Genomic DNA, 144,179 nt, shown 5'->3' with positions numbered 1-144,179 from the left:
TACTTTATGGCATGCTACATTAGTATACTCCCCCATGAGCCTTCTAAATATTGTATAAAGTTGTTTAATTTTATATAACCATTAAAATGTCAATTCAATAAGATCATATAATTTTACTCTTGTTCATTATTATATTTCTATCACAACTAGTAGTTACTAGGTACTATGCAATCAAGAATTAATGTCTGAATAAATTTAAAGAATCAAATCGGATCCAAATGTGGGTGACAGTTGTGTGGCTTGATCTGTTTGTGGGGCCCCTGGCAGTGGGACCAGGATACATTATCCTGGGTACAAGAACTAGCTTTTTAGTGCCCATTCCCTATGGTGCGATGCCTTGCTCAGCCTTGATGCATCAGGGAGGGTCTTGGTCCTGTCCCAACTTGGTATGCCAGCCTGTGTTGACTCCCCAAGGGAGGTCATGCCCCCTATGATGAGTGGAAGGGGGGTGGGATGGTGGCAGGTCTGGGGGAGCGGGAGAAGGGGCAGGAGGAGGAATTATAGTTGGTATGTAAAATGAAAAAAAAAGAATCAAATGGAAGTTTCCTTATGAAAATAGGTAGATTATATGTAATACAGTGAAAATGCATGCAGTTACATCATATATATATTTATTTATGTTATATATTATATACAGTACATTGAAGAAATTCATAGAGATAGATAGATAGATAGATAGATAGATAGAGATAGAGAGAGAGAGAGAGAGAGAGAGAGAGAGAGAGAGAGAGAGAGAGAGAGAATCATTTGAATAAGTCACCTGGAGCCAGAGTTACAATGAGAGGTAAAGAAAGCAGGTAGTTGATCATTCTAAGCCAGCTACACCTATGGTCAAACTGAACATGGTCACAAATAACAATAGAATTCAAAGTAGAATCATCATCAGCGAGTGAGACAATTCTAGAGAAATATCCTGTCTCTAGTTCACATCTACTAAATCTGAAAATTAGAAAATAGTTTGTAAAAGCTTGTATTTTAACAGATTCTCCAGGGATTCTAAAAACACTAAAGTTGGACAAAAATATCTATCAATATCTATGTATCAATCTATCTGTTTATCTATGTATCTATATATGTGTCTATGTATCTATCATCTATGTATCTATGATCTCTCTATCTAACATCCATCTTTCTATTATCTATCTATCTATCTATCTATCTATCTATCTATCTATCTATCTATCTATCTATCTATCGATCTGTCTGTCTATCTTCTATCATCTCTCTCTTCTCCCCCTCTCCTTCTCTCTCTTTTTCTGTCTCTCTGTGTATTGGAGTCAGCTTGATTATTTTATTTCAATTCATATGTACACTAATGTGAGCATTTTGATATATGACAGAAGAAATGAAGGATATTACTGAAAATTACTTAAAAATTAGGAATCCTGCATAGAAAAACTAACAGTTCCACTTAAAAATGTAGAAATAGAGAAAGATAATTTTAAGGAAAAAAACCAGTATTTTAAAATTACACTGCAGTTTATCTATCAATCATTGATCTACCTATTTATTTGTATGTATACTGCTATATAAATATAATGTGAAAGAAAACTGTAATGTTGTATAAATTTTATCAGTTTAATTCATTGCACACAAGGTGTTTACTGAAGTCCAGCTTAACAAATGACTCAGATCAGGTACTTAGAAACTTCAAAGACTTCTTTGAAAGAGTTTGATGATTCCTAAATTTGATGATGTCCTAAAACATCAGCAGTCCCTTAATAATCTCTATGATATTTTCATAAAAATTTTATTATCAAGATTTCCTAGATCAGAATTCAAAGTTGTAAAGGTCAAAAAGAGCCATGTCATATAGCCAAAGTATACAGTAGGATATCAATAATGACAATCTCTCCTATAAAGTTATCTTACCCAGGACCAAGGAACATCATTTTAAAAGTCTTGCATTTTATGAATAAGTTGTATTCCTTAATTTCATTTTTAAATAAAAAATTTGTATTAAAATGTATATCATTTCCCCCTTTCCCTTTCTTCCTTCTAACCCCTCCCATGTATTCCATCACAATCCCTATCCTTGCTCTCCCAAATTCATGGACTCTGGTGGTTTTTTTTTTCTTTGCTGTTATTATACACACACACACACACACACACACACACACACACACACACACACAGACACACACACCATGTAGATGAAACTTCCTCAATGTATATAATGCTACTTGTATGTATGATTTCAGAGGTGTCTCTCTTCTCTTGGATAACGAATTGGCGGGGCGGGGGCGGAAGACCATTTCTCTTGTTCTCAGAATTCCATGGTGGCTTATGGTTCTTTGTCCAGGGTTTGTGCATGTGGCATTTACCCCTTCCGTGTTAGTGTGTCTGTTGTTCTTGTTCAGGTCTTGTTTAGACTGCCTAAACTAATATTTAAAGGAGGAAAAAGATGAAAAGAGTCGGTTTCACTCTTCATTGTGGACTAAAACAAAGGGAAGAAAAAGAAGTCCCTCGATATTTTCCCACATTTGGACTCATTGTAAAAACTGTTTCCATAAGTGAGCAGAATTCCACAGACTGGAGATTGTTTGGCTTTACTTACAGGGAAGCCACAAAAGAAATCAAACCATTTTGTATTGGGGGGGGGGATGTTAATCACAATTTCCTTCATGATTCTTCTGAATCTCAATCAATCCTTCCAAGCTCAGTAAAACCTTGTTCTATCTTGAGTCTCCATTTCTATAGCCGTGCATAATAACAGTTATTTCACAGAACACTTTTCTAAATGCTCATGCAGCTAAATTACTGTGGGAATAATTTAATTCAAAGAGTAGCTGCACTTAGCAAAGGCGGAGTGCTCAGCTGGCTTCTACTCAAAAGCCTACTGTAGAAGCCGAGGCCCTAGATTCCACTGTAGTCTCCAGCTCCTAGCATATTTTAATGGATACTGGAAGGAAAATAAATATAGGTTTACTTGATGAGTGCCTGCTTGAAAATTTCAAATGGAAGGAACAAAAACATCCGAGGCTTCATTTATTTTCTCATCAACTATTTCAAAAAAATGCAGAGAATGAGATGGCTGAACATGATGTTTTTATTGCAAAACTGAACTGTTATTGTTTTTCAAATATTAGCTTTACTTTCTCATAATGAGTTTTCACACAGCATTAAAAAAGAATGCTTCACTCCAATCTTATTGATTTATTTAACATGTGATTTTTGTAGTTGTAGAAAATTGCATTCTTGTATTATGATTCTTTCAGTCTTTCTTTTTCTCCATAAGATCAAGTACTTGGGGGGAAAAGTTTTGCTTTGTATTTCTAATAAAGCATTCTCCAAAAAATGACTTAGCCATTTTTTTAAAAGTATTTAACCAAAAGAAGGAGATTCTACAAATTTTCACTCCTTTATTTACCAGATATAGGAGTAAAATTTAGATGATCATGTTGACTTACATTTATACACAGTATGATAGGAGTGTATTACCCTCTCCAAGAAAAATTTGCAGCCATTTTATGTTCTTATTTCATTTGAATCTGAGGGAAAGACTTTAATTAGGAATATATTGTTCCAGTAATTAGAATGGAGATCTGAGAACAGGACAGATAGATGTTTCTTCTTGGAAATATCATGAGCACTGGTTGCTAAGAGACATTCAGTTGTGATTGAAGGTACTGGATGAAATGGATTCTTGGCCACTGAAATCTACACAACATTTAAAATTAAAAAAAACCCTGTGAATCCTCTGAAATATGCATTTGAATTTCCTAATGGCACTAATAGTAGAAGATGTGAACATGAATTTTCCATTGTTAAATATGAGTTACTACATTTTTCAATTTCCCCCCAAATTTTCCCGATTGCACTTCAGAGTCTTTATTATATTTATTTGTTTGTTTGTTTTATTGCTTGCTCACTTGCTTGCTAGCATGCACAGAATTTGCAAACAAATTTGTTTTTTGTTTTACTTTGTCTTTCTTTGTTTTGTTTTTTTTCCCCTAACTTATATTGCAGCCTCCACTACCCTCTCCTTGCAACCTCCTTTTCATTTTGATGTTCCTCACATCATATTATCTTCCCTGTTCCCTTGGTGCCTCTTTCCCCTCTTGTGGATTGCTTTCTAGTTTAATAACCTATACTCAATGTTTTTCCCCCACTCGCATAAATACATGCAAACCTTATAAACTAGTACTTCCATAGGAGACAGAATAGTCATTTTTTTTTTTTCCATTCTTGTTTGGAGCTACCTTGCTTAATGTAATGCTCTACAGCTCCATCCATTCCCCTACAATTTAATGATTTTACTTTTCTTTATTGAATAAAATTCCATTCCACATGTGTACCATAACCATCCAGTTTTCTGTTGATGGGCATCTACACTGGATCTATTTGGTTGCTGTTTGAATATTGCATCAATATCCTTAGATATACTGGTTTCGTTGTAGTAGAATACATAGTCCTTTGGGAATATGTCCAGGAAGGGTGTACTGAAGTCTTGTGGGAATTCTATTTATAATTTATATACCGATTTCCACAATGGATGTACCATCCTACTCCTACGGGCAGTGACTAAAAGCTCTTCTTTCCCTCTTCTCCTCGTCAGCATTTGTTATTGTGTCTTTTCTTGACAGAAGCCATTCTGTGGATGTTGAGACATAGTCTCAAAGTAGTTTTAAGAATCTTAGACATTTTTTAACTAATTACCCACTTGAGATTCTTCTCCAGAGAAACATCTGCTCATTTTGTTGGATAAATTTTTGAGTAGAAAGTTTGATTTGGGAGGACTTAATTTTTTCAGTTCTTTGAGTGAGGTATCTCGTGTATAGTTTTATTCCCGTTCCTTAGACTGTTCTTTCCACTGATCGTTGCCTTTGCAATGCAGGAAACTTTAAATTGAGTAAAATCCTGGTTGTCAATTGCTGTGGCTATCTCTTGTTCTAATGGAACCCTGTTCAGAAAGCTCCTATGTATCCCTTTATCTTGAGGAGTCTTCCTTATTTTTTCTTTCCCTCTGGTGGTTTCACCATTTTACATTAAGGTGTTTGGTCCACTTTAAATTATGTTTTATGCAGAGTGAGGTTTTGGATTCATTTTCCTTCTAATTACTGTGTTTGCTCTAGTACCACTTGTTGAACTGGCTGTCTTTTTTCTAATGTAACTTTTCTACACTGCTGTCAAAAATGAGGTTGCCATCACTGTGTGAGTTTTTGTCTGGTCCTTTCATAGAGTCCACTGGTCTGGATATCTGCTTTTATATCAGTGCTAAGCTGTCTTTTGTCACTACAGCTCTGTGGTATAATTTGAGATCAGGTATTGTTCATCCTCCGACAGTGTACTTTTGTGAAGAATAGCTTTGACTTTGTGATTCTATATCAATTTTAGGATTTTTTTTTTGTTCCGTGGAGAATGTCACTGTAATTTGATGAGTATTGTATTGTATTGTGTTAAACCAGTCGGTTCATTTGGGAAGTATAGCCATTTTCACAATAGCAGTTTTGCAAATCAAAGAAAATAATAGTTCTTTACATAATCTAGTGTCTTTGTTTCCTTGTTTAGTGTCTTAGTGTTTTATTGTAGAGGTCTTTCACTAACTAGGTTTATTCCTAGGTACTTTTTTTTTGTTCAAGAGATATTTTGAATTGACTATCTTTTCTAAGCAAGCTCCTTACATATATATATATATATATATATATATATATATATATATATAAGCTAATTATTTTATGTCAATCACGTATCTTGCAACCTAACTGAGAGCGTTTATTAACTCTAATCATGTCAACTGCAAATAGGCCAATAGGTTAGTTTTATGTCTTCCTTTGTTATTTTTATCCCTTTTATATTTTCTCTTGAGTTATTGCTTTTTCTATGTTTTTGAATATATATATATATATATACATATATGAATAGAAAGAGTAAGCATTCTTGTCTCATTCCAGATTTTAGGTGAAATGGTCTTAGAATTTCCCCATTTTACATGTTGTTGGCTAGAGCTTTGTCATATATCATTTATTTTTAAATTATCTAGGACAAATTCAATGACATGTTGAATTTTGTCAATTGCCTTTTCTGCTTCAGTTGAATTGCTATTTAGTAATTTTCTAGTTATTGAAAATAATAAGTATCTGTCACTGGATTGCAATATAAGAAACATTTGTCAAAAGCCAACATGGTAAAGTCAAGAAATGAATTACAAATTATAGCATTCTAGTAATACACATTAAAACTAAAAATGTTTGTGAAAGATCTATTTTTTATTGTAAGGGAATGGAAAAAATGTAATAAAAGTATAAGCAAAGTGTAATATAGATGGAAAAATATAAATCGTCAATCATAAGTTAGTTCTAAGTTACTAAATAAAGTTGACTGATCCACTCAAAGGTGGAGGGGAGAGGGAGTGAGAGAAAGAAGGAAAGGGAGAGGCAGACAGAGAGAGAGAGAGAGAAAGAGAGAGAGAGAGAGAGAGAGAGAGAGAGAGAGAGAGAGAGAGAGAGAGAATGAGAGCATGAAGTTGGGAGGGAAGGAGGTAGAGGCAGAAGAACAATTGGAGAGGAGGGACCATGGGATGGGTTACATCAAAATACATTATATATACTTATGAAATCCTCATTAAAAATTTAAAGGAGAATACACAGATTGCTAATATTATCGAGAGCTGAGGATTGTTACTATGGAACTATGAACCAGACATGCATCTCTAGAATAACAAAAGTTTGTTATGAACAACTGTGTATGTAAAAACTTAAAAATGTATTTGAATGGGTCCATGTAGCATTCACTCATCCAATCTTAAGTAGAATACTTAATAACCGTATAACAGAGAAGGGACATTGAATTTACAATTAGAAAATAACTTAAGGAAAGAAATATCAAGGCTCAGATACTTTCAATGAAATTTATTAAAAAATTGATGAAAATGAACATAAAATGCACTCATCTTTTTTGTAGGAAGTACAGTATAGGGAACCTCTCTCAGTCAATTTTAAGGGGCTTTTATTATTTTGAAACACAGCTAGTACTAAACAAAGTAAAAAAGAATAAGTTTAAAACAGTATTTATAATGAATATAGAAAATAATTCTTAAAAATCATATATTAAGAGATGGGAATCATTCCACCCATGAAAGTTTTAAACTAAATGGTCAATTTTCTTTATATTCTATATAGCTTTAATACATTTTTTATCAAATTTTTAATAATTCCTTTTTAGTAGACAGTGAAAGCATTATAAATTTCATATGGAAATGAAGAGGAACAAAAGAACATAAATAATTCTGAGGAAGTATTACATGCAAAGGAAGAGTTTATAATGGGTTAAAGACTACTCTCTGTGTTCTCCTTGCTGTAACAAAATTCCTAAAGCTGGATGGTTTATGAAGTAAAGATTTTTGATCTTACAATTTTGCAGGCAGAAAGTCTACTCTTGGACAACCTCATCAGTTTGGCCTCTGGCTGCCACAACGTATTGAATGGCAACACAGAGACCCTTTGAGAGAGAAATCACACTGTAAGACCGGAAGTCAGAAATCATGGAGGGACCAGACTTCCTTTTTTTTTTTTAATAACAACTTGTTCTCAAGAGAATTTCCTCTTTGAGACTGTCACTAATATTTTATAGAGGGAATACACCAGTGACCTTATTACTCCCACTGGCTCCCATTTTTTGAAAAATCTTGATGCCTCATTCACCCCATATTTAGGTAGTCATGTTGTTGAGATTTTGTGGATGTATCTTCTGACATTCCTAAGAGACACAGTCTCACAGCACATACAAATAATATTATACAGACTGAGAAAACTATATTTAGGAATATATGTGTATGCATATATGCATGTAACAACAACTAATAAAACTGATAACATAGATATCATTGAGCATTGATGTGGGAGCATAGAGTTTTCTGAATGCCTTTGGTCATTTAGGAAGATTGATTATGGAAATTCTGTCAATAACTTTGACAGAAGTTTTTCCAAAAATAAGTAATATTAAACATGTGGTTGAGTCAAAAGTAGAAATATGCATATTAAAATGGGAGATGGAATAAAATCAGAGATACCAAACTACATATGAAATGTAAAAACATTTTTAATGTAAATGGTGTGTTAAACACTACAAGATCCCATTTTAGTGATTCCTGTAGCTTTGTTTTGAACTCAGACATCTCATATTCTGGTAATGCCTCAATTACAGACCATGACTATTGGCATAGATCAAAATGCTTTATAGTAATCATAATTAAAATGGAAATGTAATATGATTTTACAATTAAATTAAACTTCTTGATTATTGATTTGTTAAAAAAACCAATCTAAACAAAAACTTGATTTGAATGAGTACATAAATAAGAAATATGAACAATCATATATTATATAAAGCAAGTGTAAACTTAAGTGGATTAAGGTGGTGATTATAATAGATGCATTAGATAAAAATATATTTGAGGCCAATATAAAGGTGGTGGATCATATTCTTTTAATAAAATTAAAAGTTACTAGAGACTCAGTATTAACAGTGAATCACGTAAGTCATAATTAATATAAATAAAAGAATTAAACAAACTATGATACCAGACAGCTATTCATCATAAATAATTGAGCAGTTAAAATTAAATAATGATATTAGTTGGGCAGTGGTGGCACATACCTTTAATGCCAGCACTCAGGAGGCAGAGGCAGGCAGATCTCCGAATTAGAGGTCAGCCTGGACTACAGAGCAAGTTCTAGGACAGCCAGTGCTACACGGAGAAAACCTGTCTCCCAAAAGCAAAATAATAATAATAATAATAATAATAATAATAATAATAATAATAACTGCACAAAGTTTGACTGACAAACTTTTTAATAACCTGGGTTTTCATGCAAGAAACATAAGTTAAACTTATGTGCACATATGGAAATGACCTTCTTTAGAAACATTCATTTCTATAAGTTAACAGAGATTCTGTTTACATGCACCAATTTTAGTAACTCTGTAACTCAGATGCTTCATGTCAACTCTATCATAAAAACTAGCTGGAATCCACATATAAACGTGCTCAGGAGTGAGCAGTAGTTAATGCATGAGGTAAACCACTGTTCAGCTGTGTGGACAGCTAGTTACTTCACCTACCTCCTTTATAACTTCTGTAGAATGACCTTAAGTGAGCCCTTCCTTTCTTGATATTATTTATGTTTCTTTCCTGACAATAAATCTGTAGAAAAAAAGCACTGGAATTCTAGCTCCCCAGGTCTTATCCCCAGTTTCATAACCAAATCCCAACACAGTTCTTAATAGAATTTGGAAGGACAATATTCAGCTTCATATGGAAACACAAAAATTAGGATAGCAAAACCAGTCCTAAATAATAAAATAACTTCTTAGAGGTACCATCAACCCCAACCTCTAATTGTATTTCAGAACTATAACAATGAAACAGACATGTTGATCAGTGGTATTGAATTGAAGACTCAGACATAAGTCCACATAACTATGAACACCTGAATTTGATAAAGAAGCCAGAAATTCATACTGGAAAAGAGACAGTATCTTGAACAAATGGTGCTTCTCAATCTGGAAGGCTGCACGTAGAAGAATGCAAATAGATCCATGCCTATCACCTTGCATAAAACTCAACTCCAAATGGATCGAAGACCTCAATGTACAACAAGATACACTGAATCTGACAGAGATAAAGTGGCAAACAGCGTTAAGATCATTGACACAGGAGAAGACTTTCTGAGCAGAACACTGATAGCCAGGCACAATTAACAAATTAAAAAATGGGACTTCACACAGAAAGCTTTCTATGACAACAAGCACCATTATTTGGAAAAAGCAGCAATCTACAGAATGAGAAAAATTTTTTTTCCCACTACACATGTGATAGAGGGCTAATATCTAAACTATATAAAGAGTCAGAAAACTGGACATCAAAGAAACAGCCCAATCTAAATGGGATGTAGATCTACACAGAGAACTCTCAAAGGAGGAAACGCAAATGGATGAGAAACACTTACATATTCAACATCCTTAGTCAGCAGGGAACTGCAAACTACAACTAATTTGAGATTTCATTTTCCACCAGTCCGAATGGCCAAGATCAATAAAACAAATGACAACTCAGGCTGGTGAGGATGTGGCATAGGGTGAGCACTTATCCATTGATGATGGGAGTGCAAACTAGTGCAACTGCTATGGAGGTCAGTGTGGCAGTTCCCTAGGGAGCTGGGAATAGATATACCCCAAGATCCAGCTATACCACTCTTGGGCACATACCCAAGGGACCCTTCCTCCTACTACAGAGATACTTGATCAACCGTGTTCCCTGCTGCTCTCCTCATAATAGTCAGAAATTGGAAACAAGCTTGATGTCTGGATGGATGAATGGATAAAGAAAATGTGGTACGTTTACACAGTGGAATATTACTCAGCCATTAGAGAAATTAGATTATGAAATTCTCCAGGTAAATGGATGAAGCCAGTAAAATATCTGAGTGAACTAACCCAGACACAAAAGACAAATATGGCATATACTCACTTACATGTGCATTGTTAAGTCTTTAGAAAGCGCTGGGCGGTGGTGGCGCACGCCTTTAATCCCAGCACTCGGGAGGCAGAGCCAGGGGGATCTCTGTGAGTTCGAGGCCAGCCTGGGCTACCAAGTGAGTTCCAGGAAAGGCGCAAAGCTACACAGAGAAACCCTGTCTCGAAAAACCAAAAAAAAAAAAAAAAAAAAAAAAGTCTTTAGAAAGCAAGCTACAATTCGTATCACCTCAGAAGTTAGGTATAAAGTAAGGTAATGGTGAAGAAGAGGTTGATCTCTTTAGAAACAGGACATCGAAGAGATAGTTACAGATGGGTGGGGGAGGCAGGAATAGAAGGATCAACATGGAAGGGAAAGGAAAAAGAGGGGCAAGGGAGGGCATAGAGGAAGTGACAGCTACAGCTGAGGGCCATTTGAGGGGTAGTGTGGAAAACTAATGCAGTAGAAGCTTCCTAAATATAAATGCATTATGAAGGCAATCTAAATGAAATTGACAAATAATAGAGAGACAAAGCCCCAACTGGACATCTCTGTTCACTAAACAATGCTCCTATTGCCATTAATGAGTTACCTCTAATTGAGTTGTTGGCCACAGGGACCCCATGGTAATCCTCAAACCACTCAAGCTAAGGCACAGGTTATTTGTTGCTCTCCACAAACTGAAGGTAAGGCCCTATTGCTGAAAACAATTCCAACACAGTCCATTGAGAAATAAAGATGATGCCTAGATAACTACAGCAGCCATCCCTATTGGCTAGTATTGCTACTGGAAGTTACTCGACACACTATCAATGGAGAAAGGTAAACTCTAACCAAGCTATAAAATCTTTTATCTGCAATGGTGTCCCACCTGCAAAGTGAGCTTGTGTAATAGTGGCACAAACCTGTGGAGAAACAAATTAATATCTGACTGGATTTAAGGTACACTCCAATGAGATGGAGCCCTTCCCTGATAAAGCTCAGATGACCAAGAATCAGAGACCAGATAGGTCCAGGACCTAGGTGGAAACCAAGTATTACTGTTCTGCTATATTTGTAGATCAGTTTTTGCTCAGCCATCATTAGACAAGCTTCCTCTTGCAGTCGATGAGAACTAATATAGAGACCCAAGGCGGATGATATATCTATATCTATATCTATATCTATATCTATATCTATATCTATATCTATATCTATATCATAGATATAGATATAGATATATCAGAGAGACAGACAGACACACACACACACATACACACACACACACACACACACACACACACACACAGACAAAGAGACTTTGTAACACTCAGTCCTAAATGGAATGTCTTCTTGGAAAGTCTCCATCGAATTTCTTCCCTCAGGGCCCAGGGAACACTGTGGAAGAGGAGGTAGAAAGATTGTTAGAGCCAGAGAGGATGGAGGACACTAAGAAACAAAGGTCCTCTAAACATGGCAGAAACTACAGACATATGAACTCACAGAGACAGTGGCAGCATGCCAAGGGCCTGCCTGCATGGATTTGTGCCAGATGTTCCTAGCACTGAGAGAAGAGGACAAAGGGCCCATCTCTAACCTTGGAGTGATCCCCAATTGATAACCAATCACAGATGAAAACTCAGTTCTCTCCAAGGGAGTCTCCGGATATACATGCCACTTTTAAGACCAGGGACCATGACCAGCATTAGACTTAAGGTTTTGATGTGGCATTTTTTTTAACTTTACAGATCCTTTATGTATATATTATGAATTACAATTTTGTGGTTTTGGTGGATTCCTGTGGATGTGAACATGTGTGTCTCTGATTCTACATGTGTACCTTGTGCCTTTTCTTTGCATGTTTTTCTTCTGTTTGTTAGTTTTGTACTATCCTAGGTTTTTGTTGGTGGTGTTGTTTTATTACTATTCTTTAGATGCCTGTTTGTTTTCTCATGAAAGACAGAAGAGGTGTAGATTTCAATGGAAGGGAAGGTAGGGGCATTTTCTCTGAGGAGTTGAGGCGGGGGAACCATAATCAGAGGATACTGTATGAAAAAATCTATTTTCAATAAGAAGAAAGCAATTAAAAGAAACGAAAAGCATCCCTTGGATCCTGCACATTAGTGCACACAAGCAGAGGGTGTAGGTTTCGATTTTCTACTCCAGAATAGTGGGTAAGGAGTATGTCTTACCAAGTGAGAAACATGTGACTTTTTTCTTCACATTTCACTGATGCGTACTTTGGATGACAGCTCAGGAGTGCTATAAAGTCTAATTTGGTGAAACGTAAGGCCTCTGGAATAAATATAGTAAGCTTTTCTGGATACGTGAAGTTTTTAAATTTTCTCTAGGTCAATGCTAGTTATTTTCTACCTAATTGTCTAATAAATTGCTAACAATAAATGAATTTTATTTTCATATGAAAGACTTTCATGTCATTGGGTCAAAAAGTTTTGTATAGGACTTATTACTATGTATTATTAAGAATTGAAGCCGGGCAGTGGTGGCGCACGCCTTTAATCCCAGCACTCGGGAGGCAGAGCCAGGGGGATCTCTGTGAGTTCGAGGCCAGCCTGGGCTACCAAGTGAGTTCCAGGAAAGGCGCAAAAAGCTACACAGAGAAACCCTGTCTCGAAAAACAAAACAAAACAAAACAAAAGTAAAAAAGAATTGAATTAAATTTATATTTGATTTAGTAATTAGCCTCTCTAGGGTCTCTAGGGAAAATATATTACTCATATAGTTCATGATCACTTCACACAACCTGAAAAATTCAGTCCTATTTTGAGTGATGATGGACAAATCACCTGGACACAAATGGACAAGTGACTCAAGAAATAACCCGCCTTATTGTGAACTAAGTATAGCGAAGCATACCACCTTTCACTTAGGAGTAATTACAGTCAGACTTCTTATTTAAAGCAAAAGCAGAAAGGCCACTGCCTCAGAGCCAAACACTTAAACTAGAAATGAACAATTGAACTGTATTGAACAAAGTACTGTTACAAGTTCATTATACGGTGTGTTGTTTGTCTTGGTTGCCAGGAAGTAATTCTTAAGAAGTAACAAATTGCAATTAATTTGTTAATCCCTGGGGCTCTAATATGCTCTGTTCTGCTAGTAAAGCCTTTTGTATGCAGATCTAAATGCACTAAATATTCAATGTAATCATTTAAAAAATCTCCCCTGAACACCACCATCATTGAGAATTCAAGAAAATATTTGAATAGTGAGATATGAAATGGTGATGTTTTGATATTCATCAAAGAGAAAATTAAAACGAAAGTCCCAAGGGAAGTAAAGCTGAATATCTTCATTGTAACCAGTGCTGGTTTAGTACAGTAAAAGAAACAATTAAAACCTTTTGTCTCTCCTGTATTTTCATAAGGCTGACTTAAAAAGTAATACATGAACACAAGATTTCAAAAACATTCTGAAATTCTCTTCAGACATTTGCAGTAGGCTTATACCCAATACGAAGACTTCTATTCTTTTGAAGTTGGGTGTACTTGTTCACTACTCTACCCAGGGGGATTCTCCTATAACATTTAACTAATATCAAAAAGTGCCCCCTTTCAAAGTTTCTGTTCATTTCATTTACTATGTGTCTTCTGCCTGTTAGAATATATGACAATATGATTAGATATTTCACAATTTTTTTTAAAAATCCAAAAATACCAGTCACTGTTAAACATCTAAAGTATCCTGCTGTTTCCTGTCTTAATATTTGTCTTGCTCTTGGGTATTAGTTTATTACTCATGAATATTAGAATTCTTAGATCATACATAATAATAATAATAATAATAATAATAATAATAATAATAATAATAAAATCCTACAAGATGATTACAGTACTAATATCATCAAACAATAAAACATCAAAAGTACCAACCTTTTAAACTTATTTTTGTATAGTGTTTTGTATTTTATAGAAACACATTAATAAAAACTCTTTATTAAGCAAAATTAGAAGTTCATTTACTTTGAAGGAAAAGCTCACACTCACTGTACATATTACCAGGATACAAATAGACATAATATATTGAAACTTTTGAGAATGATCATTTTGGCTGGAGATGCAGCTCAGCCTAGTATGTACAACATGTGAGAAGTCCTAGGTTTTATCCCCAGAAATAAAATTAAGTAAAGTTGATAATTTAAATAGACTGAATAAAAATAGTGAAAAAGGAAAATATCAAAACAAACACTCTTAATTCTGTGTTGAGTAAGAGCTTGAGGATTGGTTGAAAGAACCGAAGTATAGTTCATTGGTAGTTAATACTCTAGAAAAATGTGTTCCTTAATATGGAGCACCTGCAATTTATGAAATTAATTTCACATGTGTATATCTTTGCATGTATATTTAGTTGATTAGCCCCCCTTCAATTCACTAAAACCCCTTGTGTTTTTTTATGGGAATTTGCATTCATTAAATTGCCCATTTAATTCCTCGCCTGGCATGATGCTCAGACAATGATTTTTCATTTGAAACGATTACTATTATTGCTTAAAATTCACATTTTATTTTACCCTGTCTGGTGACTATTTCATTACTTCTGCAACTCAGATGATACTAACAGTAAACTCGAGGACTTTTGGAACTGGGGATTTTCCCCAGGCTTCTTGTTCCAATGTTGACTTTCTGACTGGACATCCTCAGGTGTGCCCATAGCTAAGAAACAAATGGTTATATCAGAGTATTAACTGTTCTGGATTAGAAAAGGAATTAAGGTTGACCTTCCTGTTCTTTTTTTTTTTATCTAGTTCATAACCGAAAGAAATGAAACACATTTAATATTTCCAATTTAGCTTGTTATTTTGTTACTTAAGATATGTGTTCTCAGTGAAATTTCCTTACTATGAAACATTTGTGAATTGAAAACTAGTTTGGCTGTTTCAGATGTAAATTAGTTTAATAAAGAGACCCATGAAGTTGCTTGTGAAGATATAAGTTTAAAAAGTATTCTGGTCATGTGAATCTCAGTCCAGTGTGCATCAACATATATAATAGAGGAAGAAAGGAGTTAGATGACATAGGTTGAGTGATGCTCATGTTTCCTTTCATCCTACATGTGAAAATTAATGACACGTCAGTTTAATGCCATAATTGCAGAACTTTAAGTTTTAATATTAAATGTTTCCATTTAAGATTCAAGATGAAAATTTTAGAGACCTAGTAACTATCTGCTGAATCCTGTGGTAACCTCATTTTCAGAGGCGTGTGCTGTGTAGTTTGCCACAACCCCCATTACTACGTACTGTAATATTCAACCTGACGTTCTTTATTTTTCATATTAACTGCCTGTCCTTTTCCACCATTGTAGGTTCTCAAGAAAGGGACACTGTTTACGAAGTCTGGTTCTTCCAAAATCACCTTTTAAAGATCTGTGCAAGAATAAATAGAAATATCGGACATTTGATGAACTTCATACTCCCAGCATAAGAGTATAGATGTAAGAAAAGTTGTTAGAGAGTATATTCTATAGTATAATGAGAAAAAGGGGTTCAGTGCCGAGTCTGACTAAGCAGTGACTTAGACACCATCACACTAGAGTTTCTAAAGGAGGGTTTTATGGAATGTGTTTAGCAAAACAAATATGAAATTTTTATAAATTCTAGCATCTCTTTGTTAAAATGAATAGTTTATAATTGCTTGAAGAATTATTATAATGGTGGAGGAGATCTGAGCCTAACCAGTCACACAAACTTTCTGATAGTGTGTATGCACACTTTTATAGTGCCTTGAAAATAATATTTAAAAACCATGATCATACAGTCATTAAGTTATTTGCATATCATTTTAACTTACACATTTCAAAATAGTATTAGAGTAGGAAATTGGTCCACTCTCATTACAAATGTCTCCCAAAATCCATGGAGAAAAACGGCTGCTGAAGAAATTAAGCTCTTGAATGGAAGGTAACATTTTTATTGAACTTATAGAAAACACATTTTTACAAACATCAGAAATGAAAATATAAATTTGGAACACAAATTGATTATATCACCAAAGACATCCCTTCTTAAATGATATTAAGTAAATACCTCATAACTATTTTCTTTTAATGCATCTATTATCTTTTCATTGATTAGAAAATTTAGAGTAAATCGAAAGAAATACATGTAAATTCAAAGGATGTTTTATTTAGAAAGCGATATTCACAAAATCACCAAAATATTACTTATGTGTTTAGTAACTAATAGGAACATGAGACATCTTTTCAGACTAATTTCCTGTACATTTTTTTTCAGCACAGCTTTGTGCTTGCGTTTTAGCTGTCTCAGTGCCGAACTCAGACACAGTCTTCAATTAAATGGGGTGATAGTTGAAAAGTAAAGAGAAATCCTAGCAACAATCACTCTATTTTCATGGAAAATTTTGAAATATTTTATATTTCTGAGTTTTAAAAAAACCACAGAATCCAGAAGAATTAATGCTCTTCTGAATTTATTAGCTTCTCTCCATCACAGGCACAGGCAGAGCATCTTAAGAAGTACTGCTAGTTTTCTTCTGACGTTCCAGGATCTACTCCAAACTCTGTAGAGGGGTGGGACAGTGGCTGCTACTCACATACCATGCTTTGTCCTTAGCTGTTATCCCCTATGACCATTCTGCTTCTTTTAGAAATTATTTCCAAAAGAGACAGGTGAATTTTTGCAGTGTGGAGATGTGGCTCATTGATTAAAAGTAAATATTGCTTGGACCTGAGTTTGGTTCCCAGTCCCACTTCAGGTAGCTCACAATGACCTGTAAGTCTAGCTTCAGGGGGTTGTGGACTCCATGGGCACCTACCACACATAACAAAGATACACACACACACACACACACACACACACACACACACACACACACACACACACACACATTAAAATAAGTTAAATCTAAACAAAATAATTAATTCAGAAGTCTCTGAATTTCATAGATATTTTATACTACAAAGACAAACCTGTCTCATGAGAAGAAGTTCACATATTAAGAATGTTTATTGGGCCAATGAGATTGCTCAGTGTGTAAAGGTGTTTACCTATGGTGATATTTTATTTTGTACTAAAATGTTATTTGTATGTTAATAAATAAAGTTGCCTGGGGGTCAGAGCTATTAGCAAGCCATAGGAAAGCCGGGTGGTGGTGGTGGTGTAAGCTTGTAATCCCAGCATTTGATAGGCAGAGCTAGGTAGATCTCTGTGTGTTCAGGGATACAGCCAGCATTGGAGACACACGCCTTTGATCTCAATGCCAACCATGGAGGACCTGGAGGTCTGTGCAGACGGGCAGTGGCGAGGCGGTCACATGTTTGGGTTTGCAACCAATGAGAAGGCAGAACTGAAGGTCTTTATAGAGACTTTAACACAGGAAGTAGCTCTCTTTTGGAGAGGTAGGACCACTGCAGGAGGAAGGGTAAGGTTTTAGCTCTTAGCTCTAACCTCTTGGCTTTCTTCTTTGCATTGGTTCTGTGTTTTTTGTTTAAACAAGACAGTTGGTTACATCTACATTTACCACCAAGTCTGATGACCTCAGTTGGATCCCACACTGCACATGGTAGAAGGAAACACTTCCTCTTCCTGCAGGTTGTTCTCTGACCTCCACACACATGCCCTGACATTGCCATGTTGTTTGGACTCTTGAGAAAAAGGCCTGAGTCATTTGGTGATAAGAACTTTGAAGGAAAACTTTAGTTCATTTTCCAAACTTTTTGAACAATTCCCCTCCTATCCCTATAGCCTCCTCCCTTCCATTCTAATATATGTAAAATGTTATTTCACTGTGATCTTAATTTTTAAGTTCCTTGGTGAATAGCTGTGTTGAGTATATTTCAAGTATGGTTCATCTTTATTTTCTTTTCTGAAATGTATTCAAATCCTTTGAGTTTAAGAGCACTTGATGTAACTGAATGCAAGTTCTTTCTCATATAAAATATGCTTTGCAAATATATTCTTCCATGTAATGGATTGTATTGATCCATTTCACAGCATGTTTAAAATGCTATAACTTTTAAAATATTCATTCACTGAGATCAATGTTAATATTGAAACAAGGCAAAGACATTTGAAATATAAAGCAGTTGTACTTCATGATCAATTTTCTCAATGAAAGTACTAGCAATAGAATATAGCTCACTTGTCTCTGTCTCTCTGTCTCCACCCTGTGTGTGTGTGTGTGTGTGTGTGTGTGTGTGTGTGTGTGTGTGTGTGTGTATGAGAGAGAGAGAGAGAGAGAGAGAGAGAGAGAGAGAGAGAGAGAGAGAGAGAGATGCCAGGAATAACTGGTGTCATAAATTTCTGTCTACAGAAATGCTAGAATATATTTAGAAATAGGATCTTTGCATGATTGGTTATTGATGGTAAGGGGGGATCTATTGGTTTAGGATGGGTCTTTCCACAAAAGATACAGGCACGTGTAGAGTGAAGGAGGTCACATCAAGGAAGAGTCAGACACTGCAGAGATGTGACTTGCTGTGAAACAGAGAAGCTCCAAGGACATCTGTGTAGCCACAGGAAGTTTGGAAAAGGCAAACGAAGTTTCTTAGCTAGATCCATCAGAGAAAGAACTTCTCTGCCGATGTGGTAATTTTAGAATTCTTGTCCCCAGAACTGTGTAAGTTTCTGTTTGTCAACTCAATTTGTGGTAACTTGCTAAGGAAATCCAGAGCAACAAATAGACAAGGGCAGTTCATCATTTGAAAATCATCCATTTTCACTTACCACGTTAACAACTCAATATTACAAACCACAATTATTATGATACTAGCAGAAAAAGTGTTTTGAAAAATGATTAAAATCTCCAAATGGCTAGAGCAATGGCTTAGTGGTTGTGAACACTTGTGGCTCTTACAGAGGACCTGGGTTTGATTTCCAGCATCCACATGTGAACTTACAACCATCGGTTACTCCTCTCTAGGGGAATCTGATTTCCTCTTCTGACCTCCGTGGGGATCAGGTATGTACGTAGTGCACATACATACCGGAAGACTAAACACGCATCAACAGCAAATAAATAAATAAATAGGAAAATAAGAAAAGTCCATTGAGATCTTTAAAAACTTGCAAGCAACACTGTACTCTCAGCTTTTAGCCTATGTCCCAAACAAGGCAGTATGTTTTCTCTTGCTACTCTCCTGTGACATTGTACTGGAAGTTCTATTGTAGAAAAAAACATTAGAGGAGCAAACTCATATAGATTTGATAAGTCTGTTTTTGTTTGATGTGGATGTTTATGTAGAAAAAACTCAGGAAAGTACATGAGTAATATCCCAAACTTTAAGTAAATGTAGTAGTGTTGTAGGTTCAGATGAAGTTAATGAAGCCAAATGTATTCCTTCCTGCCTTGGCTATGCTGGATCTCTCTATGTATTTGAGGGTGGCCCTGAACTATAGAGACCCTCTTGCCCCTTCCTCGAGAGTGCTGGGAAAAAGGGATGCACAGCCATGCCCAGTTGTATTTATTCTTAGTGAAATGTTTTGTACAAAATTGTGGAAATTAATGTATTAAATGTCTATATTACCTTTTAATTGACCTCAAAATGCAGATGTGTTATAGATAGATTATAATGAGAGATAATGACAGATAAGTAACAGATGGATTTGCAACAAATATAACACATAACTTGATACACTGATTGCAGTGGTTTGATCCTTCTTAATCCCAGTTTATACCTTCTCAGAATTTACTACTGTTTTACATTTACAGAGTATCAATGCCACTTTTTGCAATTATACTACCTAAATGTTTGTCTGTAGTTAAAATTGTTTTACCTGTTACAAAAATGTATATAGGGCATAAATATTATTTCTTCTCCAGTTAAACTCTTTGTTACTTGTTATTATGTTGGTGATGCATATTGCTGTCAATACGAGTAGTTTCACTCATTTGTTTGGATCCATTGTATTTATTTTTATGATTGCACATAAGGTTCTGTAGAAGGGATTTTATGAAAACTCTCACCATGAGTAGTGTTTTGCATGTTTCATTATGCACATAGGCACTAGGTTCTCTAGAGCAGAAACCTGGACCAGGAGCACCACATTGGTATTTATACTGTTTAGTTTTTATTGTCATCTTCACACAACCTATAGCTGAGAAGGGAGACCCTCAATGGAAGAATTGCTTTGATCATACTGGCCTTTGGCTGTGTCTAAGGAATTACCTTGACTGATGTTTGAAGGTTCAAGCCGGTCTAGATGGCACTATCCCTATGTAGGTGGGCCTGGGTATAAAAAAAAAAAAAAAAACAAAAACAAAAACAAAAACAAAACAAAAAAAAAACAAGAAAAACAAGCAAAATGTAAGAGAGAGAGAGAGAGAGAGAGAGAGAGAGATCATTTCCCCTGTAAATTCCACTACAGGTTCCTGCATTGAGTATCTTCTTTGACTTTCCTTGGGACCACGTGTTAACACTCTCTCATCATCATCATTAAAGTCATCTTTGTTCTACATCATCTCTAACAATTAATACCTTTGTATTATATGTATCAGTCTGACATATGTGAAATGACATTTTGTCTAATTTATATTTTCTTATTTTAAGTGCAATGGAATATTTTCCATGGATGTTTGTTACACATTCTTTAAAATTTATTTATTTATTTATTTATTTATTTATTTATTTATTTATTTATTTATTTACCATACTGGCTTTGGTTTCTTTCCCTCCTCCCCTCCCAGTCCCTCTTCCCTGAACTCCACTCTACCCCTCTATCCAATTCTCCTCCATTTCTATTCAGAAAAGAGCAGGCCTCCCATGGATATCAATAAAACACAGTATATCAAGTTGCAGTAAGACTAAGCACTTCCCCATGTGTTAAGGCTGGGCAAGGTGACACAGTACAAGGAGTAGGGTCCCAGAAGCCAGTAAAAAAGTCAGAGGCAGCCTCTTCTCCCACGGGTAGGAGTCTCACAATAGGACCAAGCTACACAACTGTAATATATATGCAGAAAGCCAAGGTCAGTCCATGTAGGTTCCCTGGTTGTTGGTTCAGTCTCTGTGAGTCCTTATGAGCCCAGGTTCATTGGTTCTGTGATTTTTCTTGTGGTGTCCTTTTTTAAAATATGAGTTGTAAGATTTTACAATTTGCCAGAAACCTTTAAGTTAAAAGTACTGATTTTCTAACTAACTCCTAGATTCCTAAAAAACATTGGAATTTTATATTTTCAATTGTTTGTTGTCCATATAGCTTCACTTAATTAATGGCCTATTTTGATGGAAGTTGTCTCTAATATTACATTAGATTACAGGCATTTCTCTAAGCCAACACATGTGGATCTAATATGCTTTTTGTGTACAATGTGTGAAAATTTATTGAAGCATTCCCTTATTAGTAAATATATCTATCAAGGTCCCAGTTGGAACAGATGGTTTGTCCAAGCAGAAGATCATTTAATAAAGGAATTCGCTACAAAGAAGTTACAATAATACAAAGGGGCTGAACACTCTAGAATTCTGCTGTCATGAGGCATCAGATATGGGTAAAAGAAAGGAGCAAATGTCAGAGACTAGCGGTCGGGGTGATTGTCAAATAGGGTCTGAGATCTCCCAGCAAAGGAACAATGCAGAGAACCCAGAAAAAGTCTAGAAAGAAAATTGGTTAATGCTTCTATTTTTCTTGGCCTCAGTTACCAGATTGCACTGGAAGAGCCTCCCAGAATGGGTGGGAATTCTTCAAGTGATTCTTGCAAAGAAGCTTCCTGATGGTAGATGTGGAGAAATGAATAGCGAAGGTCCGAGGCATCCAAAGTGCACAATAACCACTCAGGGTGGCAGGAAGGACCTCGCTCATTTAGATAGCGCAGTGACACTTTCAATCAGCATGACTAAGTGTTACATTTATATCACAGCGCCAAAATGCTTTCTTTTCTTCTTGTGCAGAAAACTTAATCCAAATACCTTCCCTCCCCACCAATGAGGCAATTCATACCAGAAGTGGATGAAATTTTGTGCGATATCCTAAACTAAGTTAGTGAGAACTCATGAAAGCTGAATCAATGGCTGTGGAGCCTGCATGGGACTGGACTAGGCCCTCTGCATGGCAAGAAAGGTGTGTAGCTTGATCTGCTTTGGAGGCCCCCTGACGGTAGAATCAGAATCCATCCCTGGTGCATGAGCAGGCTTTTTGGAGCCCACTACTTATGATGGGACACCTTGTCAGCCTTGAGGCAGGAGGAAGGTCTTGGACTTGCCTCTACTGGATGTGCCTCCCCATGGGAGGCCTTGCCTTCTTTGGGGTGTTAGTAAGGGGGTTGGGAGGGGGAGGCTGGGGGGAGCGGGAGGAGGGAAGAGGGGGATCTTTGATTGGTGTGTAAAATTAATGAAAACATTTTCTTCATTAAAAAAATAAAATTAAAAAAATAGGTGGACAATATTGATCAGTTAATTCACTATTCACATTTCTCTTTCTGTAAATATTTCCATTCTCTAATTACTTTTCTTATATGATGGTGTATAGATGGATTACAGATTTTTAACACTGTTGATTGCCTCCCATTTTTCTTCTACTTTATTGTTTTTAATTATTATTGTTTATGGTGGCAGACATACGGAATATGACCACTGAGAAAATTACCTAATATAAATGTTTTAGGTGATTTTGTAATGGAGTATATTCTAGCAGTAGCTATTTATAATTTATAGCATAACTTTGCCTACATGTTTCAGCACAACATGGCCTTATGATATTCAGGCTGGCAGGAGTGCTCAGCAGCTTAGTGTGCTTCTGAAACTGACAACCTGAATTGAGTATTGAATCCCACAGAGTACATTGTGTACACACAAGTATACACACACACACACACACATATATATACACACACACAGACACATGCACACACACACTATGTATATAAATGTCTTAATTTTAAAAAGTTATGATTTTAATGAATGATATGAATTCACACTTTACCACTGGTAATCTGATGCCTAGGTAAAGTATGTTGGACTTTCCAAGAACCAACTAATCAATAAGAAAGAAAAGGAAATTTTGTGACATGCCAAGGTGAAATTTTTAGTGTAACATTTTCAGTCTAGGAACATGAATGTCAGAGTAATTTGTTCCATACTCCAGTCTTCCATCTCATACTCCTTTCTGAATGCCATTAGAAATGAACTGCTCAATCTGAGACTAAGGAGTTTATATCACTAGCTGCTGTGGGATGGTCTGTATGTCTAATGTGTTGCTCTGATTGGTCAATAAATAAAACACTGATTGGCCAGTGGCCAGGCAGGAAGTATAGGCGGGACTAACAGAGAGGTGAATTGAGAGAACAGGAAGGCAGAAGGAGTCACTGCCTGCTGCTGCCATGACAAGCAGCATGTGAAGATGCCAGTAAGCCACGAGCCACGTGGCAAGGTATAAATTTATAGAAATGGATTAATTTAAGATATAAGAACAGTTAGCAAGAAGCCTGCCACAGCCATACAGTTTGTAAGCAATATAAGTCTCTGTGTTTACTTGGTTGGGTCTAAGTGGCTGTGGGACTGGCGGGTGACAGAGATTTGTCCTGACTGTGGGCCAGGCAGGAAAACTCTAGCTACAACTAGCAGTACACCTTTTGTTCTGTTGGCTTACCTGTAAATTCTACTGATGTCAACAGAAGTTACCAGGTTACTGAGTTGAGAAAAAGAAGTTGAAATATTTTCACTATGTGTTTCAGAGTTTCGAGATGTTATTTATTTACAAAATACATTAATTTTTCTCCCTTTAAAAGGTTAAGTCAGCTTTTCATTAAAGTATAATAGTAACATCAAATTTAAAAAGTGAACATTAATAGAGTTGATGCATTCCCTATTTTCTAAATGCCAGTTTTGCTTTTGAGACTCCTGGTAACCAGGGCACATCATAAAAGGCAATGCCATTAATAGCTCTCCATTTTCTTTTTCTTGTCTAAAAAAAAAAAAAAAAGGAACTGAGATTATACTTCAGAAAGTTAAGGATTTTAAATAAGTATAAGACATACTTTTTCAACATTTAATGGTAGCCCTTAGGAACTATTTTCATGTATGTTTGAAACCTCACTACAACTACTGACTACTACATCCTTAATGACCACTTCTTATTTACTAAAGTCATAATTGCTAGTGAACTTTTTCCCCCAGAGGTTTCTTCTTTCTTCCGGAGGAAGAAGCTAGAATTCACTCAGTTTAGAAATACATCATGCCTGTGACCAAACAGGTTCTTAGGCAAAGAGCAAAACCAATACCAAAGAGCAGTAACTCCATACTAAAAACAAATTTCCAAAGAAAACATATTCATCTTAAAAAAATCCATTCTCCTGCACCATGCTCTTTATTTCAGAGACTTTCAAGTTCAAATAATTTCAGTGTTTGCATTTGAAAAGCTATACTTGGAAGTGCTAATTGCTGATTATTAATGGACAAGGCAATCGGCAGATGGGAAATCATAAAAAAGATTAGGGAAGAATGAATTCAATGCTGAGTCAAATTACATGCCAGGAGATGAAATAAAAATGTAAAAGACAAACACATATGGATAAGGTGTGAAGCTTCAGCGTTTGTCAGGGGATGTGTTTATCAGCAAAATGAAGAACAAACGCAGAATATTTGCACAGAGTAACAAGCTATTCAAACTTCATCCTTGGGTGGCATAGTCTTTGTTTATTATTTGTACAATACGCTTTAAAATAATAAAGAGGATAAAGAGAAAACAACGAACAATTCTGTGCTTCCATGTACCAGATAGTTTTCTTGATAAATTAAAAAATTTAATCCTCAAAGATGCATAGAAACTGAATGCTGTTATTATCCCCTGTTAACATATGAAAATCAGACACAAGGATTCAACTGCTCTCTCACAATGCATGGACAGTAAGTATGAGAACATGAATCTGACCTGAAGATGCTGAACTCCAGAGCTTGGACTGTTGGTACAGATTTCTCAGTCAATGGTTTCCAGAGAGAGGCTGCACCCAGTTTCAGTCACATTTTTAGTGAATGCACCAATTTCATTAATTTGTGGAAGACAAAATAATATATGGTTCCTTTGCTTCTTGCCTTTAAAACGGGATATAATTTTTTTATATTATAAAATTAAATATAAATGATATAAAAATTATTCTGTGTACATGAAAGAAGGGGGAAAGAAGCAGGAAGCTGTGAGAGCTTCCCTTCTGATTTCTCATTTGGACTGGATGATAAAGTAGACCAGTTACCAGCTCCAGCAAAGTAGTTTCTTCCTTTTGATTCTGCATCAATTCTTTCAATTTATTACAAATGCAAAATGCAAATATTACAAATACAAATACAAAAACTAAATTGTAACTGTCGATTGAAGAATTTGGTATCTGCAAAAATAATAAAATGGACCACATATTTTCCAACTGTGAATTCCAGAATATGATACAGTGCTTTGTAGATGGAAGAGAGTGTTATATAGTTAAGTTGATACATTAATGATGCACAACCTCTAAGTTTAATAGATCTTTCAGAAAAAATTAGATGAAAGAAATTCACTATCTTAGTGATATGTCCTTTGGAAACATTGGGTTTTCATTAAACACAGACAGACAGACAGACACACACAGACTTAAAATCAACAATTTGGATGGGATTTTTAGTAGGTAAACTGTATTGACGATTCTGAAATAATATCGAAGCTATATTTAGTTAGAGCCTTGAGAAAAAAAATTCTGACATGGGGGAAATGATGTTCTCGAAAAGGATGGAGACTTTCTCATCTCAGGTGGACTTAACTCAGAGACTAGAGCTCCATAGTCACTGAAACTTAGTTGCTGTGGGTCCTTTTCTCCCCAACTCAGTGGGTTTTATGGACAAGGAAGGGTGATATTTTAAAAGGAATTTTATTATCCGGAGGAAGCTTGAAGCAGGAGGATGAACTGCAGAGAGGAAATAAGCATGCTCCTGTGTAGCGGGGACACTAGAAAGGGTTTTAGGAAGGATTAATCCTGGAGGTGGTTGCCAATGAGGAACTTTGTCTGGAGATTGATAGGATTTCTTCCCTACAAAGGAAATAAACTCAGTTTTGAACTGATTGGCCTGAGGTGTGGAAAGGTGGGCTGGCAGGTTCTGCCATTCGAATGATAGCATTCTATGAGGTGTGTCTAGGCACCTTACCATCCTAATGAGTGTATTGGGGGTCCAGGCCACAATTCCAAGGACCCATGAAGTGCTCGGTCATGCACGGTTTCCAGTCAACTTTGCTCATCTGGTTGCTGTTAAAAAATGGCGAGACATAAAAACTAAAACAAGAGCAAGGCATGAGCCAGTGCCTCTGTGCATCAGCCAGAGCCTCTGTGTGTGAACTATCACCAGTGAGTGTGAATGAGTACCTCTGTACATCAACCAGAGCCTTTGTGTGTGAACTAGCACTGGTGAGTATGAACTAGCCTCTGTGCATGAGCCAGAGCCTCTGTGTGAACTAGCACTGGTGAGTGTGAACCAGCCTATCTGCATGAGCCAGAGCCTCTGTGTGTGAACTAGTGCTGGTGAGTGTGAATGAGTACCTCTGTGCATGAACCAGAGACTCTGTGTGTGAACTAGCTTCTGTGCATGAACCAGAGCCTCTGTGTGTGAACCAGCCTCTGTGCATGAGCCAGAACCTCTGTGTGTGAACTAGTGCCACTGAGTGTGAACGAGTACCTCTGTGCACAAACTAGAGCCTCTATGTGTGAACTAGCCTCTGTGCATGAACCAGAACCTCTGTGTGTGAGCCAGTGCTGGTGAGTGTGAACAAGTACCTCTGTGCATGAACCAGAGCCTCTGTATGTGAACTAGCACCAGTGAGTGTGAACGAGTACCTCTGTGCATGGATCAGAGCCTCTCTGTGTGAACTAGCACCAGTGAGTGTGAACAAGTACCTCTGTGCATGGACCAGAGCCTCTATGAATGGGCCTGTCTCTGGGCATTATTCTCTGGCTTCTGGTCAGGACAGAACTATTAACAGAAAGAAGGACACCTCTGGCCACAACCAACTACTCATCAAGTACAGTAATAAGAACTGTATTTTTTTCCCCTGAGATTTCTGCCCTAAACATCACCTGTTCTCATCATCACCACCCTTTCTGACTTTACAGGGAAACCTTTTGGAAAAGGAGGGGGAAAAGGGGAAAAGGGGTATTATATAAAACAAATTAAATTGTAAAGATTCCGTTACAAATCTCTGACAAACAAATGATCAGTTCTTGCTGGCAGAATAGTCCTGGTTTGTGAAATAGTAGACTATACCTAGTCGATATTATTGCATAGTAGATAAAAATCTAGAATTAATGGTTTATATGGTATAGTTTTAGGAAAATTTTATTATATTGAGTATAGAGTAGAACTACTTCATTATCAAAATAGAAATTCTTGTGGAAATGATACATACTTAGGAACTTTTATTAGTCTGTACCAGACCACATCGTGATATAGTAAGAAAGAACAGAGAGTCATGTTCTCCACCTCTCTAATTTTATCTGTTCCTTGTTATTACTTTGAAATGATCAGAAAAATTGTAATTGAGTGATATCATTGTTTATATAAGGCTGATTATTGGTTTTATTTGGCAGGATTAGGGATTGCACTGACTGTCTCTTGCATGTTAGGTGTGTTCTTTACTATTGAACTGTACTCCTTCCTTCCCTTTAGATGACTGATGTTTTGTGCTATCTAAGGGCCCTATGCAAGCTACTTTAAAGATGTTGTTATTTTTCTGAAGGAATTATGAAGTTGTTGGCAATTCAAAACAGAGAGTAAACTGTAGAATAGGATGTACAAAGCAGAGAAATAATATTACAGGTATGTAAGGAAAGTTCATGGTAGCAGATCATAGGTACAGTGGTCACGGTAGAAAAAAAATGGACGTTTCAATGTTATGGCACAGAAGCTATCAGAAATGTTATCATTTAAATTATAGCACAGTAGGGGACATCTACAAGTCTGATTTTTTAGGTAAACAATAAAGGGATTCCAGACCAGCTCACAAAGCTGTAAAGAACAAGCGATTAAGTCATTCAGATTCAAGTACAAAATGATGTCTTCCAAGACAGGGAGTTTAAGACATTGTAGGCATTTTTTTTCATGGCTCAGGTAATATTAATGAGAAGCTGGTAGACAAGCTTATCTTAATAATTGAAGCTTTTTGTAAGGAAATGAACAACTAAGTGATATAATTTAGTGTTGATGAATTGGCTTTCAACTAGATGAAATAAAGACTATCTCAAAGACACACTCTGTAAACAATATGATCTGGGATACACCAGTCTACTTCCAGAGCAGTTTGGTCCCACTTTTGAGGTAGTCTACTACTGCGGTTTTGCTTTAATGTCCTTACAATTGTAATTAGTTTTAGGGAAGTTAAAACATAAATGTCATATGTGTAAACATATGTGCATAAACAGTTTCTATTTATTCATGTTTTTCCTTGCCAAAAAAAAAAATCCTTCCAAAATAATGGAAGAAAATGAAGTGTTGCTGGCATGCAAACCATACCCCAGTGGTTCTGAAATGCATGGGAAATATAATAATCAATTATTTAATATTATTTTCCATCTAGGTCATCTCCGGAACACACTATTTGGTCATTACAAAAGCTCTCCCAGTGAATGATTTATGAGATACTCCTTCCATAGGTACAAAAAGATGAAGCTCCATTATACGTTTGGATTGATCAGGGAGTACATAAAACCACCGAGTGACATTCCTGTCTAAATGTAAGGGAAAGTTCTGGGAAAGAAACTGAATGAATATTTCCAGATAGAAGCCACATTTTACACTGAACCTGTCACAAGATTGATTATCTGATTAGTGCTCAATGATGTGGAAAGGTTGAAAATTTGTAAGCCCAGAGTCAAATTATCTTGGGCTAATTTTAGCCCCTTGGTATCCATTTATTGCTCATCTCTGTCTTTAAACCATCATTCTTGTGACTATATAGTAAATTCTTTTGAATGTATATACAGGTCTCTAGTTTATAACAAACCTTAAGATAAGAAGATTGTCAGATTATTTCTGAGACCTTTAACAGAGAGATCTCTAACTATCTGGTGACCTGGGTATTTCCATTTATGTATCTGAAAAGTGCTTTGATTTGTGACTTTTTAATTATGTCTTCTCGAAACTGCTGTCATGTTGGAATACAGAATTTGAAGTTACCTAAATCTGTGTTCTACAAGTTTATCCTCAGAATAAAATCCCTTATTCCCTTTGAGAAGCAAGCTATGATTTTTACGTCAACACAGCAGTAGTTTTTCTAGTCTTCACACTCTGCAAAACATTGTGTTTGTATAACCAACTTCTTACCCAACTTCTGGAAGATGACTTGCCTCACAGAGTTGAACTGTGATGGAAGTGCACTTTGGTCCATTATTGGTACCCTATCTTAGATGAACAGACATTTCTTCATGCTTCCCATGGAAAGTTAACATAAATATTTTCTTTATTAATACTACAAAGCCGGTTATGTCCTGAAATGAATCATTTTATTTTTCAGCTTTATGACTTTGCTAAAAAAATGAACACTTAGTTGCCATTTGTTTTTTTTCCAGTAATACTAATTTCAAAATCAAGGGTGAAAAAGAGTGAACAGATTATAATAAGACTAAGTTCAAAATGAAGGTTGGAAAGAATAAATAAATTATAAGGATTGGGTAACTCTTAACCTGCACAAAGACTGCTCATATCTTGTCTTTCCTTAGCAAGTCCTACAAAAGGTCCTTATTTCCTATATTATCCCCATCCTTCTCTGAGCCTCTGTTCCTTTTAGTGTTCATTGCAGTTTTTTTTCTTATAAAGTATAAGATACTAGGTAAGGCAATATTTCTTTCGAAGGTTTCCAAGGGCATAGTGCAGTGTGTTACTTTTAACTCTGATAACATACTTCACTTGTAATTTCTCATTTTTTTCTTAGCAACTCTAAACAAATTTCAAAAAAATACCATAGTGTCTATTATGTGTTTGAATGATATGTATGTGTTAGATCACAAACTATCTTGGTCCTACCTAAAGCCTGCCTCTACACTCCTTGTCACTTAAGCAAGGTCGGATTAGATCATGTAGTGTGACACTTGTATAGCCTGATGAAAAAGTTATGAATTAGAAATCTCCTTTGTTCCCTAGATTTGGCAAGATAGTTCTGTTTCTCTCTCCCTTCAAGACCTCATTAAGGTTGCCTATGGTCATGATGTTGCATCTCTCTGAATGAAGCTCCTCTTTGGACCTCAAGACCTACTCTTTCCCATAAGGGCTGCATCTTCCAGTAAAGCTCTTCTAAAATGTAATCCATGCCAAGTGAGCACATATCTCCTGAGGATAGAACATCCTTATCCCCAGCTCCTTATGCTACATTTGTGTCTTGTCACTCACTTCAAAACTCCACCATCCACTAGTTAGGTCTTTATTCTATATGGCCAAATAATGACTTAAGTATCTCTATCCTATAAAATTTCACACTTTTGGATCCTATCAATTGGATGGGATATTCTGATACTATGTGAGCTTCAGCTGATATCAGGAGTGATTGTATAAATAAATGGATGTTCATTGAAGCTTTCTGGAATATCTTTCATAACATGTTAATTTCCCATAATTACATGTGTTGTGTAGACCAGGTTCTGGCTTCTTTGCCTTGTTCACCACAGTTGCTACTCTGACCTCTCACAAGTCACTGTTACAGTTTGTCACAAGTAAGGCTATTTTACATTCTATCAATAGATAATGAAACTATGTAATTCTATCCCATGATGGGATCAAAAGTATAACCATCCTAACTACAAAAAATACAAAAAGATATGTTGGAGCAACAGAAGAATATAGACAGAAGTCTAAGTGGAAATCCCTACGGCTTTGTCAACTGTATACTCATTAGCATAAACTGTGGTCTATAATTTACAAAGTAGCCAGTCCAAAAATGTGCTAAAGATAAAAAAGACTTTCTTCATTATCTTCTTCTTTAACCTTGATCTTATTCCAAAGAAATGGAGCTAAGTCTTCTTATACCCTGGTGGATGGTTTTAAATTAGGGCTCAGTGCCTACTTGAGATATGCTTATCCCTCACAGGAGTATTTAATAATTTCTTTTCTTGTTACATTAATAAAATACCCTGACTCGAGAAACTTAAGGTAATGTATGTTCACTTTAGCATAGTAGTAGATCATAAAAGAAAAGTCACAGAGACACTAGAGAGATTGTCCCACCACATTAGTAGTCAAGAACAAAGAACAGTAGATGTATGCATGCTAGCATTCAGCTCACCTTGTCTTCTTTTACACAGTCCAGTATCCCGTGCCAAGGAAATAGTACCACTCACAGCCAGTGAGTCACATGGTGGGATCAAGAGTATAACCATCCTAACTAATTAATAATATAAAAAAGAAACATTATTAAGATAACTCACTAGAGACATGCTCAGACACCGAGCTCCCCGTGATTCTAGATCGCATTAAGTGTGCAGCACTAACATTAATTTTTATTAATTAAAGCCGTGAACTAAGTTTTCCATGCCTGCCATTTGCGTTTTTGTGAGATAGTCTGTGTATCTTGGGAGAAGCATTATCTTTCTTTGTGGCATAACTCCATATATATGTACATATATATCTGTGTACATACACAGATACATATGTATTTTTAAGTAGGCATATAAGATAATATAATTTTTATTGATTTTCAAGCATCCTTAGTCTTACTTATTGCTCGGTATTCCTTCTTCCTTTGTATTACCCTCCTTCCCCACCCCAGTACAAATATCTCCTGTTTTTCCCCTTTCCCCTTCCACTGCATCCATGCTACACTATCCTTATTTCTAGAAACACTTCTATGGCGTGTTTCCTCTTGACTTATATGAAATCCACATCGATTCCATGGTACCTGTCCACTCTCCTGGCTTCTACAGTTGCTTTAATAATATGCTTAAATATAAAGATTCAGGGCTGGGGATCCATAAATAAAAAAGAACACACAGCATTTGCCTTTCTGGGACAGAGTAACTACACGGTGAATAGTATTTTCTAGTTATAGCCATTTATCTGCAAAATTTATGATTTCCTTTATCTTTACAGATAATGAATAGAATCCCATTGTCTCTATGAAACACATCTTCGTTATGGATTCTTCAGCTGAACAACATTTAGGTTGTTTCAATTTTCAATTGAATGGCAATACATGTCTGAGAAAGTATCTTCTTAATAAAATATTGGGTCCTTTAGGAGTGGTATGCCTGAGTCATATGGTATATCTACTTTTATCTCTAGAGAATTCTCTACTGTGATTTTTATAGGGGCTACAACAGATTGCAAGCCCACCAACAGTGAATGAGGGCTCCCCACATCCTTGTTAATATTGTGGTCAGTTGTTGTCTTGACCTTATCCATCCTGACTGCAGTAAGAGGAAATCTTAAGTATATGGTGACTAAATAGTAAAGACATGATTAGAGAATATGTTCTGGGCTGAATAATTTGCATTCAATCATGGACTTTAGACCACATGTAACTAAACCCACTAGGTGTCACAAATTCAAGCTCACATCAGGTGTTCAAAGTCATAAAATGTAGGAGATTAAAAAATAGACTTTCTAAAATAAGAAAAGAATATTATGCTCAAATTCTCAGTTGATAATCCACACCAGAGAGTACATTAGTTGGTCACAGTGTCAGAGAAACAAAGTGTAATGTGAATAGTAGGGAGTTTATTTCATGTATTGTGATGGTGCCTTTCTCAGTTCTAATATAGAGTGGCATGAATAAAATTTAAGGTCATACTCTATATTTATCCATTTCCAAGAAGAACCAGACATTGAGCACTACTATTTATTCCTTAGTACAAAGGAAATAGTTTTGAAAAAAAATGCAACCTTGGGAGATGCTCTCATTATCCAATTATCATAGAATATATTTATATGGCAGTCGACTGTGTATTTAGACTCTGAGATCTAGCCTATTTATCTTATAGCACAAACCTGTATAGCATGATACTTCACTGAGTATTGTAAATAGTTGTATACACTAGTGTTTGTAGATCTAAATAAATTTAAGGTTAGCAGAAGCAGAAGAAAATATTAAGTAAAAGGCAAACCGGTGTATTCATGTCCAGTTTATAGATTTAAGATTTGCTCTAAGTTAATGGACAAATGATGACACACAGGAAGCTGAGGGTAGCCTTATACATTACTGTCGGTGTTAGAATCACTGTGTGACTATTCCACAGAATTCATAAAAATCCTTTCTTCAATGATAAGTTAACCTTTGTTTACGGTAAGTTTTTACTTCATAAGTTTTTGATTTTTTTTTAGCATTTTGACTCGTTTCAAATAATGCTTAGTTTAAACCACAAGCACATTGCATAGCCTGAAAAAGTCTTTTCCTTTTCTTAAAAATATTTACAAACAATATAAATCAAATGAAGTACACTGTGTATCTGGACAGAAGTTAACCAGAATTTTAATCTTCTTTGAATTTCTTTGGGCTGAATTTAGAGAATTGGAATAACTACACTGAAATGCTTAGTCTGAAGAAGAAATGAAACATTTTTTATTTCACCTCAGGTAAGAAGCTATATGGAGATTCCAGATGAAAGTAGAAGAATTTTCAAACTCATTTCCCAAGATACCTGCTACAGAAGCATAATAAAAACGGCTTGTGTGCAATAGTATACACACACACACACACACACACACACACACACACACACACACACACACATATTACTTTATTTATCCAGGCATGGCACTAGTTTTGCCAATAGGCCAGGCCAGGTGAGTTCAGATGCTACGATTCCTGCATCTCAAATGCTGTTATGCTGTTTCCCTCTTTTCCTCCTCTCCTTGCAAAACTGACTTGCTACAACTGACTACAATTCCCATGATCCTTCTCGGATTTCATTCCACTCAGCTAGCTCTTATTTTTTTTTTCCTTACCTCCTTAGAATCTGACAGGCCAGAGAGAATTCTGATTTCAAAGGGATGCTTACATTCTGTACTGATGCGGTCTAGGAATGTAAATGTTCAGTGTCACACTGCTAAGAAAGGTAAGACAATTTATTACAGGTTTTTATAGTTCTTTTTTTTTAAGCTTTTGAAGAAATCGTGTCTTCTTTAAAACCAATGTCTTTGTCACTTATTTTTTGTTCCATCTCTGCAAATCAAAATGCAAAAACATTTTGGCAATAGTACTGTATGTGCATTTGAAATGTGACATTAATACGATTACAAAGAATTCTCAGAGAAATCTCCCTTAAGAGTATAATAGACTCAGAATACAACTTAGTAATTGGGACATAAGCTTTGCACAAATGAGTGACCTACCAGAAATAAAAACATTGAGTTGCTATTTTGCCTGATATATGTGTCATCATATTAGCAGAATGACAGATGTTTTTCAGTTGCATAGAGGCTTAATTGCTTCATAACTAACACTACCTAACCAGTATGAATTAATATTTCCTTCTCAAATCATTTTATGTTAGAAAGTACTTTTGCACACTTTGCCAATGGGATCTTAATACTTAAGATAAAAACATATTAAGAAAATCTCAATTAATTATAGCAAAATTCATTACTGTGCTAATAAATATCTTTAGAAACCTAAATCTTACTATTAGTGGATTAACCCTATTTCCCCATTAGTGTGGACTGTGCTTCTGTCTTAAACACATGCATTCAATGATTGTGCTTGCCTGTTTCTGCCTGGGATTGGCATAAAACTAGTATGGCAATATGCCATGTATGTGGTTTACACAGTTGAAAATTATTAAAGCAATTTTTATCAATTAACACAGTTCCTCTGAAAAGAATGAGATACATGCATCATTTTTTTTCAATACAACTTTGCATAATTGGAATAAAATGCAATTTGACCTATTAATCTAAAAATTAAATGCAAAATACTTAATATAATACAGAGAACAGCACTCTGAAATTGCATAACTATCCAGTGTGTGGTCATTTCCTTCTCTGCCCCTTCTCTCAAAGCACAGAAAAGAAATTCCATAAAATATAGTCCAGGAAGAGAGAATATTAAGAAACAATGAAAGCCACAAAGAAAGCCTGAGGTGGTCAAGGCTGCACCACCTCTCCAGGCAAGCAGAAAACTCCCATTTGTATTTAACTCTTTTTCAAGCCTCTACTCTGACTCTGACATTGTACACAGTAAGATCGAAATAAACTCCCCAGATTAATTGTAAATACTTTTTGAGCATTAGGCACCTTTTCCAACTTCTAATTGGAGAATCTTGACTTTATTAATTTTCATGCTCCTGGGAAGAGAGCAAAGTGGTACTTTTAATGGTCTGTTCTGATTTAACTTATGTGTGCTGTGTATAAAATTATGTCACTCTATTTAGAGTTTCAATACCACTTTTTTAACTGCTTAAAATTGTAGCAGTACTTACAATATCTGGTTCTAGCATCATACACTTCTCAGTACATTTTTGTATTCATCCTTATTTCTTTTAAATTACTAATGACAATGACAAATAATACCTAGTATTTTTAGTGCACAAGAATTAATATAATTAGAAGAACAGGTTGTCATAACCTACCTTAAGTGGAATTCCAATGTTTCCACAGGTAAAGTTGAGCCAAATCCAGGATTTTGTGTTCAGAACCTATTTTTTTTGTTTGTTTTTATTTAAGAGAACCTTTCTTTTTTTATTTTTTATTTTATAATTTGATTTAATTTTACATATCAGCCATAGATTCCCCTGTCCTCTCTCCTCCCACCCACCCCCATTCCCATCTCCTCCAGGTGGAGCTCCAGGAGTCCAATCAGTGAGAAAGAGGAGGGATTGTATGAGCAAGAATTGTTGAGACCAAGATTGGAAAAAGCACAGGGACAAATAGCCAAACTAGTGGAAACACATGAACTGTGAACCAATAGCTGAGGAGCCCCCAACTGGATCAGGTCCTCTGGATAAGTGAGACAGTTGATTAGCTTGAACTGTTTGAGAGGCATCCAGGCAGTGGGACTGGGACCTGTCCTTAGTGCATGAGCTGGCTGTTTGGAACCTGGGGCCTATGCAGGGACTCTTTGCTCAGCCTGGGAGGAGGGGACTGGACCTGCCTGGACTGAATCTACCAGGTTGAGCTGAATCCCCAGGGGAGTCCTTGCCCGGCAGAACCTATGTTTTTAGCCTTCCACTGTGTTTCAGTCTTTGCAATGTTGCAACACTTCTACATCTCCTCCACCTTCTCTAAATTTATTGAAGAAACGTATCCATGGTCTCAGCACTGACTTAGGTCTTCTCTTCTTTGTTCATAAGTTTGCACTCTTTTTTTCTCACTTAGACAAAGTTCTTTGCTGCTTAGCTAACTACCTTTCACTGTATGCCTTCTCATTTTCCCAGCTGCTTTATTCCAAACAATCTAAGTTGTTTAAATGTCCATTTTGCACAGCAGAGAGACACAAACTTGATTAACTGTCAATCAATACATTTCCTGAGAGCATGAATGGGAAAGACACAAGGAGTTAATTGCAAACCAAAGCGCGCTGTCCTCAGCATCTGATTCCTTGTTCTAAAGGACAGGTTTGCTGCCAGACCTGTTTCCTAAGCCAGATATTTCACCAACAACAGATTTTGTTTCCAAAAGATCATTGTTCAGTCTCTGACTACCTTTGGCCTACATCTGAATTCTTTAAGAGCTCCCAAATTCTCTTCTAACTTCCAAGTGCTGCTGCTGTATGTATGCAGGATGGAGATAGAGTCACAATCCACCTGCATGGCACCAGGACCTGTTCTAACTTGAAGCAAAGAAGCAGCTGTGTTGATGCTGCTCATGTGTCGGGACTGGACAGCTCCAGCCTACTCTCTCCTTCTCCGGGTGCTCTTGCATTTCTTCTCCTTCAAACAGAGCCCATCTTTGCTTTTGAATTTAATTCTGACTTGGCTGTGATAGTAAGTGAGAATCGTTCTTGAGGAAGTTATAGATACACTAACGGTCTAGTCAAAATTATCATCTGCTATTCTTCTACTTTCAACAAATTCCTAGCTTCAAGACACTGAACAAAACATTTTTTATTTTTATACTGTAGCTTGCTATTGACCAAATCCGGAGAACTGAAAATTGGTAGACTGAGCCAGGGATAAAAGATCTGTTCTGGGCCGGGCGGTGGTGGCGCACGCCTTTAATCCCAGCACTCGGGAGGCAGAGCCAGGCGGATCTCTGTGAGTTCGAGGCCAGCCTGGGCTACCAAGTGAGTCCCAGGAAAGGCGCAAAGCTACACAGAGAAACCCTGTCTCGAAAAACCAAAAAAAAAAAAAAAAAAAAAAAAAAAGATCTGTTCTGGCCCATAGGCTGGCTTGACTGGCAAATGGTCATTCTTTGTGTTAGGCAATAGCATGCATGTAATTAGTGGTGCCTCATTTTTGTCACCTTGTCACAAAATAGAGTCACCAAGGAAGAGGGATCTCAAGTGAGAAATTGGACATGTTTGTGGAACCTTCTACTGACCAACGATTGATGTGGGAAGCCATAGCACACTGAGGGAGATTCTAACCCTTTGGTGTATGAGAAAGCACAATGGTTAATCCTCCTTGGTTTCTGCCTCTGGATTGCTCCCTTGAGTTTCTACCTTGACTTGCTTGTTTCAATAATGAACCAAATCCTGCAGGTCAAATAAACTCTTTCCTCTTCAAGTTGGTTTTGGTCAGTGTTTTTATCACAGCAACAGAAAATAAATTAAGACACACCTCAAGGCTGCCTACTTCATTTGGTGCATAATTATACTTACAGAAATCATGACTTAGTATAATGATAGAATGTACTCTGAGGCCATATTGTTTAGGTGCTAGGCGCAGTGGTGATAATCACAAGCTGTCTGATGTTGGACAACTTACTCAGTGTCTTTCTACTTTGGTTTTTCCCAACTGTAAATTGAGGATAATAGTTTCACCTTTGTAGTTATTTTTATTAGAAGTGAATTCATATAATATGTGACCAAGTGTGGAACATTGCCAGTGTCCAATAATGTAGTTACCATTGTTTAGTTAATACTTATAGGTTGATTGAATTTAAAAAAAGTAATTCATTTGTCCTGGATGTGGAAAATAACTTAAATGTTAGGATCTGGTATTAGACATCTTTGCATAGTTCATACACTATACATGGTTGTATTGTATTACATGTATGCACAGGTTGGGTAAAAGTAGTAGCCATTTAGAGTGACTGATTGGAGTATATCTGATTTAAAGGTTGTAAGAACAGCAAAAGCACTGTAACTGTTATTTTGGTGGATTGTTTCTCCACGAATGCCAAAATCATACCCATGATGATGGTAGAGTTGACATCAAAATAGTTTGTGTATTAGGCATTAGCATAACCATGACAGAGAAATGTATGAACCAATGATATGACATTGAAATTGAAACTGGTCCACTTAGGCTTCATATAACAGGGATATTCTTTATATAAAGGATTTTCATTGAAAACATTAACAACTGGAGAAATGAGGAAAGCCAACACTACATAATGTGTGATGCACTGACATCCATTTAAGATGACTATGAACCCTTCATATCTTCCTAAATGTCCTAAAATTGTCATAAAACATACATTATTAAAAGGTATTTTGAGACAGGGTTTCATCCTGTCTTCTAGTCTGGCCTGAAACTCATTTTATAGCCCATTCTGTCATTAAACTCATGGCTGACACTGTCCTCAAATGACAACACTGAGACATAAGCCATGGTTCCAAGATCTCTATTATCTCTCTCTCTAAAAGACATGCAAATTAATACCAACGGTATTGTGAACTGAATTTCTGGGATCCTAACCCCACACACAGCGAATACCACTGAGGCCATTGGTATAAATCCAGTTTGACTAATTGATTTACAAATGCAGTAATTTTGTTGCAATCAGTTCTTGGGGAAGACAGAAATCTATCACCAACACAAGTCAAGATAGAATCCTCAAAGAAGCCAACACTATTAACACCTTGATCTCTGACACTGTGGGGAAGTATCTTCTGTAATTGAAGCCACACAGTTTGTGGCATTTTGTTTTATTAGGGCAGATCTGGCAAACTAACACCAATAGGTGAAATAGCCTGTTCTCATAATCCCTTCATTTCAATAAATTATAAGATCAAGTTAAAAACCAAAGGGCCATTTTTAATTTCCATGGTTTCCTTGGACAGCGCATATTTCTCCTTCATCAACAAGCTTTAGTGCTACCTTGACTTATTTCCCCAACAAATCACATCAACTCATCACTGTTATTTTAATCTACCACCATGTCTCTTTCATTCACTTCCAGCCCATCTCATACTACTCTGTGAAACTCTGCTATAGCCACAGAGACTTCTTCCTTCTTCACAAGGGCTTGTATTGTTTTCAATGTAGAAAATTTTCACTGTTTCACTGTTTCTTCTGCCTAATTACAGCTGCACATCATTCCACCCAGAACTCAGCTTCTCTCAGCCTTGTTAGCATCTTTAGACATTCTCAGCTAAGGTGTTCTTGAGGAAGCATTTTTAAATTTCTTAATCAGCTGGCTGTTTTATATTGGTTTATTTTTACATATTTATTATTATCTGAATGGCTATGAAGTCAGACCATGGTGATGGTGATAGGGTCTGTTTGATAAAGAATGTTAATTAGGATTTACACTGTTCTACAGTTAACTGTTGTTCTCAGAGTTGAAAACAAAAGCTGTTAAAAATATTTACTTTTTTTTCTTTTTCAGGATAGACATTAAAAAAAACCATCAAAGTTGATTCATAGGCAGCAAAATTGGCCATATTCTGTAGGTTACAACACACAAGTACTCCACATAGGGTGTGCAAAATGCCTTTGGAAGAGGAAATGACAGTCGTCCTCATCTTCCTCCAAACAGTGAAGGGTAGACACTGAGAATGCATTCAAGAACAGGAACTCACTATCCTGCTGACTTCTATGATTGCTCATACTACTGCATCATTCTGTCTATTGAAAGAGGGAGGAGAATAGAGAATGTTGGATCCACCTGTAGTCTGCTAACCAGCCAGGCAGGCATGTGGCTGTTTCCCATAGGTGGACATTCCATAAGGCCTTCAGTTGACTTGCTTACATACAAGGCGTGTGATACCAGTGGTGGGAGACTGTGGTAAGTAGCAATGGAGTGAGTGCTAAGGCAAAGAAAAGTATATAAGTACAGTTTTAATGTTTAAATTCTGGTGTTCCATAGTTAGAGCCCCAAAATGTCACATAAGATCCTCATAACAGCATCTCACAATAGAAAAGAATGCAGAAACCCGTGAGACAGACCATCACGGCTGCTTTGAAACGCTTGCCAAAAAGGAATCAACCAACACTATTTGGGAAAAGATATACCTGCCGATTTGCTTTTCAGAATAAGCTAATACCCGTGGGGGAGAAGGAGAGAGGGAAGATCATGGATCAGATATGAGACAGACATTTTAAAGTGAGAGAAAGTACCAGTCAACAACCAAAAATAAATTACCAAAGAATTATGGAATCTTTAAAAGAAATTCTTAAAAAACAAAACTGTGTTGGTACAGAGGAAAAGATCATCTTTTCACACCACAGATGGGAGACTCCTTGCAGTACTGGCTGTAGATTATTAGTTTAGGAATTCTTTTCTCAATAGTCTCTTATTGCTCAAGTGTCCCCAATGCTCAGAAGAGTGTATGCACTTGAGAGCAGGTGAATTGGAGTCTTTTCATACTTGGTGACAGTTGAGAACAACAAGAAAATAGAAGGGGAGGCCAGCTTTTATATTCTAGGCAGAGCTGGTCTGTAATCCAAATACTCTGTCATTAGATCAGCTCCAACTATAACCACAAATATCTGTCATTTCAATGTCTACAAAGAAGGATACTGAGAAGTTCCCTTGGGGCCTCCAAGACCCCCCAGTGTCTAAGAATCACCTAGATTTGGAATCAACAGCAAATTCTGCTGTTGATGACTAAATTTCATTTTGAAACTGAGCTGCAACAAAGAATAAATGGTACTGAAGACCACTGTGCTCAGGCAGTGTGAGGGACAGAAGCTTCTTCCACGTGGTTGGTGGTGGAACATTCTGAGCAGGAGCCAAACCAAGCTGCTGTGTGAAATCTGGACATCAAAATAGATAAGGAGGCACTCTACAGATGCTCTAGTTGTGGTACCTTGCTTACATACTAGACTGTCTTTAAGCTGCATGTCAAAGTCATTTTACCTGTGTATCAATGTGAGGGAGAGGGAGACACATAGAGATGTAGAATGTGGTAATAGAGACTCCTAAGGGAACACAATCAGAATCCTAACGGGTTCACTCATGGTGTAAATTTGCTCTTGGTCAGGCACTGCTTACCTCCATCAGCACAAGCCAACCAAGAGAATCTTTCACACTAGCCATTTATGAAAAATTTGTTTTCCTGATTCTCATCTTCCCCGACATTTATTCCTCCTAACTATTTTTTTAAGTCTATGACACCAAAAATAATGAGGGAAGGAAGACTCTATGAATGTAATTGATATGTTGCTCAATTCCTTTACAGTGCAGTACTCTGATTAAAAAAAAAAATATCTTGGTGTGTTAACCTGAACTACAAACTTTGATTTCTCAGGTTGACATTTATGGATTGTTCTTCCTCATTTTCAGTGACCTTTAACACTCTCTATTTTTTTTTTCAGGAATCCCTTTCATATATCACATAGAAATACAGACAAGTAAATAAGTCATTTTCATTTCTTTCCAGAGGAAATATGGTGACTATTTTAATGTGAAGTGAATGGCAAGAAAAACACTCAGCACCCACAAAAAAAAAAGCCAGTAGCAGCACACACTCCTGTTGTAACATTAGTGGTTTAGGATGTGGAGATAGGATAGCCAGGACTTGCTGGACTTCAGCCTCAAATGAGGTTCAGCAGAGGGCCTTATACCAAAGAAATGAATCCAAGAGTACCAGAGAAAGACACTCAGCATGATCCTTTAGTCCCCAAGTCTGCATATGGAACACACCTTCTTCATGTACACATGCATCTTCTCCATGTATAAATGCACAGCTTCTTCATGTACACATACATGTATTCTTCATATAAACAGACACATCTTCTTCATACACACACACACACACACACACACACACACACACACACACACACACATGTCCTTCATGTATGCACAATAGCAAAAGAACTAAGTAAATAAACCAATCAATAAAAAGTCATGATCAAAATAAAATTTACTGAAAGCAAGGACCTAAGCAGTGCTTGGCTTAGAGCTATTTTATTATATTTAATAAGCAGTCAAATGACTACAGGTTGAATAAATGAATGCATACAATTTATAGTAGAGAAAAAAATACTAGCCTCCTGTAGACATGTGCCACCCCCCACCTAGGCTAATATGTACACAGGCAAAACAAACAAATGCAGCAGCCTCTGCTCTAGATATTTGAATATCTGATACCCCTCCTCAGCCATTCTTAATGCCAAAATGAATGCAGGCATTTAATATCAGCACTGGCCAGTAAGTTGATGCACTCAAGCTGATGCACTCTGCTCAGAATTAGCCTCTTATTGCCCTTTGCAAAGCCTTATTACTCTGAGTGGCAATTTTGAATCTGGCGTCTACCTGTATCTTTGGTTTCTGTTCTAAGTCAGTTGGCCATTTTCACCACGCTACGGGTGGAGCATAAGCAGTATTTAACAAAGATGTTTTAACGCAGACTCCAAACATAAGGGCTAAGAGAAAGTCAGGCACTCATGAGGAAGGGCTTGGCACACCTGAGAACATGGGTGTAGGCCTTCAAGGAGGAATTACAGAAAGTAAGGCACATCCAAGTATGAGTCTGGGCTCCTGGAATGGGGGAACAGGTCATTGTCTTATTTTTCTTTGCTTGTTGTTTTACAATAGCCAATACAGGATTTTGGTGGGGCTTGAAATGATTATCTCTGAAAGGTTGCTAAGAAATACAAATGAGATCATTAGATGGTTTTGGAGGGCTACTGGGTAGGATTATACTTGAGAAGGGAAAAGTTTGGTTCACAGGAATGCAGGAAGATAGGCTATCTTTTCTGTAAGCACAAAACAAAACAAAACAAAACCAAAACAAAAAAAGCCTTGCTATAAATTCTCAGATTATGTCTGGGGAAAGGACTCAGGCACTTGCCTAAGTCATGAACATTCAGGTCTTAGGTCTACTTCATAGTGACATTAACAAGAACTGTCCATATATGAAAGGAATATGGACTCTCTGCCGGCAGCCTTTACAGCCAATGCCATTAATTGTGCCAGAATTCTTGCTTCTCTTCTGGCAAGAAACTCAGTCAGACTTTAGGGTGAGTGGCTCTTTTCCTTTCTTAATCTCCCATAATTTCTCTATTGTGCACACACATATGTTACAGCCCAGGTACGTAGGTAAGAGGACAAATATAGAAGTTGGTTTACTCCTGCATCATCCAGGTGGGGAAACCAACCAGATCATTTGTCTTAGCAACAAGGAGCCATCTTGATGGTCCTAAGTTTGATGCTGTTATACATCAGCCAATGAAAGTAGGCACTTGGTGATAAATTTTGGACGAGCAACATGACATAGAATAAAGACATGAATCTGGGGACCATCAGTATATTAGTCCTGTTTTAAAATAGAGAGGATTGGCTCACAATGGAATTGGTCATCAGTAAGAACAGGTTTAGGTACAGAGCTAAAGCAGACTTTGAATTTTCAAGGCCTGGGAAAAGTAAGAGTAAAGACAACTTCAAAGGGAAAGAGGAAGGAAAGGTCTGAGGCATGAGGTGGCTTGCTGAACTTGGTACCTTGAAGTTAAGAGCAAAAATTTAACACTTAGGGTTATTTTTGAGAGATATTTGCTGATTCCTGCAATCTTTCTTCTTTTCTGGTTCGTTTCCATACTGTTTGTTCTTCCATTGGGAAAAAAAAGAGACTAGTTGGGATAAGAGGCAGCTGGAAAAGGTAGTAGGGAGTGTATATGGTCAAATACAATAAAATTGAATAAAATTGTCATTATAAAATCTGACTTTATAATGAATGTTCATCAAAAAAGTCCTAGGATTATACACAAAGATGCAACTATTATATATGTAGGCATATATGTGTGTTAATGTATCAGACAGTGTTTTTTTTAATGGATTCATGTTGCATCTTTTGTTTGTTTGTTTTTGTTTTTGAGACAGGGTTGCTCCTTGTAACAGCCCTGGCTGTCCTGGAACTCACTCTGTAGTCCAGACTGGCCTTGAACTCACAGAGATCTGCCTATCTCTGCCTGCCAAGTGCTGGGATTAAAAGTGTGCACTACCATCATCGAGCTGTTATGTCTTTAATGATCAAAAAGTACTTTAAAAATAATAAGCCCTGTAAGAAATTTCTGCAACATCTTTACTCAAGATAAAAGTTTTTAAATAAAGCAGGAAGATTAAAAGAATGAAGATGTTTTGATTTCAATTTTTAGCAATCCATAACTACTATTAGAATAAAACATGGGGCTACAGAGATAGCTTAGTGGTTAAGAGCACTTGTTGTTTTTGAAGAGAACCTAGACTTAGTTGCCAACACCCACATAGTGCCTCCCACCATCTGCCACACTGGTTCCATGTGATTAAATGTCTTCTTCTGTTGCCTTGTGGACACAAGATACACATGATACACATACATATATACATTAAAAATAGGGAAATCTAAACAATAAAAAAATAACATGGTGGATTTTTAAAAATAATCACAATAAAAACATGGTGGTATATCTTGATATGAATATATATACATATTTATACACATATGCATACATATGTACACATAGATGTTTTGATTTTGTGCTGGTGTTTTAACTCCTTTTCTCGTGCTTTGATAAACTGCTATGACCAAGAGAAACTTATGGAAGAAAGAGTATATTTTGGGTCATGGCTCCAGAGGGATGAGTCCTTCAGGGTAGGGAGGCATAGCCACAGACAGCAGGCAAAGTGACAGAGGCAGGAAGCAGAGAGACTACATCTTAACCATAAGCAGAAGGCAGGTGGAGTAACCTCTAAAGGCAAGGCTACCAACTCTCAATTACCTATATCATAGGAAATTTCATGTATGAAAACATAGGTGAAAATGTCATCCCCATTTGCCATTTGTTCAAAGTCACCTATGTATCAGAAGCAGAGATAGTTTTTGTTTGTTTGTTTGTTTTTTGTTTTTTAAATAATGGATTGTTTATTTTGGAGCCAAAGGTAAGTGGCTTTGGTCATGAAATGCAGATTCAGTTTGTCCAAAAGAACATGTTCCCATGTGATCAACAGTTTGAAGTTTTTGTAGTAATAGAACAAAGTCACAAATCACTTTTCAGATACTTTGATAGAAAGATAGATTAAATTGGTTTCAGTCAATCTGTGAAATCAGTTGAAGGCCTCAGCTGCTCTGATGACATTCTTGGCCTTCGTTCCCTAAGACTTGACTTGATCTTCCTGAGGATGTTAAGGCATACATGCAGAGAGGTAAGTAATAAATGGCTATCTAGGGAGTCTAACAATAGCCCAAGATAATTCGATTCTGGAACTTTAACATTTCAGCTAATCAGTCATGCAGCCATGTAGAATGTGGGTTTTTCTGGGAATGTCAGTTCATATCTCCTTAACTCTCTAGCTTTCCATTTCCTCTTCAATTTTGGCCTTGATTTCTTAATACCTGTTGAGCTCTTTAGTATTTTTAGGGATGTGAGTTTAGTGATAATTTACTGTCTTCTCATTGAAATGGTGCTTTAGATTTACTGGAAATAGGTCAGTAATGACTCATTACCCAGCCTAAATAACTATGAATGTTTATGTATATGAGTGCCTTAATATTTTTCAAAAATAAAACCATAGATACTGTTAGTTAAATAAACAGGAATTCTTCCTTAGTAATGGATTGTTTTCTATTCCAGAGCACATATTCACTACTTGTTTATGTTTTGTTATTTTATATTTTTCACTAATTTTCATTAGCATTTGATGGGAAGAAGTGAGAAGACATCAGATACAATAAATGATGTCATAGAAACTAAAAAGCTTTGGAGAGTCTTCTGAAATTCAAGCCAGTATTTTAGACAGCTGAACTGTACGTTATATATTTCCTCTGGTCTTTTGTGACAGTTATTAGATTGGATTGTAAAAGAATTGAGATCATATTGAGAACACATAAAGACACACTTTCATAGAGAAATGCAAGGTCATAGCTACAAAGAATCCAGAGTCTCAACTATTATAATAGTCTACCTCTAAGTTCTTAAATGAAAATAGACTGTCCTTGCCCCATAAAATTTAAAATGCAATTTGAATCATAAAAAATTCTTATTTAAACTTTCAAGGAAGGAATGATTTCAAATTTTTATATATACTAAATTATAATTATAACTTTGTTAATACATACATGAGGCAGAGTCTAGAAGTTTGAGTTTCAAGTAAATCATGCTGTTCTATTAACAGCTGCATGGTCATGTTGATCATTAATCAAAGCATGATGGGTTTGTAAAGCTCCTTAATGATCAATTAAAACAAGAGTTCAGTCTTCATAATCTTCTGATATATGTGGTGTCCTCGCCCCCTTACACACAAAGAAAATATGATAACACTTACATGAGTAGCTACTACCCCTCAATCATTACAGTATTTTTTTTGTTTATGCTGGCATAGGGCCAATCAAGTTTTGACATTTATAATTTAAGTTTGAACTCTAAGGATGGGATTTACTTATGGCCTACAAGATTATCACTGAGAAAATTTGAACTTCCATCTTTTCAATTAAAAGTGAAACATTATCTGAGACATGACCAGAGTCATGGAGCAGTGCCCAGTCTTATCAAATGTTCTACTACCTCCCAATGAAGAGTCCAGGGTTCTGACTCAGCCTGTCTATAGCATTACTTAGTCTTTCATGATCGGAATCATTGGCATTGCTTCCTAGACTGATGTCATCTGATCAGAGCTCTACTTTTCTGGCTTTCTTCTGAGTAAGAGAATCAGACCATTGGACCATTCTTCATACTTAGAAAAAGGGACAAATCAGAGGTCAGTCCTACATTGAGCTACAAATGGTTAGGTCTAACATATATTCTGGAATATTACCTCATATTAATAAAACCAATTCAAGTCAGACTTTTAAAATGTCAGGAAGGGAGTCTTTGCCAAAATACCATGGGAGCCATTATCTCATTTGTCCTGTGGGGCTTGTTTGCTTCATCTTCTTTAGGGAAGAAGTTGTATATCTCATATTTTCAAGAAAAAAAAATCCAGTTTTCTATAGTTTCTTCAAAAATAGCTTAATTTCACATCTATATTGTAGAATAGCAAATTCATCATCTGAAATTATTGTTACTTATCTATGGTAAAAACATTTGAAATCTCATCTTTCAGCCAATTTGATATATTCATTATCATTATTATCTTCAGTCATGATGAACATGGAGAATTGGGTGCTACGTGAAATAAGTCAGAGATAGGAAAAAAAAAAAATAATCTCGTGATCTCCTCAGATGCAGACCTTACAACAGTAGATCAAAAAGTAGTGAAGATTAGAATGGCGATAACCAGAGCCTGGGGGTGGAAGAGAGGGCAAAATAATCAGTCCAAGAGTTCAAAGTTACAGTTATATGCATCCTAATGACCCCTGCTCAAGTGTTCACTGTACTTGTAAATCGCCTCACTTGTGATGGATTCCCACTTTGGTCTACCACGTCTAGTAGCTCATGAATTCACCTGTGTTTCCCATAAAAATGGATCATCTCATGAAAGAGATGGATGGATCTATGCATGCCTGTTTTCTTGCCAGTTTGTTTCTGTTGATTTTATATATATGAATGGACTTGTGGGTAGTTTTCCTGGGATATCTGCTTTGCTACCCTGCCCATGTGTTTGTAGAGAAAGAAAACTATCTCTCTTAACCTACATAAGAATATGTATAAGTATATTGTGGGAAAGGAGTTATGTTTCTAGTATTGTCTTGTGGAAAAAGATGCTCAAATGAGGTAAAAGCTGAACTAGATCACTGAGAATGCAATTAGTAGGTGGATGGTCATATAGACAAACCATTGCATCATTCAACAAAATAATTGCATTAATGCTGTAGGAAAAAAGGAAAATGAAGCAATTTTGTACCAGTACTAGTGGATGACTTGCATTTCCATGGGATCTGACACCCTCTTCTGGCCTCTAAAGGTACCAGACATACATGCTGTGCAGATACATACATGCAGGAAAACACACATTAAAAATAATTTAATCTTTAAAAAAAAGAAACCCCCTTTTTCATATGATTTGAAATGCTCAGAAAAAAACCCACAGAATTTTATGCACTATATTAACAGAATCTAAGAAAAGAGAGCGATTTAGTCACTAGTATATTTGAACATTAACTTTTCATGACATGTGGTAATGAAATAATGAGATGAAACAATTGCACAATGCCTTAACAAAATGTAATTTCCAGTACATTATTGATATCATTTTTCATGCACATGCTCAACTACAAAAATTTCGGTTCCATTGCTACGACAAAATATTGATGTCATATATTAAATAAAGAGCAGTGGGTATCTATCAAGAATAGATGTATTCTCTGATGACCCTTAATGAGATTCTTTGAATTTCTCTATAAAAAAAATCAATATTTTCCTGGATGTGGTAGAGATTATGAAAAGACTATTGAGTGGGTAGCTGATGAAAAATGCTATTAAAATATTCCTCCAAACTAACCACTATTTCTTTAGAAAACCACTGTTGAAACTGTGAGTCATCGCTGAGAATTTAAGAGGAACAAGGAATCTTACCCTTTCAATTGGTAGTGAGAAAGTTAATGAACCACTTTTTCTTCCTAAATTATACTGATGCATCAATGAAAACTAGTTCAATGGCCTGTGCAAAAAACACAGATACAATAACCATAAAATCTATTATTGAAAATTCTGTAGCTCATTAAAATTAGTCACGAAGCGGGGTAACTAAGGTTTTCAGCTCTACACAGGGATCCTACAAAATGAGCATTTAGCAACATTTTCAGACTCTAAAACACTAAAGCATGTCTGGAGCTCTTGACCCAGCTAGGCCATCTAACCTGTTCAAGTCTCAGGTCAGCACATATACAAAGACTGTGAGGTTTCATTAAGGTAACTGCTTTAACTCCAATAATTTTAGATATAAAAATTTCATGATTTTAGGCTCAAAAATAGCATATGCAATGAATTTTAGAATATTGGGTTCAATGAAAATATTATTTTTCAAAAGTACCAAATGCAAAAGCCTCTTTATGTGTTGTTTCTTCTCAAATATTTATTGTCAATGCCATAAAATATTAAAATTAATGAAAAATAGAATGTTGAAATGAATTATTCAGTTCTCAAGTAATTATTCTGTTTTGGATGACTTAGGCTTGAAAAGCTAATGGAAAATGAATAGTGAAAAACCAAAAGGAAATGCTGCTTCTCTAGATGACTCTTTATAAAGCACAGCTCCACTAGTCTTCAGAGTTTAGACCTACAGTTAACATTAGTCATAGGTTTAAATGCCATAGTATCCACTCTAGTAGTTTTACATAAAAATATGGTCTAAAGGGAAATAGATTTAAATATGTGTATACACAAAACACTACTCTAAAATAATAGTTTATTTTACCAATTATAGAATTAATATACTACTAAAAACGAAGCATGAAGTATACCTGATCATAGGTCAGTTTCCTTTTCTGTTTGGGAAAATTAGCTTTTGAATCTTAAAGGTTAAGAAAACAAATCAAAGTGAAAAAAAGTGAGGATGTATGCCAAGTTTACTCACAGATATTACACATCCTCACAGAGTAACCATGTCCCTAATGGTAATAAAATCACAACTAACATCTTTATTAAAACTGAACGGCATTTTGTTACAATGAAAAACGGAATACCACTGAAGTTCAATCCTATCTGCTGTACTGAACAGATAAACCACCCACAAGACTTAATGGAACAAGAATCTCTTTAAAAATACATGAAGGAAAAATGTGTTTTCTTTATGAGCTCCACAAATTTGATGCACATTCAAATTTTTTTCTGTGGTAGCTTCCAAGTTACATTGATCTTGGTGTGGGAGGCTGTTACCAGGAGGTATAGGACAGCACTGATTAAGTTCGGCTTTAAGAAAATGAGAGCAATCAGGATTAACATTTTACCCAGTTGCTAATAAACACTTGAATACAACAATGTCAGGAATTACTGATATATTAATCAATTTGATATCTGCCTGCCTACCTTTCCTTCTTTCTTTCTCTTCTTTCCTTCTTTCTTTCTTGTTTCATTCTATTCCTTCTTCCTTTCCTTCTTCCTCCTCCCCTTCCTCCCTCCTTCATACCCTCCCTCCTTCTGTTTCTTCCTTCCTTCCTTCCTTCCTTCCTTCCTCCCTCCCTCCCTCCCTCCCTTCCTTCCTCCCTCCCTCCCTCTCTTCCTTTCTTTGTCCTTCCTTCCCTACTTTCTTCTAATTTATTTTGATTTTGAGGTGATTTCTCAAATATCACAAGGGGAAGCAGAAGGAATTTTTGGCCACAAAGACACAACAGTCTCTCATTTTCAGAGAAATTGAAGAAAAACACACATAACAGTATGGAGCTTCAGGAACCACTGTGACCTGTGAGCAATTTTCTTAACAGTTTGTCATACATGTATAACGTTTTCTTTATGTTTGTTGGAAGAAATGAAACTTTTTTTCTTCATAGTAATGTCACTTGGCAAAGGATGATTGAGAAACATGGTTTTGAGAAAGGTGATCTTTAAGATTTTAAGATTGCCTAATACCTCTTTTCTGTTTTCACTCATTTTCTATATGAGTCTTATCTTTATTTACAAAATTACATTTCTTTGGGAATATTTTTAATTAAGTTTTTAGTATTTAGAAAACTCTATTTGTACAAAAAAAATACACAAGATAAGGTCCAAAGAATTCCTTGTGGTTGTTACATTTTCCTCTACCCCATGGAATCTTGTGTCCAATCTGTTATCAAAGCATCATTAAACTGATCTATTTGTTGAAATGACAACATTGGTTACAAATCTTAGGCTTCACTATATTGCAGATGGTGCATTTCATTACACATGGGACCTTTCCATGGCTTATTGATTGCTTGAGTTCACTGAGACATTGTAGATGTAACCAACCATCTTATTAAATAAGAAACACAGAACCAATGCAAAGAAGAAAACCAAGAGATCAGAGCTAAGAGCCTTACCTGCCTGCTGCAGATAGCCTCTTCAGCCAAGAGACCTCTCCGAAAAAGAGCTACTTCCTGTCTGTTTGTCTTTATATAGACTTTCTGTTCTGCCTTCTCATTGGTTGTAAAACCAACCACATGACTGCCTTGTCACTGTCTGTTGTACAGCCCTCCAGGTCTTCTATGGTATTGAGATTAAAGGCGTTTGTCTCCAATGCTGGCTGTATCCTTGACCACACAGAGATCTAACTAGCTCTGCCTACCAAGTGCTGGGATTAAAGGTGTGCGCCCAGCTCTGCTATGGCTTGCTATTAGCTCTGACCCCCAGGCAACTTTATTTATTAACATACAAATAAAATCACATTTCAGTCCAGCTAAATATCACCATAAGACTTTACTCAAATGTACTTGCAATAACACTTTTCAAAAAGAATAATTTTCATCTTTATTTTTTTAAATGGCATTTGACCCACATCTGATTAATACATTAGCTGGGTATGAAACTCTACTTTTGAGCCAGTTTATAATCCTCTACCAAAAGTATTTATACACTTTTGATTATATTATACTTATTTTTATGATCTTTTTTTGGTTAAAGTATTATACCTTTTATTAATGAAATTTCATGCATTTATAATGCATTCTGATTATTCTCACCTCCCAACCTCTCTTATGTCCCTCCTACCCCAGTGAGCTATGAGGACTTTAGGACCTCCTCAGCTTTCGGTTTTTAACTGGGTCACAGAATCAAGCATGAACTCCTTTCAAATTCAACCACGGAGAACTCCATTGCCCTCACAACAGATATGCAGCTATGGCAACAGTAGACATATCTTGCTTGGTTGTTTAATATTTCAGTTCGTGGCTCTACAGATAGGTTAAGATTGCTTGATGCTCCTCAGCATCCTGCAGAACACCTTCCAGCATTACGAAGCGAACCATTAGAAAGAAGCTTTCAGCTCAGGTTCATCTTGAATTTTCTTTATTTTGCAAACTATGTATGTGGTGTCTTCAGGAATATGGTCTTATATAGTTATGGTGCCTAACTAAAAGTAGTGGCAAAGGTATATATTGTTTGGGGGAACCTCTGAGGCCTCCACAAGTAACAGTTCATATCATGAGCTGTCCCACTAGTGACTTGGAGATTTTTGTTTCAGAACCCATGGCTTCTAGAAAGAACCCTATCTATTATAGTGGTATATCTCCATCCTCATTCTAATTTATTTTTAAAATTTATGCATTTTTGTTTTTCTTTGCCCCCTCCTTACTAACCTACATTTAAGTTCTTTCTCAAAAGCAAACAACAATGCAATACCACAACAAATCCTCCCCAAACCAAGAAAACAAAATAAAACACCTCCAAAAAAAGTGAAAAAATACTCCAAACTATAACCTAACTAGAGTATACAACACATATAAACACACACACAAAACAAAACAAAACAAAAGAACAAAAACAAAAAACAAAAGAAGAAGAAAACCCTAAGGAGTCCATTATGTCTCTCAGCTACTTCTGAACATGAGGCCTGCTTTGGAGTGGTTGATATACCCAGTGTCACTCCACTGGAGAAAACTGATTTTTTTTCTCTCCCAGTAGGTATAAATGACAGTTTAGTTGTTAACCTTTACCATAGTGGCTAGCTTTCCATTCATTCAGTTTTTAAAAATACAGCAAAATAAAATACAGCAAGATTTTTTTTTAAAAAAAAAGCTAATCACATTGATGTTGGATAAGACAAACCAACAAAAGGAAAAGTGTCCAAGAAACTGCATAAAAATCAGAGATCCACTCATTTGCACACTCAGGAATTCCATAAAAACACCCCACTGGAAGCCATAATGTAAGTGCAGAGAACCTGGTACAGACCCATGCAGGTCCTGTGCATGCTATTTCAGACTCTGTGAATTCAACTGAGCTTTGCTCATGTTGATTTAGAGGGTATTTTCTTTGTGTTCTCCATCCCCTCTTGCTCTCACACTATTTTTGCCTCCTTTTTGTGGGTTCCCTGAGCTCTGGAGGGAAGGATGTTATGGAGACATCCCACTGAGGTCTGAGTGTTCAAGGTTTCTCTGTCTCTGCATAATGTCTGGCTGTGGGTCTCTATATCAGTTTTCATTTGCTGCAAGTGGAAGATCCTCTGATGATGGCTGAACAAGGAACTAATCTATGAGTCTAGCAGAATATCACTGGGGTTATTTTATTGTTCTTTTATTTGTTGTTTTCTACAACAGAATTATTTGGTTTTACCTCAGGTCTCTTGGCTATCTAGTCTCAGGCTCTTGGTCACCAAAGCAATGCCATGTATAGGTTTAATCTCAAGGAATGGACCTTAAGTCAAATAAGTTATTTGTTGGATATTCTTGTAAACTTTGTGCCACCATTGCCCTAGCAAATCTTGCAGGTATTACACCACTGTAGATAAAGGGTTTGTGACTGATTTGGTGTTTATCTTTTGATATCATGCAGAGAACCTTTCTGTACCAAAGACACTGGAGCATAGGGGTGAAGGCTCTATTTAGGTACCAACTCAACATCTTCATGTTCAATGAGTTCTGTAGGTGTTGTCTTCTGCAAATGCAGCCTTTCTGTCAGGGTGTGGAAAGCAATCCATAGTTTTGGCAACAGTCTTGGTTGTTTGGGGATTCCCATGGGGCACCTTTGGCCAATAACTCAATTAGATGCAATCCAATATCAATACTGGAAGCTTAATTTCGTGGCAGGTGATGGCCAGTTGGGAAACCATTATTTGGTGTTTGCATTTAGATTTTCTTTCTATATGTTTTAGCAAGTTTCTACTGTATTAGGTTACCATATACCCTCTCAAATGCCCCTTAATTTTAGATCTGTATCCCCCATTTCCTCCTTGATACCCCTTTTCCTTCTCCCTCCACACTTGATTCCAAAATTCTAGCTTTATCCATCCATATCTATTTTATTTCCCTCTACTAACAAGATCTATCTGTTCCCTCTAGTCCCTTGCTCTATACATATCCTCTGTGGTTCTCTGGATTGTAGCTCAGTTATCATCGACTTAAGGTTTAATATCCACATATAAGCAAATGTATATCACATTTTGTTCTTATGGGTCTTGAAAATTTCACTCAGAATAATTTTTTCTACTTCCATCCATTTGCCTGCAAATTTCATGGTGTTATTTTCTTAACAGCTGAGTAATACTCCATTGTATAAATGTCCCACATTTTCTTTGTCCATTTTTCTGTTGAGTGACATCTAGGTTGTTCACAATTTCTGGTTATTGTGAATAGAGCAGGAACGACATGGTTAAGTAAGTGTTTCTGTGATAGGGTGAAACATCCTTTGGGTATATGCCCAAGAGTACTACAGCTGGATCTTGAAATAGATTCATCCCATCTTCCTGAGGAACCAGCACACTGATTTCCATAGTGGCTGTAAAAGTTTGCATCCCTACCAGCAATGGATGAGTGTTCCCCTTATTCCACAGCCTTGTCAGCAGGAACTGTCACTTGTTTTGTTGATCATAGCTATTCTGACAGGTGTAATACGAAATCTCAAAGCAATTTTGATTCGCATTTCCCTGATGGGTAAGACATTGAACATATTTTGTGTTTCTCAGCCCTTTGAACTTCCCCTATACATTTTAAATTGGCTTACAAAATAGTGGACTTGCATATAGCCCTTCGACACATAGTTTGTCATTGTTAAATCTCCCCTACCTCCTCTTCTCAAATCTCTACACCTCCTGTATTTCTCCCTCTAGTCCCACATTATATTCTACTAACCTCTTCTAAGGTACCTATCTCTCTCAAAGTCTCCTTTAGTTTCTTAGAGGAACTCATTTGAAACACACAGATCTAAATAATCAAATGTAGAACCCATATTTGATACAGAGTATGTGACATCTGGCTTTCTAGACATGGGTTATTTTACTCAATTTTTTTTAAATCTAAAATTTCCACTTTTTCATAATTTAATTTTCATTTACAGCTGTGTGAAACTCCATTGTATATTGCATTAAGTGACCTATTCATCACTTAATGGACATCTAGGCTTGGTACATTTCCTGGCTATTGTGATTAGAATACCACTGAACATGGATGATCAGGTTTCTCTGTAGTATGACACAGAATCCTTTGGGTATATGCCCAAAAGTAGTTCAGCTGAGTCCTATAGTAGATCTATTCATAACCTTTGACACCTTCACATTGATTTCCATATGACTTTTCTAGTTTACAATACTATTAACGGAAAGGTTTCCCCTTTCCTGGCATCCTTGCTAATATTTCCTACCATTTGGTTCCTTCTTGTAAACTGCTCTGACTGATGTGAAATAGAAACTTAAAGGCATTCTACTGGAATAGGTTTACAATTAATATTCCTATCAATAATGAAAGGGGTAGTATTTATAATTTTATATTGATATTTAAGAAACATCTATTCACTTCCCAGTTTAGAAAATTGTAATGATTGAGAGAGCTAGTAACATTCCTAAATAAAAAACATACATTTCATCATTTTTAAGATTTTTTTTGACATTTAGAAAACATCTTCTGTTCGGGGGAAAATATCCAAACATTATGAATAAAGCAGTGAACATTTTACTTACAGTAAGGGAAGTAATTTACCATTGAAGTAAGCCACCTTACTGAACTTACTCCCTCGTATCTTAAATCAGCGCCTCTCTATATCTCCATACTCTTCCTGCCAGCACTGCAAGTGAATTCCTATGTACCTTTCCTGCTGTTCACCTCCAGCATCCCTTGGGCTGCACTAAACCCCACACACTTGAAATTGTATCCTCTCAGTCTCTGCTCTCAATATTCATAATTCCTACATTGCTCTGTTTCCATGGTGACCATTGTCCTCAACCCCGTCCTGGTGTACCAGCTTAACACTCTTCTTCTGGTTTGTCAATCTCTTATGAAAACTGCTGTAAAGATTTATCCATCCACCATTTCTGTAACTGCACCCACATAGCTTAGCATAGCTGGAAACAAATGCATTGCTCTTTCTGTATTACCACCCTCCTGGTCCAGCCTCTCATAAACGTCCACCTGACTTCTCTCCTGTTTGAAGACTTATGTCTTTCTTGTACCCTTGCTCCACGGTCGCCCTCCTTACTTTTCATATGACTCACTGCTCTACACTCTGGCTGTCAGTTCAAATATCACTTCCTGCAGAGTCCCTTCCTGACTGTAGAACACAATATGCATATTCTATTTTAAGTTCCCATTTTCTGTATCACATAGTTATTTTCTCTTGAAACATCCCATTCATTTATTTCACAAAATAAAACACAGAGTTCCATAGGAGTGAAATTATATTCAGGTGATGTTTTGTGACATTTAAATTTCTGATACAGTAATGTACGTGCTTTTCTATTAATGCATTTAACCATGAGATTTGGATGTAGATCCAGCAATTACTGTAATTGCTCAACAATGAAAGGAGTCAATGATAACTTTAGACATCTTTAATAGCTATACTAAAATACAAAAGTATCTCTGACTTCTACTGGTGAAAATATACAAGTAGTGCTGATAGTATTATAAGTATTTACTTATAATTAAAGAAATGCCACATTTAAGAGATTTTTTTACAAAAATAAATACAGATTTTTTTCGTATAAGTTGGCAAAACACTAATATTTTCATGAACTTCTTAAGAGTTTATGAACCCTGTATTATGAAGTGGAGTGACTTCAGTCCCTCACTTTCTACACACACATTTCTTTATTTCTAATTTTACTGGTTCAGTGATATAAATCAGACGTACAGGAAAGGTGGAAACTGAATGTCAAGTCGCTCAGTTCTTTGATAGTTAGAGACTGAGATAGAAGCCATGGAGTTAATAGGGTAGAGGATGTCTATTTAAATGAGGGACAAAGTGAAAAACAATCCTAGTGTAGTGGAACTGCACCCCAAAATAAAATTCAAACACCTGTGCCTGCCCTCACCACTGTTACACCACATCCCTTCCTTGGACTCCTGATCATTAATAAAGAAACAAGAATAAAGTGAAATGAAGCAAAACAAACAAAGCTTTTTTTGTTGCCACGGTGCCACTGACTTGTACTAATTTTCTAACCCTTTTACTCTTTACCCTCTTCTTTTCCACAGAATTCCTTGAAATAGTAGGTACCAGTTAATATTGACTGGATTAGTTAAGGGCCGAATTTATCAATAAGTAAACTACATTTTTTTTTCAGAGCATGACTTTTGTGTTTAGTTTATATATATTTTTAATTTAAAGGTAGTAAATAATGACCCACTGAGGAGTAAAATAAAGTATGTTTCTTTGCTGCTTGCTCATGAGACAGCCGTGCAAAAAAAAAAAAAAAGCTGTAACATGAAGCCGTGTGATAAAAACATGGTAAGGAAGCTATCCTGTGACGTGAAGAGGTTGGTACCCATTAGGAAACATCTTTACATAATACGCCTTTAAAAAGTTATGGGTAGAATACTGGGCCTGGTGTTGTGTAGAAAAACAAACTTCCCCTATTTTAGAGAAATTTTCCAAAGAAACCTCGCCTATTTATATACGAGTAGCTAGGATTCTCTAAGGGAATCTTTGAATCTTTCTGCAGGTAGGTGGAAACTGAAATGCTCAAGATGAAGGGCGGAATTAGGAGAGCAGGTGGGCAGAATGAGTGAGATACTGTAGGCAGGAGCAAAGTACAGCAGTGAGCTAGGAAGATACTTGACCTGGGGGTGGGTGGGGAGAAGAAGGCCGTGAGTTTCAGGAAGAGCACTGTGAGCTACTTGGTAGAGAACCTTAGGAAAAGATCCCTTAGTGCAAAGACAGGAAGGTCAAGTGCATAGCGTGAAAGAGCACTGGGCTGTGTCTAGCACACAGTGGAGAGATTTGCACACTCTCAATCACACTGCTGCCGGTATGGTGAACATGTCTTCCAATGATACCTAGGGTAGCTATTTCAGGACGTCTTCGGGCACCATAAACTCCCTATGCAACGTAAGGTTCCTTGAAAATAAGGAGAATGTGTGATATCCATTTAATTCAATGCCCTCCACGAAGTTTTCTTAAAGACCACTCTAGATTCTACCACGAACCAGGACCGATCCTAAATTTATGCGGTTTGGGATCCTGTTCTGGATTTCCTACTTACTGTATGTGGCGCAGCTCAGTTTTCACTGAATAAAATGGGTTCAATGGAGAACCCGGCTCAGCAGATAGATTGTTAACCTCCTGAAGAATCGAGCCCTGTATTTCCTCAATTTCTCTTGTCAATATATCTTTTATTGTGTGTCAGATTAGAATCTGTTTGTTTTGACTTGTTAGTTTATCATTTTATCATTTTTCTCCCTGTATCAAGAAACATACTTTATGTAATGTTTTTTTTTGTTGTTGTTGTTCTACAAGTTGTATTTATGTTAAAAATCATCAAATATAGTTGAGTTTACTCAACATTTATTAAGAATATGGAGATTGGTTGGGCTGTGGTGGTACACACCTTTAATCCTAGCACTTGGGAGGCAGATCCAGGCAGAACTCTGTGAGTTCGAGGCCAGCCTGGTCTATACTGCGAGATCCAGGACAAGCACCAAAACTACATGGAGAAACTCTGTCTTGAACCACCCACCCCCCAAAAAAATATGAAGATTGAAAGTTTATGAAAAATGTGGAAACAAAGAGAATAACATTAACTATGCAATGATACAAAATGGCCATAAAGTAGTATTAGGTTGTACAAATTCTTCTTAAAATTGATTTTGTTGTTTCTTGCTAATGTCCATTAAATATGGCTTTTACCTAATTCTTAAACATTAAACTGACCTGATAACCTCTTGGGGTAGGGAGTTTGAAAAGAGAGACTGCATTAGTAGAAAGCTTAATTTATTTAAAACAAAGTTTTCACAGTCTATAATAGAAATATACATAATTTCCAATACTGATGTGAGAAAATTTATACCAATATTATGTATAATAGTCCCCAACTGGAAACAGCTTATGTGTTCATCTAGAATAGCAGAGAAAAATTTCATTATAATTTACTTATACAATGGAATATCACATGGGGATAAGAATATTAAAAGTTAACAATTTTGAGAGCAAAGGGAGGAAATCACATGAGAATCGTATTGAATGAAGTGATTCAGAGACAAAAAAAAATGTAAGATGTAATTCCATCCGCATGAAACTAAAAATACAAACAAACTTGATTGACAGCCACATCAAAGTTGTGTTTTTAACTTACTTTGCAGTGGGACTGGAATAGCAGAGGAGGGGACTATGCTGGGGTGGGGCGGGTACAAGGACACATCCCAGATATTGGATGCCTCTTGTATAAGATTTGCAGCTGCTTGCAGATTTACACTCATTGTATGAAAACTACTAAGGCTACATGCTTCCTGTTAATTTTTTTTTTTTTTTTTTTTTTTTTTTTTTTTTTTTTTTTTTTTACTTTTCTGTTCGTAGTAACTTAGAAAGCTAAAGGTACTTTAAAGGTTCCTCCTGAAATAGCCACTAGTGGACTCTGCGTTGGTGTATGTGAGACAACCCAGGCTTCTAAACGTAGAGTCTATTCAAAGCACAGAGATAGGACATTCTGTCATCTAAACTGGCGGCCCTAGTTGACATCTTCAACAAAAATAACACCTTTGGTTGATCTCTTCCTGAACATTTCATTTCATTTAACTGACCAAATACATCATGGATGGAGTTTGAGCTACTTAAATAGATCATTCAAATTCTATAAAGTAAAATGTGGTCTGGGTCTTTAGTTTTCTTTTAAATTGATGGCACAAACATTTTGACCCTAAGGATTTATGTATTCTACATTTTTTCTTATTGAGTACTTCTGTTACACAAATATTTTGCAAAGGAAAACCAATCAAGTAACCCTCTATTTTATTTTCACTCTTTAGAAGGATTAAATTCTGTGAAGTGTTGGGTTTCTGAACCTTAGTCATCTCCTTTGCGAATGTAAATATATCACATTAAAATAAATATGAAACAAGAAGAGAAATATACAACTTGAAATATTTTAACCTGAAATTACAAAATTAAATCTTAAACATTGTAGAAGCTCTCATCTAGTTTGCTTATTTTTGTTTTAGTTTTTATGGAGATAAATTAATGTTTTTTCTGTCTGGACGTTTTACTTTTTTAAAAATTTTTTAGAATTTTTTTTAACTCTGTATCTCTGGCCATCATGGAACTTATTAGGGATACCAGGTTGGCCTCTGCCTCACAGGAATTGAGCCACCTGCCTCTGCCTGCCTGAGTGCTGAGATTAAAGTCTTGAGCCATCATACCCAGCTTGCATATTTGATTTAAAAAAAAAACCCTATCAAAGTCAATTGATAATCAGTCTGTTAAATATTTTGTTTCAGTATTTTAAAAACTTAAAGTATAAACAAATTTTAGAAAAAAATTAAATATCAAAAACTGATTGGACAAATAAATTGATTTACAAAGTAGATTTCAAAGTTTTACACATACCATCTGTGGCTAACAAAATTCTAAGCCTAAATACAGCCCAGGAAGATGATTTATTCTTTTGAGTACAATATCATACATGCGCACACGCACACTCACATTGTGTACTTTGACACTTCTTTTTTTTCAAAGTATTTTATATCATAGCTAGATTTTAAACAATAGATGTTCGTCACAACTGTGGCAGTTTTGTCCACTTGGCACATCCTAGAATCACTAGGAAGTGAGTCCAGAGGGACTGTCTAGATTAGACTGGCCTGAGGTTGTCTCTGTGGGGATTGTACTGACTATGTTAATTTATACAGAAAGACACAGCCTAAAATTGGATCACACCATTCCCAGGTTTGGGTCCTGGACTGTATAAGAAAGTTAGGAAATGAACTGAGAACAAGCTTACCTGCAGTAATTCTCTCTGTGTTCTTGACTAATGGCTTCATGGATGTGAATAATGGCTTCACAGATGTGACCAACTGCTTCCCTTCTCTGCTGCCCTACCTTCTCTAAAATGACAGACTGTAGCCTGAAATCATAAATATTCCATCCTTTCTCCCTTAAAATTTCTCTTTCATGGTGCTTTATTGTAACAACCGGAAAGAAAACTAGATCAATGATCAATTCTCAGTTACTTTAATTGATGTGAAGACATGCCTCTCACCTCAAAAGGAAGAAGAGAGAATTCCTTCTCTAAGCAAATATGATTGACACTGACCCTGGAACCCAGGTTCAGACTGCTTCAAATACTGGTTGGCAGTTGGGTGGCAGCTTCATGAAGATGTCCTGGAAACAAAAGAAAGTCATAAAGACTTTGAAATGTATTATTGGAGGTATCAGGTAAATGAATTATAGTGAAGCAGGGAGAACTCTGGCATAGCCTCGAATGTTTCTGGTAACATTCTTTGCTTTTGCATTGGTGGAAACCAGGGGGCTGTTTATAGAGTCCAGAAGTGTTTACCTTCTATTCACAATGATGCTAAGGCACGCACAGGGGTGGACAATAAATTGCTGACAGTGAGAAAAAAAATTGGCTCTAGATTTGCAATATTCTAACCATCCACAGTCATTGTAGTCCACTAATCAGCTCCATAGATGTCTGATCTCTCTCTCTCTCTCTCTCTCTCTCTCTCTCTCTCTCTCTCTCTCTCTCTCTCTCTTGGAACTTCAGTTAACAGTTTGCATCTAATTCTTTAACCTCACACCGAGTTCTACCAAAGACTGTATTGACATTACCATCTCAAAAGTCATCTTCAATTTTGGTTATTGAGTTTACATTAGCTCTATAAAGAACATCAGATGCTCTTTGTAAACCTCTATGTAACTTATTTAAAAGGAATACAATCATATCACAATTACTAGAATTCATTTTTCTTCATAGTCTACCCAAAGTATCTAATGATATAATGGTGGAATTTGTGTGGCATTAATGACATTATTTTGTTAATGGAGCCACCAGGTCAGCTTTGTTCCACATTTCATAGACTCATAAGAAATTTGAAATTGAAAGTGCATGATGTGATCTAATAAAAAATCCATCCTTACAAAGTAAACTGCAAATACAAAAGCAAACATCTGACTTTCTAAAAGAACTTCAACTTCTAAAGCATATTTTTACATCAATCTTATCTTCACATATTTTTTACTATCCGTGGCAAATCATGAATACCAACATTGTATTTAAGTTAATGTTTATCATCAGTTTCTTAGAGACCTTAGAACAAAGCATGTATGTTATTAAACACTGACTCTCAAACACTTACTTCAAATCTGTTGCTTCCAAAAGCTTACTGTAGGATAAAAATAACAAACATTGGTAAAATCACTATAGCAAGGACATACAGAATTTTCTCAATATATTCTAGGAAAAGACCGCACAAGTTCTAGCCTTAAATTTATTTTATATAAAATCCAAAGTTGCAATTGCCCACCCCCCTCACTGTGATAACTTGAAATCCACTGTTAGGAATTTTATGCATTTGCCCTCAAGGTTTTTGTGATGGAAGGCTGCTTCTTGGCATGCTGAAATTAAGAAGTGGTGATTGATTTGTGTAGTTAGTAGAACCAAACATTATTGATACTGAATATACATGAATGCACTAGCCACACACCAAGCAATGACTGCCATTTAACAGAATGGCTAACTATTAAATACAAATATTCTCAGCTGGGTGGTGGTGGTGGTGCATGCCTTTAATCCCAGGAGGCAGAGGCAGGCGAATCTCTGTGAGTTCGAGGCCAGCCTGGGCTACAGAGTGAGTTCCAGGAAAGGTGCAAAACTACACAGAGAAACCTTGTCTCGAAAAATCAAAAAAACAAAACAAAACAAAAAAAAAAACCATTCTTCTGTGAGACCATTTGTAATAAATAATCTTTTTGTCTCTAAAGAGAAACATAACTTATTTTCAGGAGACCCATAAAGTTTTGGCATAATTTATTTCAAAATAATTCAATTTATAGAAATTGTAGTCTAATATTATTTTGCCTTCTTTATAAATTGGATTTGTAAAATAGACATCTGTTGAAAATACAATGAGATAACTTCTACATTTTCAGACAATCACAGACAATAACAGCTTATTATTCCAATTTCCTCGCCATAGTCACTTCCAATGTTCCTCATTGAAATTTAATTTAATCTGTTAAAGTGAAGCATTTTTGCATGTCCTTTTATTTTTCTAACTGATTTTAATTTCATGGATGTCTTGTGACATGTCCAAATTTAACTGAATAATTGAAGTCTTTGTATTGCAATGATGGCCATAATATTGGCTGATCATCACATAATCATTTGGCTTGTTCAATCTAATCTTACTACTAGGATGGGAAACATAATTCACAAACTCAGTAGTTAATTGTTGATTTTTCCAGTAATTGAAAAAACTAACTAGGGCTATTGACTTTTTTTTTTAGATCTCAGTATGAAATCTCAATTTAATTTTAATAGTTTCAACTCCTTATAAAAGATTTGAATGTAAAGTTCTCTCTAGATGTTACTGGAGGAGTCAAGGAGTGGGGAACAGGTGGAGAGAACACCATTCTTTTGTGAAAGTTGTAAGTATTAACCATTCCACTATTAACGCGTCTCACTTGAGTTAAGCTATACCATATCATGGAAGTTTCTCCACCCAATATATTGCTCTTTTTCAATTTTCTAATCTACCTCAAGGATTATCTAAAATATCTTATTATCCTCCAGTCTGCCCAGATGAAGTCTCACACAGCATTCTGTGCTTCATCTTTCAACACAGAACAGAGCTCTTACCTGAACAATAATTACTCATTTTTGAGGCAGATGAGTGACCATGGTCTGGGAACAGAGATTTAGGCTGATCCAAACAATGAGTTAGTGTATTAGTTACTTTCATATTGCTGTGACGAAACACCATAGCCAGAAGCATCTTGTGGAAGAGGAGTTCATTTGAGCTTACAGTTCCAGAGGAATGAGCGCATGATGGCAGGAGGTGTGGCAGTGGGTAGCAGGCATGGCAGCAGGAACAGGAAGCTTAGAGCTCATATATTCAAATGTCAAGACAAAGCAAGAGACATAAAACTAGAAATGGCACAAGGCTTTAAACCCTCAAAGACCCCTGAATTAATTTACTTCCTCTAGCAAGGCTGTACCCCTTAAGCCCTCTCCAAACATCACCACTAACTGGGGACCAAGTGTTCAAATACCCCCATGCCTATGGGAACATTTCTCATTCAAACCACCCCATTTGGTTTTCATTGTCAACTTGACACAATGTAGAGTCACTTAGGAAGATAATATTATTGAGAAATTCTCTAGAACATGCTGGCCTGTGGGCTAGGCTTTGGGATTGTTTTGATTATGTTAATACATAAAGGAAAACCTAGCCTAGAAGTTGAAAGCACTCTTCTCAGGAATTGGGTCTTAGACTATATAAGAAGGGAGAACATAAGTTGAGTGAGCAAAAGTATGTATGAATTAATTCCTTGTTCTCTGCTCTTGACCATGGATGAAATGTGATTAGCTGCTCCATGACACTTTGACTTTCTCGTAATGATGCACTACAATTTGTCACTGTGACCTTAAATAACATCCCTCTCCCCATACACACAGCAAGTTTGCTTTTGTCAGGGTAATTTATCACAGAAATAGCAAACGAACCTAATGTGAATATAGTTTATAATTTTTTTATCATTTGTAGAACAAAAGCAATTCAAAGCTCAAGCTACTTTCATTGGTAGAAACATGGAATTTAGATCAGAGCAAGGAGAACTCTACTACAGGCTTCAGATGCTGTCTGATGGCATCCTCAGCTTAGTTAACATTTTTCCACATTTACATATGATGGCCACAAGGATGTGAGGTCAGATACAGATAAAGGCAGTGGGTATCTATTGAAAGGAATAAATAAAACTCAAGAAATATTTTGCTTTGGTGTCTGTGGCCTTCCAAATCCCTACAATCTTAGAGAGATCTAGAGGATCAGACTTATGGGATCTTTAATATAAATATAGGTTATTGTGATAAACTTCATTTTGCAAGTCCAGTCATAGAAGCTACCAATTCCCAAGAACCATCCATTCCCTTGAAAAATCCTTCAAGACAGATATGCTTTTATTTCACTTAATATCTTCAACATCTATGATAGTGTGCATCATTAATAAGGGTGCAGACAGTCTGTTAAATGTTAAAGACTTTGTATAATGGTTTTAGTGAGGTATAAATTAGAACCAAATATAAAACAAGTAAACGATGTGTCTTAGTCAGGGTTTCTATTGCTGTGAAGAGACACTATGACAATGGCAGCACTTGTAAAGGAAAAACATTTAATTGGGGTGGCTTACATTTTCAGAGGTTTAGCCCATTGTCATCATGGTACGACATGGTGGCATGTAGACAGACATGGTGGCAGAGAAGTAGCCCTGTGTCCTACATCTTGACTTGCAGGCAACCAGAAGTTGTCTGTTGTGATATACTCTTTTTGTTTGCTGTGAATACGTGTCACTCAGCTTGGTTTAATAAAAAGCTGAACAGCCAATAGGTAGGCAGATTTTCAGGGCAAGGAGAATGCTGGGAAGAAGAAGGGCAGAGTTGCAAGGAGACACCAAGACTCAGAGGAAGCAGCATGGGCTGTATAGAGTAAAGATAATAAAGCCATGAGGCAGCACATTAATGAATAGAAATGGGTTAATTGAAGTTATAAGAGCTAGTTAAAAGCAAGCCAAAACTATCGGCTGAGCTTTCATGATTAATAATAAGTCTCCATGTCATGATTTTGGAGCTGACAGGAGGGAGAGAAAAAGCCACTTACAGTCTGTCTCACTGGGTGTGGCTTTAGCATATATGAGATGTCAAAGCCTGCCTCTACAGTAACACACTTCCTCCAACAAGACCACACCTACTCCAACAAGACCACACCTCCTAATAGTGCCACTCTCTTTGGGGGCCCTTTTTTTTCAAGCCACCATAGGGTGTAATTTACACTAAGCGCAAATGGCAAAGTTGAATGTTATTTATACACTGTCAAATGAAAGTTGTAAATGCTGTTATGTATGTTTCCCTTAATTATTATTATTTGTGTGTGAATGAAAGTTCCTGGAAAGAAATGCTTTTTACCCTAAGTCTACCACAGGGCTTGTTAACTCATTGGAACTGGAGTGACATAGAGAGATTGAAATGCTGCAAGTCTAGAACCACATTGTATTAGCCCACTATTTACTCCATTAATAGCCATTTATTACCCCCTCTTCATGTGATCTAACATCTTTTCACTATCAAGTGTATTCTGGAGTATATGAACAGACTGTAGCCTCCACCAACCCGAAGGCTGAGAAGACCATGAGCTAGCACTTGAGGCTCATAGCATAGAGTTCCTTGATTGGTTGAAACCCACACACCTCACGTTTCTACCCACACATTTGAAAAGCATCTTCTCATTCATGACTCACTCACGACCTTTATCGTTCTGTTACCATGAATCATCACGAGACTGTTCTCACTTTTAGACGTGGAATTTGCGTTCCTGGGCCATGGTCACTCATAGTTCTTTCCAGTATAAACGGTCTGCTATCCCCTCTAAAGGGAGAGCTGTGGTTTTGTCTCTGAGAGTTGTTATAGTCTGATTCCATTTTCAGTCTGTAGATAGGAGAGAAAATAAAATCCAGAAATTGTGTACGTTTAAGAAAGGAGTAGATGGGTTGAGAATTTAGCTCAGTGGTAGAGTTCTTGCCTAGTAATCACAAGGTCCTGGGTTCAATCCTCAGCTCCGGGGGGAAAAAAAAAAAAGAATTGCATAAGTTGTTTGGCTGGGCAGTGGTGGCGCACGCCTTTAATCCCAGCTTTTGGCAGGCAGAGGCAGGCTGATCTCTGTGAGTTCAAGGCCACCCTGGGCTCCAGAGTGAGTTCCAGGAAAGGCACCAAAGCTACATACAAAAACCCTGTCTCAATACCTACCCCCTAAAAAAAAAAAAAAAAACAGAAAGAAGAAAAGAAAGGGAGTAGATAGTTCAAAAAAGCACAAATATTTTTTACAAAAATAATAATGGCTCATTTCAATAATAACCTTTGAAGGTATGCATGCGATACCCACATGGTCTGCTTGAAGAATGAACTGCATGTTAGAACTTCCCACCAACATCACTTCCATGACTGTCTTGTGTTCTGAGTGGTAGTGAAGACAGCTACATGGATATATATATATATATATATATATATATATATATATATATATACACACACACACACACACACACACACACACACATATTTATATATATTATACACACACACACATATATATATGTATGTATGTATATATATGCAAGAATGAGAATGCCAGGTAATGCTGTCTTTCTTTGCAGTGCTATAAACAGGGCTCTGTGCATTGACAGTGAGCTGATCAGTAAATATATCTGCTAGGGAGCATGTGGGGAGCTGTGTGAGGAGCACAGTTATATATGTGATTTGTTTTATTGCTCACTCACAATGTTCTAAAAATGTCCATTTTCTATGTATAAAAAGTGACAAGGCACCATAATTCTTCTTGCTCTGTCTTGAAGTGCATTCTTTAGAGCAGAAAGGTCAAATTCAGTGAATTGCACAGCACAGGAAATGAAAAGCTGGTTCTAAGGAGACAGGTTAGGAATGTTAAGTGTTTCAGGGCATGAGACAAGGCCCAAAGGAATTTCCTAGCAGAGTTCAGAATACAAAGACAAGAGCGGGCACCATGCAAATGATCTAACTTAATCACAGACACTCTGCAGGAATCATTCTCTACTGATCTAATGACCTCATATTTAGATTTACAATAAATTCCTCAGAATAAACAAAGTAAAACGAATCTTGCATTTTTCTATGTCTCCTTTCTTTAACTCTCATCAATTGTGCAATTTATCAAAACTTGACAAAGCTTGTGGTACCATGAAGGTTATCCAGCCAGTTACAGACCTACTTCAGTATCTGATCAGAACAACTTGACATAGAATCATGTTAAATAACTTGGTCATGTCATTGTGCTATAAAAAGACCAGTATATAATTTCTAGTAATAAACTGCCCTGCTTCAACTTCCTCAGATCACTACAACTACAATTCATTAATAAGCATGAATTCATGTACAGGAAATGGAATGTGCAAGCAGACGCTAGGCTTAATTCCTGCTGACCCAAGCATGTCTGTCCCACACATGTGAATTTTGATTTCTATTGGAAAATCTCTGACTTCTGAACATGACTACAATACAGTAGGTATGGAATGGCATTAGAGACAGTTCCTGACTTTGAATAGTACTCCTGAAAATTACTCATTTTAATGTCTAGTTGGCAATGAAGATAAAACAATAGATTAACAGTGAAGCCTGGGCTCCTTTACCTTTTGTTAACGGAAGTTCCTGGGGCAGGGGACTCTGCACCTACATTCAACATTTTACAAGGCTGATTGATTAGGACTTTCATGATTGTGGAGAGTTGGAATGTTTCAAGTGCAAAGCCAAATTATCATGATCTAGCTTAACTCCCAAATAGCCATGTATTACACACTTTTGTGTGCAATGTAGCACCCTCATGACTACCTGGTGAAACAGTCCCCCATTTTTGCCAACCAAATAGCTACAGATGTCATCAGAAAACATGAAACTTGAAAGTTGAATTGCCCTGCTTGACTGTAATAACTTGTGTTTCTACAATGTAAACTGTCTTGATGCACAACTTTCTTTGTTCTACTATAATAAAAACAATGAATCCATTAGCATGTTGGAACATAGTATTTGTGGTCATATGAATCTAACCTGGCCATGGTCACTTATGATCAATGTGTCTTTTTTTATTCAAAATTTTTTATCTTTTTACATACCAATCCCAGTTCCCATGCCCTCCCATTCTCCTACCTCACGTCTCCCCATCCCACCCCCCATCTACTCCTCAGAGAGGCTCCCTTGGAGAGTCAACAAAGTCTGGCATACAATTATGTGGCTAGACCTGTTTTGGGAGACCCTGGCAGTAGGACCAGGACTTTTCCCTGATTCATAAGAAGGTTTTTTGGATCCAAGTATCTTATTCTCCTTGACTCAAGATCTATATTTTGTGTTGATACTTTTATATGCAAACATCACATGATTTCAATGTAAATTAATAAAATATCAAACCAAAGAACATTATAGACTTAATTATTGCAAATATTTTAATATCTGTATTCCAACTCTGCCCTTCTATATATGTCATGATATCAGCCCAGTGTAGTCAAATAACTTAACCAAGATTACAATAAAAGAACCTACAAACAACTTTTTCTTTAAATGTATGGCCTAATTTTTTATTCTAGTTGTATCTTCAAAGGTTCTGATGCCTTTAAAAAATCCCTGTGTGCAGCTTCCTAGCTAATTAATGATTAGCTGACCTAAACCACAGATAGTGTTTGAGGTCATGGGAATTGTTCCAGTGGGTAAAACACCTACTGAACAAGCCTTGCAATCTGAGTTCAGGTCCTAGAGCCAATGTAAAAAGCCAGATGCAGTAGTGTACATATCTGTAATCCCCAAGATCCTATGGGAACATGGGAGATACAGATGGGAGAATCTCGGGAACTTGGTTAGCCAGATGGCCTCAAATGTGCAGAAATACATGATATGAGACCCTGCATCACACAGGTGATAAAAGAGGACACACATTAAAGATTGTGTATGCCCTCACTCACATATGAACATGCAACCATACACAGATGCAGGTAAACACACATTGCCCATAAGCATGCATTATCCATACCCAATATACAAGCATGTATGCATGCAGAAACACACACACACACACACACACACACACACACACACACGCACACAGGTGGGGTGAATGTTTGAATTTCTTTTGTGTATGCTCATTGGACTTACAAGTCACCATAAAACTATTCAGTACTGACGATGTTCTTTTATCTTACACAAAAACACTTTCTGAAATAAAGGTTCATAAGACTGTTGGTTACTATGGAGCTCCACAGGATGCATTCAGACCATGGTACTTTCTAAAGAAAAAAAAAATCACAAAGGATAAATGACGTTAACGTTTGATAGTCTCAAATGCCAGGGTCCTATAGAGGACACATTAACAAAATTCTTTTAGATGAGCAGGTAAAAAGTGAAACAGGAAAGATTATGCAAGCAACCTACAATTTTTTGTCCTCAGACTCTGAGGTCCCTGACAGAACTCTGACACAAGCTCACAAAGCCTGGAATCCAGGTCTAAAGCTCCTCTCTGGAGTCACTTCTTTGACTATTGTGTGGGAGCATGGCTGAAGGCAGTGGTATTATCTTTGATCCTACTTAGAGATAAGTTCTCTTCAGGCTGAGTTAGCGTCTGCTAGATTGAAACAAAAACCCTGGGAGAGGGGAGAGGGTGGAAGTGGAAGACGGAGAAATTATACAATTATATTTTAAATAAAATTTAAAAAAAATTAAAAAAGAGAATCATATTTCTATGTGCCAGTGAATTTCGCTCCTAGGAAAAATAATTTGTTATTTATCTTTAGTCCTCATACTATGTTTCTGCATCCCCAGTATCTGTTTAACATCATTATTTTTATGAATGATGACAAAAAATGAACCCTAATCTTAAATCATAGAAATAATTGCAGTTATTGGTTAGAATATACACACGTAGCAAGAATCCTTGGGATAGTCTTTGCATAAGAGTTCCTGTTGTTGTTTTTTTCCATGTTATTTTAGTGTGTATGCAGGGACTGGTGTATCTGTGTCGGGGGTGGTGCTTGCCATAGCATATATGTGGGTGTCAGAGAATAACTTGTGGAGAATCGGCTTTCTTTCTTCAGTATTTGATTTCCAGTTATTGAACATAAGTAACCAGGCTTGGACACAAGTGCATTTACCCTTTGAGCTATCTGATCAATTGATAAGAAAAAGAACATTTTCATGAAATGTAGCTCTATCTATAACTTCACCAATGCAGGCAAAATATTTAAGATTATAGCATCCCCGATGGCTATGCTTTAATTCCAACACTTGGAAGTGAAGCTGAGAAATTCAGGAGTTCAAGATTATCCTTTAACTGCAGAGCCATTGTGAGGCCAGCCTAGGCCACATGAGACCCTATCTCAAGAAAAACATAAATCAAGAAAACGAAACAGAAGAAAAATTTTAAGGTTGAAAATGATGCAAAGTCAATCATAAGAATGTTTGATGAACACATAACAAAAGGTGGAATGTCTCCCACTTAAAACTGCATTTGGGACTGTGTAGATTTAATGACAACTACATGCCAACTTCCGCCCACTGTGGCAACTAGAAATTTCTGTGCTCAGTCCCAGATGAGACCTCTCAGTCAGTGACAACAGTGTCACAAACACAACAAAACTTCCCCAAGAGACAGTAAAAATACCAAACTTTTTTTTTTTTTTAATCTAATTTTGTAACTAGGCATTTGAGATCAGATAGATGATCATATTACTTTGGACAATGGCTTTCTCTATAAGAAAATGAATTTGTGAAGTCTTTTCAACCCAGCACAAGATCTTCCTTTAGTAAGGAAATTATTTTTAAAAGCAATAATGACTATGAAATATATCCTTATGTGGAAGCCCACAGAGACTCCATAGTGCTGTGGATATCAATCGCTCTGTATGCTGTGAATGTGTTGCTCTGATTTGGTTGATAAATAAAATGCTGATTGGCCAGTAGTCGGGCAGGAAGTATAGTACAGGTGGGATAAACAGAGGGGAGAATTCTGGGAAGTGGAAGGCTGAGTCAGGAGATGCTGTCAGCCGCCGCCATGAGAAGTAAGATGTAAAGTACCAGTAAGCCACAAGCCATGTGGCAACTTACAGATTAATAGAAATTGGTTAATTTAAGATATAAGAACTAGATAGCAAGAAGCCTGCCATGGCCATACAGTTTAAAAGTAATATAAATCTCTGTGTGTTTACTTGGGTCTGAGCAACTTGGTCTTATTCCATCTTGACTCAAGGTCAGGGAGTCTGAGCTTGTTTTGCTCTTCAAGGATGAATAACAAGATATTTTCCCAAAGACATGGTTACCAGATGTCTTGAAAATTAAAGAGGTGTTTACACTTGTTTGTACTTTGAGTCATGATGTCATTGAGAGGGAGAAGTCTTTTACCCCTCTTGCTTTGGGTATAAAAAGGGCCTGAGAAATAAACTCAGGGTAGCTGTGGTATTGACTCAAAGCCCTCCTGATGCTATTCTGTGTCTGTCTTTTTCTTTTACATCTGTGTCTCTATTTTTCATATCTATTATTTCTCAATTCTCCATTCAAGACTGTTTGATTGTCAGGTGGGACCCAACACCCTTGTGCTTCCCAAATACTTTTTTATATCCATCTAATTTAAATACTCCAAACAGCCCAATGAGGTTATGTCATTATTTCTACTTCATATTTTGTAAAGGAGAAAACTGAATCCAAATGATATATAAATAGGTGGTAGAAAGTCAGAGAGTGGGAATGAAAGGTAGACCTGCTGTGTGGATTATAGCTTCACTCTTTTCACACTATGCCTATCATATTCCATTGAATCATAATATATCAAAGATACTTTAAGGTGTCCAGTGTCTATTTCCTTCACTATACGTTTCCTTATGAAGACTCTCAGAAATGTCATTCCTGAAAAAGAACCCTCTTGAGTAAAGGAGTGAGAGTATTGGTTGTCTATTTCAGTAAGATAAATGTATAGTGCTATTTATTATATTCTTCCTACCCTCCAATCTCCATTGTTAATAAAATATTTATAGTAAAATTTCAGCATCATTGCTGGAATGTTTCAGTTTCACCTGAAGCAATATGAACGATCTTCTGCCTTAGTTTACTCATCAAAAAAAAAATGAGAATATAGGACTGCCCATGTATTGGTTTCTAAAATGAGCAACACATGTTAACGTGTCTAGGATAATGTATACTGTAGTACACAGATTGTGAAGGTTGTTCATATCTAGCTTGGAAATATGAACACCTTCTTCACCCTGCAGGGAATATTTAAAGTAGAAAGAACAGAGAACATTGTAAAGGTTTTCCAATTTCTCAGTGATAAGTGAATTATGGAGCTCTAACCTTATCAGGTGCGCATAAGAAAATGGTTTTCTACTATTAATTATTACTGTCTAGTCCAAGGCTTAGGATGCTAGAATAAGAATTTTTATGTGACTTCTCTTTCCAGAACAGCAGCATTATTTAGGTATTGTTGTGACAAAACACTATGACCAAGGAAACTTGTAAAGAGTTTAATTGAGCTTATGGTTTCAGAGAACTAAGAGACCATTGTGGTGGAGGAGCAAGGAAGAGGGCAGCCAGCGTGCACGGCAGCTGAGAGCTCATGTCCTGATCACAAGTAGGAGGCAGAGAGGGGAACCCTAGGAATGGTCCATGAGTTTTGAAACTGCAAAGCTTACCCTCACATGACTCATCTCTTTCAACAAGGCCACAATGCTTTTTTTTTTTTTTTTTTTTTTTTGGGTTTTCGAGACAAGGTTTCTCTGTGTAGCTTTATGCCTTTCCTGGAACTCAGTCTGTAGCCTGGACTGGACTTGAACTCACAGAGATCCGCCTGGCTCTGCCTCCCAATTGCTGGGATTAAAGGTGTGCATCACCACCACCACCACCCAGCAAGGCCACAACTCTTAATCCTTGACAAATAGTTTCACCAAATGAGGACCAAGAATTTGAATGTATTAGCTATGAAGGTCATTCTCATTAAAATCATCATAGTTATTTACCAGACATAAATGTTTTGTATACAGAAAGTTCTGTTTTTGCCGTTTATAATGATAAAAACTCCATGTGTTCAATAAGCATGACTGTGCTGTAATAACATACTGAACATTTTCCTGAATAAAGAGTTTAAAATACTGAAAATACAAAAAAAAGTAATGATCAAAATTAGAATCAAATATGTAATTACGATAATAGATGTTATCTGGACGGTAAATTATGACCACACAAGCAATTTTGTAGTCAGTTCTGTACATTTAATTTGCAATAATATTTTCTCTTTCCCTATAAATTCTTAAGAAACCAAGGAAACAATTATGTCCCTTATTTTATTTCTGCTCTTTGAAAATACACTTAAGAGAAAGAAATACAAGAGGAAAATAACAGAATTCCCTCTAAATAATTAGGGGAAATGAGATTGAAGATAAAGATTAACCAGAGACAAAGCATTATCTCTAAGTACTCAGAAACCTTTATGTAAAGATCTGAAGGGAGCACTCTGAGAAGGAGGAAATGAGTGTTGTTTGCCCTAGGTTCTTCATGTAGCTGAATTGGACAGTGATATCAGTTGATTCCTTACTTTAGAAAGGAATATGATAGCTTCCTTTCAGGCCTGCCCCCTCCCACAATCTAGACTCTACCAAGGGAATCTGACTTTCCCATGGGAAGTTCTCCAAAGATGAACGACGTGGCCTAATTACTCAACATTAGCAGTGCTCTGTCAGAAGAGAGTGTGAATTTCACTTTCTACACAAAATCATACTGTTTAGAAAATGATGCTTTGTAATTACATCAGATACATTTACATTTTAATTCATTTTATTGTGTTTTAGACTACACCATATTCATGTGAACTGAAATTTTGTTTCTCTGTCTATTTTTCTTTTTTGAATAGCTGAAGCCAGTATATGAGGAAAATAGTCTGTAGAGGTTCTGGGCACAGAGGACAGACCAGGTGTCCCTTATTTTCTCCTTGAGAAAACTCCACAGTTATCTGCTATCTGCCAGAGTGCAATCTGAAATTCCACTCCCAATTTGGCACCTCTTGAAAACTTGACAGAATAAAAATTAATAGTTTCCCAAAGAAAAGATCAATTAATGGATGAGAACAAAAATTATAAGAATTAAAAGGTTGAATACATGAAATTAAATGTAGTAGATACTACAAGCCAGGAATATTGTACTCAATTCTTAATTTTTCACATTGGGTTATGAATATGTAAAACAATAGTTATAGATAACTGGGAAAAGGGAGCAATCGACCCAGATCTCGCAAACTTCAGATTAGAGTTCAGAATAGTTTCAAAAACATAATTATTATGTTTCTTTCCATCATTAATATGATAGAGTTGAAATTAGATCTTTCTCTACTAAAATGTCTTTTTTATATTTGTTATAAAATCAAATCACAAATTATAATATTTGTGGGCTCCAATATTCATGTGTTTATTCCATCCAAGCTTTCTTACTAAGTCTTTTATTAACAAGTTGGGAGTAAAGGAAATAATACACATGGAATATTGTTTCACTAGCTTCATATTTTTTTCAGGAGAATTACCAGATCCATAGTACCCTAAAATATTTTTGAGAATGTAGCACACCAGCATTTCCTTGAGTAAGCTCTTCAATATATGCAGTGCCTTTCTGCTTCTGAAATAAATGCAATTGTAATTACTGTTGAAAAAGTATCAGGGAATTCTAATTTGACATTCTTTCTGAAAATTATTTAGAAGCAGGAACGTTATGAAGAAGACTCCTTGTATGGATCACACTGGATAATATGTGTGAAACCTAACTGAAGCAGAGCACAGGAGGAGTTACAGTGGGGGTTGTTGGAATGATATTGTTGTCAGCTTTCTCTCCAGGATGGGTTCTGAGAATGATGGACTGGAAAGCACAGGGCATCTCATATGTGTGACAAGGCTTCATGCAAGCATGAAACTTGGCAGCTCCAACAAGTCTCTATTTTCTTTGGAGATAGGGAAAACGAGGTAATTGTTGGGAGGACTATATAGTATAATTACGTTATATTATTTAGGACAACTGGTATCACACACAACTCACTTAATGACAGTGTACTTCACCGTCTACCTCTGTACAAAACTAAGAGATTGAATTCCTCTTTAACAAATTATTATAATACATACTGAGAAAATACATTCTACTGAATTTTAAGTTCCCGTGTATTCACACTCTGATTCACATGGCAATGATGTCTTGACTGCCTTGCACCTGATTACCTAAGGATTAGTAACAAGCTCCCTGAAGCCCTGAAGGTGAAATTAACTATGACTATTCCAGTAAACACTACCTGTTAAGCTAGAGGGTAATTGCGTCTTATTGTCTGATGTTTTACTGATCTGAATTGTTTTTTAACACATTTTGACTTTATTGTATAACCAAACAGAATAGCCCAGCCTCTTGTTACATAAGTACTTAGCACACCATCTGATATGAGATACTTAGTAAATATTTATATACTTGATAATCAAAAATTTTAAAAAGATTTACTGATTTTATTTTATGTGTTTAAGTGTATTACCTGCATGTATGTTCAGTTCCCACAGAGGCCAGAAGGGCCATTAGAGCTGGAGTAAACCACAACATAGGTGCTGGGAAATGAACTCAAGTCTTCTACAAAAGCAGTAAATGCTCTTAACCACCCCATCATCTCTTAAAGTCATTAATGATAAAATCTTTTGTGGAATGAATAAATGAATATGAGTTATATGTATACATATATTTCTAATACATATATACACACACATATATAAAACCTGATGAGTCCATTTAGTGCACTTTATGCATGTATGTTTAGGGCTAACCAATTGGGATTGCATAACCTTTCAGGGGGCTTACACCTGAAGAAGACTTATGTCCTCTCTTTCTTCAGCCTGTAGTTATGGCTCTTCCTCTATCGATGGAGCCTGATGAGGTTTCATATCGGCTGGCATACCCACTGATAATGTTACTTTGCAGGTTTCATTTGGATTACTATACTGTTGAGATTTCATGGGTACAGCTTCCCTGTCATATATAGAGAAGACACTGTCTCCCAAGAGATGTACTTGTCTCTTCATTCTTGAAGTATTTCTGTCTCCATTTCCATAACATTCCCTGAGCCTTAAGTGGTAGATGCTGTGTTGTCAATGTCACAGTTGGGTTTAGGTGACCATGTATAGTTGTTCTCTTCAGTTTGGCCAGTTTTGAGTTTCTGTAATTATGTCCATTTGTTGTAAAAAAAAATTTAAAAAAAAAATTGATGAGGGGGGTATAAGCATCACTTATCTCTGGGCATAAGGGTAAGTACCTAAAATGCAATTGGAAAATAATTTCTGGTTTAAGAAAGTAGTAGTAGTATGTTCTTCTCTGGAGTCCATGGCCTCATTAGCCATGGGTAGTTGACTAGGGTCATAGAGGCAAGTATGTATTCCCTTCTATTGAGCAGGCTTTAAGTACAATTAAACAGATGTTGGTTATCCAAAAGGTAAAGGTGCCTCAATTGTTCCTTTCTTGTTATCTTGCCATGATGGCCATTGTTGGGCTCACACGATTTACACTTGAGTAGGACTCTATTGATTGCTTTCTCCCTAGAGAGCTTGCATGGCACCTTCCTGTAGGATGAGAGACAATCCTTAAGGGTGCAAAGTTAGTTCCAGTGTGATTCTTCCAAGTCATGCCTCTGAAGTGTGTGTGATTTCAGCAAGGGTCTTATCTTCAAATTCTGAGTCAACCAAGGGCAGCAGCAATACCCTGTAGTTTTTGGGGACCTCATGGACTACCCTGACCCGAATTTCAAAGGGATGCTTCTGATGCTTGGAACAGGGTTCTTTTCTTTTCTTTTTCTTTCTTTAAATTTTATGTGCATGCTTGTCTGTGTGAGGGTGTCAGATCTCCTGGGACTGGAGTTACAAACACTTGTGAGCTGCCATGTGGGTGCTAGGAATTGAACCTGAGTTCTCTGTAAGAGCAGCCAGTGCTGTTAATTGCTGAGCCATCTCCCCAGCCCAAGAACAGGGGTTTTGTTAGATTGTCTGTGGTTCTTGTCAGTTACTCCAACTGATGTAACTTCATTACTCCATCTATCTATCTATCTATCTATCTATCTATCTATCTATCTATCTATCTATCTATCTATCTATCTTCATCATCATCATCATCATCATCTATTTGTGCATCATTTATATATCTATCCATCATCTATCAGTCTATAAACACATGCACATATGCATATACATAGATGAATAAACATATATTATACATGTGTTTTTAGGAAAATATAAATTATTTCCCTATGATGTTTCAAACATCCTATATGCTATTTATCCCTCATTTCCCCCTGCCCTGATTTTTATTTTTGATATGTTCTCTTCTCTAGTTAAGGCTCTCCCTAAATTATTCCCTACCACAACACTTGTGTTCTATTCTCTCCCTTTCTAGTATTCCTTCTACTCAGTTGACTCATGGTCCTTTTTTATTTTCCAGGTCTGCACTTACTCCAGATTATATACTCATATCTAAAGACTCTAATATATCATGCACAAATAAGAGAGAACCTAAGCCGTTTGTCTTTCTGGTTCTGACTTACATCTCTTAGCATAATACTTTCCACTTCTATTTACCTTCAAATTTCATGAATTCAATTATCTTTACACCTAAATAGAATTAAATTGTGTATGTGCAGAACATTTTCATCAGTTGAAAGACATTTAGGTTGCTTTTATTTCCTACCTATTGTGAATAAAGCAGCAAGGATTGTGGCTGAGCAAGTATCTGGTTAGTAAAATGTTGAGCTGAGACCTTTGGGCATATGCCAAGGAGTGGTACAGATAGTTGATGGTAGGCCCGCGTTTAGCTTTTTGAGAATTTCCCACACTGATTTCAATAGTATTGCATCAGTTTGCAATCCAATCAGCAGTGAATAAGGGTTTCTCTTTCTTTACATCCTCACTAGCATTTGCTGTCAGTTTCTTTCATTATCATAGTCATTCTGACTAGAATAAGGTGAAATTTCGTAGTAATTAGAACTAGTATATTTCTTTCTTTCTTTCTTTCTTTCTTTCTTTTTTTTTTTTTTTTTTTTGGTTTTTCGAGACAGGGTTTCTCTGTGTAGCTTTGCGCCTTTCCTGGAACTCACTCTGTAGCCCAGGCTGGCCTCTAACTTGGAGAGATCTGTCTGGCTCTGCCTCCCTAGTCCTGGGATTAAAGGCATGCGCCACCACCGCCCAGCTCTCCAATTTCTAACTAAGGATGTCAAACACTTTTAAAAACGTTTCCTATCCATTTTTATTCCTTCTTTTCAGAACCCTGTTCAGACCCATAAATCATATTTCTTCTTTGGGTTGTTTGTTTTCATGACTCTTGTTTTATAAATTCTTTGTTTATTCTGGGTATGAAATCTCTATCAGATGTATAACTTGCAAAGATTTTTTTTCCCATTTGTTCTCTTCCTCTTTACTTTCCTCCCCTCCCCGCACCGTGCTATACAGAGCTTTCTGAGTTTGATGAGGTCCCAGTTGTTGACCTTCGTTCATGAACAAAAAGACTCCTTTTTGGAAAGTCTTTTCCTACTCTTATATTTGGTAGGACACTGCCCATGTCTTCTTTTATCAGTATCTTTGACATACAAATAAGTTTGAAAATTACATACATGGGTTTATATATGTGTGCATTTTACTTTCCAAACTTTCCTTTTTGGTTCTAGTATTGTTTCTGTAGAGTTTTTTTTTTTAATGTATTTTGTAAACAAATATATATATATATAAAACTATGCATAAAGTACATTTATTAGTTTATGATTATTCATTTGTCCATTTAAAGAAATACTTAGCTGCATCCACTGACCTTCAATGTGATTTCTTTTCCTTATCATTCAATACAAGTGTTTTCCTACCTTTTGGTTAAATATTTTTAAATTGTGGTTTACTTACAAACAGGTCATATAACATAAAAATATATGGGCATATCTAGATCTTTTATTATTGTTGACTTCTCATTTAGTTCATTGGTACAGTTTAGGTTGCAGTTTTCAAGATTTTAATCTTTGAACAAGACTCATTTTATTGGCTAGCAGAAGGTCTGTCTTGGGCCATCTTTCAGGTTCACTTAGAAAATTTCTATTTTTAGAACTTCTTGTAGTGTTGTAAATAAATGATAATTAGATCAAGATGCTTGATAAAGGTGTTCAGACTCAACGGGAAAATCTTTCCAAATTTGCACCATCCTCCCACCAAGTCTTCACTATATCGGTGATTTCTACAGTTTCCTATCAGTTTGCCTTTGCTCCTGCTAAACCACTAAGATGTGCTTTACTCATCACCCAATTCTCTTTGAACTCCAAACAAACTAAACATGACTACTTACAGACATGTCTACTGACAAAGGCACAGTGCATCATGGAATCCTTGACGGAATGCTACCTGTCCCATGCTTCCCCAAACATCTCTGCATCCCAGAGGAAAGTCAGGATGGCCTCAATCATTCTCCTTTGACTTTTGTGTTGCAACTCAAATGACAAAACCGCATCAGTCCCACAAGATTCGAACTTTTGCTGGACACTGTACTTCTCTAAGTCGTCTCTAGTGTGCTTTCCTCTCTTTCATGGTTGCCTAGACACACTGCCTTGCATATCACTCTCCATATGTACAGGTTGAAGGTTTAGCACTAATTTTTTCTTCTCTTAAACTTAAATACCCCAAGCTACCTGATTTTCTCATGGCTGCTTCTTCCTGTTATGGAACTCTGACCATAACTATAACCTATTCAAAGGGATCTTCCTTGAATTCCCATAGTCAAACAGTACTCACAGTCACTTTATCACTACCTTGCTATGTTATGTGAAATGACTTTGTCTTTGTATCCCTTATCTTCTTTCACATTGTAATGTAATACTGAAAGTAAGAACTAGGTAAATTATGTTATGAGCTTCTTTTGAATACCTGCTCCCTGTTACAGTGCTTAGCACATTAGTAATTGTGTGTAAATATTTATTGATAGATTAACCTTATGATCTCTGAGTTTTTTGAAGGATGCTAACATGGTTGACTTAGATATCAAGGATAAATATCATGGTCAGTAGGTCTATGGCTCTTGAATACGAAGTCTTGCAAGGGAAGATTCATGGAAACCTCCCACTTGCTTTATGACCTTCATTTTACTGCTTAACCCAAACTCTTCACTATATTTTTAAATGAGGTCCTCCTGTTTCAAAGCAGTGTACAAAAAACAGATGGCTGCTTCTCTTCCTATCCTTTCTCTCATTCCAAGACCATCATGAAACCAGACCTCTTTCTTTGTCAAGGCCTAAATAATTCTTGCATTTTTAACACTTCCTGAAGTTTTGATTACCCACCCCTTAAATCCTTTTAAGTACTTTCTGTTTGTAGCCTTGTCCAGTAGAACTTTCCACCATAATAGAAACACTCTACATCTGGGCTGTCTAATACAGTAACTGCTAGTGACATGTGATGAATGAGAACTTGAAATGCAAAGCATCGAAGGGCTGTATTCTTAAATTGCATTTAATTTCAATAAATTAAAATGTAAATACCCACATATGGGTAGGGTCTAGCAAATTACCACAGCTGTTACATGCTGTGGAACATTCTGTGCACTCATAGGCAGTAGCACATTTTATTTACTAGTAAGTGGCTGTAGTAAATATGCATTAAAATATCTAAAAGTTTGAAGGAGAAAGGTATAGCACAATGCATAAGACAAATTTTAACTACAGGGTCTTCAGTTTAACTTCAATACAGGTAATTTAGCTCTTGTCAATTATATTTTATGAAAGAAGCTGATAGTCTTACTGACCTGATGCCTAATATGTCAGATTTACAATAGTGATTTCAAACTTCCTTCAAATTTAGCATTCAACATTCTTATGAAAAGTATATATTAATTTCTTTTCAATGTATATTCCAGTGGAAGATGAAGGAAGGAGAAAAGGAACAAAAGATGACCTCACATAGTCACCTCCAGTTAAAGCTGAGGAGTCCTGGGACTAGGATGAATATATTTGGCTTCTGAGTAACGGGCATACCCTGGACCCTTCAGGCTATGGGGGCATAATAGGATATATAGATATAGATATGATAATGGTACATATATACAATTATATATATATATATAGGATATGTATATACATGTATTTATACCTAAATGACTTTTCTAACATTGTAAAACTTTGCCTCTGCATCTACATTTTTCTCAGCTGTCCAGAAACAATGCTATGTTTAAACTTTTAACACTGATGCACCCTTTGACATTGTGGTTATTTTCAGACATCGAGGTAGGGGATGTGCACTGATTAAAGACAACTGGGAGCATTTACAAATCAACTTCAGATTTCTGGGTCATGGCTGTCTGATCCCTTCCAGTATGCTCACTGTTGAGAAGAATTGTGTTCACTAAGCAAGGAAGAAAACGATGCTATCAAATCTAAGTAGTAAACACATTTCCATGATTCCAGATTCTTATATTATACTTCAGTTCTGATTCAGGAGAAGAAACGTGACTGTTCTCCTTTATTTTCTTTTTTTTTTTTATTAACAAATAAAATGTCTCGATTTAAAAAAAGAATGTCCTCCTGGGAAGCTTGTTTAATTGAACTCTGCTTAATACGTAGCCCAAATCTCACCTTCATATACTTAGATATGAAGTATAAAAGGTGCCTTTTATATTGAAATTTTATTTTTCCTGCTTGCCATAAATTTTGGTTATAACTTTCTCTGTCACTTCTTGCAATATGTCAACATTTTGGCTCTAAGATGGAGACTAACAGCGGCCATCAGAAAGACAAACCTCAGAACAGTAGATGCTTCCTAACGTCCCCTGTCTTCCCTCCTCTTCTATATGTGAGTCACAGAATGGAGAGAAAGGCAGACATTGTATTTTTAGCGTTTCTGGAATCCCCTATCCTTAATTTCCTTTTGTTTAAACTTTTCTTTGTATTATATAGCTATTTCCAACACAATATGGCAAAAGGGTAACATTTTTAAAATTAGCTTTGAAAAATATGTTTCAAAAGCATTGAAATAGCTAATTCATCATCTTAGCTCTGGAATGTTAATGGCTGCAAACAACACAGTTTACCACCATCTGTCTCCCTTGTCTCTCCCTCTTTCCACTCTGTCTCACAGATGATGTGAATAGCAGTTTTAATAAAAGTCAGGCTATCCACATACTATCTAGTCGTGTTCCTTGGTTTTTGATGATACAGAGACAAGACCTAGCTAAAATAAATATTCAGTGTCATTTTTTTATAAGTCAGTAACCTTCAGACAAGCAGGAATTATTTTTCATCAGTACAGATAAGGTAGACTTTTCAAAATCCATCAATTTAATTAGCACATGGTAAACTGAATAGTGCAATTCCAGTGCTCACAAACGTAAAACAAGTTTCACGGTCTTTAGTGGATGATATGGTTTCATTTATTCAGAAAATTTAATAATATTTATAGGACTTTTAAATGTCAGTTTGGTTGTAACATAACTGTTATAGGTATTTATTCCATTACCAATTACTAAAGAGAATTTTTGAAACTGTTTCTTTAGAGCTAGGGAGATAGCTCATAGATGAATCAATGTCACTACCTCAGACATAAATGCCAGGTGTCTGTCATTTCCGTGCTCAGTTAGTGAATCAGGGTTGTTGGAACAAGTCCTGGTGAGGTAGAATAAATAGCCAATTCAGAGATCGCAAACTTCAGTGAGAGATCATACCTTAAAAAAAGAAGTGGAGAGCCATGGAAGAAGACAAGCAATGACAACCTGTATTTTCCATATATATGTGCAGACATGTGCAGCATGCACATTCCCATGTATGTGTGCCCGTATACATGTGAACAGATATACACAACAGCTCACCTACCGTACACACACACACACACACACACACACACATAGAGAGAGAGAGAGAGAGAGAGAGAGAGAGAGAGAGAGAGAGAGAGAGAGAGAGAGATTTTTTTAGTCACATTTTATTGATTTCTGAAAGGCAATTGATCACAGAATATTGATTTTATGCTAGTGAATTTCTTAGCCCCGTGATGAATTGTAAGAATTATATGTGGCTTATTTTGGATATTAACTTTGAATCTCTCAACATTGCAACATTGTTTGTACTGCTTGAGTTTTCAAGTGGGGAAAAAAATCTCTTTTCATTCTTATCTTAAGCTTATTTTAAAAATAATTATGAAGGTCTAAAATTTTAATTAAGTTTCCCATGTATCTGTGAACCTAATTACCTATTTCTTGTTTTAATTTATTGTGACAGCATGAACTAACTGGCATTCTAATTTTACTAAGGTTTAACACAACATGGCCATGGTATGATTTTTTTTATATATTACAAGATTTGGCATAAAACTCTTTTAGGTAGTGAATTAACTGTTCTTATGAGACAGTAACCTGCAAATCTTCTTGAAGTGCTATACTTTTCAAGGCTTTTGTTATTTTACTATAGTTTGTCTTCTATTGTTACTCTTTGAAAATTTACATAAGGGACTAGAATTATTTAGCCTTTAAATGAAGACATGAGTCTGAAATTGAACTGAGAAATTTGAAAATGTTATTAGATAATCATTGATAAAATCTTATATGCCTCGCCGGGCGGTGGTGGCACACGCCTTTAATCCCAGCACTCGGGAGGCAGAGCCAGGCGGATCTCTGTGAGTTCGAGGCCAGCCTGGGCTACCAAGTGAGTTCCAGGAGAGGCGCAAAGCTACACAGAGAAACCCTGTCTCGAAAAACCAAAAAAAAAAAAAAAAAAAAAAAAAAAATCTTATATGCCTCAAGTCTTTGGGGGATGTTACACTTTTCAGGGATTAGTTATTTTAATTAGATGTGCTACATGCTGTCTCCGTGTTAATGAGATGCTGTTTACTATTTGTTTAATCTCTACAAAAGGGATGCCTGCCTCATTCCCCATTTTCCGAATCTCTGTGTCTGTTCTGTGTTTCTGTCTGTCTGTCTGTTCTCTCTCTCTCTCTCTCTCTCTCTCTCTCTCTCTCTCTCTCTGTGTGTGTGTGTGTGTGTCTTAGTTTGGGTTTTATTGCTGTGAAGAGACACCATGACAATGGCAACTCTTCTAAAGGAAAACATTTAATGAGGTGGCTTACAGTTCAGAGGTTTAATCCATTATCATCATGGTGGGACAGGGTGACATACAGGCAGGCATGGTGCTAGAGAGGGAGCATCTTGATCTACAGGCAGCAAGGAGACACTGTCCCACTGGGTATGGCTTGAGTATATATGAGACCTCAAAGCCCGCCCCCACAGTGACACACTTCTTCCAACAAGGCCACACCTCCTAATAGTGCTACTCCCTATGGGCCAAGCATTCAAACACGTGAGTCTATCAGGTCCATCCCTATTCAAACCACCACAACATCTGTGTGGAAAACAGAGATAATGCCTTCCTCCACCTTATTTTTTTGAGGCAAGTTCTCACATTTGAACTAGAGGTCACTGATTCACCTAGTTTTGGTGGCCAGCAGGTCCTAAGGCTCTTCTTTTCTCTACCTTCCCAGTGCTGGGGTTATAGATGTATGACAGGTGTGGCTTTTTGATTTTGTCACTTGCTTTATTTCCTTCTTTTGTTTACATTGCCATTGTTAGTATTTAAAATGAGTACTAATGGACAAAATCAGGCTTTTATAGCAAACCCTCTACCCACTGAACTATGTTTCCTAACCCTGCTTTGCTCTCTTTACCAGTTTCATCTAGAAGTGTCAATGATACTTTCATGCACAGCTCATTTTTGGCCTTTTGGAGTGACTCCTTTGTTTTGTATAGCGACATCTTTTCTGTTTGATATTTTCTGGTTTTTACCTTTGATTTTCATTTTCTTTTCTTTTCTCTAGCTCCTTGAGGTGACTGGTTCTATACAGGCTTTGTATGTCCTTAAAAAGCATGTGAGGTTTTAATATGGCTTATAATTACCACATATCAACAATACCCAATTGTCAATAAATATGATTTCTAGTATGAATCAAATCATAATGCATGCCCTCCCAGTTCCAGAATCTTCTGACTATTGTTCAGTTGCTTATGCATTATTTTTATTCTTTTTATTGATTTCTCATTAGCATATAAAGTAATGGGCTTCATATATATGTTAATATACATATATAGGCTACATTTCTAAATGTTTTGCCTCTTTCACTATCTGGACCCAGCCCCAAGCTAAGCAAACTGCCAAATTTCTCACAATGGCAAAAAGTATTACATTTTCATCTTCTGTTCCCAGATGAGTCTTCCCATTTGGGCAGAAAAGACCCTCCCAAAAACATCTTCTGCACCAATTAAGGATCAGAGGGATTCTTCATATAGAAACGCCCACAATTATCTGCTCTGATCCCCAGTGTGTACACTATTTCAGCAACAAATGTTCCTACATGTGTTATCGTACTTTTTACAGTGCCCCAGATGCTTACTTTTGATGTGCATGTGTGTGCACACATGTCCATATGTGTGATGGAGGAACTTTCCAGTGGCATCACCCTGTCTGTCATATTTGGAAAAACATGCTGAGGTATTTAGCCTAGATTTTAGATCTAGGCTAAAGTCATGTTCCCCTAGTGTTTTATTGGTGCTAATGACAAATGGCCATGGATAGATAGCATTAATAAAGAAAGAACACCTTAAATTAATCTCACTTTGTGAACTTTTTACACTATCATGATGATGAGGTTTTGAGTTGGAAATCTACAAGTAGTTCAGCATCAGCAGACCCTAGGAACATTTTTCTTTTTGCTCTAGCCCTGTGTAATGTTTCCCCGGAATCCATGGGACTTGAGGGATTAAAATCTGTAGGTTTTATTTTGGTACCACTTTCATACATTAGATCAGAGCCACAAATCCAAATGTTCCTGAAGAAAATTATTTCCCTGGGATGACTTGCTCTAGGTATTCCGGTTTTCATATAATCTTCCATTCAGTGGCATTCTCAAACCTCAACTGAATTTTTCCAGGTTTGCAGAAGGACAATAGTGTCAAAGCGTATCTGCTCCCAGTTTACCGGTTAGCAGGCTGAGTTCGTATCAATGGCAAATTGTTTTTAGTCATTTGCTTGTTTGAGACAAGTTATGATTATGTAGCTGAGGCTGACCTTTAATCCAGGATTTGCTTTCCTTTGTCTCTCCTTCGCCAGTCTTGGGATTAGTAGTCTGTACCACCACACTAATTTTGATGTTATAATTCTTTAATATTATGTCAGTCTTAGGAGCACTGAATTCTTAATTCTACTCAATAATGCTGTTTTCGGTGCAAAGGTATATTCCTCGCTGTACCTCGCCAACCATACAGAAGCAAGTGGAACTGACAGCGTACCATGAAGGCACCATGACATTGGAGGCAATTCTGAAAGGATGGCCCATAGCACCCACCCCAGGGACTGGATTTGGGACATGGTTCTTGACACATAAATCTGTCATCATCGTGCATTCATTTGAGAAATAACTGAACTTCTCCCATGTCATGGAACACAGGCTGAAATAAGCCAAAGACAGCTATTGCCCAAATAGCCCTACCCTCAAATGTGGCGAGCAGGCAAAAAAACAAAACAAAACCAAAAAACAGAAGTACAATTCTCTATATAGTATTATGTAATGATATGAAAGATAAAGAAACACTACAAAGAGAATATACATATATATATACATATATATACATATATATATATATATATATGTATATATATTTTAAAAAAGATGTTAGTTAGTAAATTGCTATTTTCAGGGGGTATATTCAGAAAGTTCAGTAGTAAGCATATGACATAAGATAGAACATGGGATAAGGCAGACCAAAGACAAGTAAATGAATGCTGATTGTAAAGTCTCTTCTATGACATAAAATGTTTAAAGTTAACTCAAATATCAGCCAATTTTAGGTCGGAAGAATCTTAGTATAGAGGACTATACTAAATAGATTTTAGGGGGAAAGGAAATCAAGAAAGCTATCAGTTAAGCAATCCACTAGAGCAGTGGTTCTCAACCTTCCTAATTCTGTGACCCTTTAATATAATTCCTCATGTTGGGGTGACCACCAATCATAAAATTATATTCATTGTTACCTCATAACTGTAATTTTGCTGTTGCTATGAATCGTAATATAAATATTCGATATACAGGATGGTCTTAGGTAACCCCTGTGAAAGGGGTCCCTTGGACCCCCAAAGGGGACATGACTCACAGGTTGAAAACTATTGCACTAGAGATATGATGTTAGATTTATCACTCAACAGCAGATGATATAAGAAATGATAGGTTTAAGGGGCACACTTTGCCTTGAGGTGTCACTGACATGGCTTCTGGGAGAGTGAGAGTCACTTACGTTTGGGGATATAGTCACATCCAGTCTCATATAGGAGGCTCTGAATGAATTCAGTAGATTAATTAGTTAATTACTTTTAAAAGGAGGTCATGAAGTTGGGAGGGGGATGTGATGGAGTTCCTGGAAGAATTGGAAGCAGAGAGTTACAATCGAGAAAGATGGTAAATATGCATAAAATTCTCAAAGAAAATGAAAGGCGCATTTTGTAAACTGTTTTCAAAGATGAATAAACAATAAAGTACATCATATTTGAAACAGATTCTACCCTGGAATGAAGAGACCATGTTGAATAATTAAAGAAAAATTTATTCCTGTGACTCCATTATTGTGCATTTTAGAAGATTCTGAAGAACACAGAACCTGAAGTAATGAGGTGGTCAGTTGAAGCATGAGGTGGTCAGTTGAAGGGCAGAGTGAACTTTGAAAAGATGGCACTAGAATGAAAAATAAGGTGTCTAATTAAAACCCAAAGTAATATACATACATATATATATATATATTATATATATATTACTACTCATGGCTCTCAAGCTTGATAAGTTTCTTCACACTAGAAAAAGTCATGTAAATTAAAAGGAGGGGCAGTGTCAGCAAGACTGAAACAAATGCAGGAGTTTAATGGAATCATTGCCTAAATTCTAGTTGTAGGCAAGGGGACCTCTAACAGAAAAAAAAAACACAGATAATAAAACACAGACAAAAACGGAGCAATGATTGGCCTGTGGTGGTGTTATGCTTTGAATGCTTCGTGAATGATAATGTGGTAAAGGCGTACTCAGGTACTGTTGGAAAACAATAAAATTTTGGGGAGATGGGACCTGGCCATAGGCTTTAGGTAATCTAATCAGGCTTGTGTGCTCAAAAGGATTAAACAATCTGAAACTCTTTTTCCATATTTCCTGTAGTTTGCTCTATGGTTGCCATGGGCACACCCACTAGAAACCAAAACAGTGGGCTAATTGAACCAGATCTGAAACCTCCAAAATTGTGAACCAAAGTAAATTCTTATCTTTCTAACTTAACTACCTAAGGCATTTCATTAAGGGAAAAACACTGGCTCCCATGGATGTAGGAAAAATTTTATACATATCCAATTATGAAAATTTATGTTCCTGAAAAGAATATAAACTTTGAACGGCCTAAGATTTATTTTCCATGATAATAGAGACCAAAAAAAAAGGATTTTGAAGCACTCTATAATAAAATAGAAATATTTTAAGATAGAATTTGACTGTGAATGATGACCGTATGCAAGATAAAAATTACAGAGAGGTAACAAAGCATGTCTACATGAAATAATTTTTTCTAATAAGTGACTTTCAGGTAACAAAACTAAATTATACAACTAGTACAAATGAGATATGGAAAACCTTCTTAAGAAATACTGTGTTTCATGCTTATGGGGTATGACAAACTAGGGTTGGGATAAATCTTGAATTATTCACTTCAGCCTCGGTGTTTCCTCTTTATAAATATGGCAATTATATTAACCACCTCTCATGATGACATAGTGCTATGGTTTGATTCCATATGTATCTCATTTCAATTTAATGATTCCTCTAGGGAAGCATGGAAATTTCTGAACTATATACCAAAGAAGAATTGATTCATGTATTTATTGACAAGGCAGCTTCTGCTATCCAGAAACTGAGAAGAATGCAGTACAAAACTGTGTATTGATTTCAGATCCAGTACTAGAAGTAATAATATATTGGGGTAGATGGAGCTGGTCTTCTGATCCTGAAATAAACTTGGCTTGTTTGAATTCATGTTTATATTGAAGGAGCAATCAATATCTTATGTGAAAGTGGATGGTGTGCAGAGGGAAGCAATTAATAAACCTGTGTGTGTGTCAAGATTGAAGCCCTCTGATGCAACATGTTATCAGAGAGAGAAATGCAAGTGTAACTTAAGCAGTTACACATCTAAATGAGATCCTCGAAGGACAGATGGTATTTGCTTCCTCACTCCCATAGGGTTGGTAAAGGTTAAAGATATAATCTAGTGTCTCACTCCACAGATACAAAAAAAATGGTAAAGTTATAGATATATAAAAAGTGTTTGCTATATAAACACGATGAATAAAATATGGTTCTTCATGAAAGCCTTTGGGTAAATACTTGGCTGTTTGTGTGACCTTAGGGAGACCCTGAAAATGAGGTGAAGAAATATGGTCTAATAGAAGAAAGCCAGTTAGGGTTATTGAATAACATCAGAGAAAAAAGAAGTGTGTGGCAAGGTGAGCATTCAACCATGAATCTATTGCAGAAGATGAGAAGGGGTAGTAGACTGGAAGTAGGTGCTGAGCCAAGTGCTGAGTCAAATCAGGACATAAATCAGGAATGAAAGAATATCCAAATTAAGAAAGAATAACTCACCAATTAAAATTGTAGGTCCCGGAAACCATTGCAGCCTGTAGGAGAACAAGTCAGCAGTGCGGTGGTGCCAGCCAGTTCTAAGATGATTCAAGTGGTGGAGAGGACAAAGGTGTGATTCTGCAGACATCTCTGTGGAGGCAGGCATGGGGAGGAGCTCAGCACTGAGTAATTGCAGGGAATAAATAAAAGTCCTTTTAGTTTGTGTTCTTGACAACAGGAGAGGAAGCTCCACCTATGGACAAGGGGAAAAAAATGGGAACTGGTCTTGAGGTGATCAATGAAAGAAATCACACACTCTGTAGATGTGGTTGTGATCCATCAATTTATCATGATCTGGAAGGAATCGAATGCTCAAAGAGCAGATTCTCAGGACCTCAAAGCATCTGTTACTTCAAAGGAACACGAAGAGTTATCTGTTGAACTGAATTCAATGTAATGGTGAGGATCGAAGTCCAAAAAGCTAGTTTAACAAGAGGAGTGCAGGAAAAAACCTTACAAAATAGAGTGGAGGAAAGAACCCTAACAGCAGGACTGAACAAGAATGCAATTGTTTTTTTTGTTGTTGTTGTTGTTACCTTTAGGGTATTTTTGAAACTGTACCAAGAGACCAAACTCCCATCAGATTCCTCTCTTGAATCACAAAAAAATCATCCTCTATTAAAAAACCTTCTGGGGTTGATTTATGTCAAGATGTACTCCGAAATTATATTTTCTACTTACTATATTTGAAAGCAAATTGCTTATTTTCCCTTTACTTTTCTGTTATCAAAAAATACTTTCTACTTCCATTATTCTAATTTCTTGATGTTACACTCCTTGTGCTGTTTCCTCCAATGCCATTTCAGTAATTTCCTAACTTATAAAGGAAAGGAACTCTAGTTGTGCTCTTAGATCTAAGAGCACATGCTCTTAATGTCTAAGAAAATGGCTACGCAATCGGGTTTTCGGGAGGTTTGAATCCCAGACTTTAAAAACACTTATATACCTCACATCAATACTTTGTAAAGCCTCCAAACTTTTTGGAGCAGCCACGAATCTAGGAGGCTCGAATGTGGAAGATGAAAACACATACTAATCTTTATAAATATGTGCCAATCATAAAACTGTTAAATTTCAGTGGCTAAAGGCAATGATTAAGGGGAAAATGGAAGGGCAGATAGTATGAAGAGAGGTCATTTCTAGAAGCAATGAAGCCGTAAGTTATAAATCTAAATTAAAAATTGCATATATTAAAGTCAGTCAAACTTCTCTTTGTAATCCAGGGGAAAAAAAGAAAACTTAGAGAGATCTTCAAATTGAATGATTATGGATCAGATAGAAATTGAAATGTATGGATAGAAATTGATAGCATTGTTTGCCCTGGATAAAATTACATCAACTTGACACAAGCTGGAGTCACCTGAAAAGAGGGAACTTCAATTGAGAAAACGACTCCATAATATCCAGCTTTAAGGCATTTTCTTAATTAGTGATTGATGGGTGAGGGCCCAGACTATTTTGGATGGTGTCATCCCCTGGCTGGTGGTCCTCAGTTCTATAAAAAAGTAAATTGAGCAAGCCAAGACGAGCAAGCCAGAAAACTTACAATTGGATTATCCATAGATTCTGATCATTTTAAAATCTTTTACATGTACAAAATTTAGAGTTACAGCTAAAAAGCCACAGGGCACGTGGAAGGGAAATCTGAAGTGACTTCATCTGTCAAAAGGAAAACAAAAAACCAGGAGCAACAAAATAGGAAACTAATAATAAACAGAAAAAAACATCGCCATGGCAGACTTAAAATATCAATAAATATATTATCTGATGTAAGTGGATAAAAAAAAATTTTTTCAAGAAGCAGAGATTTCCAAACTATGTAAAAATCTCTGTAGCTGAAGTTTTCCTGTGTCCAACCCGGTCCACAGTTGCTCAGACCCAAGTAAACACATAAAGGCTTATATTAATTAAAACTGCTCAGTCATTAGCTCAGGGCTACGACTGACTAGCTCTTACATTTAAACTCAGCCCATTTCTGTTAATCTATATGTTGCCGTGTGTTCCGTGGCATTACCTGTGTGCCATTACATGGTGCTCCCTGGGTGCTGGGCTGGCGTCTCCTCTCAGCCTTCGTCTTCCCAGAATTCTCCTTGTCTGCTTATCCTGCCTATACTACTTGCCTGGCTACTGACCAATCAGTGTTTTATTAAACCAGTGTACAAAAGCATTAATCCACAGCAAATCTAAAACTTAAATAAATGTTATTTATAAATAATATGCCATAAACTTTAAGAACATCAACAGTCAAAAGAAAAAGGTTAGAAAATGGATTTATTATCCTTACCACTAATTAAAATAAGGAAGGAGGCCTGGAAGGCCATGGCTGGGCCACTGGAGGTTCTTCATATGGAAGGAATTAGTATAGTTTTGTGCGAGTATAGTTTTGTGCAACTCCAGTTAGTCTCTAAGAGATAAGTGTCATCAAAGGTGAGTCTGGTGTCTTCCCATTCATGAGACCTCTCTTGCGTGCACTTGAGCCATGGTGTTATCTGCCATTTTACCCTCAGCAGAGGATGAACCAATGAGACTGCCCTCATCACTTCTGAAGTTGCCGATTCATTTTAGTGCTCTTCTTCATTTATCATCTTCCCAATTATTAAGAATGTTGACCTTGTAGCTAGTTGTGGTCCAGTGAAAGTCGTTTAACTTCTCTGGATCCCAGATTTCTCAGCTGCAACATGAATTTAAAAGGTGCTTCTTTGGGGAGGGTGTTTTAAGGAATTAAATGATGTGAGTAAGGCCCTGGCACACTTCTCAGCATTCAGCTCCATGGTAACTACTTATGGTTTCATATTTCACTGTGTAGTTTCTACTTTCAGACTGTACATTTCCCACTTTCTCTCTTAGCCACTCATGGACCTGCCTAGGACATCTCAACTATTCTTCATTATCAGTCTTGAATGACCTGATTGGTCCTTTATCTTTTATTCTTGATTTCTATAGCATTCATGTTAGGGGGATGGCAGCCTGAATATATATTGTGCCAATAGATCAACCATCCTGAACCTGGCTATTTTCTTCGGAGGTGTCAATTAGTGACTTAGATGTTTTGATTTGTTGTACTGAGGGCCAATCAAGATAAGGAGCATCAGTTTATTCTCTAGGTCAGTTGGGGTCACAGCCAAGCCATCTTTCACAGTTCCAGATGTGCTGTACTCTTGACCATTGCTTTACTATGTGAGCAGAAGAGCTGGAGTGAGAGGACTGAACTGTATTACAAAACCAAGCCACAGAGCTGTGTGCTCTGTCCCACCAACCACACCATCCTAATATTTAAGGACAGGGCACCTCTCCACAGACACCTTGGGTGTGATCCGGGAATAGTGTAATGAGGTTAGACAGCAACAGCAAGAACAAAAGCCTTAGACAAAGCAGCATACGTCAGGACCTTCAACATAACTTATTTTGGTGGTGTTCTCATTCTAAATCATTTTAAAGAACGGAAGACTAAGACATTGTTACCTTTCATAATTTCTCAGTTGATCCTTTGTAAGAGGTTCCAACGAGCATGCACTTGACATTTTCCTTCTCAGGCCAGTTTCATTCACACAGCCTGGAATATACACACAAAGTTCTTCAGTTAGTATCACAGATGTGTGCTGTCATTTGTCATGATTTGTCTTTCCTGATTATTTTAACCAGAAAACCTAAAGGAAACTTTTCATTGAATTAAGTTTAATTGAAGAATTTGAATTATAGCCACGGAAGGACAGATTTCAGCAAACCATTTAAAGACTCTCAGATCTCTCGTCACCTCCTGAATTCTAATTAGGCAAATAGAAATTGGTTTCTCTGTCGGAGCACTCTGCCCCAAAGACAAAACTCTACCACTAAAATTAAAAGGAACAAACGTCAGCAAATCTGAGACATGAGGGTTTATAGTAAGAAAAAAATTTCTTCATTAAAGGAACGGTACTTTTCATGTTCTGTGTTTATTACCCACCAAAGAAGATAATGAGAACTATTTTTCAAAGGTAGAGAATAAAGATGTCTATATGTGAATGCTATGTATATGTACATATATACATATGTGATTTGATCAAGTTACAAGCTTTTTCTCTTAGATATACTAGTGAAGTTTATTATGATAAAAAGTAAAAATTGGACAGTTCTTTATTTACCAGTGATCCTCAATATTGTGTTTTGTTTTTGCTTTGCTTTTCATTGCACTTATGTCCGTGCTGTTTTATCATTCATTCATTAAATCGATGGTCAGTGACCTTTGGGAAGTGGGATGTCAAATATTAAATCTTCCATTTTTAAATCGAATTCATGAGCCACTTACGTTAACAGTAAGGAGATCTCTAAATGAAATGTTAATTACTGTATCTAAGCCAGCATGTGCTAAGAGAATTACTTAGGAAGTTTGTGTGCTTTTTTGTTGCTTGTTTTAATGAAATGAGAATAAGGATGATGCCCAGGATCCTTGATGATCTTTTTATGGGTTGCAGAATCAATCCACCTCTTGTAGGGGTTTGGTAGGGGTCAGACTTGGTTCTGATATTTCCAGGCAACTGTATGAGCAGAGGGCCGTGGTTATTCTTGCTGGAAGCAGAGGCCATTTCCATATTCATTTCTATCTTTGCGTCTCTCATGCCTGTTGCACAGGAGTAGTCCATGATAGTGACTCCATAAATAAATCTGGCTTGGAGATACCTTCTTTAAGTATGTTTCATATTATCATAGCGTCGTGTCGAATACTATTCTCTCCTTCACTGTGAGCTCGTGCTTGTAGCCCTTCTCCCACAAACATATGCATGAGGTCATCTAACATGACCTTCATTATATGACCTGTGTTTTGTCTACTCAGAAATTTCTCATGATTTGTCCTTAATATCAAGAAAAGCATAATCCTTCAAAATTCTAAAGGTGCCATGCACGTTTTAGCTCTCCACTTTTATACCAGTTTTGAGACTTCCTGATCAGACTACCTCACAAATATTTTTAGAGCCCCTTTTATGTTTTTATGCTATATATAAATTTTATGACACTTCATACATTTTATGAGGACGAACGGGCAATGAACACACTCAGATCTGATCATTTATCTTCCCGGCTACGCTCTGTCTAGCACAATGCCATCCACATACGTATTCAGTGAGTGGCTTATGGAAGAGCTGACCAGATAGAAGAAATCCATATCCAAAAATAGAACTGAAGGACAACTGAAATGATACAATACATGTTTGGAGTCAGTAAATAAGAACAGTGATTTAGAAACTCTTGCATGAAAATATTACCCAGTGGTGATGAAGGACAGATAGGCATAACTCCATAAATACCACCTTGCTTTGAACTGAGTTAAAGGACATAATTATTAAGTTAGCTACTCACTGCTTCTGGAGCAACAGAAGGTTGAGATTTAAGAGTTGATTTCATCAGCAGGATTTGGTAGTGCATGCCTTTAATCCCAGAATTTGGGAAGTAGAGGCAGGCAGATCTCTGAGTTCCAGGCTAGCCTAGTCTACAAAGCAAGTTCCAGGACAGCCAGGACTACACAGAGAAATCCTGTCTTGCAAACAAAACAAACAAAAAACAAAAACCAGCAAAAAGAAATAAGAATTAAAAAAAAGTTAGTTATTATATTTTCATTGGAAAATTCTTTGCCATATATATGACTACATTAGCAATTATTTAAAACTAACATAAAGGAGTTGTCGCTTGTGGTTTTAATGAAACAATCTCTCAGGATCAATGACTAACTCAGGACATGTCCAAGTCAACATAACATTTTATTATGTTTTTATTTGTTTAAAAATTCTCTACTAATGTTATTTACAAAAAATGGTTTAACAAGAAAATGTATCCCTATCACCTAATAATTCATGTCTAATACATAAACTAGAGAAATCCTGTATACTTTCCAGCTATATGTGATTAAGAAGTAAGTTGGAATGTTTAATAAGTCCAAGAACCATGCTATTCACTGGTCCAAAGTCAACTATACAGAGAAAATAAACAAATATTGTACACCATTTTCATTGCCATATAGTTTTTCAGTAATTTGTAAACGTGAATATCAGTTGAGACTCTAGGTCATGGAGCTGCACTGGAGGCTATCTTGTTTGCAAAAACATTAATTTAGAAGGTAAATATACCAATGAATATGGAGTTTGGAAACTGAAATGATCCTTTACTTCTAAAGCCTTGTTTCATTTCAGGAACAGAATTAAGATCAGTGTCTATCACCTTTCGTTTAGTGATGGAGAGTAAGGGTTCATATGATTCAGGTGATGCCCCTATTCACACTCACTGCAAATTACTCATGAATCAACAGGGTTAGCTTCTAAATAGGGAATTATTGCCTCTCTTCACCTTTAGGGGTATTCCCATTTAGAGGGATTTATAATAATGCACCATTAATACTAAGAATGATATTTCAAACCCTATAGGTGATGAGTACAGACTCACAGTAATCCTAAGAAGGTTTCTTAACCTTTGCAAAGTCAAGGCTTAGAAAGGTTAAGCAAAGAGATGTTACATAGCTCATGTCACAACCAGAACTTAAACTCAGCATATTTAGTACCAAGTCTACGCAATTAACCCTAGTGATTCTTCTACTCCCTAAAAGTTTTCAGACATATCCAGCTGTCATTAACCTAGAAATATCAAATTAGCTCCTCATCTAATATTATACACAGATTATTTTGCATCTATGTTATCATAAGCGTTGATCAGAATGGCCAGTCATTCTGAGAAGTACAAGCATGGAACACAGATTAATTGTATTATAAAATTAGTGTTTCCGGAACATTCATTTCAGTGAGAAGAGACAAATCCTAAAAATAAATAATAAATAAATAAAAATTCAAGCAGGGCATAGGAGAAGACAAGAATATTAGGGAATGCATTTTAGACAAGAGAAGGTGGTTGAGGAACTTAGGAAAGCAACATTTAATTCAACTACTAAGCAATGTAAACAAGAGAACAGGCCTTGGCATTATCCAACAAGTGACAAGTAATAACATGTCTGAGACAGGCTTGAGATATTAGCTCTTGGTTAGAGCACTTGCTTCACAAGTACATGTCCCTCACTGCAATCCTAAGTAATGTAGAAAAGATGTAATAATTCTATCATACAAAAGGAAGAATAATGTATTTAATGTTATAATTTTATACTTTGATCAATTTTAATTTGATGAACTATTTAGTTTTATAGTTTTATTAGGTGTAAAATGATTCAGACCGTGAGTTTGTACTTAATATATTTGACTACATTTATTTTAAGTTTTACTTTAGTACTAAATGAAAACTCTGTCAACACGAAGAAGCAGTATTTCATGAAAAACATTCTGGGGAAAGAGATCTGGGTGTTTCTCAATGATTAAAATTGCATTCATTCTTAATAGGTGAAAATAAAAGTTGAAAAGAAACAAATGTGTATGTATTATACATTATGTTTGTTCTATATGGCATATGAATGTTATATGGTTGTAAACAAATCATGTAAATCTAAAATGTTGCTTACAAACATAGTGTATACATGGTATATAATATCTGTATATATGAGGCATACATATATGTGTAGAATAGACATAGTATATGTGAGTATATGAAAGGCATAATCTGTAGTATGAATACATTAAAATTTTATGACATTTATTGTCATATTTTTCATTTACACATACATTTAACTCTAAGTACCTCACAAAATACAATTTCAAAATCTCATGTGTAGATATGTGGGTCAGTGCACATATGAGTGCAGGTACTAGCAGACTCTGAAAAGGGCATCAGCTCTCCAGGAGCTGAAATTATAGGCTGTCATGGACTTCCTGGTGTGAGTACAGGAACCCAACTTAGGTCCTCTACAAAGCAGTTTGTATACTTCTATTCCCCATCCTAAAATAGCCCATCTTTCTTAATCTCATGTGTAAAATTTTCAATTTACGTATTTAAGAACAGTACAATTCACACTCTGAAACAATTTAGACTTAAATTGTCTGTTCCTATTCTTTCTGCATTCCATTGGCTGCTTGAGGCTAGTTCCGTCTGAAAGATTCCCAAATGTCATTGTTTTGCTGGAAGAAGCAAGGGAGAAAGGGATGTCTTAAATTAATTCTTTAGACCATATTTATGCCAGATTTCTTTTCTTTTCATATCCTTTTCTGCCTCCGGTATTAGTGTGGTCCTTTAAACAAGGCCTGGAGCTATTCATTGCTAAATGATTCACCAATAAAGAATTTATTACATTTCTTACTAAAAAAAAATCTGGTTTAAGGAAAAAGAAATTAGAAATTATCTTTTGTAATATTGTATCACAGGAAAAAAAAACAAAAGCAAGCTTCGTAAACATTTTTTAAATGGGTAAAAATTGCATCATTGAGCATTTTATTTTTGAAATTTATAATCCTTTAAATATAATTTCATCATTTCCTATCTTCCTGTTCCTCCCTCCAATGATGCACTTTATTTGAAAGATTTCCCCATGTCAAATCACTGTGCTTTTAGATAAAACCAAATCTTCCTTTGATTTCTAACAAAGATACTTTCTTTGAGATTATTCTGCTGGACTATTCTGTATCCTTTAGGCCACATTATTTATTATCAGACCTTCTTGGGACTGAATCCCCCATTTTGGCATGAACCTGCTTATGTTAGTTTAGGAAGCATCTTTTGTTTTTGGTGTCTCACCAAGCTATCTTCGGACAGAATCCTTTTAGGTCCCTTGAAACAGAATGTCTTCACCTGACCTTACCTGTGATACTTCCTTTCACTTTGCTTCGTTGTATTTAGAATTGAGGCCACCTCTAATCTGAGATCTTCTTTTTGCCCTAAATAAAATCTATTTTGGCATCTTGCTGCCTACCTCTGATCTTTCTTTGACAAATTTTTTTTTTTGAGATTCTCACTAAACAAAGCAGTTTGGTGGAAATACAGATAGTTTAAGTGTATATATTCTTAAGTTTAAATGACAAACACTTCTAAGTTTCTACTGTGTTGTTTGCTATTTCAAAACATGTTCTCTTTTAAAATAATTATATTAATTTTTCTTTCAGATATTCTCTGTTAAAAAGTGAACATATTAGAGGGACACCCGTACTCCAACCTGTTTTATATTCTGCTTTTGTTTTTGTCTTGTGTTTTAAGATGAACTCCGGTGAAGCATGGGTAGTTCCTTTCATATGTCTTGTACATATGACCTGCTAAAGTTCTGTAAATGTATGTAATAGAAGTGTGCCACCAACATTTCAGCCCTCTGGACACTTAGTATACATTGATTGTTTACAGAATTGAGCTAGGCAACAAGAATTTAAAGTGTCTTGAAATCACTACACAATTAAATTTCCTTGAGTTCCATGTTACCCAGAAAAGTCTCTCTGAAGGACCCATTTTGATCTCTTCCCCTGGGACTGATCAAGAAAAGCAAAAATAGAAACCTTGTGGAGTGCAGTGTTGATCTGAACTACAGACATTGTTTAAAAGAGAATGCCTGGAAATGGCTACATTGTACAATCATTCACCCAGACCAGATACACAATGCCAATTGTTTGCCTCAAAGTCCAGTGCTTTTTATAAAGTCCCATTTCCAGTGAACACATTCTCAAGAGAATGTGAGGTTATTTCTCTAAATGATAAGCATGTGGAATGTACTTGGCTATGTCAATGAAAGCTGATTTAAACTTTTTAACACAAACAATATAGTTAAAAATCATTAAAGCTTAGGTCTATATAGTAGTCATATCTGATAGGACCAACAACACTTTTCTTGAAAAAGTTCATAAGCACAACATGGATATCAATCATATTTTGAGATATACCTAAAACATATACTGTGTGCTTGCTGGCTGTAGAGTTTGTGAAGAAAATAATTATGAGTTGATAAGATGTCTCAGCTTTGCCTTGTGAGCACAATAAGGATTCCTGAGTCCAAAGAAAGCATGTATCACCTACTCATTTTAATTTTAGTCTCATCTTTGGAGTTTGAGGGCTGTGTGTAGTAAAGAACACAGCAATACCATCATTGTTATCCTTTCCCTTTATTCTGCTGCTGTTCTAAAAAGAGCAGCAACATTTTCCCAGTTGTTGCCAATTTCAAATCAGTACCAATTAGAGCAGCAGCATTTTCATTCCAACTTTTCTCAGTACCAGTCTGCTATCCTTTTATTTTTATTTTATGTTTTGAACACAGGTAAAACAAAAGTATAGAGGGAGAACACAAGACAGAAAAATTTAAGCAAGGAGTGGGAGGGGGATGGAGGAAATGAAGAGAGTCAGAAGGAATTAATCCATATGAAGACCCGTATGAAGGGCGTATAAAAAAGCCACAGGGAAACGAGTTTTAACCCAATTAAGTAATCTAATTGGGGCGATAGTAGAACTCAGGTGTTGTGAGAGAAAGTGGAGAATGGTGGGTAGTGGTTTAAGTGGTGATGGGAGTGGGGAGGCATGTAATGGGTGAGGAGCGGGTAGGGGAATGGACTAAGCAGAATAAAAGATGTAAGAAAAATTCTTATGGAGACTCAATATCCTTTATATGTGTGTGTGTGTATGTGTGTGTGTGTGTGTGTGTGTGTGTGTGTGTGTTTGTACATATATGTGTGTGTATTTATGTATATTTACCAATCTGCCAGGGAAAACCACGCCCACTGATGCAATCGTGACACACATGTTATGGGCATAACCAACCACTTTCTGTTTAGATTTTTGACCTACTCAACAGGAAAGAATTCAAACTCCATGCTGAAATACTTGTCCAAACCCCCCCACTGAGAAGTCTTCTGCCCTGGTCCATAGAATCCTGAGATTGAAGGCGTGTGTTACTATGCCTGGCATCAGTTAGAATTCTTGGTTATAATAACAGCTACTGGCTCTGACTTTGTATACTTCTGATGTTCTTTCTTGTTCCATAGCCAAAGCATGCAGTACAAAAGGGATGTCTAGAGAATCCATTTCTAGTGAATTGTTAAGTGACAAGCAAAGTTATTCTGGATGATTCTGGGGCAATGCTGAAGCCCAGACCGGAAGAGTTAAAATGATTGTATCCATTGGAAGTAAACTACCCATTCAGTCTTTGAAACCAACAGTCGATTACAAGTATATTAGCATAAATTTCTGATTTTAAAAGCAATTGCACAGAAAAAAACTGCATCGGAAAAATATCATAACATGGAATCACAAGATAAAATTTGCCAAATAAAGAGACTAATCTTATATTCCCTAAGGCATAAACATATCTTAAACACAACATCAAAAACAAAACTTTGATTCCTAGCCACAGAGTTTTATTTTTAATTTCTCTTTGGACAGCAGTTTTATATACACACACAAACATATGCACAAGAATGCATACATGTACACACATACCCTCTACGCATACACACTTACTTGAGAGACTTCCCACAAGTCCTGAACATTAGTAAACTTGTCTTTTCAAACTCAGAAGTGGTGATGAGGGTGGTGGAGGGTGGGAAGAGACACTGAGCAGCTGATTAGGACTGCTAACTTATGGAAATGTTTGGCTAGAAATATGCTTGGGTTTCCAATGCAGTAGGTTCCAGTGTGGCATATGTCTTTACTACTTATACAAGTGATACTTTCAGGGTACGGGGAAAATATAGGCAAATGTGAAGAAAAAAATAAGTGTCTGCACATTCTACTACATGTTACTACTTTGGTTCTCTTACTGTTTTTGCAAGTCATTTTCTCTATGCATGTATGTTGTCCAGACACGTGAGGAAATACAAGCATAGCCTCACATTGTCAGGTAGTCCCTCCTAAGGAATATGTTCTAGAATACCTACCAATTTGGAAGGTCGCTTCAACAATGTCATACCTTTTTATTGTTTAATCTCTTTCCTGGAATTAACCCATTCCTGGATTAAAAGAGAGGGAAAAAAAGAAACTTCTCATAGCAGAAATGCTTCATGAGAAAAGAATGACCACAGTCATACATGAATGGATTGGTGTACACCTGCTGGAATGTCTACTCTTCAGGAACAGGAAGTACACTGAACCACAAGGAAGCTTAGAAGTCAGCTTTCCAGTCATTACTTAGGGGAAGATATGTGCATCTTTTAGGATGGTGATCACTGCTCTGATACTCCAATGCTCGCCACTTCGTAGTTATCAGAGAGCTTGATGTCATTGTAAAATGCAGCGTATTTTATTGGGAACTGGGATAAGTGTTAAACTACTTATGCAATATTTAGAAATTGTCAAACAGCAAAAAGAAAACACTGAGTTTTATTGAATGAACCACTCAAGGTCACAGGAGAGATTTGTGTCTGGAACCCATATATCCCAACATCAAAATATGTGTTCAGATTTTTCTTATTTCAGGTTTCATGTATTACTCTTCATATATAAAGGGAATCTACTAACATAAGAATAGTTGCTTACAAAATAAATATAACTAATTTAACGTAAACTCACAAAAAATCACTGCCCTTTAGGATATATATTTCAAAAGAAAAAGAAAATTAATATAAACTACTGTCTTTGCTCCTACTACTAAGAGTTTCCAGGTCATTGGGAAATATGTTACAATGTTATTATGGGATCTCAGTCTTTTCTACTTTATTTCTTTACCAATCACTATAAGGTAAAGGACTTGTACTCAAGCCATGATGTGTGGTCTGGCAGTTGGCCCAAAAGCAATAGAACCAAGAAATCACAAATTAAAATCTCCACAACTGTGGGCCAATATCAATCTTCCAAAGATGTTTACCTAAGATATTTTGTTACATTAATAAGAATCTGCCTAACAGAGGTAGAGGTATCTAATCAACCAGGGTCTAGCTCCAGGCATTTATTTCCTGTGTCATGGTTTATCTCGCATCCTTTATGACACTTGGATCCCCATCAATCAGACTTTCCTCTAGGACTTTAGCTACCATCTGTTTATCCAATGAATCTTTCCTCCCTGCATAAGAAGTCCAGAGGTCCTTGGCACATCGTAATTCCTTGAATCGTAAAATCAAGGAATCATGATTACACTATTCCATGAATAAGATATTTAAGATAGGGTGCTAAATTTTGTCACAATAAAATGTTTTTCTATCATCTATATCATAAATAGTACCTTTCATAAAACCAGTGTTTGAGTAACTGAAGGAAACTTTGCACTTAGAGAAGAAAATAATATTTTTCTTGCAAAAATAAAGGTATCCTATCCCAACATCATTTTGCTAGAAGGCTCAAGTGTCCCTGAGTCCTGAGCTAAAAAAGTCAAAAGGTATGTCATTTCCACCCAACTGTGTACTTCAAGGCTGTGTAGTGGGAAGGACAGGACTGCTGCATTCACCAACATGTCACTGCTACCAAGATTGGAATGAAGTGCCCACTGACTTTTCTTTCTCAAAATAAAATAGAATCAAAGCCCAGGCTTTGGAGCAAAGACACCAGAGATTTCCAGTTTCCAACTGGAGAGCAGTTGTAAGCTAATTAGTCTTTTTGCTCGGATATCTTTAGAGCAGCTGAGAAATTAAGTATTTATGAAAGGGAAACGTATCAATGATCAGAATTTCCAGTGTTAAAGGTTGTTAGAAACACCAGAATGCTTTACATGGTGGGAAGGATAATAAAACATTGTATTCCTCTTGGTCCAATATGTACTGACATACTCATCCACAAGCAGAGTAAGAAAAGAGAAGCATGAGGGATGAATTTCTACCTTACTTCAATTGCAGTTTTTTCCCCTGTCCTTGTTCCCTGAGAATTGTTCATTAAGTGAGGAAATCTATGGGCATATACAATCATTTGTCCTTTGTGTGATCAAGTGCAGGGGTGGGTCATATACAGGATCTGTCAGAGGAAGTACATATTACAGGTGAACAATTACAAATTTCATGAAGGTATAGTAGTTTGCATTCATCCACAGTTGCTTTTGATGAGAGCCACAATTTTCATAGCTGCTTGCTACTAGGTAGGACCGATCCATAAAACGTAGCTGTTTTCTTGTTTTTCTAAAAATTTTATTCTGCCTGAGTGCCCAATGATTTGAACATCTTTTAAATTCTGCCCAAGTTTAACACTTAACATATCTATGGTATAATTTTATGAGCACCTGCAGTTATTTAGATAATGTTTTATGCTTTTAAATCAATGCAGAGACTTTAGATCTGTGCCAAATTTGCAGATGCAATAGTGAATTGACTTCATTACTTCTAACAGTTTCATTTTGTAAATGCTCCCACTGCCCATTCATACTGTTTAAAGCTGCAGCAAGAGAAGCTCTCTATAGATGTAACTAAAAGTAAAAACAGTTCAGACTAAACCACCATATGTTTAATTCCTGGTACTGTACCAGCTGACGTCATATACATCTTAAGTGTACTGCTCTGATGTGAACTGCACTATTCAGGGAGTGCATTCCTACAGACGATTTTATCTAATCCCTATCAGAGGAAGTCAAGATCCGGTGACAGATGGATTCATGGTTTTGATCTGCACAATCTCCGTACTTCTCAATGATGCACAGAAATCATTCCATGAACACTTAACCTCTCAGTGCTCATAGTTGATTGCAAACAATTGCACAGCTCCTCCAGAACTCTCTCAGTCTAAGAGCATAATGTTTCTAACACATTTTCAGAAAAACCACGGCCATTAGAAGATCAACTCCACACTCTACTGACCTCTGAACATGTTTTCATTCTTCTCTTAGCTCAGGTTGTGAAAAATGGAATTCTTTTTCTCCAGAATTTTACTCTCTATATACATTTTATTATTTATCACGTAATTTTTCTAGCTTTCCATACCATATTAGAGTAACATTTGATTACAGACTCTTAACTTGTAACATGCTATTTCATGCTTTCTCCTGCTCTTCATTCATCTCTGGGAGCAGCTGATATTAACAAACACAATCAGTTCCAGAGAACAAGGGTATCTTCCCAGGAATGTGGGGTTGAAAAGTTTGCTCTTCTGTGACATTCATTTCTTTGGGTAGCTGTGGTAATATCATCACTTTTCTTCCCCTCTGTCCTCTTTGCTCTCATTCCTCTCCTCCTCTGCTTCCTGCATTTTCTCTACTCGTTGAGTCTTCCCACATTCCTTTTCTTTTCCTTTGTCTCTTCCTCTGCTTTCTCCTATTTTTATTCTCTCATCTCTTTTTGTTGTCTATATCATCTTACTATCCCTGTTTGCTTTTAATTGCTATATTAAAAGATATCTAGTGTCTTATCTTAATGGAAACATACTTTTGATTTTATATTTGCAAACTTCTTACTTGAGCATGGCATCTACATCACTCCCACTCATTCATCCTTAAGACCTCCCGTTTCCAATTCCCACCTTTAAAAATTATTAACACATATGACTCTTACTCTCTTTTCATCCTCTCTACTGCAATATATGTATGTATACATATGTATGAATGTGTATGTATACATATATATGAATGTGTGTATATACATATGTATGGATGTGTGTGTACATACATTTGTATGAATGTGTGTATTTGTGTATACATATGTATGGATATGTGTGTGTATACATTTGTATGAATGTGTGTGTATTTGTGTATACATATGTATGGATTGTGTGTGCGTGTATGGATTGTGTGTGCATATGTATGAATATGTGTGTATATATGTATGAATGTGTGTATGTACATATGTATGAGTGTGTGTGTGTGTGTGAACTGATTCCATCTAGTGTGCTGCTTTTATGTACGTGTGTCTATCCTGGGCTGACCTCTTGAGATTGGACAATCTATGTGGGAGCTCTTCCCTGAGGAGATTGATACTTCCTTTCTCCACAGCCGTTGACTACTTGTAGCTCTTTATCTAGGCTTAGGAATATGTGGAATTTGCCCTGTCTACATTGGCATGTCAACTGGTGTTGTTATGTCTTGTTATGACAGGCATATTGTTGTGATTTTATGGAAACACTTTTCTTGTCATGATTATAGGAAATTATCTAACAACAGCATTCTGGACCTATGGCTCTTACATTCTTTCCATTACATCTACTGCAATTTCCCCTGGTCCATGGGTATGAAGGTTCCATTGCAGATGTATCAACTGGGGTAGGCAATTCCCAGTCACTTATTCTCTGCATTTTGAGCAGCTGTGGATCTCTGTACTTAACTACATATGTTATGTAAAGAGGCACCTTTAATGAGGGGTGAGACCTATAATATATGTGGATATAATAACTTTTTAGAACACATTTAGAAACTACTGGTTTAGGACATAGTAGGGCTTATGACCTCTCCAGTCAAGGGTAGCTGGCTAGGTTTGTAGTACCAACACAAATCCCTTCCTATTAAGTGTGTATTCATTCTAATTAGACATCCTTGGGTCCCCCTTAAGATAAAAGCATCACTGTTGCTCCATTTTGTGTATTTTCCTGGTCCCATCATTGGTCCACTAGTTTTACATCTAAGTAGGACTACCAATTGCTCTTCTTGCTTGGCATCTTGCATTACATCTTCTGATACAATGAGAGCCTATCTTCAGATAAGAGGCTTCAGGTCAGTTTCAGCTCAAGTTCCTGAAGATATTTGCTGGAAGTATGTAGTATCTTCAGGAATATGGTCTTACCTTTAACTTCTGAAAGACAACCAAGACCATTGTTAACAACTAGTGTATATACGTAAAATGAGACTTCTATATTCCTCTGACAAACAATTGAGGGGAGAATTTGTCTTTGTATAATTTTAAAAAGCTGTCTCATAGAATCAGTGGTCTTCTGGGAAAAAAGACATAGAGCAGGTTGCTAAATATTATAGAAGAAAAAGGTTTCTAGTCAACCCTGTTGCTGAAACACCATTTATACAGCACCCACATTCAACAATTAATTACAGATATCAAGACTCTTGTTATCTCTACTCATTTTTATATTGAACACATAGTATATATTTTTGTATTTTTCATTTAAAATAATATGTCCAAGACACTAAAATTGGAGAATCAAGAATATGCAGAAACTTTAAACACACACACACACACACACACACACACACACACACACACACACACACACACATCTTTATGCTAATGAAAGATCTGAATCAGTAATGACATTTCCAACCTAAGACTTCCTTGGCATCCAAGAAGCTCTGTCTGATAGCCCCTACATTCCAACTAATCCTTGGTAATAGACCTTTTATGTATAGAGAGAACATCTACTGCTTTGGAATAGAATGGAATAATCAAGAATGTGATTATCATGCCTATCTGGATATAACACAGTTTCTGGTAAGTAAGCTTGTCCCAATGGAATTTTCTATCTTCCAATGATCTTCTCTACTTTCCAATGGCCTTCTTTACCTTAGTAGATGACTTGTTTGAACTATAAACTCTACAAGCAGAATCCTTATATGATCTCCACATTGCTTCTTTACAAGAGACCTATTCCATTCTGTTCATGCTCGTGTAAAAATAGTCTTCAGTACAATATTTCAAACTCATTGTCTTCTATCACCAGTACCAACCAGTACCAACTCTGAACCATTTTATATCTATATTGTTAATTCCTATTAACCTTTCCTCTTTTCTTTTGTCAACTATATATAACTTCATCCTTATTCTACTGAGCTGAATCTGTCAAAATCATCATTTTCAAAAATTAATTTAAGTGTCATATTTTTCTGCCAATGACCTCATTTGCCTGCCAGCTGAAACTCAAGCTATTTATCAAATATTGATGCTCAGATCACTAGTCTTCATTGGGAATTCTCATAATATAGCAGAAATATTGGCATTTGAGTTGAGAAATAATATATCAAAAAGCTTTGTTTTCTCATTCAATCTAAGTGTGGGGGTAGTTCAACAAGGATACCAGATGTGGATAACTCAAGGACGGCTGTTGACCATTTGCTCCATCATTTTGGAAGCTTTAAATATCACTCTTGATGCCATTCTTTATCAGATTCACTTAGATTGGATTGGAGTTTTGTATAATTTGAAATTCAACATAAAAAGTTTTCTCCGTGGATGATACATATGATTTACATCCCAGTAATGCCCAGTACTATATTCTATGACCCACACAGTCATGCAGGCTTGCCAATCATTTTCTAAAAGCATAAAATGGTGCAATGGGATTTATTACTCTGACCCAATCAAAGGGCTATTATTGGAAACTGTTACCAGTTTTGAACTTCTGCAGCAATGGTAATACCTTAGCTATATATTCTTTGTTTGTTTGTTTGTTTGTTTTTGTTTTTTTCGAGACAGGGTTTCTCTGTGTAGCTTTGCACCTGGAACTCACTCTGGAGACCAGGCTGGCCTCGAACTCACAGAGATCTGCCTGCCTCTGCCTCCCGAGTGCTGGGATTAAAGGCATGCGCCACCACAGCCCGGCCAGCTATATGTTCTTTATACAAATACAAATGCAGAGAATGATCATCTGGGTTTCTGAAATCAGACTACAATTGAAATCTAGAGCTTCAAATTCCTATCTTCTGATCCTAAATCTCACCTCTGATGAAATGAATAATCCAAAACAGACTTGTCATTGCTTTTGTTCTGAAGCATTTCTCTCAGGCAGAGTTAACGGACTCTTCTGCATCTTCAGCATCCTATTACGACATGCTCAGCATGTCTGGAATGCCAATGATGACCTTGTATTTTAATTAGCTGCTTGCATGTCATTCGCCCAGACTAGACTTTAAATGCCTAAAGTATAGTACTGTATCCTTTACATAACTTTGTGTTCAACATACAGGCAGGATAGAGCTATGACACAGCTCAGGAGGTATGCAGTTCTTGTTTAATAAAAAAAAATGTATTATTGATGTTACTGATTACATTTTTAAATGACCTTTCCATCTCCCATTGTATGTTTCCTCTATTCTATTATGCATCTAAGCACATCTTGTGCCTATAGATGGATCCTGCAGTATTTAAAGCTCTTTCTGAAGCATTTGATATTCATAACCTCACTAGGAAGCAGACAGAGCTGATATCATTTGTCTCAGTTTAGAGATGAGGGCACTGGCATTTAGAAGAAAGAAAACAAAGCTCTGATGACATAAAACAAGACCTTAACCCAGATATTCCAGTCACTGGAAGAGCAAATGTGATGAACTCTAGCTTGTATCCATCTACCACAAATAGGCAAGAGAAAATTAAGATTCTACTATGAAGTAACTCTCAATAAAGAAAGAAATACAAAATAACATGGGGTGGATCGCTGTGGATAATAATCTATTTATGAATAATGAAAACTGTTCTGAGGTATGTTTTTAGAATTGGTTGAGTGATCAGTTGAAGATGTTCAAATCGCAGGAGCCCCAAAAGGATATGAACATGAAGGCAAGGAGAACAGCAAGAAGGTTTTTAAGGCCACTATTCTGTTTAGCTTATTCCATAAACTTGTCCAAGCCTAAAGGATTATCCCCAAACTGAACTGGTCCATCTCAGGCTCTCTCAACTAGAATGCTTCTTATCAGGAACAAGTTGTTGGTCTTTGTACTGGTTTCTAAGTCACCACCATCATGTCTTTGTTCAGATTTTTACTGGACCTAGAAAGACACTGAACCATTTATCTTTCCATGTCTCCAGGCCTGATCACAATCATTGCAAAGTCCATAAAAATCTGCAAATCCACTGTTCTTATACTTGGATTAGTTGAAGATCCTTGGTCATACTGAACTACATTGGAAGTCTAAGTATCGAACATAGCAAGATCAACAACTTTACTGATACCCCATATTTCTTTTCTCTGAAGACTTGCCCTTTTATGAGCAGCTGCTCCAGAATTCAGTCCTGCTATCTGCTTCTTCCTGTTATGTTAGATTCCATCCTTTCCACATGCCTCTGTCCTCTTTTACAAGAGTTTTGATTTCTGCTCTGCTCTCTCTGGCTTCCCAGGCCATTCACCTATGTTTCTCCTTTTTTATCTTTGAGTGATCATAACCTCTACTTGGGCACGTATTTCTACAGTCTCATGAGACTTCTGATCAGCAGTGTAGAGAGCTTCATCTAGTCTGGCAAATTCTTGTTTATGTGAACTGCCTGACAGTTTTTCTAAGGGAACTCTATGACTCTGCTGGAAACAAACAAACAAACAAACAAACAAACAAAACCAAGGAGGAATCTTCTTTTACTCTTGTTACTCCTGGACAGTTGACTTCAGACTCAGATAACACATCACAAGTGCAGGGGGAGGAGGCAGTCCAGGGGAGTTTCTTACTAATAATGAGTCTTGGCGGCCTCTTTGGATCTTTCAGCATTTCTCAATAAACCTCTTGTTAGGTGCAGAGTTGAATGCCACTCCTTCCTGAGATGGTGTGTATGAGATATACCAAGCGGAATCCAACTTATCAGCTGTTCAAGGCCACACGGCTCCAGTCATGTTCTGCAGTAGGGATTTCTCTAAGGATGGCCTTGTCTTTTTTGCTCATTTCTTTGATCACTTCTTTACCAGGTCTTTTTGTGTTCAGACCCTCTGCATTACAATCTTCCCAGCAACCAGGTCAGTGTATTTGCTCCAAGTGGTCCTGTCCTTTTACTCTCTTTGCCAAGCAGTTGCATCCCATTTAAATGTAGCTCTGTAAGGATCTACCCAAATGGCCTTACATTCCACATGCTTTTCTTTTGCCCACATCCAGTGGATACTGGGTCCATGAGTTTCTGGAAAAGTATTTCCATGTCACAAGCACTCTAACAGCCCAAGTACCCAGGCTTTCTGGTTCCTCCACAGGGAATGTACTTTTTCGAGAGACAAATAAGGTTGGTACAGAAACAGCAGAGGAGGCACAGGTAAAATGCTGATGAGCACCATCAGCAAGAGACTGCATTGCAGGGTGGGTCTTTCCCACCATAAGGAACTGAAAGCTCACAGCACAGGAGCTCTAATGGTAGGATTGTCTGAACAGGACTATACCAGCCACACCCAGAAGCAGAAACTAGGGAAGAAGAGGCAACAGCAACTCCCCTAAACAAAGAAATTCTTTAAAGTTATGAACTCTACAGGGGAGGGTTTTCTGAGCTCATCAGATTAATGAAAAGCAATTAATTATAAAAAGCACAGGGACAAATAGCCAAACGAATGGAAACATATGAACTATGAACCAATAGCTGAGGAGCCTCCAGCTGGATCAGGCCCTCTGGATAAGGGAGACAGCTGATTAGCTTGATCTGTTTGGGAGGCATCCAGGTAGTGGGACTGGGACCTGTCCTCAGTGCATGAGCTGGCTGTTTGGAACCTGGGGCTTATGCAGGGACACTTTGCTCAGCCTGGGAGGAGGGGACTGGACTGCCTGGACTGAATCTACCAGGTTAAACTCAACCCCAGGGGAGTCTTTGCCCTGGAGGAGATGGGAATGAGGGGTTGGCTGGGGAGAATGGGGGGGGGGGGGGGGTGGACAAGAGAATCCGTGGTTGATATGTAAAATTAAATTAAATTATAAAATAAAAAGATTATAAAAAAAGAATAATTAATATAAGACCTCAATTTAGGAAGCTAATTCTACTATCTCAGCCTACCTTGTGGCTGTTACATGCTAAGAGTTTAGCAGCTTTGGAAAGGTACTAGACAGGATATAAGGTGTGGTTGTTTGAATGGAAATGGCTCCCATAGGCTCATAGGAAGTGGCACTATTAGGAGGTGTTGCCTTATTGGAGGAAATGTGTCACTAGGGGTGGGCTTTGGGATTTAAAATCCTCAAGCCAAACCCAGTATCACTCTCTCTTTCTGTTGCTTGAGGATCCTGATGTAGAACTCTTAGCTACCTCTCCAGCACCCTATCTGCCTATGTGCTACCGTGCTTCCTGCTCTGATGATGACAAGGGACTAAACCTCTGATCTTGTAAGCCAGCCCCAATTAAATGCTTTTTAGTTGTTGTCAAGAGTTGCTGCGGTCATTGTGCCTCCTTACAGCAATGAAAACCCCAACTAAGACATAAGATGTGGCTGATCCTTTCTATAGGGATGGCCTCTGTGATCTAACAGCAACATAGGCAGGTGCATTTGTACTGAACTCAAAAGTTCTATACAAATACATCAATTCTTCTGTTTAATGCTATGCCTGAGAGTGATGTTTTAACCTCGGTTCAGGGAACGTATTATTTCCTAAAGCCAAGTGCTTCGTATATTTGTAGGGTGGAAGGGGGTGGAGTTGTGTTCACTTGTGGTGGAACTTGCCACCAATTGCCATTACCACGGGGCTTAGACAGCTTCTCACTCACAAATGCCCTGTGTAACCCTGAGTTAGAATGCAAGAAATAATAAATGTACTAAACACTGCAAGAGAGAGTGGAAATCATCCTCAGAGACCCCATGGACTAACTTGATTCTTAAATAGCTGAGGCTCTGTGGCTGCAAATAAGGTAACTTGACCTAATTAGTTTATTTAAAAATTCCCAGTCTGGTGCACTATTTACTTTGTGGCAAACCATCAATCAAAAAGACTTAATGTCTTCTCCAGAAACGTCTGGCTCTCAGTGTTTTCCCATAATGCCCTGTCATCATGTCTAAGAAGAGTGAGCTTTCTTATAAAAATCTGCCCTTCCCTGTCTACTGTTTCCAAAGGTACCTATCCCACATCCCATATTGGACAGTATCCTGGCAGAGTTTGCCCTTAGCTAGTCTACAAAAGTGTCTCTGCTGCTGTCCTAATGGCTTATGATTTTTATCAGTGACAAAAGTCAAAATAAAAAGGTTATTAAATTATCTTTAATTCTTATTTCTCCGATGAATAAAATTCTTATTTAAAATAGATTTCATTTATTTATTTTTTTTAGTTTTATGTATTTACTTACAAACAGTAAAATCCTTCCATTTATATAAAGAATATGAGTTTGGTAACTATGTACATAAGGCTATAACAAATATCCAGCATAGTTTTAGCTGGGCCAAAGTAAAACGCTTATGAGTTCTAAGCCATCCCCAGGTCTAGAGCAGATTAAGAGTCTCCTCTAAGCTGCACAGAGAAAGGGACTGAGATGTACTTCAACTGGAGAACACTTGTCTCGAATGACATGAGAATGGTCCTTAACACTGGAAAAACTGTATGCTAGTATATATGTGCATACATGATTATATATACTTGTATCTCCTTACTGGGTAGCCTCAGGTACCATGAGTAGTTCCTTGCCAGTAGAGTTTTGTCTTTGTTAGTATTTCACATAAATGTGTGTGTGTGTGTGTGTGTGTGTGTGTGTGTGTGTGTGTGTGTGTGTGTATTTTCCTGTAGATTTATACTTGTTGCTGACTGTATTGTTTCTTTTCCATTATTGATCTATAAATGAAATAATAGTAATGGACCCTATTGCTGTTCCTAAATTTGTGTCTCCAAAACCCTCTAGTACTCATTAGCTGAAAAGTCTGCTGCCACCCACTTCAACTCATTAAACTATATTGTTTTAAAAATAGCAAAGTAGATTTATTTAGCTATTTAGGGTTTGGGGGATTTCCATCATCTGTGTAACACACACAGCTACTGGCTATTAAGGAAGTGTAACGTTCTAGATGAGACCCCAAGGAGATCACTCATGTTGACTTCCAGGTTTGCTGCTCTACCATTTAGTGGTACCATCTGTTCCCTCTCTTTCTCAACCCTCTCTTCTCTGGAAGTCTCCCTTGTAAATAGAGGTCCTCTTACCCAGCCCTCAGGATAGTCTCAGACTATAAAGAACTGCTCTTCTCATGCAGCCTATCCACACACTAACACATCTGTTAGAGGGTCATGTGTAATGTCACACCATCATGGGAGCTCTGGGAATCAGAAATCCTACAGAAAATGCCACTCTAGGGGAGAAAATAGACTACCCCAGGTTCCCTGACCCCCCAGCAACATGAGAAAGACTCATTTCCAAAGAGAGGCTCTAATCTGCCAGTTCTGATAACTGAATCAGCCTATTTGGATTTCCTGGCCTTTGTTTCATACATAATTTGTAAAATTATTGTAGGTGAGGTAAAGACCAATGGAGAATTCCTCACTCCCCAGGCATGATCAATCTACTAATAATTCACACACACACACACACACACACACACACACACACACACACACACACACGTTCATTTTTTTTTTCTTCATAATACAGGGCGGCATTTGGATCCAGAACCAGACCTTAGAATCTGAATCTCTAATAACAATATTGTTTTCCTTGATAAATCCCCAAAGCCTTCAGATGCAAAGTAGTTTTACCCCTGCAGAAACTGACCAGTTGATGAACATTTGAATTGATTCTAATTTTGTCTGTTTTTCACAATGTCACTTTTAACACATGTCTCTAAGTCTCTGTGGGCAGATGCTTTCATTGCATTTGGGAAACTACTGTGCCTGAGTCATACAAAAAGTTATGAGACTGCCTTCTAAAGATGCAACATAATTCTTTTTTTTTACTATATTTTTAAATGAAAGTATTCATATCATCTCACTCATTTCCTTTCCTTTATTCAATCCTTTAAACATCCAACTCCTACAATGTGGCCCCATCTCTCTGTCTCAAATTGATTTCCTCTTTTTCTTTGATTATTACTGTTATATACACACAGATTGTTGAATCCACGTTTCTTGTTTATGTATATGTGAGTTCAGAACCTCAGTACTTGTATTTTAGCCAGCGTGCTAGCTAATTTTATGTCAACTTGATACAAGCTAGTCATTTGGAAGGGGAGATCTCAATAGAGAAAATGTTTTCACTGGATTTACCTATAGGCAAACCTGTGGGATATTTTCTTTTTTTAAATTTTTATTATTAAGAAATTTTCTATTCATTTTACGTACCAATCACAGATCCCTCCTCCTCCCTCTTCCCATCCCCCAGCCTTTGCCCCCAACCCACCACCCATTCCCACCTTTTCCAAGTCAAGGTCTCCCATGGGGAATCAGCAGAGCCTGGTACATTCAGTCAAGACAGTTGTTTAGCTTGAACTGTTTGGGGGTCTCCCAGGTAGGGAGATCAGAATCCTTCCCTGGTGCATGAGCGGGCTTTTTGGAACCCAGTGCCTAAGGTGTGACACCTCGTGCAGTCTGTGGGACATTTTCTTGATGGATGATTCATATAAGAGGGTCCAGGTCACTCTGGACAGATGGTCTGGATTGTTTTAGAAAACAAGCTGAGGAAGCCATAGGGGGTAAGCCAGTAAGCAGCATGCCTCCATGACCTCTGTATCAGTTCCTGCCTTGAGCTCCTGTCCTGACTTCCCTGGATGGTGAACTACAAGCCATAACGTGAAATAATCCCTTCCCACCTACCCAACTTCTTTTGGTAATTTTTTGTTATCATAGCTATAGAAACCCTGAGGCAGAAGTTGGCACTAGGATTATGGTGTTTCTGTGACAGATATATACTTTTATATCAATATATAATTAATATTTATATAATTAATAATTATATATTTATATATATATATATATAATATTATATAATTAATAATTAAAACAATATACTTTTGGGGGGAGATTGTGGGGTTATTTGAACTTTGGGCCAGAAAAGGCATTGTGTCCTAAGAAAACAGTGAGCTTTTTAGTGTGAATTTGGAAGACAAAATTTTGAGAACAGTGCAGATGATGGAGGGTGGGCTTGTGACTTTGCAGGGGGAAATTTGAGAGTCTCTTGAAGACTACGTTGGGACTATTCAGTATTTTAAATTAAGATAAAAGAAAGTGAAAATTTAGCTTTACCAGGACAAATAATGCTGGGTAGCTACAGATAAAGCATTAGCTTTGATTAAGAAGAGGCCAGCATCACTGAAGTGATTTTACATCTGGAAGTGTTTTCACAGAATCAACACACAGAACCTATGGCCAGAGAGGGCAACGTCTCTACTGGCAGCCAAACTTGGTAGTGTGTAAGAGTCTTGCTGGTGGTACTGGATCAGAAAGCCTGAAGGGGGTCATGGAGAGCAGTTGATGCTAGACACCATGTGAGGTTAGGAGAGGTGAACTTGGACCTGCAATTGCAGTAGAAGCTCCAGGATTGAAGGGGTCATAGAGAAAAGTTGATGTTTGGTACTAGATGGTGGAGCCAGAGTTCCAGAAGGGACAGGCCAGTTGTATGTGTGATATTCCAGCATTTTGGAGATGCCAGTACTATTGCATAACAACCAAGGACAGCAGCACATATGAATTAGATCCAACCTGAGTCTAGCAGACCAGTTGCATATTTTGCAAAAAGTAGAGGTAGGTGTAAAAGTGGCCGAGGCCCCGTGGAGTCCAGAAGATGGTGAGTGAATGCCAGATGCCTGACACAGAGAGTTTTACATGGTCGCGCTTTTATTTTGCTTTGATTTTATTTGACCATGCCCTCATTCTTCTCTCTTGGAATAACAAAATATTTAAATTGTTTTTTATTTTATAAGAATCCACCGTCATGACACCTTGAATACTTCATAGGAACATTGAACTTTTAGCGAGACTTCAGATAGTTTATAGAAACTGAACTTTTAAAGTGCCTAAAAAATTGCCTTCTTGTGGGGAGGAACAGGGGGTAGTTTGTGGGGGAGGCTGGGGGGTAGGAGGAGGGAAGAGGGGGATCTTTGATTGGTGTGTAAAATGAATAAAAAAGATTTTCTTAATAAAAAATCACAAAAAAATTAAAGACTCTGGGACTTTTAAAAGTTGGAATGTTTTATATTGTGACATTAATATAAACATGCCATCTTAGGGACAAATGATCACTTGCCAATTTTCCAGACAAATACATCACACACATACACACACACATACACACACACACACACACACACACACACACACACACACACACATATATAAATATTTAGATGGCACAGGGTAGGATTTCTTTAATTCTGGAAGCTTCTGTAACAAATTTTCTGAGAACAGACACTGTATATATTAACCTCTTGTATAATATTTAATAAATTGTTTTACTATTTTGTTAGCTGTGACAAATACTATAATAAACTTTTCATGTTTTTTGTCCAATGAACTGTTATTTTTAAACCTAGTTTTCCAATGGATTATAACTCTTTTCTTCCCTAAAGATTTCAAAGAGTTTTTTAAATATGAAGAAGACAGGTTTAAAGTCTGTGTTGAACAAATGGATTGAAAAAGTTGGGGAAATGTGCTGTGGGGAGAGGAAGGCAGAAAATTAAGAGTTTGATTTTTGACATGTTGAATTTGAGATACCAGTGAGACATTCAAAGTAGATGTAAATTAGGCTGTTGGAAGTTCCAGTTTGGAACTCAGAGGAGAGAAGTGGGTTGATGGTATAAATTTGGTAGTCATTAGCATAGGGATGGTAATTAGAGTTCTGGGAAAGGATGAGGTAATGTAGGAGGAAAAGGTAGAAGGCAAAAGCAACCAGGCCTGTTCCCTAGAACTCAGATACTCAGAGTGGGCTGAGTGGTGCTTCTCTGAGAGGTGGGAGTTGGCAAGCCCCTCATGTACTCGATCTGACAGGCATGGCCTGGGCCTGGTGGATTCTCTAGGTTAGTTGATTCTGAAAAGAGGAAACCACATTAGGGGCTTCTTAAGTGAGAGTTTAAGCAGAATGACGTCTGATGGCATACCTTACAGCCTTTGTCACTTTGAGCATGAAAGTGGCATGCTGAGTCACTCTAAAGGATGACGGCTGCTATTACCACCCTGACAGCAGACTTCTTTGTCAGCACTAGCTGTTCCGTGTTTGAGGAACAAGACCCATACCCCAAATGGTGACCATATAGACTTAGACTCCTTATTGTGTACAAGTATACACAAATATTCACACATGTGTGTACGTGTGTGTTCTATTCTTTCTGTAGTTTAAGAAACTTTTACTGAAAGCAAGCCTGTTAACCATCTGTTTGAAAAGGACCAAGTAAAGCAAGGATAGGTTTTTGAAGCAAGAACAAAGGTTTATTCAAAATCTTAGTAAAGTGAACTGGAGGATTATTGTCTGGAGATGCTCCCCCAACCTATGTTTCCAGCTGATATTATCCTTAGGTATGGAGGAAAGGTAGGGCTTGGGTCAGGAAAGAAGTGATGACTGGAGGTTGGGCCATCTAGAATGGAATCTTGGCACTGATACTTGATGATCTGTTGGCCATGGTGCCTCTGAGTCCTGTGAATATCTCAGTTACTCTTGGTTTTTCAGTTTCAAAGGAGGTAAGGAGAACAGTGGCATTTGAGGTAAATTAACCTTGTATGAGACAAATGTCACATAAACGACTGCCATGTTTCCTTACAGTGTTGAGCAGAAACAATATGACCCAATGGCTCAAGTGACAAAGGAAACACATACCATGGAAAGATGAGATGCTAAGCCTTTTCACCTTGTTTTTGTCATGCATCAGAAATCTGCCTGCCACATGGCTTTTAAGACCCTGAAAATTATTCTAGGCAAGTATTTCATTATAACCCATACATCAAAGATGTTATTTCTGTCAAAGCTGATAGGAGGCTAATATACTGCTCATCTGCCTGTCTGAAAATCTATTTATATCTTTAAATCGTATCTTTCTACCTATCTATCTGTCTGTTTGCCTATCTATCTATCTATCTATCTATCTATCTATCTATCTATCTATTTTTCTAATCTATCATCTATCTATATATCATCTATCTACTGTCTATTTTTATCTATGTGACTATCTTATATACCTATCTACCATCAACCTATCAATCTATCATCTATCTATGTACCTATTATTTATCCACATATTTATCTATCATATATATGATCAATATACAAAATCATTGATCAACCCTCTATTATCTATTATTCAAATACCTATCTTTCTGTCATCTATCTATTTATCTGGCTGTTTGGGATAAAATTCTAGATTTTCAAAGGATCAGCTAGCACATTAGCACTGAACTATGCCCATAGTCCAAATTAATGATTTTTGAAGGCAAATAAATGAAAGAGTATGATGCTAGAACGTTTACTTAAGGATTACTTTGGCTATACTCTTAGGTTGCCTACTCTCTTCAGATAACAAATATAAAGACTGAAAAATTAAACTCAAAGTCTAAAGCAAAATAACAGCAGAACACTTGAAGGGCTGGGAGAGTGCTTGAAGCCAAGCAGAGTCTACAGAAAAGTAGAAATGTGGAGGAAAGGAAATAGCATAAAAGGTAAAATTTGCATATTTCTTCTAATTTTAGTCTATCAGAGGAAATCACTGTTCTCCAAAATTAGATAAACTTTACCAAGCCCAAGTTCTTTCCAGTTAACTAATAAAGTTAAGTTCAGGACAACCACTTCTGTTTGGAAGTGAGAGTCTCAAAGAACCTAAAGAGGATGGACCTGAATTGTGTGTGTAAATTCTTTCCAGTATTTTGACTGAGCCCTGAATCATGCACACATACATGAAGCTGACTGAAATCAGTTTAGTTGAGGAGGAGACTGGAGAGAAGGAAGAAATGAGCTGAGATTGAGGCTACCCCAGGATCTTGAGTTGGCCACTGTCATGTGGTCAGGTTGATTTTCTGCTTAAAAAGTTAACCAAAATATAAGGCATATTGGAGAAGTACAAAAAGATCTAGAATTTCCATTTCATGAAAGCCAAATGCCCAGTATATACAGCAGAATTACTGATGAATTAACATCCGGGAAAGAAAAAAATCCATTCTGAAGAAATATGACCACCCAGGGAGATAACCTCAGCAAGCTAGATGTTAAAGATCTAGATATCAAATGATTGGATGAGGATTTCAAATCATTGTTGATGAATAACACACTTCTCACTCCAAAAGAAATAAATATTTTATTCTGATATGAATGCAAGGGATCATGACCAGGGAACAGAAATTTAGTTCCACAATGAAAGTAGTCACATAAACTTTATAAGCACAGAGCAAACGCAAGTATTAAGTCAGTACATTTTCCAAACACAGTGGGTTGGAGCATCAGATAGACAAATGATAGCAAATTAGAGAAATGTATGCTATAATCTCAGATACGGGCTAATAGCAAATATAATATACTGGCTAATGTTAGTCTTATCTTTTCAGTTGGTGAGAGTTAATGGTATCCTAAATTAAAACATTCTAAATGTTTTTTTTTTTTTTTTGTATAGACAAAGGAGGTTAGGTAAGACACAAGGATTGTTGATATATAACACTGAAATAAGTGTGGGTTTTAATCTGCAGCATTCCAACTTCATTAGGAGCTTGTTTAATATTATATCCCATGAACAAATTAGCAGCTAGCCTTGAACAAGGTGAGCTAGGTTCTGGCTCACCTAGTACCCAGTCTTTCCAGTGGGGTGAGTCTTATATGCAACCATACAGCTCTTGATTACTGTGATGGTACTCATCCCACCACAGCACCAGTGGGACACATCTTGACAGGCAGGTCATTATTATAGTTTGAAGAATTCACAGGTGGGTAAAATAGATAATTACTTTCCTCCAGGTTAATAGCAGCTTGATTGTTCGATGCTGTATGACTTAAGTATGCACCTTCAGCAGTGGAGTCTTATCATCAAGTTCTAGATGGTCACTGGGAATAAGAGCAACAGCCTACAATCTGAAGCACCTATGGGAGGGACCTCACTAGCCAACAACACCAACAGAAGTAACCCATCTTTAACATTGGGCTTCCTATTTGTTAGCCTGTTGTGTATAATAGGAGCATTCTTGCCCCACTCTAGGGTAATTTCATGTAAATATATATATTTGTATTTTAGGAAGGTCCTGAGGCAGCAGTCTTCATGTAACCTTTTCAGAAGTTAGTAATATCTCTCCCTGACTTCCTTCCTCTACCTACCCTCTTACCCCATCTCATTTAACCCTTCTTGTATTTTTTATCCCTCTCTGCTTTAAGTCACTGTATTCCACTGTCCATCTCCTTAAAGCCCCTCTCCCTTACTAGTCTCCTGGCCTCTGTGTGTATTCCAAAGGAGACATAGTTATCTGAAGATCCAGCTATTAAGGAAACAGGAATTTGTGAAATATACCTGTAAATGGACAGATCTGGAAACAATCATTCTGAGTGAGGCAACTTGTAACTCAGTCCCCGATGGACAAGTGTCACATGTGTTCACTCACTTGTGCACATTAGTCATAAATTTTTAAATAAATATGTGTGTGCCATTAGGAGCACCCATAGAGACCTTTCCTAAGACAAAATTCTCTTTACAAATTTGATTCAACAGAAGGTGCTTGTTACTTTATGATGTTATTTTTTTTTTTATCATGGGCTATGACATTTAGATCCACTTGTCATTCCAATACAAAAACATTCCCATAAAAATTATCCCAGTGAAAGTGCAGTTGTAATTAATTCAAGTACACCAGCCATCATGTGACCATGTCACCTTGCAGCAGTAGAACATGTTATTACAGAGACATAATCATGTTGCAAAGGAAGTGTGTAAGGTAACTCTATGACAGCAGGGCAAGTAGTGAACTGAAACTGTGGTGAGGAGAAAGTCCTTTGCCAGTGCTCACAGAACATTTCAAGGGTCAAGATCTCAGTGTTCTTTGGTTGCCTGCAGTTCTTTGTATAGGCTGAGGCCTCATTGGCTTTCCACTGTCCACTTTGGCATCGTTGTCCTTGTTCAGCTCCTGTTTAGGCTTTCCTGTTAGTAACACTTTATGGGTGTAACTTGGGACATTTCTAAGAGACACAGTCTCAGAGTATGTTTCATGACCCTTTGATCTTCAAATCCTTCTGCTGCCTTTTCTGCAATGATCCCTGAACCTTAGGTGTGGGAGATTTTTGTAGAGGTACCTTTTGGGGTTGGTACCACAACTCTTTATTTTGATTGGGTGTGATTTTTCTTCATCCCTGAAATCATTTATGGAAACATTATTATACAAACTTAGCAGGCTATATTTAAAAATGTATGTGTGTATACACACACATGTTTATTTATATATCAACAATTTATAAAAAAAAAAATAGAGGTCGTGAATTTGAAAGAGACCAAGGAGGGATGTATGGTAGGATTTAGGGAGAAGAAAGGAAAAGGGAATTATATAATTGTGTTATAATCTCAAACATGAAAGAAATAATTTAAAAATGGTTAAAAATATTTTTTAATGTGATACATTAGATCTGGATGCAGCTTCAATTTGGTAAAAGCCTAGACACCTCAGTAGTACATTTATATAAAGCTTCTCAAACACTTTCCTTTTGTTATATCCTCTTATCCCCACTTCATTGACACATCTAGCCCCGCCCCTTTAAATTACATTTACTTCATTACATTTCAGTTAAGGTCATCTTTGACATGATGATTTGCATTTAATTTGCAATATGTAGTGCTAATGATTACTTTCCATTTATATCATTTTATTAAAACACTGGAAGACACAAATATAAAAACTGTACCTTGATCTTATAGGGTTGCCCTTTCATATTTAAGACCCAAGATTCTGTCTTACAACTTGGAATTGCCTTCACTGCACAGTGTTTTACTACATTCAATATTAATAACTAAAGCTGAATCACTCTCTGATGTATAGACTAAAATGTCTTGATTGCATTCTCAGTAAAGTGAGCAAGATAGGTCCATGTCAGTCCATAAGATACTTATGATATTATGGTGTAGGCTTACTAAAAGTTGTTTTTCACTTGTTGATGAATGTGCAACATTAGCTATTTAAATGAAACATTTCAAGTCAGTGACAGCATTATACTGATGGAAGACTTTTATCTTTTATACTATCCCTTATAGATCAAGACACCCACCATTTAGACAATCCAACTTCTCAGTATGACATGCATTGAAATTCTTCAGTCTCAAAATTAGAAAATACTAGTCGATCATTTTGCCAAGGTTTGACTGTGAAATGTCAGTATCAGGTGTTTGAACGCAGCTGTCCCCTACAGCACAGTTTGAGAAAACTGTGGAACCTTCCAGAGGTAGAACGTCACTAGAGGAGTTAGGCAACTGTCATAGCAGGCCCTTATTCCCTCTTCTCCATTTTCTGTGTATAGATGAAAGGTGACTAGCCAGCCTCCTGTCCTTGCCACCATGCTTTCCCTCCGTTTAATCACATCTTCCCTGTCATGATAGACTGTGTCCCTCTGGAGCAGTAAGCCAAAATAAACTTTTCCTCCCTTATGTTACTTTTGTCAGGATATTTTATCATAGCAACACGACAGAACTAAGGTTCACTAAACCTAATTAAAACAGATAAAAGATGAAAAGGAAATATAAAATCAGCTCTTCCTGTTCTTTTATTCCAGTGGCATACGTTCAAAGGTTAAAATTATACAAAGTATACAAGTGTAATGTGTTTAAAACTTTCTCTTGCTAATTAAGAATTAATTTCTAATTCTGGGTCCAAGAGTTGACTGAAGCCGGAGAAAAGCCTAGCCTCTTTGTCTTCATTTCCTATCTGTCTCCTTTACTTTGGGCTAGACTACTGCTGAATCCTCTATTTAGATAATGCTAATTACTCAAGGAGTGGATAGCCAAATACAGGGGATACATAAACTAATTTACTGGACCCCTCCCACACACGTAAAAACAGAGAAGGCTGAAGGTATGAAAATTAGAGTAACCAAGCCATAGTACTCTCAGCTTTTATTGTGTCCTGATCCAGATCTCTGAAAGGCCATAAAACCTTCCACTCATTCTCATAAACTGTCAGTCACCTTGGATTCCAAGATCCAAGAAAACCCAGCAGACCTGGCTGGGTCACATGGCTCAATATCCCATCAAGATCTTGATACTGCCATATCAAGTAATAAAGGCTTCTTCAAACCCTTTGTGAAGCCAAAACTGAAAACAAATGGTCAACTGGATTACACCTTGAACAAGACTGCTTAATTATGCGTAACTCTTGCTCTGGCACAATGATTCTTCTTCCACTTAAAGTTCAGATGGTGACCTCAAGACATAGCTGGAGTCACTGAACCTCTTTATCTTACCGACATGTCCAAGTAGATTAAATCTCCTTTATCTGCCTTTCATCATTAACTATCTTCTTAATGGAGGCATTGAGACAGGGGACCCAGCTAGGTCTGCTGGGTTTTCTTGAGCTGGGCTTTTGCCCTGAAACTTCCATAACACAGACAGCCACTTTATTTCTATTCAAATCCTGTCTTTAACATTTTTAAAGCATTCTGTAGAGTATCCTTTGGAATATTTTGGCTGCTTTTTATTTTTCCTAAAAATCTTGTATAATGTGGAACATTCTGAAATGTAAATAATAGGATTATATAAGTCACAGGAAGTCAAGCTCTTGGCAAATGTAATTGAGCGATCTATCATTAACCTCTGAACACAGCAAAGTCATAATTACAATAGCATCTCCAGCCTTGCCCCAAAAGTGGAGTTGTAATATGCACAGAATTCTGTAGGAAACATTCTAGCTTAGGTAAGGGATCAATATGATATTTGGAGCCCACTTGCAAAACCTTTATTACTCAAGACTGTATGGAAATCCTTGGGATTTTGTGTGTGAGAATAATCTCCATTTCTTCTTCTCCCTTCTAAACTTTCAATCAACTGTGTCAGATAGTGATCAGGAATGTTTAGGGTTTTCTTTTATTTTCAAGTTTATATCAACCATGAACTCTGCTTACCTCTGTACCAATAATTGCTTTCATTTAAAACATCAGAACAGATTTTTCTCAACAATGACAAAGGTTATCCTGTCATGGTATTACACATGTACTTCATTCTTTAAGATCTATCTCCCCTAGCTTTGGTAGGTAACATGCAGTTCTCACCAAATAACTTAGGTTGTTTGCTTCAAGAATTTCAATAATTCAGATTCATATATACATGAATATATGTACATCTATATATATGATGTTGGGAGGTGTGTATCTATATAGATATCTATATAGATCTACATAGAACTATATCTCTCTATAGATATAACAAACTTGTGTTAAAGAAAAGAAAGTTTGAAGAACATAGGCAACTATAAAGCACTAGATAACAGGTTTCTTTATTCCCTCAATTTCCCCAATCTGATAAATTTATCATTGTTTATTCATGTATACAGTTGAAAATCATCCAAGACTAAAAATAATCATAGTTTTATTGCCACACACCTGAGATACATTTGGAGTAGCTCAGATTTAGCCCCATGGTGGAAGGAAAGAAAAGAAACAGCTTCGTTGTCTGACATGCTACCATTAACTCCAACCTGTCAGGACTCTGGAGCTACATGTCAATAAGGAATCAGACTATGGAGATTATTGACGTCTCTTAGGAGGTTCATGAATCTGACCTTTAGAAAGAGAATACTTCATGGATCCTAGCTCACTACCTGACCCTAAGTAGTAGCTGGGGATTTATCGTTTCTGGTATACAAACATGAATGCACACTCACAAAGTATAGACATCCCAACAGAGTGAGTCACTGCTGTTTTCTCTGATTTCCTAATTATTGCAGCAGAAACCAAAAGTATATTTCATTGAAAACCATCTTAAAGGTGTTCTAAGAGTTTATGAAAATCGGTACCTTCATCAAAGTGGTGCCAACTACTTTGTGTTGCCAACCTCTCATTTACTTCTGTTAAGAGATCCCTTCCTGTTCATTAAAAGAACATTCTTTCTCTACCAACCCGAGCGTTTAAAAGACACACTGTGCTCTTGGTTTCTGTTTGATTTGAAAGAAACCTTGACTTTCACTTCTCAACATAATGCTAAACAGCATAGACCGATGGCCAGAGGGAATGTTTCAAGCTAATTAGCATCCAGAGTGATTAGGTAGGGATCTTCCTTACTGACTTCCTGAGAGAATCTGGTGTGATGTTGCATCTGACAATAAATAATGCCTACCTTACTGCCAGCAGAAATCCTTTCCTAGAATTAGTATGCTACCAATTGGTGATTGGTTTTTCATATAATTTCTGTCTGAACTTATAAAGAAACTTTAATTGCCTGCCAATGCACTGCTGAGAACTTAAAAAAAAGTTCTACTTATAGCTTGCATGTTTTATTAATACTTAAGTTTAAAAGTGACATATCCCTTGATACATAGATTCTACTTAGCATGCATATTATTACTCTAGGCATATTTTCCCTAATAACTAAAATATCAGAAAAGCAACTTTTGAAATTTATTGCCATATTAACAAGTAACCTTTCATACTGGGAAATAAGGAAGCTCAGACTATTTTACCCAAGGCTATCATAATTTAAAGTATGAAACCTACTTTTATTTTTTGTCACGTCTGACAAGTGAATTAAGCAGAACAAAATAATTGTAATGAGAAGGAAAACTTCTCAAGTAGAATTAGAAGAAATGCTGCTCTGGTGTTTTCTATAGTCTACAATGTGTAAAGTGTCTCTGGGTCATAGTCTACAATGTGTGAAGTGTCACTGGGGTCAAGCTTGAAATGGTTAAAGCAAGGAGTATATTTACAGTGTACACCACAATGACTCTAAACACAAAACTGCATATTTGGGAAACATTACTAGTTTTAAAACAAGGGAATTGATTTTCAAATATTAAACACCTTAACAAGATGCTCTAATTCGTTCCTTTTTGGTTTGGTTTTTTGTTTTTTGAGACAGTTTCTCTTTCTGGCTCTAGCTGTCCTGGAACTACGGTTGGCCTTGAACTCGCAGAGATGCATCTGCCTCTATCTCCCAAATGCTGGCATTAAAAGGGTACACCACCACACCCAGCTTAGTTTGTTCCTTTTTATGCATAAAATGATTAATTTTCTAAGTTTGAGTGATGAGGAGTCATTAATCATAGCTACAACATACTTTTATTTCTTTAATGAAATGTAAGATAAAATTTCATCATTATTTACTCTTTTCTTAATGTAGACCGGTTGTCTTTAATGTGATATTGTGCAATAATTAGGCTCTTTTTTTGTCAAGACACATATACCTTTGTTCTGAATAAAACCATCAAATGATATTTTTGAAACGAATTATTTAGAATTATTTCACTTTTTATATCTTGGCAATCTCAGTAAATTTCTAGACATTGCTGAGGCAATAAGAGCACTCCTGCTAGTTTTCACAACTTTTTACATTGATTTTTCTTTTATAGTCTCAATGCAGTATCATACATCTTTATTGCCTACATTGAACTTAATAACTAAAATGAATCATTATGTCTGCCATTATGGGTGTCTTAATATATAGGGACATACTGCTAGCATAAAACAATTCTTTAAGTCACTTCTGAATTCCTAAAAATTCCCATCTTTAAAAAAGTTGGATTGAGTTACATAATCACCATAGTGATGAGCAAGACCCCCCCCCAAAAAAAACAAACAAAACAAAACAAAAAACCAAAAAAAAAAACAACAACAACAACAAAAAACCTCCAAAAAACCCAACCAACCAACCAACCAACCAACAAACAAAAAAACAACAGTATTTTTAAGGGAGTAGGAACGTATGTGTTGTTGTGTTATTTTTTTAAGATTTATTTATATTTACTTTGTGCATATGATATTTTGCTAGCAAATATAGAAATTCATTGGGTGAATGCCTAGTACCTGGTGTGGCCAGAAGTGGGTACCAGATATCTAAGAAGAAAAGTTACAGAGAATTGTCAGCCACCATGTGGGTGCTGGGAACTGACCTGAGTCTGCTGGAAGAGAATCAAGTGTTCCTAACTTGTGAGCCATCTTTCCAGCCCCTAAAATCATTTTGTAAAGTCGTTTTAAAGAATGTTTTGCAACTAACAGAATTTTCTGAAGCTGAGAATATAGTTACTTTATTTACTGTCCTTATTTTGAGTATGCAGACTCTGTGTTACGAATACAACTAGTATACAATACAACCTGTATTGGAACAAGGTGGCAATGATTAAAATACTTATATCACAAAAGTCATGGGCATCTTCCTTAGGAAATTAGACTGATGTGTGTGTGTGTGTGTGTGTGTGTGTGTGTGTGTGTGTGTGTGTGTGTGTGTGTTTGAGAGAGAAAGAGGTTCATGAACTGAATCAAGCCATCTAGTCAGTTCAGTTTGGGGGAATAGAGTTTAGTAAGCCATTGTTGCATCTAGATCTCCCATCTATGATAAACAAACAGAAAAGGCAAAATGTTTTATTATTTCAAATTTGATGCTATGATTGTAGTGGAGAATATGGTGAGGACGGACTCCTAACTTCATTTCTGAAACTAGATACTGGATACAATTATAACCCAGTTGAGCAATTATACATGCAGAAGGGATGGTAAAATAAGGACAGGACTGTGGGGACCCTAAAACAGATCACATACACTGTTGTATTTTTTAAATGTACTTTGTTATATTAAAATTATTAAAGCTTTTCTTGCCAATTTTAAGTAACGCTAGTTAACACCTGCCATCGTATGTGATGGTTTACAAAGCAGAAATGAATAAATTCCACCTCTACTACTACTCTGCAGCACCTGGAAGGCACTGTTGCAGAGTAATATACTATTTTTTTTTGCTGCTGGCTCTCTTCCTTCCATATTTATAATTGTTGATTTATTGTCTGCATTTATAGTTTGATTAATATAAATTTCAGCAGAATTTATAAAGTCAGTACAAGGAAAAGATCAACTGTGTTTTCTCAACTTATATTTATCAGTCATTCCATATGTAAATGTATATCCATTTATCATCTATTATCAGTCTATCACTGATCCATATATATAAAGAAAAGGAGGCAAAAGGACTTCTGATTAAAAAGAAGAGATTCAATTGGCCTTATTTATATACAATGTGATTCATAGGAATAAGTTTCCCATAAAAAACTAACTAATAAAACCAACTTCTACAATCAATTAAAAGGAGAATTCATAACATCAAAATATCAGCAATAAACAAATAGAAAGCATTATTAGAAGTACAAAAGCATTTATAGGAGCTCCTCTAAACTAAAATATGTGAAGTAAATATTTACCAAATGTACAAAAATAATCTTCAAACTTAAAAATGCTCATGATATAAATTTAAAAGAAAAAAACATAAAGGGGAAACATAACTTTGTCATGGAATGGAAGAATAAGTATTGTGCATCACTATTTCGCTAAAGAAATTGCCAATACTTCTTGTCCAATTCTAGGAAATCTCTCTGTAGTCATACTGAAAGATGGTAATAGAGGAAGACATCACTTTGAGTAGCTGTTCATAAATGGAAGAACCTTCCTCAGCACTGAAGAAGCCAAGAAAGACATCACAGCTGTTGCTTTAGCATATGAGAAAAAGAATCATTGGAGGAAACAGAAAAAGATCTGCCCAGGTTCGTTGCAACCCCCAGTTCTAAGCTGCAGAGGTATGACTTTCAGTTTGAATGAAGGAGAAAGAATACAGCATGGGTCTTAGATTTGGAAGCCAATATTGAATCCAGAATGGAGAACATCAGTACCTACAAGAGTCCCACGATCCCTGGCTGAAGGCCAGTGTCTGTAAAGGAAGCCTCTGAATTAGCATCTATCTGATAGCACGGGAACTGCCAGAGTTAGCCCAAACAAGAGCATGGAAAAAGACTCCATTCATTTGAAGATGGGACGAACAAGTATGCCTAGGACTTTACATTCAAGGAAGCGCTTACTGCAGTGAAAATGAACACCTAGCAAATATCTGTAAAACAGCTGCCCATGCCAAAGCTGATGGACATGGGCTCTGGCCCCAACCTGTTAGAGTCATGAGGTCCCAGTGGGATGGACTTGTATTCTAACCAGCACTACTTCTGGCAAATGCAGATTTCTTCAGACACAACTCTGGACTCCAGAAACATGGCCCTGGAGCCTATCCTTCTGTTTGTTGTTAATGGTGGGCTCTGATGATCCACTATGAACTTGTGTTGTAGATCTGGGAGTTAAAAGGCTTCCAGGTTCGTTTTTACCACAACTCCAACAACCACAAAGGAGAAACCCACTAGCTGCTTGGGAAAAGAGAAAGGGGGTAAATGTGAGTGATGGCGAAGGGCCCTAGAGCCAGACTCACCACCAGAGGGTCCCACATCAGAAGAATTTTATGGCTCCTGACCCAAGAATGGAATTAGGAGATAAGGCTGGACCCATTCCAGCCTGAAGTAGGGATTTGGGGATACAGGACATCCCTTTGAAACACAGCCTCCCTCAGTCTTGAATAGCACACTACTTGTAGATTTATGACAGACTTGGTGTGGAAGCGCCCTCTAGTGATGAAATAGCTGCATTTAACAACAGGCTCAGAGAAAAGCATCCAGGAACCCTTAGAAACAAACATGGATTACGAAAATGAGAACATATAGCTAATCTTTCAGTATGTGTATGTCTTTATTTTTGTATTTTCTCTTATTGAAAATAGTTTTTTTTTCTTTTTTCTTTTTTTTTTTAGGTTTTTTGAGACAGGGTTTCTCTGTGCAGCTTTGCGCCTTTCCTGGATCTCGCTCTCTAGACCAGGCTGGCCTCGAACTCACAAAGATCCGCCTGCCTCTGCCTCCCGAGTGCTGGGATTAAAGGCGTGCGCCACCACCGCCCGGCGAAAATAGTTTTTTAATCAAGAATTTTTTTATTCATTTTATATACCAATCATAGATTCTCCTCTCTTCCCTCCTCCCGCCCACCCCCAGCTTTCTCCCTCAATCCATCCCCTCATCCCCTTCTCCGAAAAGATAAGACCTCCCATGGGGAGTCAGCACAGCTTGGTACATTCAACTGAGGTGGGGACAAGCCGCTCCTGCTACATCAAGACTGTGCAAGGTGTCCCATCATAGGTAATGGGCTCCAAAATGCCAACTCATGCATCAGGGATGGACCCTGATCTTACTGCCAGGGGGCCCCTTAAGCAGATCAAACTACACAACTGTCTCGCTTATGCAGAGGGCCTAGACTAGTCCCATGGAACCTCCACAACTGTTGGTCTAAATGTCATGAGTTCCCACTAGTTTGGTTTGGTCGTCTCTGTAGATTTCCCCATCATGATCTTAATGCCCCTTACTCATAGAATCCCTCTTCTCTCTCTTTGACTGGACTCCTGGAGCTCAGCCTGGTGTTTGGCTATGGATCTCTGCATCTGCTTCCATCAGTTACTGGATGAAGGCTCTATAATGACAGTTAGGGTATTCACTGATCTGATTACTGGGGTAAGTCACCTCAGACCCTCTCTCTACTATTGCTAGTTATCTCAACTGGGGTCATCCTGGTGGATTCTTGGGAACTTCCCTAGCACCAGGTTTCTCTCTGTCTCCATGATGTCTCCCTCTATCAAGGTATCTTTTCCATTGCTCTTTCATTCCATCCCTGTTCCAGCTTGACCATCCCATTCCCTTATGTTCTCATCCCCCATCCCCTGCCCTCCATTGCCCACCCCTCATCCCCAGTTTACTCATGTAGCTCTCATTTATTTACCCTTCCCAGGGAGATTCATGCTTCCCTCTTTAGGTCCTCCTTGTTAGTTAGAGTCTCTGGAGCTGTGGGTTTTAGTCTCATTATCCTTTGCTTTACATTTAGTATCTACTTATGAGTGAGTACATACCATGTTTGTCCTTCTGAGTCTGGGTTATTTCACTCAAGATATTTTCTAGTTCCATCCTTTTGCCTGCAGATTTCATGATGTCATTGTTTTTAATTGCTGAATAGTACTCCATTGTGTGTATGAACCACATTTTCTTCATCCATTCTTCAGTTGAGGGGCATCTAGGTTGTTTCCAGGTTCTGGCTATTATGAATAATGCTGCTATGAACATAGTTGAGCAAGTGTCCTTGTGGTATGATTGAACATTCCTTGGATATTTGCCCAAGAGTAGTATCATTGGGTCTTGAGGTAGATTGATTCCTAATTTTCTGAGACACCACCACACTGATTTCTAAAGTGGCTGTACAAGTTTGCACTCCACCTGTAGCACAAATCTTAAAGAGTCTTGTTAATAAAAACAAACCTGGAGCCAGGTATTGGGGTGAATGCTGGAAGATCAGAGAAGCAGAACAAGCCACAGTCACCTCACCTTGCCAATTCCTCAGCTGATCCTGTTTCCTCAGACTGTAAGCTTCTGAGTCCTCATCCAAATAGATCTCAGCTGAACTGCTTTTCGAAAGCCTGAAAGCTTAACCAGCCTAGTTCCTGGTTTTCACGCCTTATATACCTTTCTGCTTTCTGCCATTACTTCCTAGGTTTAAAGGCTCTTGTTACCATGCCTGGCTCTTTCCAGTGTGGCCTTGAACTCACACAGATCCAAATGGATCTCTGCCTCCCAAGTGATACGATTAAAGGCATGTGTGTAACCATTTTCCAGCCTCTATATCTAGTGGCTGTTCTGTTCTCTAACCCCAGATAAGTTTATTAGGGTGCACAATATTTTGGGGAACACAATACCACCACACCCATCAACAGTGGAGGAATATTCCCCCCTGCTCCACATCTTCTCCAATATTAGCTGTCTTCAGTGTTTTTGATCTTAGCCATTCTGACAGGTGTAAGATGGTATCTAAGAGCCGTTTTTATTTGCATTTCCCAGATGACTAAGGATGTTGAGCAATTCCTTAAATGTCTTTCAGCCATTTGAGATTCTTCTGTTGAGAATTCTCTGTTTAGCTCTGTAGCCCATTTTTTAAATTGCATGTTTTTTTGTTACTGACTTATAGTTTTGTCACACTGTTCAGAGTGGATATTTGGTATAATGTTATTTTAAGAATCATTTGTGGCTGACCACTTTCTGTATCCTCAAGAGTGTTCCATGTGCTATGGATTCAAATGCATGTTCTTTTGGTGTTAAATGGCATGCCCCTCCAGCTTAACTAAGCTTTGACTGAATGGTCCGCTCCTTGTTGAAAGTGGGTACTCATGTCCCCTCTTCTTACTGTAATCTACTGGAGTCTATCTATCCTTTAATTCTATCTTTGTTGCTTATTTTTATATACTTGGATACTGGACATATACAATTAACTGTCATTTCCTCTTCTTAAATAGACTCCTTTACAGAGGGTTACAGGTATGTGTCACCTTGCTTGGTCATTATAAGTTATTGACAATGATAAATTTTCCAAATCCATACTATAAAGCCTCAAAATAGACCATTAAACAAGTGGAAAATTATAACTCAATGTCCCTTATGACTATAAATGTAAGCTAGAATCTTTCAAAAGTACACATGGTCCAGCAGCCAACTGAAATGATTGTTCACCATGATTATGTAAGATTCATCCCAGGCCTGCAGGATGAGTCAACATATGGAAACCAATAAGCATGAAGCACTACATCAATTAGGATGAATAACAGAAATATGAAGACCATCTGAATGATGAAGAAAAGACATTTGGTAAATTTAAATAAATTGTTGTGATAAAAAAATGCTTAACAGATTGGTGACAGGGTGGATATAATAAAGTCTACATACATTAATGCCAGCGTTAATTCACACTGAATGGGGGAAACCGAAAAACTGGAAGGAAATGAAGATGCTCACTTCATCACCTTTATTCAAGTCTTAGCAGAGAAACAGGGCAAAAGAAAGAATGAAAGTCATTCACACAAGAAAGAAGGGAATTCAGCCGTTACTATACACAGATGGCATGATTCTACGTGCAGGAAAATGTCAGTGACTCCACCACAAATGATTAGAACTAGTAAACAAATTTAACAAAGTTATGGGCTAAATATACAACATACAAAACCTACAGCATTCCTATGCACTAAGAGCAAATGGCATGAAACAGAAATTTAAAAAAAGAAAGCCCCATTCACAGTAGCTACTAATCTTACACTACCTAGACACAAATTTAACTAAAGGGGTGCAAAGTCTTCAAAATGAAAACTTCTGTATTAGTTACTTTTCTGTTGCTGTGATAAAACACCATGGCCAGAGGAACTTAGAGAAGGAAGTTTATTTTGGCTTAGGGTACTAGATTAATAAGAGTCTCTCATGGCAGGAAGGTGTGGCAGGAAGCAGAAGGAAGCTGAGATCTCACATCTTCTAGTGCAAGAAGTTGCTCGAGGTTTTTAATCTCAAAAGCAGGCTTAACCACCTAAATCACATCAAACAGCACCTTTGACTAAGTGTTCACATTCATGAGACTCTAGGAGATATTTTTTTTCTCCCAAACAGGACAAGTCTAAAACGTTGCTGAAAGAAAAAAAAAATTAAGACAACCCATGATAATACCTGGAAAAGTCAATGTGGTTTGTAGATTAAATACAGTTTCTGTCCAAGTATCAATGACGTCCTTAAAAGAAGAAGATAAAGATTTTGATAAATGTATACAAATAGGCCTGTGTTCAGAAAATGGTTACAAGAGAAATCTCTGCACCTTCCTTTAAAATTTTTTCTGAACATAAACTACTTTAAAAATGTTTTAAAATAGTTGAAAATGGAAATTGGATAAAAAAGACAGATTTTTTTAAAATTTATGCATTTTTCCTCAAATTTGAATAAAAATCATGCCTATTTTAAAATAGAGAAAAAGTAGAAAAAATATTCAGAGATTTTTGTCACAAATCTCTTATGGCTATGTAATGAAGTGGTGCTTTTGAATAAATAAATATTAAATCTGTGCTTTCGCATCACATTTAATTTCATAAATTCCATAGTGCCAAAGCGATTATTTTCCATACTCATCATTGTCATAATTTTCTTGCTTAGGCAACTTTTCACTTCTTTCCAGTAATTTGAAGTATCACGTTATTAAAAATGATGGAGGGCGTGGTCAAGAGAGTGAAAGTTATGCTGGTATTCCCCAAAGGAGATAGGGGACAAAATCCCCATTCCCAACTTGTGATCTCTAGTACCAAGAAGTTCTGTTTAGAGTGTATACAACTTTACCTCATAATTTCCAGAGAACTAAAGATAAGCATGTGTCAAAATTTTACCTACTTCATTGAAGAGGGAACTAGCAACTTGGAAAGGCAAGCTCAAATTACATTGGGAAGAACACAAGTACTTTTGGCAGAGAGAAAAGCAGACTTCAAACCAGAATGCTAATTTAAATACAAAACCGGTGTAGACACTGAGCGCTCTCAGGTCAGCCAATCTAGCTGAAAGAGTGGACTCAAGGTTCAGTGAGACAGCCTATCTCAAAAAGATAATGAAGTATGACGGAGGAAGACATGTGGTATAAAACACTGACTGACAAATATCCATGAATAGGTTAGCACACATGCATGTGCATCACACACACACACACACACACACACACACACACACACACACACACACACACAGAGTCACCCATGACACTTTTCTTTATTATCATCAATGCAGTTAGTTTTGAAAGAGCCTTTTCCTACCAGGTGATTGGAAATGTAGTTGGTATTATTTTCACTATAAGATAATATAACTTGCTTTCTCTTGTATGACCATGTGGTCCAAAAAAATAGATGGAAGCATGGTCACAGGTCTGTAGACCTTTTGCAAAGAGGGATAGCACCAACTATTGTGCTCATATTTAATTATAACTTTAGGAAAGGGATTCCATAATCAGAACTCAAATCGTCATAATTGGTGCAAATTGCAGCAGCATGCACTCTAGGTCTTGAGAGATCATCTTCCCAATAAGGCTGCTCCCCTCTGAGAGAGACCAGGAAGGTTAATGTCCCCTGAGAATGACCATTTCCCCACTGTCCACCTGCAACAAATCATAGCTCTGTGTTCTGAAAGAACAAAGCCAAACTCAAGCAAAACAAAAGAAATCCTAGATTAGGACATTTTGATGGTGGTTTCTCATGTATGTTAGTTACTCCCAGGATAAGCACGTATTTCTTTGTATTCTGGCTGGCTATAGCATTCACAGTTGATGTACAACATAGAAAGAAGTTTAAGTCTAAAGAATGCTGCTATTTCATGAGCATCTTCTAACTTCCATGGCTGGTCCAAGCAATTTATTCACAAGGAGGCCAACTTTCTTCAAAACTTAGAGAAACAAAGGAATAAAAATGCATTTTTTTAAACTTTGAATTTTCTTATCTGAATTTCTAAGTAAATCCTCAACTGTGGGGCAAGTGGAGGTTGGTCCCGTGGTAGAGGGACATTGGAGATAGAGAGCTAATTTAGAGGTTTGGCTCTAATGAACTTCTCAGAGCAGAGTATAACCATGGGGCTTTAGTACTTTTGTGCATATGCCTAGCACAGTTTGTATATTAATAAATAGCAGATTCACTGAGCTAAATTTTTTAATGACCAACAACAAAAAGTTGGTTTTGACTAACTTTGCCAGATTAATGACTGAATTATCTTTATTCTCGATAGTTTATGATGTAGTTGTATCACTGTTATATGAAACAGATCACTGAAGACTATTCAATGAAAAATATATTTAAAAAAAAACTACAAGGTGGATATACTGTTTTCTAGATGTTGAGACGGTCTTCAAATTTAAATTTTTTTTTAAAAAATTTTCCCCCATTTCTATTTATTTATTTATTTATCTATTATCAGCTTGATACAGTACAAATTCTTATCCTAATAGTGAAATTGTTGACTGAGGCTTGCCCAGTAATTGAGTAAAACCAAAACTTATTATAAACCACAGTCATTCTAGGGTCCCCCCTGCTATATAGCTTCCCTGGTTCTGTGGGTTGCAGTCTGATTGCTCTTTGCTTTATATCTAGAATCCACTTATGAGTGAGTACATACCATGTTTGTTCTTCTGGGTTTGGGTTACCCCACTCAGGATGATATTTTCTAGTTCCATCCATTTGCCTGCAAATTTCATGCTGTCGTTGTTTTTCTCTGCTGAGTAGTACTCCATTGTGTATATGTACCACATTTTCTTAATCCATTCTTCAGTTGACGGGCATCTAGGTTGTTTCCAGGTTCTGGCTATTACAAATAGTGCTGCTATGAACATAGTTGAGCATGTATCTTTGTGGTATGATTGAACATTCCTTGGGTATATGCCTAAGAGTGGTGTGGCTGGGTCTTGAGGTAGATTGATTCCCAATTTTCTGAGAAACCACCATACTGATTTCACTAATGACAGTCAATGTTGGAGAGGATGCGGAGCAAACACTCCTCCGTTGTTGGTGGGAATGCAAACTTGTACAACCACTGTGGAAATTTTTAAATTTTGTTATGGCTTCTTTTCCTAAGTAAAAGTTCATGTTAATACTCCGTTGTTAATTTGCAATTTTATAGTATTTTTCTTCAAGAGAAACCTTAAAATGAACTCTCAGAGCTCATAAAACTTTGATCAAGCCTTTGTTCTAATGATTCTTCAAAGCCTATACTATCCTCTGGGTGGCTCCTAGTGACTTTTCGTAGACAGTATTGTGTCTGATATTCTTAAATCCCTTACAGAACTGATGGAAAAGTAGATGTCACCACTTAAGCTCGTTCTTCTGTTGACTAGCATGTTTTATATTGTCATTAACCTGATATTGATGAGATATTCAAGTTGTTTTCTTTTAAAACACAAGATACCAGGTGTTGTCAGCAGTACTAAAGGTATTCAGGTTTTCTTTTATTTCTGTGAAATAATCAATATACCTGTAGTACATGTATAAACTCAAGGGGATATTTTGCACATAATTGGTCACTTGGTGGGAGACTTTTTCCACAATCAATGAGAACATGAAATGTTGGGATATGCTCAGGTTGATTGATACAAAGATTGATACTCCCAGAAAGATGAGTTTCAACTTTGTACAGTATTATCGCCAAAGTGACAAACTTTCACTTTTGTCTGATTTTTTAGTGGAAGGAGTGTCTCAGACCCAATCCAAACTCAATAAAAAGGATTTACAAAGGGTGAATTCTAGAAGTTTAACTCATTGGAGTCAAGAGATATTTACTCCGCTGAAATATTGAGGCCTAGTGGCTCTTGAGAGAAACTGACTGAGAACAATAAAGGTTTTTACATATCAAGGTGGAAGGTAAGGTGGAGGAACATTCCTGAGGAGGCAGAGAACTGTGTGGAGAGGAAAAAAAAAGGGCAGCCATCTTTCTGTAGAGAGACAGAACAGCATGGCAGGAGAGGATGACAGAGGTTCCATAGAGGGTAAGCAGAGTTTTCTGAGTGCCAGGAGTAGAAAGTACTGGAAATGGAGAGTGAGGAAACGGAGGACATAGACGAGACTGGAAGCATAGGAGTTTAGTCATTAGTAGGACTATGGGCTAGGGAACTGGACGGAACTGATGCTGTGTGGACAGGATTTCATCCCAGAGAAATGAAGTAGACGGATAAAGAGCTTGGTGTATTTATATTTATTCTCATCCTGAATGCCTGACGGAGCTATAGCTGTATTGATAGAATTTTTCCTTAGAGGAATAAAGTTAACAGACATTAAGAGCATAGTGTACATAGATTTTTTTTCTTCCCTCAGATATACCACGCCAGACGTAGTGAAATCCTCAGGACCCCTGGGTATTCAATATGATACTTTCAAAAGAAAGTTATTTTTTTTGCAAAATAGGAACCGATTATGTACACACAAATATCTATGTATATATGTTCAGACAGACAGTGAGAGGGAACTCATGAAGACACCAATAGTAATGCAGTATCACTAGAGAGCTCATTACTCTGATTACTGTCCTCTATTTGGATAATGAACTTCCCAGAGCCCACTGAAAAAGAATCATTGGAACGAAAGAATTACATTAGGTCCCCAGTATAATATATGGTTAATTTTCTTCATATAAGGGGATGGGATTTTTGCTCTGTCTCTTACCAAAGGACTTAAAATATTCAGAGACAGTTTTGACTGTCTTACATGGAGTACCAACTTGGGTATGCAGTAAAGTTCCTGCACTGAAGGAAGGAGTATAACATGCTTAGCCTTTCCAACAAAGTGCTTTGATATCTAACTCAGCAGTGTCTTGGTTAAAATTCCTGCTTGAGATACAGAGAAGTATGAGTGTGATCCAAGGGACTGGTGTGATTTGCACTTCAAAACAAGGAATAGGCTCGCATTTCAACGAGCCTTTCCACTTAACCATTTAGAGAGCCATGGGATGGGGTGCGAGGGGAAGCCACGGGTGTGCACTGCTCACTGTTTTAGGAAGGAGGAAAGCCTTAAATGCTATAATTTCTGAGTGTTCTTCAAAGCAGGAAAGCAGAAATTTTCAAGCAAATGATTAAAAAAATGTAAAATAAATGCAGCTCCTGACTATTCTGTAATAACAAATATGTGTTATACTTAACTATCTGAGAAAATAATCTTAATACTTCAGAGTAATATTGTCTTTGCTATTAAACACCATTAGGTGTTAAAGTGTTCCTTATCAAGATAGCCCAAAATAAACATGAGTCTAGTAAAATTCCTAGAAGATGGAAAGTATATATTGAATGTTCATTGATTTGGAATTGAGAATGAGAGAAAATGTCACAAGGAGGGCTTCAGAAGTACTAAAAGCATAAAATACGGACGCTACAGAAATGGTCCTATGGTTGAGTGCTTGCTGCTCGTCCAAAGAACTCAAGTTCAGTTTCTAGACCTAAGTCCTCATGCTCACAACTACTTCTAACTCTAGCTCCATGGGATCTAGACCCTTCTTCTGGTCTCTGTGTGTACCCTAGGATGTGCATAACAAACTACGTTGATGTTTAGCTAATGAGCAGCTGGACTGAAAATACAAGAATTAACTATAGTCAGACTGAGATTGAAATATCAGGCCAGTTTGAAATTAACAATACCCTTTTCCTTGTTTCTTTATTTTATCTATTAGCAGAATGTTGGGCTGTGTTTAGTCATTTCTGTTATCTCTTTTAATCCTAGTTAAAATATTTCAGGACCTTGGCATAGCCTGGTTCTGGGCTTGTAGATCCATCCTCATGTTTCAAAAAGCTGATTTTTCATGAACTTATCCTTACCTGTTACCCAACTCTCCATTTTCAGTTTTAGTAATAAAAGTACTACTATTCAATATAGAGTCAGAAGATTCAATCTCGATATAATTTTATAGTCAAAAGATAGCTAATTACCTATAGTGATGTTAAAAAATTAACATTACTTCAGATAGAGACAGTCATGGAACCAATGTGTCTTTAATATATCCAGAACTGCCAAAGACTTAAGATAATTACTGTAACTGCAGCACATGGTAGTTCAAAATGCTTGTCAGCCGGGGTAGTACTGCTGCTCTAGTTGGTAGCATGAACCTTGGAAAACAGGGCCTGAAAATGAAATATGAGGTGGACTAAAGTCTCATGCAATATCCAATTTTATTCAGAGCGTATTTATACTCTGGCCATTTATACTCTAAGAAGATCACTTGAGTAAAGTTCTCACGAGTTCAAGTTGTATATAATCACAAGAACAAGCTGCACATGGCAAAAACCATGTTTTTTGCTAGAGGCATAACAAATGACAATAGCCAGCTGGCATGAGTACACTGAAGAAAACTCACTGTCTCTGCTGCACCTGAGAGGAAGAAGAAAACAAATTTCAAGAAAAATTCTGGGTTTTTGAAGAAACTGAGGTCGCAAGACTCTCATCTTATTTCCTTGCAATTTTCTTACAACTGCTCAGAATTCTTGCACAACTCCATTTTGGAACTGTGTTTTGAGAACTACTGGACTCAAAAGTTTCATAATCTTAGATGGGAGCAAATTTCATCCTAGAGTGCCCAGGATTAATTTTGATCATGAAATTTCATATCATTATCTAATTTTTAGAAGTTGAAAAGTTTCAATCTCAAAAGACATTTCTTTTTAATATAATAGACTATGTGACTGTTTCTTTTATTTTTAACATCATAATTGGGAAAATGCAAGAACAAATAGGATTGATAATTAACATGGGGTGTTCTTATGATACCATTTGAAATGGAGGGTTTCCTTGTGGCTTTCATACACACTTTTTTCTTTTGTCCACTGTTGTGGAACAGCTTCCTCGAGAGTTTAAGCATTCCATCGTGCAAGGAAGCTTCTTAACAAGAAAGATTAAAACCTCAAAGCAGCTTCAGGAAGTCCCTGAAACTGATCAGATTCACTAGGCTCCTTCTCCTCAAGAGTAAAAGGGGCAAGCTGCAAAGGAGACAGACTCTCAGACCAGATCACCTGCCTGGAGAAAGCAGAGGTGCCTGGAAGAGGTTTAGACCAGAGCCATTTGGAAAGGACACTCTCCAACCTTCAGGGCTGCCTGCTTGCTGGGCAATGTGATCTACGTTTCCCAGCTTTCCTGAGCTGTCATCAATGCTGGGGCGAGCTTTGGTCATACAGCTGGCTTTGAGTTATTTCTGCTCCTGAATGTAACTCCAATAAAACTTATTGGTTAACCCAGGTGGACTTTGGTGCTCTTGTGACTTTGGCCTGTCATGGGTTCCCTATATTGGGTGAACAGACATCTGTGTTTTGTCTACTCAAGAAAAGCCTTGTCACACTACATCCCCCTCTGCCAATTCCTCTTTTGTACGCCGTCAACTTTGCTCTGGTCTTTCTTGTCCTCTATAGTCTATCATAGTTCTTCATTTGTTTGTTTTCCTGGGGGCTGGACAGACGGTTTTGCTTTTTCAAGTAAGCATTTTATCTCTGGTCTACAACCCCAAGGAACTCTGATGGATTTTTTCACTGGATTGTTCACAAGAGCTTTCTACAATAGAGAATAAGCATGTCTCCTACAACACAGGGTTTTATATTAAAGGTGTGGCTTTATAACCTATACAACAAGGTAATAATAAAGAGTAATGGTGTGGTGGTTTGAATGAGAATGTCAGTCATAGTTTCCTATCTTTGAATACTTAGGCCCCATTTGTTGAACTATTTGAGAAGGATGAGGAAGTGTGGCCTTGATGAAGGAGGTATGTCACTAGGGGCTGACTTTGAGTTCTCAAAAGTCCATTCAATTCCCAGTTAGTTCTCTGTCTCACTCCCTTTCTCCCTCCTCTCTCTCTCTCTCTTTCTCTCTCTCTCTCTCTCTCTCTCTCTCTCTCTCTCTCTCTCTCTCTCTCTCTCTCTCTCTCACACACACACACACACACACACACACACATTTGTCATTAGGTCTCAAGATTTAAGTTCTCAGCCTCTTCTTTATCATGCATCTGCCTCTCTGCTGCTATGCTCCCTTCCATGGTGGTCACAGATTCATCCTCTGAAACTGGAACCTCCTAATAGATTCCTTTTCTTTTTCTAAATATTGCCTTGTTTATGGTGTCTCATCACAGCAATGGAAAAATAACTAACAAGATGGATACACTGCATTTAAACAAGGTTACTTGATATATTTTGATAACAAGTGCACACAAAGACAAAGTCATAACATTTGAAGTCAGTGAGTCCCTATTGCTACATTTTCCTTGTCTTTTCTGTATATCTTCTGCAGAGCAGTATTTTCTGTTTGTCATCGCCTACTTGCCTGTTATTTTTTGGACTCACTGATCATAGCAAGCAATGTCAACTATATGATCAGTGATCTTCAAGTCTCTATCCCTACCTAGTCATTTCTTATAAGTGAAATTCAAAACCAAATACAATTAATGTAATTAGAGTTAGAAGAGTCTGATTAACTCCACATTGACTTTTAGTACATCACCTGTGATTTTAATCACAGAGCCAATATCCATTAATATCTTCCATCTCTAGCTTTCCTGGATGTGGACGTTTAAATAGGTGTAGTCCCATAGACTCATGTGTTTGAATGCCTGGCCCATAGGGAGTAGCATTATTAGAAAGTATGTCTTTGTTGGAGTAGGTGTGGCCTAGGAGGAAGTGTGCCACTATTGGGGCAGGCTATGAGATCTCATATATACTCAAACTATGCCCAGTATACAGTATCTCCTTCTGCTACCTGCAGATCAAGATATAGAAAACTCTCAGCTTCTTCTCCAGCCCCATGTCTGCCTGCATGTCACCATGTCCCACCATGATGACAATGGACTAAACCTCTGAAATTGTAATCCAGCCCCAATGAAATGTTTTCTTTATAAGAGTTGCTATCGTCATGGTGCCTCTTCACAGCAATAGAACACCCTAACTAAAACACTGGAGTTCTCTATTTGGCACTGGTCATTCTCCATTTGTTTGAAAATTAGTGGCTCGTATCCTCTCAGTGTATCCTGGTAAGGATATCCTTAAGTATCCTTAATATCTTTGTTCTACCTGATAGTATCAATTATATAGTTAATAGCTATAGTTAATATTTATTTTTCTCTACGTGTGCTCCCCATTGCATCTGATCCTAGAGTTCTGGTACCAATCAAGCTCCAGAGAATATCATGAAGCCCCAGTTTCTCCTTTTGATATGTACTTTCCAAAGCAACAATTGACCATACTGACAGCATCTATGCCATGATCACAAGCATTCTTACTGTCTAGTCTCCTATATCATTCTGTTGCCAGTGGTACACTGTGCTGATGGCTGTGTCCTTGTGATAATTCTTGAAAGTGGACAAAGCTTCCCATTTAATTTATTTTTTTTAAATTGCTTTAGGTCTTTAACAGAATCATCTTTGTTTCTCATCTAAGTTTTTTTTTAATATTCTTTTAATTTTCTAAAAACTGCTAGAAACTTGATTAGGCTTGTAGTGCTTAAGAAGACTTCAGATAATGACTTCAGATCCAAAAATGACTTCAGTGCTATAAATTAAAGAACTATCCAATTAGGGAGACAAAGATTACCTAATTAGAAAAATATGGGAAACGTGGGAATTCTGTGAGCTTTTAAGTAACTGAAACAAGAAATATTCATATTTTTTCTTTTCTCTAAGTAAAAATAGAGCACAAATCTGATTT

At 36.8% G+C, this 144,179-nt stretch overlaps 1 long non-coding RNA gene across 1 annotated transcript; it reads left to right on the top strand.

The window, feature by feature from the left end:
• Positions 1 to 34,270: 34,270 nt before the first annotated feature.
• LOC128119721 (uncharacterized) lies at positions 34,271 to 136,887 on the top strand. Its single transcript, XR_008221640.1, has 2 exons — positions 34,271 to 34,401; positions 129,653 to 136,887. It is a non-coding gene; the product is annotated as an uncharacterized LOC128119721 (long non-coding RNA).
• The last annotated feature ends 7,292 nt before the right edge of the window (positions 136,888 to 144,179 follow it).

The sequence above is a fragment of the Peromyscus californicus genome, unplaced genomic scaffold, assembly GCF_007827085.1.
Source record: "Peromyscus californicus insignis strain IS unplaced genomic scaffold, ASM782708v3 Scaffold_24__1_contigs__length_46423439, whole genome shotgun sequence".
Lineage (NCBI taxonomy): Eukaryota > Metazoa > Chordata > Mammalia > Rodentia > Cricetidae > Peromyscus > Peromyscus californicus.
The sequence above is the reverse complement of the archived record's forward strand: the minus strand, read 5'-3'. Positions and strand labels throughout refer to the sequence as shown.